This window comes from Staurois parvus, unplaced genomic scaffold (genome assembly GCF_062004578.1).
Source record: "Staurois parvus isolate SC_StPar_1 unplaced genomic scaffold, SC_StPar_1.0 ptg000025l, whole genome shotgun sequence".
NCBI classification, from domain to species: Eukaryota; Metazoa; Chordata; class Amphibia; order Anura; family Ranidae; genus Staurois; species Staurois parvus.
This window is the reverse complement of record NW_028317821.1, coordinates 4444841-4589019: the sequence shown is the minus strand read 5'-3', so window position 1 is coordinate 4589019 and position 144179 is coordinate 4444841. Positions and strand designations below refer to the sequence as shown.

Sequence of the window (144179 nt, the reverse complement as noted above, 5' to 3'; positions counted from 1 at the left end):
AAGCTTGCTTGCATGAAACCCTGTATTGCTCAACTCCATTGTTCTCACGTATTGGACACGAATTAGCCTGCTTTCCAAACATGTAGAGTATGTTTGTTCTTTCTTCAAATTTATTTCATACTTTCACCAGATCGCTGATAGCTCATGTGTTTCAGTAACATTAAAGTAACAGTAAACCCCATAACTAAAATATCATAATATTATTTATTATTATTATGCAGGATTTATATAGTGCCAACAGTCTGAACAGCACTTTACAATATAACATATGGTTACAATACAATAAAATGCAAGAGGGTTAAGAAGGTCCTGCTCAGAAGAACTTATAATCTAATAGGGTTGGGCAAGTTGTACAAAATGTTATAACTGTGGGGGATGAGCTGATGGATGTAATAAACATTTAGTTGGAGGTGTGATAGGCTTCCCTGAAGAGATGATTTTTCAGGGATCACCTAAAGGCAACCAGAGTAGGGAATAGCCAAACATATTGGGGCAGAGAGTTCCAGAGGATGGGAGAGAATATGGCAAAGTCCATATACAGTCACAGCCAAAAATATTGTTACCCCTGCATTGCTGTCAGATAATGCACCACTTCGCTCTGAAAATTGTTGCAATTTCAAATGTTTAGGCATTCTCATGTTTATTTCTTTTGTTTATATTGGTATGAAACAAAAAAGTGGAGAAACAAAAAGACAAATCTGACACATTCCACGCAAAATTCCAAAAATGGACTGGGCAAAATTATTGGCATCTCTCAAAACTGTAAACAATAATTGCATTCCAAGTTTGTGATGCTCCTGTAATTTGCAATTAAACTCACCTGTATCAATTAACAAGTGCTAACAATATAGAAATCACACCAGCAACCAGTTAAAATGCTGAAAAATTGACTCATCCTTTCTGTTTATTGTCTCTGTGTGCCACATGGAGTATGGAGAAGAGAAAAAAAAGCAAAGAATTATCTGAGAATTTAAGAACAAAAATTATGGAAAAGCATGGACAATCTCAAGGTTACAAGTCCATCTCCAGAGATCTTAATGTTCCTGTGTCAACTGTGGACAACATTGTCAAGAAGTTTACAGCCCATGGCACTTTAGTTAATCTCCTTGGATGTGGACAAAAGAGAAAAATTGATCAAAGATTGCAAGAATTGTTTGAATGGTGGCTAAAGAACCCTGTCAACTTCCAGACAAATTCAAGCTGACCTTCAGACACAGGGTACAACTGTGTCAGCTCGCACTATACGTCGCCATCTGAATGGTAAAGGACGCTATGGTAGGAGACCCAGGAGGACCCCACTGTTGACACAGAAACATAAAAAAGCCAGACTGGAGTTTGCCAAAACTTACCTGAGAAAGCCAAAATAATTTTGAGAGAATGTGCCGTGGACAGACGAAACAAAATTACAGCTTTTTGGTAAAGCCCATCATTCTACTGTTTCAGAAAAAGAAATGAGGCCTTTAACCTCCCTGGCGGTATGATTATGTCAGGAATTTTGTGCTGAAAGCGGTACCATTTTTTTGCATGGAAATATGTAGTTTTTTATTGTAGGCTGTAATTTTTAGGAATAACTCATTGAAATCTGTACGAACAAGAGTCTATTAAACATTCCGGATATGATAAAACTTGAAACACGAAATCATAAATTATAATTTAATAAATAATCATAAAAAATAATAATATAATAATAATAAATTTAATTCAATAATATAATCAAACCAAAAACACTGAAATTTGAAATACAGAGGAAAATTCGCACATCGCTGAGCAAAGTCGCAAAATCGTTTTCAGTGTCTGATGACGAATTTCCCCACAAATCATTATCACTCAATTCTGCAAGTGGTTCTGATTTACTATCGCTGTTCTAAAACCGCTTTTGACGTAAAGGGACACTTTTTGGCCGCCATGGACTTTTCTAAGTTTCCAGGCAGAAAGAACAGTCAAAATGCAGGCAGGGCACAGGACAAAGCAGTGGGGACAAAATGTATGTGAAATGCAGTGAAAAAGCAATGACAGCAAAAATGTCATTTTTTAAAAATTTCAAATTTCCCGCCGGTTCCGCCGCCTGAACGTTCCGACGTCACAGGGACCGGAACACGGAAGCCAGATGCCGGCATCCGCCGGAGGAGATGGACGGGGACGCTGCAGGGGACCCATCGTGGGAGCGAAGGACAAGGTAAGTGCTGCAGGGACCCCCAGAGAACGCTGCATGGTAAGCCCGAGTGTAGCTCGGGGTTACCGTTCTTGGTATAGAAATTCTACCCCGAGCTACACGCGGGAAAACCGCCAAGGAGGTTAAAGAAAAGAATACAGTCTCTACAGTCAAACATGGTGGAGGTTCATTGATATTTTGGGGTTGCTTTGCTGCTTCAGGCACCGGATGTCTTGACTGTGTGCATGGCATTCTGAAATCTGAGGAATACCAAAGAGTTCTGGGTTGCAATGTAGGGCCCAGTGTCAGAAAGTTGGGAATTCGTCAGAGGACATGGGTCTTACAGCAGGACAATGACGCAAAGCACAACTCCAAAAGCACCCAGAAATGGTTTCAGACAAAGCACCGGAGAGTACTGAACTGGCCAGCAATGAGTCCAGATCTCAATCTCATAGAGCACCTGTGGAGAGATCTCTAAACAGCAGTTGGGAAAAGGAACCCTTCCAATCTGAGAGACCTGGAGCAGTTGGTGAAAGAAGAGTGCTCCAAAATTCCAGTAGAGAGGTCTAAGAAACTCATTGATGGGTACAGGAAGCCATTGATTTCAGTTAATTTTTCCAAGGGGTGTGCTTCCAATTATCAAATTGAGGGTGCCAATAATTTTGGCCAGTCCATTTTTGGGGTTTTGGGTGGAATGTGTCAGATTTGGCTTTTTGTTCTCCACTTTTTTGTGTTATACTAATACAAACAAAAGAGATGTACATGAGAATGCTTAAACATTTGTAATTGCAACAATTTTCTGAGCGAAGTGGTACATTATCTGACAGAAATGCAGGGGTGCCAAAATTTTTGCCCATGACTTTATCCTTTTAAAGTGGTATCAATCACAAAAGTAAAAATTTATTCTATTACAGCTTACCAATTCTATAGCTGTGATGGCAGCATTAGTTTTATTTTTTTAGGTTTTCTTTCCTTTAATTTCACCTGGTGATCTGACCAGTAAGTCTGTTGTTTTTCAACAGGACAAGCTGTCTTGCAGATGTAGCATTTAGAGCAGGGATTAGGCAACCTTTGAGAGGTTGAGATCTACCTGAACAACAGGAAAAGGGGTCAAAGATCATTAGGGTTCGGCACCTTTTTTGTTTTAAGAAATGAAAGGATTTGATTTTCAAACAGTAAAAATTGCTTTTCTTATTGTTTTTTTTTAAATAAAGAGTGTTATTTATTTTCTATTTGTCATTGCACACAATTTTTTTTATCTCTAATGTTGATAAATAATTTTTCAAATTTCTTAATACTCTTCCTATCAGCGTAAAGCTATATATATATATATATATATATATATATAAAAGCTTAGTATATTTTTAGTTTTGAGTTTAGATACTCTTTAGAGCGGAGTTTTAGTCGCACTGAAAAAATGAAAGTCAGCGGCTACAAAAACAGCCACTCACCTGTCCCACGATCCTGCGGTGTCCTCCCTGCAGCCCGTTTCACCAGCCGTCTGGTTTTCCAGGTGCCAGCATCTTCAGTGTGGGCACTCGGCTGTGATAGCTTGCGGCTTCATAGCCGGGTGCCCACTGTGCATGCCCAAGTAGCGCTGTGCTTCCTGAATGGCCCGTAGTCTTCTGGGACATGTCATGTATCCCAGAAAACTTTGGGGAGGGAGGGAGGACAACTTCACCTTCCGATCACCTAGGCGATCGCAGCAGAAGTGGGAGCGGGTACCTGTCAATTTCGGGTACCCGCTCCCCAAAGGTGCGAATCCTTAATGGGGAGTGGGAGACCAGTCTTTAAAGCGGAACTTCCCCTTTTGGGTGGAGCTCCACTTTAAGGTCTGTTCTTTGGTCATAGGACAATAGGTACAGTGATTTGGCACCCCAGCATTAACACTAACATTGACGTGAACAAAGTTGAACTCCTCCCTGACCAACCACATCCTTATGACATGTTTCAATTATTCCTCTTATACATAAAACAAGCTGACAGGTGGCTTTTAAAAAGCAGAGGGGATAAAGGAGGAAGGATGAGAGCCTGCAAGAACCATAGTTGGAAACAAGAGGCTCTTAGTCAAAGTATGCCTGTTGTATGCTATACTGAATTGTAACAGATGGTTAAAAGGGGTGACAATCCAGTTGCAGTTACCCAGCACAGAATGGTATCCAGCATATAATCCCAATTTGTTCAAAGTCAAGGATGACAAACACTAACATCTTGATTAATGGGTCCACTGCCCCCCCCCCCAAAATTTTAGTATCATCATAAAAACTGGGCTTCCTATTGGTTCCTGACTATGCTAATCACAAAGACAGAACTGTGGTAGCAGGGCTGTCCTAATAGTATCATGGGCCCCTACCAGCCTGCCCAAATGTATGCATCTACTCAAGAAATAAAGTATAAATATTTGATAGAGTGAAACAAATATTTATTAGTAGTTTCAATAAAAATAATAAACCATAAGAAAACCTGCCATAAATCAAAGACTAATCAACACAAAGGGCACAGTAGAGGTGTGTGTGTGTGTGTGTGTGTGTGTGTGGGGGGGGGGGGGGGGTAGAAGAGCACAGTACAGTGTGAGTCAGGAGGGCACAGTACAGGTTCTGGGACACTGCCCGGGACAGCTTAATAAAAAGCTTGACTGTCCTGGCAAAATCCAGGACAGTTTGAAAGTATGATGTAATGCAAGATTATCATTGGGCCCCTTGGCAGTGCACTGAGGTGCCCATGCATTAAGACCAGTGTGCCCTGTGTGGTAGTGAAGTCATATTGTGTTTTCTCAAGCTACAGAAAATGTTCTAAAGCATGATGAGCCTGTAGTCAGCCTGAGTCACTCCATCAATAGCAGCTGCAGTTTTTTTTTTTTTGAGTCTTCACTCCCTACCCTCAAAACTTCAGGAGAAAGTGGGGCTATAGCATGACAGCATAAAAAGGGAGGGATTAACTGTATTTTGGGGAGATTTAAGTTATATGGCATGTTACAAAATATCTATGCTGATTGTTAATATGTCTGTAAAGTGTGCATGTCTAATTTCCACACATTCAGAAATTAACCTCTAATACATAACTTACCAGATACTAAATATACTGCGTGTCATCACCTATTACCCATGCATAGTCTGTGATGACTGCAGTTATAAGCTCTAATTATAAATTATTATTATTATTATTCAGGATTTATATAGCGCCAACAGTTTGCTCAGCACTTTACAATATAACGGGAGACAATACAGCAACAATACAGTTCAATACAAGAGGGTTAGGAGGACCCTGCTCCTTGGAGCTTACAATCTAAGAGGGAGGGGCTAGCGGTACAAAAGGTAGTAACTGTGGGGGATGGACTGGTAGGAGTAAAAGATTCCATTATTAGCTGAGGGTAGGATTGGCTTCCCTGAAGAGATAGGTTTTCAGAGATCGCCTAAAAGTGAGCAGAGTAGGTGGTAGTCTGATAGATTGGGGTAGAGAGTTCCAGAGGATGGGGGAAGCTCTGGAAAAGTCCTGTAGATGAGCATGGGAGGGAGCTAGAGAGCAGGAGGTCTTGCGAGGAGCGGAGAGTACGAATTGGGTGATATTTAGAGACAAGATGGTTGATGTAATTTGTGGCAGAGTTATAAATGGCTTTAAACGTTATTGTTAATGTTTCGAATTTTATCCGTTGGGCAACGGGAAGCCAGTGGAGGGATTGGCAGAGAGGGGTGGTAAATACAGAATGGTTAGTAAGGTGGATGAGTCCACCAGCATTCATAATAGACTGAAGAAGGGATAGCCTGCGATTATGTAGGCCAATGAGGAGGGAGTTACAATAGTCAAGGCAAGAGATAACCAGGGAGTGAATAAGTTAATATGTGTTTCCTCAGTTACCGGGGGTGAATAAGTTAATATGTGTTTCCTCAGTTACCGGGGGTGAATAAGTTAATATGTGTTTCCTCAGTTACCGGGGGTGAATAAGTTAATATGTGTTTCCTCAGTTACCGGGGGTGAATAAGTTAATATGTGTTTCCTCAGTTACCGGGAGTTAATAAGTTAATATGTGTTTCCTCAGTTACCGGGAGTTAATAAGTTAATATGTGTTTCCTCAGTTACCGGGAGTGAATAAGTTAATATGTGTTTCCTCAGTTACCAGTAGTGAATAAGTTAATATGTGTTTCCTCAGTTACCAGTAGTGAATAAGTTAATATGTGTTTCCTCAGTTACCGGGAGTGAATAAGTTAATATGTGTTTCCTCAGTTACCGGGAGTGAATAAGTTAATATGTGTTTCCTCAGTTACCGGGGGTGAATAAGTTAATGTGTTTCCTCAGTTACCGGGGGTGAATTAGTTAATATGTGTTTCCTCAGTTACCGGGGGTGAATAAGTTAATATGTGTTTCCTCAGTTACTAGTCCTTTTTAGTAACAGCCATGTTATTACACTACGCATTTGCTAATCAATTCCTAAATAATCACAATATTTACTGACCTAATAATGTATATACTACATTAACATTTTGATTGTTGTTAGGGGTGTTCAGTAGTCAATGATGACAGGTTCTACATTTCTAGCTAGAGTGTCAATCACTATTCATCTACAGCAGATATGGATATACTGATCACCTCTATTGTATAGTGCAGGTCCGTAACCAGACCTGGTTCTGTAGCTCACCTCCAACTGTATAATTTTCCCTATGTTGACATGTTGTAACCATTAGCATGCCATATGAATGTGGGTATTTTTGCATTTTTCTGAGTGAGCAGGATCTGGCCAAAGAAGGATGGCTGACATGGGACTGCTTTGACCAATCAGAATTGATCAATGATCAATTCTCGGCGTCACTAAGGTAAGAGAAGGGGAAAAAAGAGCACGGCTTTCAAGTCCCAGGACAGCTGCACCGGCTGCGTGGGCAATGGCAGCTAATGACCAACGGTGGTAAGTGCAGGGGAGACACATACATCAGTTAACTATAAAATTAAGCTTTACAAAAATGTATCAACGTATGTATCAATGTATCAACCTCTGTATTCACAACACTCTGCTTCAAAAGAAACTTGTGTACTCTTTAAAATACTCCGTGATTGTCTGTTCCCTTGTCAGTGATATTATTACAACTTCTAAATGTGTATGTTTCAAACTTTATCCATTTGTCCTCCTGAGGATTAACGATTTGCCCTCCATTTAAGTTTCTTCAGACATATGCAAGAATTTTCCGTCTACAACCTCTGTCACTCATTCTAATAGGTTAGATGATACTACATCTTTAGAGCCTGTTACTAGTGAAACAGTGGTCATACTGACACACAATCGTTATAGTCCACTATCCCACGACTTAGACTGTTATCTTCAGGAAGGAACCAGATCCAAGCATACGGCTCCCTTAGAGAACACCAATAATTCCCCCCTTCCTTTTTTAGGTGATCCTCCTAAAAAGGGAGTTCAAAAAGAAAAAAGAAAACTAGATGAGGCAGACGAGGGGGTCAGCGACACAAGATCCAACAAGAAAGAAAGAATAGACAAATAAATAGTGTCAGTACCATAAAAATGTACAATTAATCCTCTCATACCCTCACAGGAGCAGAATTATCTCTGCTCAAGAAAGGATTACGCTTCGCTCCAGTCATGGGACCAAACAAATTTGGATTATTTCAGGACCTGAACAAATTTGTGTACTCCCTTACTATTAAGAGGCATTTTGCCAGTGATTCTTTTAATACAGTACCATTACAAATCCAAGAGAGTGAGTCTACACTTCACTCTAGTGATCAAGAATTGGTTCACATATTAGAGGAGTTATGGACTGAAAGCCACGTGGATAGTTTAGATCATCACATTTCCTTAGATCCAGAGATAACCCATACAGGTTTTAGACCCAAATCCACCTTTTATCCTGTGCAGTCTAAAGGGCCTTTTCTTGAAACCTTTTATCAGGTGGTATACAGAGCTCTTACATCTCTGTGTGCCTCCGCACAGAACACCAGGAACATCACGATATTTGAATACAAAGCCCTAAAAGAGCTAGAAGCCAATAAGGATATCATTATAAAACAAGCAGACAAGGGGGTAGTCTCATAGTCCAAAACAAAGAGGACTACGTAAATGAGTCTTTACGTCTCCTCTCGGATATCAATACCTACAGGAAGCTCAAAGAAGACCCATTATCAAGTTTTCAGTTGGCTTTGAACACCTTGGTAGAGGCTGCATGGAGAAACTGGGTGATAGACAAAAGGTAAAAATCCTTTTTGCTCCCCTCTGTCTGTAGCACCCCCTACTTCTATCACCTCCCAAAGGTTCATAAATCTATTACAAAACCCCTAGGGAGACCTATTGTTGCCAGTAATAACAGTTTCATTAATGGCCTAAACAAATACATTGACTTTTTTCTTCAACCCATGGTATGCCAACTTCCCTCATACATAAGGGACTTGGGCCACATGATTGAGATCCTAAAACATTACATACTTGGGAAGAAGGATATAACTGGGCCTCTTTAGATGTCTCCTCTCCTTACACGGCCATTCCCTATCAAGTTGGCTTAGTGGCCTTACAACATTATTTATCTTCCAATTCCAGTATGAAGTCCAATCAGGCATGGTTCATAGTAGACAGTACTGAATTCTGTCTGAGCCACAATTATTTCACCTTTTTAGATCAGTTCTATTTACAGATTAATGGTACGGCCATGGGAGCCAGTTTTGCTCCGGGATATGCCAATTTAGCTATGGGCCTATGGGAAGATCAATTTCTATGGACCAATAATCCTTTTGCTAGGCATATCATTTTTTATGGGTGATATATTGATGACATCCTCCTCATCTGGGATGGTAATCATTAACTTTTTTTGTCCTTTGTAAGCCCTTTTGGCTTTTCTTTCACCCATATATTTGACCCGTATAGCATTGTATTTTTGGACCTCACTTTATCAGCTGAAGATAAGGATATATGTACCACCAATCACACCAAACCTATGGGGGGGGGGAATTCTTATCTTCATTGTTCTAGTTGCCATCACCCTGTCTGGAAGAACAACATCCATAGTGGCCAGTTTGATATATTCAGGAGAAGCAGGGGAATACAAAAGACAAGGAGAAATTCTTTCCTCCAAATTTTTGGAGAAAGATTATCCCCCTTCCCTTATAAACAAAGCCTTTGCTAAATATTGTAGTCTACCCAGCAACAACAATAAAAAATCTAGGCTCCAACCAGAGCATAATGCAGTCATATTTGTTACAGGATACAATGTGGCATACCGCAGCATTTCCAGAATTATCTGTAAACATTGGAACATTCTCCAGCTTGATCCCAAACTGGCTCTGGTTCTCCCCCCAGCCCCTCAGGTTACCTTCAGAAGGGCATGTACACTTAAAAACATTCTAGCCCCAAGTAATTTATCCACAGGCCCGAAAAGAGACATGAACATTCGTTCATATTTTGATAACAGGACTGGTATCTTTAGGTGTAAAAAGAGAGGCTGTCTCACCTGCCAATTCATTACACATGGTCGTTCAGATGTTATGGACCAGAAGGGCAATCTTTTTCATATAAAACAGTTTATCATTTGTGCAACAGATCATGTGATCTATGTGCTTTCATGCCCTTGTAAGATATTACACGTTGGTCGCACCATATGCCCTCTACGAAAGCGTATAGGAGAACACCGCAGGTTGATCAAAGATGGTTGTGAGAAAGTGTTTGGAGGTTATGGCGATTGAACATGTAGAAAAAAGATCCCTGATGGACAATGAAAGATTTTCTCTTCTATGCAAACAGGAGACCTTTTGGATTTTTAAATTGGGCTCAATGGCCCCAAATGGATTGAATGAAGTTCTGGAGATCCACAGTATTGTCTAGTTATGTTCTGTAATAAGGACTCATTAGGCACTCCTAGTTCTTGTTGTTTTATTCAATTTTCAATCTTTCAATTTTTCAATGTTTTACCTGTTTGATTGATTTCTGCATTATTTATGTGTAGGAGAGAAATGCAGATGGTATAACAGCAGGCGATATGTGTAGGAGAGAAGTTCAGATGGTATGACGGCAGACAATATGTGTAGTAGAGAAGTTCAGATGGTATGATGGCAGGTGATATGTGTAGGAGAGAAGTTCAGATGGTATGATGGCAGGTGATATGTGTAGGAGAGAAGTTCAGATGGTATGACGGCAGGCGATATGTGTAGGAGAGAAGTTCAGATGGTATGACAACAGGCGATATGTGTAGGAGAGAAGTGTAGATGGTATGACAGCAGGCGATATGTGCAGGAGAGAAGTTCAGATGGTATGATGGCAGGTGATATGTGTAGGAGAGAGGTTCAGATGATATGACAGCAGACAATATGTGTAGGAGAGAAGTTCAGATGGTATGACGGCAGACAATATGTGTAGGAGAGAAGTTCAGATGGTATGACGGCAGACAATATGTGTAGGAGAGAAGTTCAGATGGTATGATGGCAGGTGATATGTGTAGGAGAGAAGTTCAGATGGTATGATGGCAGGTGATATGTGTAGGAGAGAAGTTCAGATGGTATGATGGCAGGTGATATGTGTAGGAGAGAAGTTCAGATGGTATGACAGCGGGTGATATGTGTAGGAGAGAGGCTCAGATGGTATGACGGCAGGCGATATGTGTAGGAGAGAAGTTCAGATGGTATGACAACAGGCGATATGTGCAGGAGAGAAGTGTAGATGGTATGACAGCAGACAATATGTGTAGGAGAGAAGTTCAGATGGTATGACGGCAGGCGATATGTGTAGGAGAGAAGTTCAGATGGTATGACGGCAGGCGATATGTGTAGGAGAGAAGTTCAGATGGTATGACGGCAGGCGATATGTGTAGGAGAGAAGTTCAGATGGTATGACGGCAGGCGATATGTGTAGGAGAGAAGTGTAGATGGTATGACAGCAGGCGATATGTGCAGGAGAGAAGTGTAGATGGTATGACAGCAGGCGATATGTGTAGGAGAGAAGTGTAGATGGTATGACAGCAGGCGATATGTGTAGGAGAGAAGTGTAGATGGTATGACAGCAGGCGATATGTGTAGGAGAGAAGAGTAGATGGTATGACAGCAGGCGATATGTGCAGGAGAGAAGTGCAGATGGTATGACAGCATGCGATATGTGTAGGAGAGAAGTGTAGATGGTATGACAGCAGGCGATATGTGTAGGAGAGAAGTGTAGATGGTATGACAGCAGGCGATATGTGCAGGAGAGAAGAGTAGATGGTATGACAGCAGGCGATATGTGCAGGAGAGAAGTGCAGATGGTATGACAGCATGCGATATGTGTAGGAGAGAAGTGTAGATGGTATGACAGCGGGCGATATGTGTAGGAGAGAAGTGTAGATGGTATGACAGCGGGCGATATGTGTAGGAGAGAAGTGCAGATGGTATGACAGCAGGCGATATGTGTAGGAGAGAAGAGTAGATGGTATGACAGCAGGCGATATGTGCAGGAGAGAAGTGCAGATGGTATGACAGCATGCGATATGTGTAGGAGAGAAGTGTAGATGGTATGACAGCGGGCGATATGTGTAGGAGAGAAGTGTAGATGGTATGACAGCGGGCGATATGTGTAGGAGAGAAGTGCAGATGGTATGACAGCGGGCGATATGTGTAGGAGAGAAGTGCAGATGGTATGACAGCGGGCGATATGTGTAGGAGAGAAGTGCAGATGGTATGACAGCAGGCGATATGTGTAGGAGAGAAGTGCAGATGGTGTGACGGGCGGGCGATATGTGTAGGAGAGAAGTGCAGATGGTATGACAGCGGGCGATATGTGTAGGAGAGAAGTGCAGATGGTATGACAGCAGGCGATATGTGTAGGAGAGAAGTGCAGATGGTGTGACGGGCGGGCGATATGTGTAGGAGAGAAGTGCAGATGGTATGACAGCAGGCGATATGTGTAGGAGAGAAGTGCAGATGGTGTGACGGGCGGGCGATATGTGTAGGAGAGAAGTGCAGATGGTATGACAGCGGGCGATATGTGTAGGAGAGAAGTGCAGATGGTATGACAGCGGGCGATATGTGTAGGAGAGAAGTAAGATATGGTATGAGTGTGTGTCAGTAGGCAAGGTGAGTCGGCCAGGCTGGGATATACATCAGTGGGTGGTGAGGCGATGTGTGTCTGTGGGGGATGTGATGTGGATAGTGGTGAAGCAACCAGGAAAGGATATGTGTTTGGATGAGGGAGGGGTGAGGTGGGCAAGAAGGAATATGTTTCAGCAGGTAGGGGGAGGGGCAAGGCAGCCAGAAAGAGATGGGTATTGATTTCAGTGTCAGTGGAGGGGGGGGGGGCTGTTAGAGTGAGGTGCTAGGGGCTAGCCAGCCTTGCCTAGCAAGTACTTCAAAAATTAGAGTCACGTGTCCCCCTCAAGCAATGGTGACAAACTGAGCTCTATGCATGTGACAATGTATATGATCCTCACACATGTGCCCTCAGTGTCTTCAGCAACAGAGAGGGTGGTTACATCAAAAGAAAGCAAAATACAATACACTGCACATGCATGCATATCATATACAACACTACAGTGCAAGTATAGGGCACAATTGTTCTTCATTGCTTGAGGGGGACCCATGGCTTTTATTGATGACATCCTTTCTGAGCCTTGCCAAGCACCTTCCAACCATCGGCATGGGATGTGCACCACATAGCTTACTACACACTTCAGGTTCCTGAGTACTGTCATGTCTTCAGTATGTACCGTACAGTTATGTGCATGGTGTTTACGACTGATATTGTGGTCTAGACCCCAATATGTGCATGGTATTGCCTGCCATTCTTAGCCACGCTAGGCAATGCTGTTTCTCTGATGTTCAGCCCAAGTGGTACCATACTTGCAAATAAAAGCAAAGTCATCAAGTTGGAGTTTCCTTTGTCCATTTCTTTGTTCTGAATATTGTAATGAACATACTAAATACAATTGCTCATTTAACAACCAAGCTCTCTTAACCACTCAACCCCTTGGTGCCGGTGCCTCCCGACCCTTTTAGGGTTTCAAAAGCCGGGAGGTGGGGTGGGGTTTAAGGTCATGTGACCGCCATGATTCACCGTCATGGCGGTCACATGATCGGGAAAGGTCCCGATTGAAAGATGAGATACTGGACATGTGTGCTGGGAGCACGCAGGGCACACGCTCTCAGCACATAGGTTTTTCTTAATTGCACGCAAATGTGCAGCCGCTCGGTGTCAAGGCCAAGAGGCCGCACATTTGCGTGCGGCCGGCACGAAGAGGTTAAGGACCGTCCTATAGCAGATATACTGATACAGGGCAATATTTGTGCGCAGAATCACGTATATATACATCATTTTGCACTTCTTGGTAGGGGACATGCGTGTCCTACCCACAGCGCCATTCGCGGCCACAGATGTCAATCGCTGGGTCCCAGCCTGTAATTACCTGCCGACGCCCAGTGATTACTCAGCATCTCAGATGGGGAGGAAGATTGTTTTGTTTACAAGCAATCTTCCTCCCTGTTTCCCTGTCAGCTCGAGCACACTGCTCGGGGTGGCTGTGCACAGTACAGCCATCCCAATCAGTGTGCTTACAGTGAAGAACACCCCCCCCCGTCTTCCAGTAAAACACTCCCAGCACACAGTTAACCCTTTGATCGCCCCTCATGTTAACCCCTTCCTGCCCAGTGCCATTAGTACAGTTAGTGTTTTTTTTTAGCACTGATCACTGTATTGGTGTCACTGGGGTGTCAGTGACACCAAGTTAGTTCCCCCCCCAGTGTCAGAATGTCCGAAATCCCATTATAAGTCACTGAACACTGCCATTACTAGTAAACAAAAAAAAATCCAGTATATATATACCGCTATTTGTAAACGCTATAACTTTCACGTAAACCATTTAATTTACACATATTGGGATTTTTTTTAGTAGAGACATGTCGTAGAATGCATTTTGTCCTAAATTTAGGATGAAATTTATGACAAAATTAAAAATTTTTTACTGGACATTTAATAGCAAAAAGTCAAAAATATAGTTTATTTTTCTCAAAATTGTCTGGCTTTTTTTATTTATATCGCAAACGATTAAAAATTCACGGGCAATCAAATACCACCGAAAGTAAGCTCCATTTGTGTGAAAAAAAGGACGTAAATTTCATTTGAGTGCAGTGTTGCATGACCGCGCAATTGTCAGTTAAATTAACGCAGCGCTGTATCACAAAAATTGGCTGGTCAGGAAGAGGAGTAAATCCTCTGGAGGGCAAGTGGTTAAATTGTCCTGCTTCTGTCCAATTTTTACACTGCTGTATCCTCTGTATTATCTTAATTATTGTAGTAAAGCCCCAGTCTGTGTTCTTTGTCTCTAGTAAATTTGGGCCTAACTTTGCTATTCAAAATTGTTCTACTGCTGGCCATTTTCACACCGCTGTGTCATCTGCGGTGTCTTAATTCTTGTAGTACAATATCTGCCTGTACTCTTTTTCTCTTGTACATTTTGTCCAATTCTCGCTAGCTAAAAATGTTCTGTTGTTTGCCAATTTTACACTGCTGTATCATCTGCAGTGTCTTATTTCCTAATGGAAGTTTACTAGTGGACACTATTGGATAACTTCTATCTGCTGGACAAAGCAGGCCTATTACTGTTTGATGAAAAAGCATGTGTCACTGCTAAAACTACCTGAAGAAAAGTATTTTATTTTAAATGGAATTAATTATTATTATTATACAGGATTTATATAGTGCCAACAGTTTGTGCAGTGCTTTATTACTATTATTATTCTACAGGATTTATATAGTGCCAACAGTTTGTACAGTGCTTTATTATTATTATTCAGGATTTATATAGCGCCAACAGTTTGTGCAGTGCTTTATTATTATTATTATACCAGATTTATATAGCGCCAACAGTTTGTGCAGTGCTTTATTATTATTATTATTATTATTATTATACAGGATTTATATAGCACCAACAGTTTGTGCAGTGCTTTATTATTATAATACAGGATTTATATAGCGCCAACAGTTTGTGTAATGCTTTATTATTATTATTATTATTATTATAATACAGGATTTATATAGCGCCAACAGTTTGCTCAGCGCTTTACAATATAACTGGAGACAATACAGCAACAATACAGTTCAATACAAGAGTGTTTCTGAGGGCCCTGCTCCTTGGAGCTTATTAGATTCTAGTGTTGCTGCTGTAGGTAAGACAAGCTAATTGTAGCAAGAAAAAAAATTAATTCCACTGTCAAAAATCTGCTTGCAGTGTATGCTGTCGCTGAGACTGTCCATAGAAATTGTACTGTTCTGTTATACCATGTAAGACATCCTCCGTTCCTGTTGCTGCATGAAAAGACCTTCTCCCCACTGTATGGTATATTTAAAAAAATTTTTTGCATTGGTACATGCTTTCCATGTCTTTTCAACAGTAGTTTGCCTATTTGCTCTATAAATTGCTAGAATTTAATAACAGAATTTACCCCCTATAGACTTAAATGGAATTTGCCAATAGATTCATTGGACCCTTGGTGAATTGAACTTGAACAAATCTGCCTATCTCTAGTAAGGATTTTATATATTAAGCTGTCTTCTGAGTGGCCAAAGTGCATATCTAATTTGCTGTTTTCACATTTGTTAGTGTAGATAGGCATGTGACCATCTCTTTTTAAATTTGTGAAAAAAGTCACGAATAATCGAAGATTTGCATTAACCCATATTATCCCACCAGTGGCCTTATGGTCTTAGGTCTCATGTACACTGCAGCTCAAAGAAGCTGCTGCTACAGGCGTTTGAGCTGTTTTGAGCTTTTATTTTTCTCCATTAAAAAGTGATTGTGTGTACATTTGAGATTTTCCGTGTATGAAACATTAGCCGTGACATCATAGCAAATGTATCTATTTCACACTGTCAAATGCTAAGCATATGTTGCACATATTTTATTGGCCATTACCTGAACTGACAGGAATCCTTACATGCTTGTGTTGCTGCCAGTAGGTGGCTTCTAAGCTTTCTAATTCACTAAAGAATACTCTTAACTACTTCAATACTGGACACTTGCACCTCCTTCCTGTCTAGGCCAATTTCCAGGTTTCAGCATTATCACACTTTGAATGACAATTAGTCATGCAACAATGTACCCAAATTAATTTTTTATCACTTTTTGAGACATAGCTTTGTTTTGGTGGTATTTTATCACCACTAGGAATTTTTTTATAAGCCTAAAAAATACCAAAAATTAAAAAAAAATGTTTTTTGTTAGGTTTGGTTATAAAATTTTGCAAATAAATAATTATTCTTTATAAATTTAGGCAAACTTGTTCTGCTACATTTCCTTGGTAAAAGTAATCCAAAATCATGGTATAATATATAGTCCGTGTGAACGTTATAGAGTCTACAAACTATGGTGTATATATATTTCACTATACTGTTATACTGTTCTGTACTGTGTGTGTATATATATATATATATATACACACACACACTATATTTTCAAAAGTATTGGGACACCCCTTTAAATCATTGGATTTAGGTGTTCCAATCACCTCCATGATCACAGGTATATAAAATCAAGCACCTAGGCATGTAGGCTGCTTCTACAAACATTTGTGAAAGAATGGGTTGTTCGCAGTTGCTCGGTAAATTCAAGTGTGGTACCGTAATAGGTTGCCACCTGTGCAATAAGTTCATCCATGAAATTTCATCAACTGTTAGAGGTATTATAACAAAGTGGAAGCAACTGGGAACAACAGCAACTCAGCCATGAAGTGATAGGCCACGTAAAATGACAGAGCAGGGTCAGTGAATGCTGAAGCATACAGTGCGCAGAAGTCGCCAACTGTCTGCAGAGTCAATAGCTAAAGACCTCCAAACTTCGTATGGCCTTCAGATTAGCACAACACTGCATAAAAAGCTTCATGGAATGAATGTCCATGGCTTAGCAGCTGCATCCAAGCCTCACATCACCAAGTGCAATGCAAAGCATTGGATGCAGTTGTGTAAAGCACGCTGCCACTGGACTCTAGAGCAGTGGAGATATGTTCTCTGGAGTGATGAATCACACTTCTCTGTCTGGCAATCCGATGGACATGTCTGAGTGTGGCAGTTGCCAGGAGAAGGGTACTTTCTGACTGCAATATACCAAGTGTAAAGTTTGGTGGAGGGGGGATTATGGTGTGGGGGTTGTTTTTCAGGGGTTGGGTTTGGCCCCTTAATTCGCGTGAAGGCGTAAGCATACCAAGACATTTTGGACAATTTCATGCTCCCAACTTTGTGGAGACAGTTTGGGGATGGCCCCTTCTTGTTCCAACATGACTGCATACCAGTGCACAAAGCAAGGTCCATAAAGACATGGATGAGTGAGTTTGGGGTGGAGAACCTTGACTGACCTGCACAGAGTCCTGACCTCAACCCGATAGAACACCTTTAGGATGAATTAGAGTGGAGACTGTGAGCCAGGCCTTCTCATCCAACATCAGTGTCTGACCTCACAAATGCGCTTCTGGAAGAATGGTCAAACATTCCCATAGACACATTCCTAAACCTTGTGGACAGCCTTCCCAGAAGAGTTGAAGCTGTTATAGCTGCAAAGGGTGGGCCAACTCAATATTGAACCCTATGGACTAAGACTGGGATGCCATTAAAGTTCATGTGTGGTTAAAGGCAGGCGTCCCAATACTTTTGGCAGTATAGTGTATTTTGGACAATTTCATGTTCCCAACTTTGTGGGAACAGTCTGGGGATGGCCTTCCAATGTGTAAAGGCAGGCGTCCCAATACTTTTGGCAATATAATGTGTGTATGTATATATGTATGTGTATATATATACAGTTGTGTCCAAAATTATTCAACCCCCACTGAAATTGAGTGTTTTGGCCAGTTTGACATTGCTTTTGATCATTCAGTCATCTTGCTTACATTTACATTAAAGAGGCACTTGTAGGTCAGACAAATATAACATAACAGTTATAATGAAATAACCACAAATGTCTTTTCTGTGCTCACAGCATTATCAGTTTTATTCAACCCCCAAGTGACATTCAATCTTAGTACTTAGTACAGCATCCTTTTACAGTTATAACAGCTTTTAAACGTGAAGCATAGCTTGACACAAGTGTCTTGCAGCGATCTACGGGTATCTTCGCCCATTCTTCATGGGCAAAGGCCTCCAGTTCAGTCACATTCTTAGGCTTGCGCACTGCAACTGCTTTCTTTAAGTCCCACCAGAGGTTCTCAATCGGATTTAAGTCTGGTGACTGCGATGGCCACTCCAAAATGTTCCAGCCTTTCCTCTGCAACCATGCTCTAGTGGACTTGGAGGTATGCTTGGGATCATTGTCCTGTTGAAAGGTCCAACGTCTCCCAAGCCTCAGGTGTGTGACGGACTGCATCACGTTTCCATCCAATATCTCCTGGTACTGAAGAGAATTCATGGTACCTTGCACACGCTGAAGCTTCCCTGTACCTGCAGAAGCAAAACAGCCCCAAAGCATGATTGACCCTCCACCATGCTTCACAGTAGGCAAGGTGTTCTTTTCATCATAGGCCTTGTTCTTCCTCCTCCAAACATAGCGTTGATCCATGGGCCCAAACAGTTCTAATTTTGTTTCATCAGTCCACAGAACACTATCCCACAACTTTTGTGGTTTGTCCACATGGCTTTTGGCATACTGCAGTCGACTCTTCTTATTCTTTGGAGACAGCAAGGGGGTACGCCTGGGAGTTCTGGCACGGAGGCCTTCATTACGCAGTGTGCGTCTTATTGTCTGGGCTGAAACTTCTGTACCCACATCTGACAAATCTTTTCTCAGTTCCTCAGCAGTCACACGGGGACTTCTCTCCACTCTACGCTTCAGGTAGCGCACAGCAGTCGAAGTCAGCATCTTCTTTCTGCCACGACCAGGTAGCGTTTCAACAGTGCCCTTTGCCTTGAATTTGCGAATGATGCTTCCTAAGGTGTCTCTTGGTATGTTTAACATCTTTGCAATCTTCTTATAGCCATTGCCCTTCCTGTGAAGAGAAATCACCTCTTCTCTTGTCTTCCTGGACCATTCTCTTGCCTTCACCATGTTTGTAACCACACCAGTAAATGTCTAGAAGGAGCTGAGTATCACAGTCATTTTAAAGCTGCCTAATTGGTGCTTATTATGCTTGATTGCTGCTCGGTGACATCCACAGGTGTTTTCAATACCTGATGGAAAGCACCTGTATGAACCTCTGTTCTTCAGAGTGGTAGTCTTTAAGGGGTTGAATAATTGTGGCAATGAAGAAACCACATAAGAACCATTTACTACTGTATTACATAAACAATTGATGTCATTTTAGTTGCATTTGGGTAGTTACAACGTCCTTGTAGGATTTGATTCTGAATACAATTCCAAATGTACACTATAGTCCCTAAACCCCTTTACAGCATTGGGGGTTGAATAATTTTGGACACAACTGTATATATATATATATATATATATATATATATAAAATGAAGAATGGTTTTTACTATCTGTGTCTCACAGATAGAGAATTACCTCCAGTACAAGAAAAGGATGTCTCAAACTATGGAAAATCCCCTCTTAAAGTAGTTTTAAAGCCTTAAGGTTTTTTCATCTTAATGCATTCTATGCATTAAAGTGAAAAACTTTCTGTACTGCATGATCCCCCCCAACCACCTCTTATACTTACCTGAGCCCAATACAATCCAGCGATGTGCATGAGAGCAGTGCCTATCGATGCTGTCTCCCTCCTCCCTGGGCAGATTGATAGCAGCGGGAGCCATTGGCTCAAAGACTGTGCTGAGCCAGAGGAGGCGGGCCAAGCTGCCTTCTCTGTGTCAGTGGACTCAGACAGGGCAACTCAGTAGCCAACCTGCACTGGCGCCCCCATGGGGACACTTGCCGAAGAGGAGGAGCCTGCAGTACCGGCGGAGGACCCCAGAAGAGGAGGATCCGGGTTGCTCTGTGCAATACTATTACACAGAGCAGATGAGTATACCATCTTTGTTATTTTAGTATTAAAAAAAAAATGAAGATTTAATGTTGCTTTAAGTATTTGTCACCACAACAAATGTCCTTGCTGAAAGATTTCACCATTGTTCCAGTTGCAGCAAGATTTTAAAAGTTTGGATTTCCCCTCATTTTTTATCCCAGTTTGAATGATCTCCAAGACTTAAAAGGATAACCATTGTTGACATAAAAACCCAATAGTTTTTTAGTTCCCATAAAATCTTTTTCTGGAGGTCCATTGAGGAAGTCCACTGACTCAGGAATAGTAGGTAATCTTAGACCAATGGGTTACGCTGCTGCCTTTTGTAGGTTGGAACATTGGCAGCCCCCTCTATAACCTTAACAATCCAAATGCTGTTCTGAGGAGTGGAAGTGACGGGCGTGGGTGTAAATGAGCTCTTAGTCTAGTTTTGCTCTTTCCAAAATTTTCATTACATTCCTTTTTTGTGTGAGCAATGATGGGAAAGTTTATGTGTGTGATTTCTTGTTAAATTCCATTTTTCATGGATGATAATTATTAGTAAATTGAATATAAAACATGCTTATGAGACACCTGCTTCAACGTAGAGACAAACAGTAAGATGATTATGGGACTGAAGGCACTCCCTGGCTTCTCCAGGCATTCCTTGGCTGACCCTACTTGCAAGAAGGAACCATTGGCCCTGCTGGATTTTACGAGATGTTTGTTATTATTTTCTCCTCCTGACATAAGCCACTGTCGGGTGTGTCTTCCCGCCTCCGCAGCCATGAAGATGTATTGTGTATAAATATAGATTTATTGTAGAAAAAGATATTTTGCAGCTGGTCCACAATTTAATGTGTTTAGATATCTAATTGGGTTGTGTAAGAAAAGTGTGACTTGGCTTTGATTTCCTTACAGTGTTTTTAAATACAGCTGTGTGCTTTCCTCAGCGGTTTCTCTTTGTTTACGTAGCTCTCTGTGACGGGAGTCACTTTGGGTGAGGGGCCCATGGAACCCAGCTCACTTTGGAGAGGTGGGGAGACCCCTGTCTCAGCTCCCCATATCCCTATTATGTGTAAATCACCCTGTGCCTGTTAGGGGTACAGGGTGATCTGTCCTAATTATTGTGTGTCTAGGAGATAGGTGGGGTGGGGGTTGTAGATTGATTGGTGTTGTGTGGTTGCATCCCATTGTTCTATTGCTTGTCTTGCTTGGGAGAAAACTATTATGGGATGTATATGTTTATGTGTATTAGCTTAGAGGGGGGGGGGTGTCAAGCAGCCCTTCCTCCTGATGGGACTGTCTGCTGGTGTGAAGTTTGAATGCCTGTGTGTCTCTTGTTACTAAAGGTAGATTGCCCCGCCCTGTGTCATTATGCAGGGAGGGGGGACTGTCCCTTGAGTGTATATATCCTGTATCTGTGTTAAAATAAAGAAGTCTACCTCTGGCTTACTTCAAATCTGGTGTTGTCTGGATCTTGGGGTAACAATAGCCAGAGTCACTGGTCTCGTGTTCCAGAGCCTGAGAAGCAGCTTCTTGACGGAGATACCCAGTCGTGGGTGTCAGGGGTCCGTTACACTCTCCATCACTGTAAATCACAAGGATTGATTCTTGGATTACAATAAACAGACATATGAAAGTTTGGGTTCTTAAGGTTCCTAGATATCAGATGGCAGGTGAGCAGGTTTGACCACCAAAACATTTTTGCGTATCATGGTTCTAAAAGAGTTTCCAAGCTTGCGGGTTTATGTCTATGGAGGAGGAAGGAGGACTTCCCTGGTACTGGCTTTTCATGCCAGTTTATTTAGTTTCTTGCAGGACTGAAGTATAATGAAGGGCAAATTTTTTTTTTTTAATTTTCGGTAGAGTGGTGAGAGATAAGAACCTCTGTCAGGTTTTACTGTCTGTGCTCTCATTCAACTTCTCTGTTTGTCCTGTTTACAGCATTTGCTGAAAGTGAAAAAAATCCTAAACTTTGTGTTTTCACCAGAATAAAGAAGAGAGCTTCGAATGGGGATACTATTTCTGGTGATGCTTGGAGGAATTTCGTCATACTTCCTGTTTTGGCTATGGGACAGGAAGTGCAGGGAAATCTCCCCAATGGGACAAATTCTGGAATGGATGTTTGGAAAAATATTGTCAGCGGTTATAACTCTCCCTTACTCCATCCAAAATGAAGTTTAGTCAGCTTGTGGTGCCTGACACCAAGGGTATGCTAACTATTTCCTGAGATATGGGTAAGGATTAGTATTTTATGTCTGTAGACACCTTTATGACATGCTTGTTACTGACAGCATATATACAGTCAGGTCCATAAATATTGAGACATCGACACAATTTTAACATTTTTGGCTCTATACACCACCACAATGGATTTGAAATGAAACAAACAAGATGTGCTTTAACTGCAGACTGTCAGCTTTAGTTTGAGGGTATTTACATCCAAATCAGGTGAACGGTGTAGGAATTACAACAGTTTGCATATGTGCCTCCCACTTGTTAAGGGACCAAAAGTAATGGGACAATTGGCTTCTCAGCTGTTCCATGGCCAGGTGTGTGTTATTCCCTCATTATCCCAATTACAATGAGCAGATAAAAGGTCCAGAGTTCATTTCAAGTGTGCTATTTGCATTTGGAATCTGTTGCTGTCAACTCTCAAGATGAGATCCAAAGAGCTGTCACTATCAGTGAAGCAAGCCATTGTTAGGCTGAAAAAACAAAACAAACCTATCAGTGAGATAGCAAAAACATTAGGCGTGGCCAAAACAACTGTTTGGAACATTCTTAAAAAGAAGGAACGCACCGGTGAGCTCAGCAACACCAAAAGACCACGGAAAACAACTGTGGTGGATGAACGAAGAATTCTTTCCCTGGTGAAGAAAACACCCTTCACAACAGTTGGCCAAATCAAGAACACTCTCCAGGAGGTAGGTGTATGTGTGTCAAAGTCAACAATCAAGAGAAGACTTCACCAGAGTGAATACAGAGGGTTCACCACAAGATGTAAACCATTGGTGAGCCTCAAAAACAGGAAGGCCAGATTAGAGTTTGCCAAACGACATCTAAAAAAGCCTTCACAGTTCTGGAACAACATCCTATGGACAGATGAGACCAATATCAACTTGTACCAGAGTGATGGGAAGAGAAGAGTATGGAGAAGGAAAGGAACTGCTCATGATCCTAAGCATACCACCTCATCAGTGAAGCATGGTGGTGATAGTGTCATAGCAAGGGCATGTATGGCTGCCAATGGAACTGGTTCTCTTGTATTTATTGATGATGTGACTGCTGACAAAAGCAGCACGATGAATTCTGAAGTGTTTCGGGGAATATTATCTGCTCATATTCAGCCAAATGCTTCAGAACTCATTGGACGCCGCTTCACAGTGCAGATGGACAATGACCCAAAGCATACTGTAAAAGCAACCAAAGAGTTTTTTAAGGGAAAGAAGTGGAATGTTATGCAATGCCAAGTCAATCACCTGACCTGAATCTGATTGAGCATGCATTTCACTTGCTGAAGACAAAACTGAAGGGAAAATGCCCCAAGAACAAGCAGGAACTGAAGACAGTTGCAGTAGAGGCCTGGCAGAGCATCACCAGGGATGAAACCCAGCATCTGGTGATGTCTATGCGTTCCAGACTTCAGGCTGTAATTGACTGCAAAGGATTTGCAACCAAGTATTAAAAAGTGAAAGTTTGATTTATGATTATTATTCTGTCCCATTACTTTTGGTCCCTTAACAAGTGGGAGGCACATATGCAAACTGTTGTAATTCCTACACTGTTCACCTGATTTGGATGTAAATACCCTTAAATTAAAGCTGACAGTCTGCAGTTAAAGCACATCTTGTTCGTTTCATTCAAATCCATTGTGTTGGTGTATAGAGCCAACAATTTTAGAATTGTGTCGATGTCCCAATATTTATGAACCTGACTGTAGATACAGCTGCACTTCATACATAACACTGCATACATGCTAGCTACAAAATTGCTCAACTGTGAAAAACAAGGGCTAGCAAATTGGAATCCCATTTATCAGCATTTTTGTGTGTAAATGTCACGGGCTCTAAAGTTATGCAAAAAGGCTGCTGGCCATAAGACAGCTACTCAGTTCCCTGTAGGAAACCCCATGAATATTTCTGCCAGTTTTTAAAACCAGACAAAATGTTTTGGGTTAAAGTTGGGAAAGGTGTCCTTTTTTTTTTTTTTTTTGCTCACCCTACTCTTATTCCTCCATTCAGATCATGCTCTCAATATCTTTTTGCCTAAAGCTTAACTGCACCCTATTTATAGTCCCTTCTGTCTCCAGACCACTCCTCCCCTGCATTCCCAAAAAAATACCTTTTTTAGTGTGGTATGGTGCCCTAATGCAACACACTTTAAAGCACATAGTAACAAAATTTAACATGCTTTGTGTACATGTTATGTAAATGATTTGATGGCTTAGGATGGCTGTTGAGTGGGTCCCACTTTTGACACCAAAAAGCCCTGACCCATTGAGGCATTGACACCACTAGATCTCTGAAAGTATGCTGTGATATCTGGCACCAAGCTGTCAACAGCAGATTCTTTAAAAGGAGAAGTATAGTAGAAGCTCCTTTGGCCCTACCTCTCCTGAGGATTTACTCCTGTGACCCATTTTCACACGACAGCAGGCTAAATCTGATGTCACTCCACCAGTTCAGGTTCCAGAAAAATCAGGACTTTAAATCTGGGATCCATCCAGATGCCTGGAGTGGCAGCTTGCTCAGCCCCTCAGCGATTCGCTGAGAGGCTGAGCTTGCCTCTCTTGCCTCCTCCACAGCCCAGCACTCAAGTGAATGCTGGAGGTGCAGAGCAGACAGGTCAGGCAAGGGGGTAAATCCTCTGGAGGGCAAGTGGTTAATCTGCTGCATTAAGTTTTCTTGTGTTGGAATAATGTTCATGTAATCTGTACAACTAAATCAGTATTCAGTTGAGATATCTTCTTCAACCAGTAGATGGCAGTGTTTATAAATTTGCAGCTGCATCTATGATATATAATCTATATATACTGTATGTCTTTTCATTGAATAAAATGTTTCCTGGTTGCAATGGCACAAGCAGAAAAGAACATGTGGACTGTGCACTGTCTGTTCTATAGGGCTATATACAAAATTTCCAACAGGTTATGCGCCCAGTCACAGCTGATACAGCAAGATACAGAAAAGAAAGAAGACTGCAGCAAAATAAAAGAAAATGGCCAGTAACACAGCTGCAACAAAGCTTTCATTTGCAAACCTGGCAAACCAGAACTACTTGTCTTGGAGATTCAAGATAGGTAAGGTAGAAATTCAAGGTACGTAGAAATGTATAAATTAAGTCAGGCAAGAACAATCTTCAGATGAGTGGATAGAGAAAGATCAGAAAGCTCATAGCACAATCTCCCTTAGCATAGAAGATGATCAAATCATACATACAGTGCCTTGAAAAAGTATTCATACCCCTTGAAAGTTTCCACATTTTGTCATGTTACAACCAAAAAAATAAATGTATTTTATTGGGATTTTATGTGATAGACCAACACAAAGTGGCACATTATTGTGAAGTGGAAGGAATATGATAAATGGTTTTCAAAATAGATTACAAATAAATATCTGAAAAGTGTGGAGTGTGTTTGTATTCAGCCCCCCATAGTCAGTACTTTGTAGAACCAGCTTTCGCTGCAATTACAGCTGCAAGTCTTTTTGGGTATGTATTTACCAAATTTCCACATCTAGAGAGTGATATTTTTATTTTTTTGTCTGGATTTTGCAGTTGCCAGGAGAACAGTATTTGCCTGACTGCATTTGTGCCAAGTGTAAAGTTTGGTGGAGGGAGGATTATGGTGTGGGGTTGTTTTTCAGGGGTTGAGCTTGGCCCCTTAGTTCCAGTGCAGGGAACTCTTAAGGTGTCAGCATACCAAGACATTTTGGACAATTTCATGCTCCCAACTTTGTGGGAACAGTTTGGGGATGGCCCCTTCCTGTTCCAACATGACTGCGCACCATCGCACAAAGCAAGGTCCATAAAGACATGGATAAGCAAGTTTGGGGTGGAGGAATTTGACTGGCCTGCACAGAGTCCTGACTTCAACCCAATAGAACACCTTTGGGATAATTAGAGCAGAGACTGCGAGCTATGCCTTCTCATCCAACATCAGTGCCTGACCTCACAAATGCGTTTCTGGAAGAATGGTCAAACATTCCCATAGACCAGGGGTTAAAATTTTGAGTCCAGACCTACTAGCCGGTCACAAAACTTACTCTCCACCAATTGCCCCACCCAACCTTGCCCAGATCCACCTACAACCCCACCCCCAGCCTGCCCCCAACCACGCCCCCTTAAGGCTTATGAAATTACATTTTTCTTTAGAATAAATAGTCCAAAATATAAAATTGTACACAGTAATGTATAACCAGCTCCCCTGTATTCCATTATAGTGATATGACATGTATACAGTAATGTATATCCCAGCTCCCCTGTTCTCCATTATAGTGATATGACATGTATACAGTAATCATTACTGTATACATGTCATATCACTATAATGGAGAACAGGGGAGCTGGGATATACATTACTGTATACATGTCATATCACTATAATGGAGTACAGGGGAGCTGGGATATACATACTGTATACATGTCATATCACTACAATGGAGCACAGGGGAGCTGGGATATACATACTGTATACATGTCATATCACTATAATGGAGTACAGGGGAGCTGGGATATACATTACTGTATACATGTCATATCACTACAATGGAGTACGGGGGAGGGGGGATATACATTACCGTATACATGTCATATCACTATAATGGAGTACAGGGGAGCTGGGATATACATTACTGTATACATGTCATATCACTATAATGGAGTACGGGGGAGGGGGGATATACATTACCGTATACATGTCATATCACTATAATGGAGTACAGGGGAGCTGGGATATACATTACTGTATACATGTCATATCACTATAATGGAGTACAAGGGAGCTGGGATATACATACTGTATACATGTCATATCACTATAATGGAGTACAGGGGAGCTGGGATATACATTACTGTATACATGTCATATCACTATAATGGAGTACAAGGGAGATGGGATATACATTACTGTATACATGTCATATCACTATAATGGAGTACAGGGGGGCTGGGATATACATTACTGTATACATGTCATATCACTATAATGGAGTACAGGGGGGCTGGGATATACATACTGTATACATGTCATATCACTATAATGGAGTACATGGTTGCTGGGATATACATTACTGTATACATGTCATATCACTATAATGGAGTACAAGGGAGCTGGGATATACATACTGTATACATGTCATATCACTATAATGGAGTACAGGGGAGCTGGGATATACATACTGTATACATGTCATATCACTATAATGGAGTACAGGGGAGCTGGGATATACATTACTGTATACATGTCATATCACTATAATGGAGTACAAGGGAGATGGGATATACATTACTGTATACATGTCATATCACTATAATGGAGTACAGGGGGGCTGGGATATACATTACTGTATACATGTCATATCACTATAATGGAGTACAGGGGGGCTGGGATATACATACTGTATACATGTCATATCACTATAATGGAGTACATGGTTGCTGGGATATACATTACTGTATACATGTCATATCACTATAATGGAGTACAAGGGAGCTGGGATATACATACTGTATACATGTCATATCACTATAATGGAGTACAGGGGAGCTGGGATATACATTACTGTATACATGTCATATCACTATAATGGAGTACAAGGGAGCTGGGATATACATTACTGTATGTGTGTCATATCACTATAATGGAGTACAGGGGAGCTGGGATATACATTACTGTATACATGTCATATCACTATAATGGAGTACAGGGGAGCTGGGATATACATTACTGTATACATGTCATATCACTATAATGGAGTACAGGGGAGCTGGGATATACATTACTGTATACATGTCATATCACTATAATGGAGTACAGGGGAGCTGGGATATACATTACTGTATACATGTCATATCACTATAATGGAGTACAGGGGAGCTGGAATATACATTACTGTATAAATGTCACATCACTATAATGGAGTACAGGGGAGCTGGGATATACATTATTGAGTAATGTATATCCCAGCTCCCCAGTACTCCATTATAGTGATAGGACATGTTGTATACAGTACTTACTGTCCCCCCGAGTCCCCCGTGGCGGTGGAGAGGGTGTCTCCTCTCAGCGTAGGAGAGCTGACCTCTCCTGCACCTGTCCCCTCGGCGGTGGTGCCTCAGAAGCCGGAAACCAGAAGTTCTAAACCAGAACTCAACTTCACAATGAGGCTTGGAGCGCAGGTGCAGTCGCTCCATGCTTCATCTGTGCTCGCAGCTCGCCACAGAGGAATTTCTCCTCGCATTTGGCAAGCGGGCGAGTGGCTTTTTCAAGCCCTGCCATAGACACACTCCTAAACCTTGTGGACAGCCTTCCCAGAAGAGTTGAAGCTGTTATAGCTGCAAAGGGTGGGCTAACTCAATATTGAACCCTACGGAGTAAGACTGGGATACCATTAAAGTTCATGTGTGGTTAAAGGCAGGCGTCCCAATACTTTTGGCAATATAGTGTATTTTGGACAATTTCATGCTCCCAACTTTGTGGGAACAGTCTGGGGATGGCCTCTTCCTGTTCCAACGTGTAAAGGCAGGCTTCCCAATACTTTTGGCAATATAGTGTATGTATATATATATACATATACATACACATTATATTGCCAAAAGTATTGGGACGCCTGCCTTTACATGCACATGAATTTTAAAGTGTTGCTAAACCCAAGACCCTGCATTCACTATATTTGGTGTCCCACAGTACACAGAAAATGGAAGTACAATTATTTTAGTAAATATAAATTGCTAAATACCTTTTCTCATCAGCAGTTAGAGCAGTCTTTGGACTTCTATCAGTGTTCAGCAAATGACTGGTTAAAGCTTGCAGGAGGAGTTTTCTTTCTGCTCTAGGAGGATGCAAAACCCCTGACCTCTGTGTTGATTGGCCCTCTGGGGAGCACATGCACTCTCCGAAGAAAAAAAAAACTTTCTAGCAATACACACTAAACTGAGCCTGTGCAAAAGGGCTATGGGTTCAGTCTGTCTTATCAGCGTGGACAATTGAACAAGAGAAGGGGCAGAGAAGTCAGGATCAAACAGCCTTTTTACACAATGCAGAGGATTAACCCCTTAGGTTCCACGGTGAGTATAACAAGCATGCTTTACTGCATATACAGACTGATTTTACTGTTGTGGGTTTAGTAACACTTTAATGACATCCCAGTCTTAGTCTGTAGGGTTCAACATTGAGTTTGCCCACCCTTTGCAGCTATAACAGCCTCACCTCTTCTGGGAAGGCTGTGCTCAAGGTTTAGGAGTGTGTCTATGGGAATGTTTGACCATTCTTCCAGAAGCACATTTGTGAGGTCAGGCACTGATGTCGGGAGGAGAAAGCCTGCCTCTCTAATTCATCCCAAAGGTGTTATATTGGGTTGAGGTGTTAGGTGTTAGTTTACTGCATACCTATATGCTAACAAGGAACATGCTAATAGGAGTACAGGGCAGGGTTGATGACTTGTTTATGAGTGTTCTTACTTCTGCGCCATCCAGTCAGCAGGCTGCAGGTAAGAAGGTGACACCACTGTATTCCTTAAAAGAGACATATGGCCAAAGCTTGTTTGTACCATTGTGGACAGAGGTGCAGAGGTTAACACTGCCCCTTTAAAACCCAACCAATGTTAGTGCCATTTGGCCACACTGACCCAATGACGGTGAGTTGCTGCACCCATTTTCTGGTTTTCTGTGTCCCCCCAAAACATAATTTTATCCAGGCCTCTTCTTTTTGTCAAAGTCTGCTGCATTGATGCTATTAACAGACTATCATATATGTCATTTTTTATTTTGGTAATAGTTTCTTTAACTGCAACAGAGAAAATGGAGTCTCCCCTCTGGCAGAGTGAAAGAATCACAAAAGATGTTGAAAAGATGGTTGACACGTGTATTTAAAGCGGAGTTCCACTCACCCTGTCAAAGAATAAAAGATAGCAGCTACAAAAACTGTAGCCGCTGACTTTTAAAAAACAGCCACTTATCTGTCCCTCGGTCCCGTGGTGTGTCCCCCACAGCCCGTTTCACCGGCTGTCCTGTATTCCAGGAGGCCGGCATCTTCAGTGTTGGCACCTGGCTGTGATAGCTTGCGGCTTCACAGCCGGGTACCCACTGCGCATGCACTTTATGAATGGTCCTGTAGTCTTCTGGGACCTGTCACGTGTCCCAAAAGACTACAGGAAGGGAGGACACCTTCCGCTTCCGATCGCCTAGGCGATTGGACCGGAAGTGGGAGCGGGTACCTGTCAAATTCGGTACCCGCCCCCAAAAAGTGCCAAATCTTAATGGGGAGCAGAGGAGCAGTCCTTAAAGCGGAACTTCCTCTTTTGGGTGGAGCTCCGCTTTAACTGCTAACATGAAATTTGGCTTTAGGGTGCTTTATAAGGACAGTGTCAGCTGCTTATTCTGCCAACAGTTTTCCACCTGTTTTCCTAATACAGGGCCAAGATTGTCTCCTAAACAATCTTCTATACGTAACAGGGTCAGAGTATTTTTCAATGTCCTTCACAGTACATAAGTCAGCATTTGTCAGCTGAATGAGAACTTTGTACAAAGGTGATTATCAATTAAAAATAAAATGTCTGGCATGACAAACTCTTTTGTGAGATTGCCCTTAAGGATGTTCAGAGTCTTTAAAATGCAGCTAGAATGTATACATTTTCATTGTAGTTTCAATATCCGCACCATACAAATCATCAAAGTTCTGTCTGTTTTGTACAAACCTGGATGATGTGCTTTGTACTCTATAATACAAATAAAAAGCGTGTTATTGGTCATGTATGTACAGACCGTGGCAGGTGGGCTATAAACTGGAGACCTGTCTGCGTATACAGACAGTTAATATAAAAGCTACCGATAAGAGAAGTGAAATATGATGTGGCATGCACACCACATCTCATGCTATCTTCCTATATGTACACTATCTCTCCTATTTACCTAATTTAATTGTAAGAAATTGATAGGTTGCTGTCGTAATTAAGTTAGCTGTAATCCTCAGGGCACAGGTGTTTATCCCAGACAGCTCTTTGTCTGATAGAGCATCATAGGCAATGTGAAAGTTAAATACTGACAAAATCTCTGCTGCAGTTTAATTAAATTTCTTTATTAGGGCAAAGATAAGTAAAGTACACAAGATATAGTGTCACTGAGTTTATTCATGAGAACAAAGTGTCATACTAGTAAAAAAAATAATCAAGATAAAAGAGAACTTAAACCTGCAGAAAATTGAAGTTTAAAGTGAATCTGTGTTACATCTTTGGACAAGGAAATAGTTACAAATTAAAGCTTTATAGGCAGGGAATGAGCTTCAGATCAACCCCCTGCTGATTTATGTAGCTGCAGACACTGTGGAGTAATTCATCATCAAGTTTCACAGTTGAAACACTTGAGTCCTTGTGTAAGCCATCTCTGCTCACTCTGCTCCCCCTTCTCTGCAGTGACTCAGCAGCCTTCCAGCCTTCTAAACTCTAATGAAAATGTAGCAAGTAAATGAATAAACCTCTCAGTGATAATCCTGTAGCAAGGAAATGAATAAACCTCTCGATGATAATCCTGTAACAAAAGTGCTGAAAACATTCAGGGAGAGAGCACACAGTGAACAACTTGCATTTTCAGTATTTCAGCTGTAAATTTTGAGGATGAATTACTCAACAGTGCCTACAGCTACAGACATCAGACAGGGCATGATTTAAAGGTCTTTTACTGCTGGTTAAGAATATGTATACACCATTAGATATCCATAGCTTAGCCACAGGTGTCTGTTAAGTTAAATTGATATTAAAGCTTTAGCTTTTTTTCCTAAATCCTACTGTTGGGGTGATGACTTACATGATACACTTCTTCTTTCAGTGATCCAGTAGTCCCATCCTCTGGATTCCAATGAAGCAGGTCTCCCTATTGAGGGTGTCTCCGTTTCTTTACAGGGACATATGAAGACACCCTTCCAGACAGGGCTGTGGCATAAACACACAGGTCTGATGCTTTAGGATGACAGGCCACCCCCCTGCTACAGCCTTCTCCCTCCTTGCGCCAGAACATCAAAGGAACAACAAGAAAGCCTGTTCAACAGAAGAATCTGCCAGAAGGACCTTTGTGTGCCGGGTGGTGCACAGTGACCCCTAGGGACCTCCACAGTAGCCCCAGAAGGACAACCATGAGACCGCAACCATAATAGGATGGCCAAACTGGCAGATAGAGTGACAATACCGTATGTGTGTGTGTGTATGTATGTATATATATATATATATATATATATATATATATACTGTATATACAGAAGTGAGTACACCCCTCACATTTTTGTAAATTTTGTTATTATATTTTTTCATGTGACAACACTGAAGAAATGACACTTTGCTACAATGTAAAGTAGTGAGTGTACAGCTTGTATAACAGTGTACCTTTGCTGTCCCCTCAAAATAACTCAACACACAGCCATTAATGAGGCGATGTGGAATAGGGAGCATACAGTATTGTACACAGAATGATGCATGTGGAACAGGGAAGGCACAATATTGTACACAGAATGAGGCGGTGTGGAATAGGGAGCATACAGTATTGTACACAGAATGAGGCGGTGTGGAATAGGGAGCATACAGTATTGTACACAGAATGAGGCGGTGTGGAATAGGGAGCATACAGTATTGTACACAGAATGATGCATGTGGAATAGGGAGTGTACAGTATTGTACAGAGAATGAGGCGGTGTGGAACAGGGAGCGTACAGTATTGTACACAGAATGATGCATGTGGAATAGGGAGCGTACAGTATTGTACACAGAATGAGGCGGTGTGAAATAGGGAGCGTACAGTATTGTACACAGAATGATGCATGTGGAATAGGGAGCGTACAGTATTGTACACAGAATGAGGCGGTGTGGAATAGGGAGTGTACAGTATTGTACACAGAATGATGCATGTGGAATAGGGAGCGTACAGTATTGTACACAGAATGAGGCGGTGTGGAATAGGGAGCGTACAGTATTGTACACAGAATGATGCATGTGGAATACGGAGCGTACAGTATTGTACACAGAATGAAGCGGTGTGGAATACAGAGCGTACAGTATTGTACACAGAATGAGGTGGTGTGGAATACGGAGCGTACAGTATTGTACACAGAATGATGCATGTGGAATAGGGAGCGTACAGTATTGTACACAGAATGAAGCGGTGTGGAATACAGAGCGTACAGTATTGTACACAGAATGAGGTGGTGTGGAATACAGAGCATACAGTATTGTACACAGAATGAGGTGGTGTGGAATACGGAGCGTACAGTATTGTACACAGAATGATGTATGTGGAATAGGGAGCGTACAGTATGGTACACAGAATGAGGTGGTGCCAAAAGCACCAAAACCTGGTTCAATGACCGTGGGATTACTGTGCTTGATTGGCCAGCAAACTCGCCTGACCTGAACCCCATAGAGAATCTATAGGACATTGCCAAGAGAAAGATGAGAGACAAGAGACCGAACAATGCAGAAGAGCTGAAGGCCGCTATTGAAGCATCCTGGTTTTCCATAACACCTCAGCAGTGCCACAGGCTGATAGCTTCCATGCCACACCGCATTGAGGCAGTAATTGCTGCAAAAGGGGCCCAAACCAAGTACTGAGTACATATGCATGCTTATACTTTTCAGAGGTCCGATATTGTTCTATGTACAATCCTTGTTTTATTGATTGCATGTAATATTCTCATTTTCTGAGATTGTGGATTTGGGGTTTTCATGAGCTGTAAGCCATAATCATCACAATTATGACAAATCACGGCTTGAACTATCTTGCTTTGCATGTAATGAGTCTGTCTCATATATTATTTTCAGCTTTTAAGTTGCATTACTGAAATAAATGAACTTTTGCACGATATTCTAATTTTTCGAGTTTCACCTGTATATGCATTCTGGCATGCAGTGCGATTTAAAGGCCAGTGCAGTGTGATTTCATTCATGCGGTGCATGTGCAATTTTGATGCGAATTGTTAAAGTGTATCAGATTGGAAATCACAATGCAAATCGTACAGACCCTTTTTTAAAATTGCACTGCAGCCGGCTCACATATATGTGAACAGAATGCACAGAAAAGTGTCTCATTTCACATGCCATGTGAATCGGTGCAGTTCAAAATGCATCCAAATTTGCATATATGTGAGCCGAAGCTTCCTCTGCTGGGATCTACATTAGATGATGTTATCAGTCAGAGCCCTGGAAAGGACATGGGTAGCATAAGGGTTCCTTTGCCCTAGTTCTTTGTGACAGCTGTGCCTGCTGTACTGTCTGTCACAGTGAATCCCCACTGACCATTGGTCTGAAAGGGACATATCTTAAATGGGGGGGGGCAAACACTGCCCCTGTTCCCTCCAAAAAGTCCTGTCTTTATCATAGCATAGGAGATACAAATGAAGAAGCAGTCAGAGTTCTGGCACTTCCAGCTCTTCGTTACAAACATCCGAACAGATATTAACCACTTTCCCGCTGCCCTATAGCAGAAATACTTCTACAGGGTGGCAGGGCTGCACAAAATCACATATAAAATCACTCATTTCTTGGTAGGGGCGCACGCCCCATACCCGTGCTGCCATTGACGACCTAAGCAATCGATCACCGGGTCCCAGCCACTGATTCCCCGTCGGCATCCGGCGATCGCTGAGTATCACTGATGGGGGAGAGGTCTGTAGGTAAACAATACAGATCTCTCCCCTGTCAGCTGCAGCACACTGCTTTGTATTGCTCTGCATAACAGAGCAATACAAAGCAGCTTGCTTACACAGTAAAACACAGTGCGCAGTAAAACACACACACAGCACACTATTAACTCTTTGATCGCCCCAGATGTTAACCCCTTCCTGCCCAGTGCCATTAGTATAGTGTCAGTGCTTTTTATTAGCACTGATCACTGTATTAGTGTCACTGGGGATGTCAGTGCCAGTTAGTCAGTTCCCCCCCAGTGTCAGAATGCCCGCTGCAGTTCTGCTATAAGTTGCTGATCGCCGCCATTACTGGTATAAAAACAAAAAAAAATCCAGTATATATACCGCCATTTGTAAACGCTATAACTTTCACATAAACCAATTAATTTACACGTATTGGATTTTTTTTTACCAAAGTCATGTAACAGAATATAAAAACAACACCTCCTGCGCTCTATGGCCCAGAGCAAGGGTGGATAGATGGACACGGAACTTGAAAAAATTCACCACCAATACATCGAAGATTAAACAAGACTGGGGAAGCCCAACCAATACTGTAAAGCGAAACAAAAAGAAAGCGCACCAACCTTGCGCATTACCTCAGTAAAATGTGATTTTATTGAATTTAAAAAATACTCACAAACAGAGAAGTATAACAAGCGTGTAAAGTCCTTAGCGAGACTTAAGGAGTCTGAGACCAGTGCAAGTCTTATCATGAGGGAAGACTCCCAAAGTCATGTTGACGCGTTTCGAAGGGAGTCCCTTCTTCATCAGATCTGACTAGACAATGAGGCACCAAGGTGACACCTTTGCCCCTCCTCCTTTCCCGGGACTGCCCAACCCAGGTGGGAGGGTCCAACTTCAGGGAATATACAGAAGAGGGCTCTCATTGTCTAGTCAGCTCTGATGAAGAAGGGACTCCCTTTGAAACGCGTCAGCCTGTCTTTGGGAATCTTCCCTCATGAAAAGACTCGCGCTGGTCTCATGATCCTTGAATCTCGCTAAGGACTTTGCACGCCTGTCATACTTCTCTGTTTATGAGTATATTTTAAATTCAACAAAATCACATTTTACTGAGGTAATGCACAATGTAGCAGAATATATTTTGTCCTAAATTTATGACAAAATTTAATTTTCAAAATTTTTTAACTGGACATGTTTAAAAGCAAAAAGTCAAAAATGTTGTTTTTTCTCAGAATTGTCAGTCTTTTTTCGTTTAAAGCACAAAAAATAACAAACACACAGGTGATCAAATACCACCAAAAGAAAGCTCAATTTGTGGAAAAAGGACATAAATTTCATTTGGGTGCAGCGTTGCATGACCGCGCAATTGTCAGTTAAAGTAACGCAGCGCCGTAACGCAAAAAAAAGCCTGGTCAGCAAGAGGGGTAAATCCTCTGGAGGGCAAGTGGTTAAAGAGCGGAGTGAGAGTTTTTTATTCCAAAGGCCACTGGAAATTGCTCTGGGCTATAAGATCAAGGGTATGGGTGCGGAAAGTTTTCTGACAGACTACTCATTGTTATATTAATGCTGAAGAACAGAAGATTCCTTTTACAAGTCCAGAAACCTCCATTCATGGTATGTGGGCAAGACACTGTCACTGCCAAACTGTTTGCACATAAAGGCATTATACATATATATCATTCCTCAGACATGATATTCAAGTACATAGCTTTAATATGGCAAAACAGAGACAAATCCCCATTGCTCAATAGCTAAGTAATGCAAAGTGCAATGCATCATTATTTCCTCTATTAAAAGTCTTTTCAATATTTTATGGGATATACGGAAAAAAGACATCAGCTTGAGCTGAGCATGTGCTCAGAGCAGCCATATTTGGCCATTACCTGCTGGTTATGTGTTCTGATTTGTAATACATGATGCTTTACTTTAATTATCTTCCCAATGCAAGCCCAGGGGGTCTATTTATATCTCCAAAAAATATCCGTCATGTGTCTATGGCCTCTTGCACATAGTACTGATGCTTGAGCATCTGCTTCTTTTGGACATAATTTCAGGCGTTTGTTTTGCACGTATATGCAAGCTTGCGCATTTGTGCACACAATATATTCTTAGGAAAAATGTATTCATATTTATGCTCATATGTGTGTATTTGCGTGCATGAGACATAAATTACTGACCAAAAATGCAGATTTTCCTAATTTTTTTTTTTTTTACTGAGCAATATGCTGCGCTTATTTACGCGCCTGTGTGCAAAGGCACATTGTAAATAGTGGGCTACATTTTACCTCAGTAAAAATAAAAACGCTGTACTGAGTTTCGTCAAGCTGCAGTGTGCAAGAAGCCTATTATGTGTATTTCCTATTGTTATCAGCTCCATCTAGTGGCCACAATGTGGAGTTTTCCTGATTGTGATATTTCAGGAAAATACCACATTATGGCCACTTGATAGAGCTGACAATCTTAGGAAATACACATATTAAACACATTATGGTGATTATTTGCAACAGCTGTGCAATTTTATTTATACATGGACTTCTATAAGTCGACTGAGTTGCCCTCCAGAGGATTTACCCCCCTTCCTGACCAGGCCATTTTTTGCCTGACAGTTGTGCGGTCATGCACTGCTGCACCCAAATGAAATGTTTGTCCTTTTTTCCCACAAATGGCGCTTTCTTTTGGTGGTATTTGATCGCCTCTGCGTTTTTTATTTTTTGAACTATAAACAAAAAAAGACTGACAATTTAAAAAAAAACAACTATATTTTTGACTTTTTGCTATTAAACATGTCCAGTAAAAAAATAGCATTTAATGGTGGTATATACACTGAAATTTAAAAAAAATACATTTTACTAGTAATGGCGGGGATCAGCGACTTATAGCGGTTTGCAGTGGGCATTCTGACAAAGGAGGGAACTGACTTGGTGTCATTGACATCCCCAGTGACACCAATACAGTGATCAGTGCTAATATAAAGCACTGTTCCTGTACTAATGGCACTGGGCAGGAAGGGGTTAACATCTGGGGTGATCAAATGGTTAACTGTGTGCTGTGTGTGTTTTACTATGAGGCTGTGTGTGTGCTTTCTACTGTAAGCACACTGCCTTTTATGGCTCCGCTATGCAGAGCCATACAAAGCAGTGTGCAGGAGTTGGCAAGGGAGAAAACTGTATTGTTTACATACAGGTCTCTCCCCCGTTGGTAATACTCGGTAATCACCAAGTGAGGGCGAGTAATCACCAGCTGGAACCCGGTGATTGACAGCCGAGGCCATTTATGGTGACACAGGTAGTGTGTGTGTGGCTTGCGTGCGACCCCTACTCGAAAATGCTAAATCATGTATATACACGTGATTTTGTGCACCCTTGCCACCCTGTAGCAGTATTTCTGCTATAGGGCTGTGAGAAAGCGGTTAAAAACAATGTATCTCTGTGTGGCTAAAATCTTATCTCTACAACTGTTTATTATTATTACATCGAGTTTATATAGCACCAAAGGGTTTGCTCAGCACTGTACAATAGAGGGGGGGGGGGGGGGGGGACAATACATGAAACAGTACAGCAACAACAAACAGCACACAAGGGGTTAGAGGGCTTTATTATTTATTTATTTCAGGTACTTATATAGTGCTGCCAATTTACACAGCACTTTACATATATATTGTACATTCACATCAGTCCCTAATCCTCAAGGGGGTACAATCTAAGGTCCCTAACTAACATTCATACATACACATACTAGGGACAATTTAGACAGGATCCAATTTACCTACCAGCATGTCTTTGGAGAGTGGGAGGAAACCAGAGTACCCAGAGAAAACCCATGCAGGCACAGGGAGAACATGCAAACTCCAGGCAGGTGGTGCTGTGGTTGGGATGTGAACCGTTGATCCTAGTACTGCCAGGCAGAAGTGCTAACCATTTAGCTACTGTGCAGCTAGGTAGTCATAAGGGCTGATTCACACTGCTGCACTTAAACTGAGGTTTTGGGGATTTTTGGCTAAAGACCATGAACAAACCTCAAGAAAAGCCTATGGGGGATATTTAATAAAACTGGTGCACTCAGAATCTGCTGCAGTTGTGCATGGTAGCCAATCGGCTTCTAACTTCAGCTTGTTGAGTTAAGCTTTGGCAATAAAACCTGGAAGCTGATTGGTTTCTATGCAGAGCTGCACCAGATTTTGCACCCTCCAATGTAATAAATAACCCCCATTGTGTCCATGCCCACATGGGCTTTTACCAGAGTAGCAGTGTTTAGATACAGTAAAATGGTCCTCTCCTGACCGCAGAAGAATTGTTCTGGAGAGGAGAGATTTGGCAGAAAAGTGTTTGACGCGGCAAAAACGCGTGTAAACGCGCATTAATGTTAAGCACGTTTGACGTTTGATCATTAGTTCATTTCATTGTCCAGAATAAATGATTATACTAACCAATGAAATGAATTAATACCCAAGCACATGAAGCAGCTTAATTCATTACACATGTTTTCCTGCTGCCAGGATAAAGATGTTGAGAGAATTCAGGCTTCAGAGCGTCCAGTGTACATGAGGTCTTACTAATCTACCCTGCCCTGCCAGAGACAGGGTTAATTATGTTAAACATTACTCTACAGCCCCTTCCTAAACAAAGCAGGGGGAGCTTCTAAGGATTTTTAAAGTGTTACTAAACCCACAACAGTAATATCGGTCTGTATATGCAGTAAAGCATGCTTAGCGCTGCACCCCCATTTTACATTACTATTTTTTTGGGTTTACCTTTGTGCATTAGCTGCTTTCATTATATTTTAGTGCTCTCACTATCTTTATACTTATATGCTTGTTATACTCACTATGTTACCTAAGGGGTTAATTCTCTGCACTGTGTAAAAAAGGCTGTTTGATCTGGTCTTCTTTGATACTCCCCTTCTTCTACTGTCCCCAATATATCTTCTGAGAGAACAGAGCCTTGGGGGCAAGCTGCACATGGTTAGTTTGGTGTGTATTGCTAGAGAGTTTTTTTTTCTTGGGAGAGTGCATGTGATCAGCACAGGGCCAATCAGCACTGTCCAGACAGAGGTCAGGGGTTTTGCATCCTCATAGAGCAGAAAGAAAACGCCTCCTACAAGCTTTAACCAGTGCTCTGCTGAACACAGATAGAAGTCACAAGACTGCTCTAACTGCTGATGAGAAAAGGTATTTAGCAGTTTATATTTACTAAAATAATTGCATTTCCATGTTGTGTGTACTGTGGGAGATCAGATATAGGGAATGCAGGGTAATGGGTATAGTAACACCTTTAAACAATTAAAAACACTTAAAAAGGTAACCAGCAAGGTTTATATGTTTTTTTTTTACATTATGTTGTGTTAATGGGAACATGTAGCATGTAAAAAATTGTGTTTGGCTGCAAAAGTGGAAATACACTTTAAAGTGGAGTTCCAGTGGTTTTTGTGTTTATTTAAAGTCAGCAGCTACAAAAACTATAGCTGCTGACTTTTAATAAACACACCCTTACCTGTTGCAGGATCCAGCAATGTTCTCACCCTTACCGTCCCTTCTCTCCTTCTCTCCTTCTCTCCTCCATCTCAACTGTGGGCACCAGACTGTGACAGCTTGCAGCTTCATAGCCTGGTGCCCACTGTGCATGTGCGAAACCTGCATGTGCGGGACCTGTGAAAGTTCGCATGAGACTGCAGGAGGGAGCCGAACTTCCAACTCACTTCACCGCAGCAAATTGAGCCAGAAGTGGGAGCGGGTACCTGTCAAAAACAGATGACCGCTCCCCTCCAAAAGGTGCCAAATATGGCAGTGGAGGGGGAGGCAAATAAGCGGAGCTTGCACTTTAAGGTAAAAGGGCAGCACAGTGGCTAAATGGTTAGCACTTCCGCCTGCCAGTACTAGGGTCGTTGGTTCGAATCCCAGCCACGGCACCTCCTGCCTGGAGTTTACATGTTCTCCCTGTGCCTGCGTGGGTTTCCTCCAACACTCAAAAGACATGCTGGTAGGTTAATTGGATCCTGTCTAAATTGGCCCTTGTATATGAATGTGAGTTAGCGACCTTAGATTGTACACCCCTTGAGGGTTAGGGACTGATATGAATGTACAATATATATATATGTAAAGCGCTGCGTTTGCAGGGCATTAATGCCATTAACTTCATTATAGGCGTCTGTGGTGTGTTTTTAACGCCTTGAAAATGCCTATCAAATGCCTCAAAAACACATATAGGGCGTTTGAGAAGCGTTAAAAACACCCCTATAGCGTTTGACAAGTGTTTTTATTATATTATACAGGATTTATATAGCGCCAATAGTTTGTTCAGCGCTTTACAATATAAAGGGAGACAATACAGCAACAATACAGTTCAATACAAGAGGGATAGGAGGGCCCTGATCCTTAGAGCTTAGGAGACAGGCATTTGGGAAGAGTTAGAACTTAGTCAAGTGTGAACAAGCCCTTTCTACAAGTAATGATGAGCCTCTGTACTGCTGATCTGGAAAATATATAATAATATAACACAATAAAAGCAAAATCGCCTTGTATAATTTCACATTTTTCTAGAAAAAAAAAAAGTAAGCTGCTAAGTAAATAGAAGAGAATCAATATTTTAATTTGTGGAAAGGGCAGAGAATCCTTGTTTTTCTTATTACTAAGTGCAGTGTACCACAACAAACCTTTCAGCAGCTGCTGCTCCTGCGGGCTACAGACCATCTGTGTGTCCAGTAAAGCATGCTCTATTCGCATTTCCCCCTTAGCAAGTGCAATTTGCAAGACTAGCAGGACATTTGGCTTCTCTACACTGCACAAACAGGATTTTTAACTTTTTATTTGCTACATCTAGAATAAAATGCCTGTTAACAAGAAAGGAGCATAAGGACACGGAGCAGTTCATTGATTGGCTATAGTAACATGTTTCTGCCAAGTCTATCAGCATCCAGATTAATGTAACAATGTAATGCTTCATTCATTATGGAGACAGCGATTTTATGAATAATAGTCTGCAGTGTGTAGAGATCCTGCAATTTTCTACTCTAAAGATGGGACTTGAGGCAAACAGTTAAAGCGGTATTAAACAGTCCAACTCCTCCAGGATGGCGCATCAATGCATGCCATTGCCAGAAGGTATGCTTTGTCTCCCAGCACAGTCTCAAGAGCATGGAGGAGATTCCAGGAGACAGGCAGTTACTCTAGGAGAGCTGGACAGGGCCGTAGAAGGTCTTTAACCCATCAGCAGGACTGGTATCTGCTCCTTTATGCAAGGAGAAACAGGATGAGCACTGTCAGAACCCTACAAAATGACATCCAGCAGGCCACTAGTGTGAATGTCTGACCAAACAATCAGAAACAGACTTCATGAGGGTGGCCTGAGGGCCCGACATCCTTTAGTGGACCCTGTGCTCACTGCCCGGCACCATAGAGCTCAATTGGTATTTGCCATTGAACACCAGAATTGGCAGGTCCACCACTGGTGCCCTGTGCTTTTCACAGATGAGAGCAGGTTCACCCTGAGCATATGTGACAGACGTGAAAGGATCCGGAGAAGCCGTGGAGAACGTTATGCTGCCTGTAACATCGTTCAGCATGACCGTTTTGGTGGTGGGTCAGTGATGGTCTGGAAAGGCATATCCATGGAGAGACACACGGACCTCTACAGGCTAGACAATGGCACGCTGACTGCCATTAGGTAACGGGATGAAATCCTTGTCAGAACCTACGTTGGTGCAGTGGGTCCTGGGTTCCTCCTGGTTATTTTTATGGATAGTGGACCCAAACAGAGAGTTCTGTGTAACTGCAAAGGCATGGTGAATTCTCACCTCTACTTACCTTGCCATGACATACAGCCTCATTGTAGATTACAACTTTAACGCTGATGCTTATTTGCATTTTTGCATGTCGTATATTTACTTGTATATTAGCAGAATAATAGAATGTTTTAACAAGTGCTAAATGGTATGAACATTTTAAAGAACATGATCTAGGATAAGGGTGCACAACCTTTTGAAGAGAGAGGGCCACTTAGGTATTTGGTAACTGGTCGAGGGCCACAATGAAATGAAATGGTTCAAAATTTAAATTTTTTTTATTTTGAATAGCATAATCAACATTTTCCTTCTGTAGCCATTGAATGCCAGCAGGAGGGAGAGGAGAAGCCATCTTTCAGTGGTTGCAGGAGAAAAAAGGATAGGATTGGTTCCTATATATGCTGCCCCTCCTTTCCAAATGTAAAACAGATTGTGAAAGGGAGGCCACAGAGGTCTCTGATGCTATGCCAGTGGTTGGGGGTATGTGGTAAAAAACACATCTCAACTATTGGGTTTTACTGCCCCCAAACCCCAAACGTAAACTACACCTTACTGTCCTGAACCCCCTATAAAGCCCCTTTCACACAGCTTGTCCACTGATGGACAGCAGAATGGAGCAGGTTTATGACACGTCGGCTCCAGTTATGCAGAGTGGACACGGACACAGTCTATTCTGTTCTATGTGGCTTCTGATCAGCCCAGGTGGAAGGGAATGGATCCCTTTTCATTTTATTTTTAGCAGATCGAATTGGAGGTAGGTGGGTGTAAACGGATACAAGGCCATTTACATCCGCTGCTCCATACGGGTGAATGTAGGGTCTGATCAGACTGTCCCAGACAGTCCCAATCGGACTGATGGTGTGAAAGGGGACTAAGGCTGCTTTCACAATGATGTGCTGCGGTTTACCCACACTGCAGGTGCAGCGCACCTGTGGCTTTCCCACGGGCATAGACTTCTATTATCCAGGTGCAGCGCAGTGCACCTCCTTTATGGGTTACCTGCACTGAGCCACAGACTTCTATTATATCTTGCTGATGTGGTGGTCTTCTGAAGGTGCACCAAAACTCCTGCTTTAGGAGTTTTGGTGCACTTTCAGAAAGGACACCAAACCAGCTGAATATAATAGAAGTCTATGGCTCAGTGCAGGTAACCCATATGTGCACTGCGCTGCACCTGCAGATCAGCGTGAAAGCAATAAAACTATGCCCATTACTCATACTGTACATGCTCATTGTAAAACTCAAATAAATATAAATATATAAGCCTATTGCTGATCTTTTATGTTTCACTTAGATTGTTTTCACTCTTCAGGGACCAATGGTATCACTGTCGTGGATGGAACATCAGAGGAAGCAAGCGGCTGCAGTGTCGGCTCCTATCTCAGGAGGAGTGATAACAATACACGCCGCTTGGAACAGGAGCCAGCTCTACACCATGTTCCAAATTATTATGCAAATGATATTTTTCTCATTTACCTAAATAATTGATGTAAATAACAGTCAGCATAATTCTCATGTTATCAACTATTAAGAGTACAATTCAAATTTTATTGAACAAACCTCCTAATGATAACAGGATTTTTTTTAAACATAAAAAACTTACAATGCACTGTTCCAAATTATTACGCACAGTAAGTTTCAAAACACTTTATAAGTTGTAAAGAACTGAAAATTGTCATTTGTTGTGTTTGCAGCATATTTACTGAAATCAAAATTCAATCAAACTTTTAACAACATTTTAACTTTTTAAACATTTTAACAGGTCACGTTACACTGTAACATAGGACCCCTTATTTGATAGCAGCTTCACAAGTCTTGCATCCATTGAACTTGTGAGTTTTTGGACAGTTTCTACTTGAATTTGTTTGCAAGATGTCAGAATAGCCTCCCAGAGCTGCTGTTTGGATGTAAACTGCCTCCCACCCTCATAGATCTTTTGCTTGAGGATGCGCCAAAGGTTCTCAATAGGATTGAGGTCAGGGGAGGATGGAGGCCACACCATGACTTTCTCTCCTTTTATCCCCATAACAGCCATTGATGCAGAGGTATTCTTTGCAGCATGAGATGGTGCATTGTCATGCATGAAGATGATTTTATTACAAAAAGCATAGTTCTTCCTTCTGTACCAGGGAAGAAAGTGGTCAGTCATAAACTCCACATACTTTGCAGAGGTCATCTTTACACCTTTGGGGCCCCTAAAGGGGCTGACCAGCTCTGTTCCCATGATTCCGGCCCAAAACATGACTCCACCACCACCTTGCTGACGTCGCAGCCTTATTGGAACAGGGTGGCCGTCCACCAACCATCCACTACTCTATCCATCTGGACCACCCAGGGTTGCATGGCACTCATGAGTGAACAGGACTGTTTGAAAATTAGTCTTCATGTATTTTTCTGCCCAATGCAGCTGTTTCTGCTTGTGAGCATTGGTTATTGGTGGCCGAATAGAAGGTTTATGCACAGTTACAAGACTCTGGAGGACTCTACACCTTGATGTCCGTGGGACTCCAGAGGCACCAGCAGCTTCAAATATCTGTTTGCTATGTAATGGTATTTTAGCAGCTGCTCTCTTGATCCGATGCATGGATCTGGCAGAAATCTTCCTCAATGTGCCTTTATCTGCACGAACCCGTCTGTGCTCTGAATCAACCACAAATCTCTTAAAGTTTTCGCGAAATATCTAATGTTTTCATACCTCGTCCAAGGCATTAAACTATTTCAGTCTTTTCGGCAGCAGAGAGAACCTTTTTCTTCCCCATATTGCTTGAAAATGGTGCTCTGCTTAATAATGTGGAACACCCTCCTTTAGTAGTTTTTCCTTAAATTGGGCTCACCGGTCAATCTAATTATCACAGGTGTCCGAGATTGTTTTCAGTGATCAAAAGAGCCCTGACACACAATTCCATCCATGAGTTAAACTGAAAAACAAAATATTTAATCTTTGTGACACTTAAATATGCCTCCGCAGCTGCTTGCTTACTCTGGTGCTGCTCCTTGACAACACTGATGCTCTGAGATGGGGGGTCGACTTGCTAACCTACCATCTCAGACCAGGAGGTGCTAGGCCACCAGTAGAACCATCTTGATCCAGAAAGTGCTTCTAAGAAATTTCCCTCAATAAGGACTCTGCTGATGTTTCATTGGTGCATTTATTTATTTTAAATTTTAAATTTAATGAATTTAGTTCTGCTTGTTCATTGTATATATGAGTGACCTAATCCTTTAGGGAACGAAACCCCTTTTAAGTATTCCTTTACTAAGGATTAGTTGCCTGATTATACTGCATTACGGGTACTGGTCAATTAACCTTGTTTCCCTTTAGTCCTATAAATAAAGATTACCAGTGTGGATGAGATACTTCCAGTAAAAAAAAAACTACCCTGTGTGCAAAGCTTTGCAAGCTGTTGGTGTTATATAAAATCCAGAATAATAATAACAAATTTGATTCCATAATCACTGTTAAAGTGAATAATTAACTAATATTAAATTGGTGCTTTATACCCACGTTTGGACCTATATGTGTGGACCTATATGTGTATCCAAATCTTGTGTTACAACCAAATTAGTATACAATTAAAATGTGTGTCTTATTATAAATAAATATTGAATGTGACTGGCTGTTGCTCCACATTGGGTTCTGAACCCTTAAGAGCTAACGTTAACACCAGTGAGTGCTGGGGGGGACAGAGCAGAGATCGGTGACTTTGGATAATTTTGCATGAACTGTTGTGATCGGCTCTCAAAAGCTGTGCACTAATGATCAGATTGTACGATCACTCCAAAAACATTTGTTTTCATCCGATTTTCTCATTGTGTGTACTAGGCTTACGTTTTGCTTCTACACTATTCAACCTCAGTTTAGTAGATTATACAACCAAACTGTATTATGTGCAGATAAGTTATTGAGGTGCTCAAAATCTACAAACCATTGGCCTATATTTTCACATATGACTTCCCAGTAGTGTCAAAGGGCACCATTAGGCTATGTCAGTATAATATTGGCAAATATCCATAAACAATTCTTACTGCCATTATGTGTTTAATTGTATTATTACTGTTTCACTCTAGTTCTTCCCAACATGCTTTGTGCCCACACCTTGGGTAATTGAGCTGTAAATGTTTCCCTATCACTAAGAGTTCTCAATAAAAATGTATTATTTGTGTACTCATATAAGAAATGCTTGCCAATAAATTGAAAAGAGTCCTTAAATGAAAGCATAGCAGATGCTATCTTTTATAATATTTATGTATATGGAAGCCACATCAGCAATATCTGCTAGTTGAATGTTTGCAAACTTACTGAGAGCATTTTGAGATGATGATATAAACCAGGGTCCTCCAAACTAAAGCTGCTTTCACGCTGATCCATTTTTCTTCTTTTTTTGCATTGGAACTCTTTACACTGGTCAGTTGCGGGTCCATTGTGTTTTTCCTACTTGCTGCATTTTTTATGTGTTTTTTTACCTCCTTTTTGAAATGAATGAAAAGTGCATAAAAAACGCACCCAAAACACATCAATAATGCAGCCACAGTTGAGTTTTTGGTGCATTTTTTGAACCACTTGTTTTATTTTTCACAGGTGCAAAATACATCTGAAACACGGCAAAAATGTGTAAAAAACACATATGCGTTTTTATTGAGTTTTTGCAAGGGAGCAGTGTGAAAGTAGCCCATGGTGGGCCACATCCAGCCCACTACAACATTTTATCTGCCATGCAGTTAGGGCCAGTGGCATATCCTAAATGTGCAAAGACAGAGAATTAAAGCCAGCCAGTCTCTGCTTCAACTCCTCTTATGTAATGGAGCACTCTGAAGTAAGGGAGACCCTGATGTAAGGAATGACTCTGATGGGATATTTTTTTAAACCCATGAATATTTGCAAAATACAGTATATGATGTGTCCCTCAAACTGAAAAAAATGGAGATTCCTGATATAAGCAATGGCAGATATTTGGTGTCCTTCATAGGTATGGCTACCTTTTCATGCTGTCTGTATTATTTGTAGTGCTTCTTTAACTGCTTGCCCTCCACCCTATAGCAAAAGTACTGCTACCGGGCGGCAGGGCTGCGCAATATCACGTATATATATACGTGATTTGCCTTTCCAGGTAGGGAGCATGTGCGCCGCCCTACCCACGCCACTATTGACTGCTGAACATGTTCACAGCCGGGACTCGGCCAGCAGAGCTGGCAGGGGAGAGAACTGTGTGTAAACAACACAGGTCTCGCTCCTGTCAGCATAGACATGCTGCTTTGTATTTCTCTGTACAGCATGTCTCACTAGTAAAACACACACAGCACATAATGTAAAACACACACAGCACACAGTTAACCCTTTGATCGCCCCAGATGTTAACCCCTTCCTGCCCAGTGTCATTAGTACAGTGTCAGTGCCTTTTATTAGCACTGATCACTGTATTAGTGTCACTGGGGATGTCAGTGGCAGTTAGTCAGTTCCTCCCCAGTGTCAGAATGCCCGCCACAGTCCCACTATAAGTCGCTGATCACCGCCACTACTAGTATACAAAAAAAAAATATTCCAGTATATACACCGCCATTTGTAGATGCTATAATTTTCATGTAAAACAATTAATTTACACGTATTAGGATTTTTTTTTAGCAAAGACATGTAGCAGAATACATTTTGGCCTAAATTTGTGAAGAAATTTTATTTTTAAATTTTTTTTATTGGATATGTTTTATAGCAAAAAGTCAAAAATACTGTTTTTTTTTTGTCGGTCTTTTTTGTTTATAGTGCAAAAAATAAAAACCACAGGAGGTGATCAAATACCACCAAAAGAAAGCTCTATTTGTGGGGGAAAAATGACATAAATTGAAAGGGGAGTAAATCTTCTAGAGGGCAAGTGGATAAAAAGTAATCTATCAAATAAAATATGGACAAACGTTAATTCACATCAAAGCATTTCCTCATGTTTAGTAATGCTTTTGTATGTTTCTCCAGTGTGCTCTGTGTCATCTTTTCATGTACATACCTAAAGCCAAGTGTATAGTGTGTTCAGTAGGGTGCCACATGAATAATAATGGTTGGTGCAAGAATTGTTAACAGTCCAGGGTGGAGTCAGGGACTGTTCTATCAAAATGACAACTTAATAATAAGAATTTTGAAAGTGAGGAAATCACAAAGTATAATGGCCATACAAAGTCTTTTGTGTGATTTTGCGCTTTTGTTTTACTTTCTGAGCAATGTCTTTTCAAAGCATAACCCAGAATAAGGGACCATGACCTAACTAACATGGCTTGGAGAAAGAAATGACTTTCCAAGAGTTTTCTAGCTCTGCAGGAAGCGTAGCACTGAACTTAATCACTAACACTGAACAGTCTGAAGTGTGACATAGAATATATTACCTGTGCAAAACAGTGAACATTAACCAGTAGCTTCTGGTCACCACTAACCTAATATAAACCTTTTCTTGTATGAGTACTCTTTAAGTCTGTACTACAAGAAAATCTAAACATACCAGTTAGTGTAGTCATGTGTTTATCAAAATATAAGTACATTTACTTTTTTGGCTGAATTCCAGGGGAAAAAGAATTTCTCCCTTGCAGTGGGGCTGCCCCATACTGCACGGGTAAATGCTGTAGGGTTTGGGGTACCAGAAAATCACATTTACATACCTGATCTTTTTTCAGGCTTTAAACAGTTGTTACAAGTACCAAACTTTTGAGGGGCGGAGCCTGAGCATGGCAGCACAGGAGAGCACACTGTGAGTGCACTTCTGCAACCTCCATAGCCGCCAGCCCGAGAACCCCCATGAAATGGTGCGTGGAGCCCTACCTGGGTTAGTGGAGCCTTGGCCGTGAGATGCTGGAGCTGGGAGAGGGGCAGGAAAGGAAGCGGGTCCCGATCCCCAGGAGACGATCCCTCGGCGATCCAAGAGACAGCGGTGGAGTTGCCAAGGTGACGGAGTGTTGCGGCGTGACCATGTGGTCAGCCGCAAAGGAGCATTGGGAAGGAGAGAAGCCGGCCGGCGTTCAGAGAGGAGAGGGAAATGCCGGTCTAATCCCTATCCCGCCGGGCAGCGGAGACAGCGGTCGGACATCCGTCGGCAGAAGGCAGGAGACTGCAGGGACCCTGAACGGAATCCCCCTGAGACACAGAGAGAGACAGACGGCCGTGGCCTGGGACCAGCTCACAGGAGATTTTCATGGAGAAGGTTGAGTGAAGACAGCCCAGGTCGATAATTAACTGTGAATGTATGGTGTCTTGGACTGTGGGATGAGTACTTAAAAATCCTGTAAAGGAGAGCAGGGGGATTCCCAAGGGGATTTAAGACTTTGGAAGAAGATAAGAGGTTATTGGCTCTGGAAGAAAAGAGGAAAGGAAGCGTTAACTGTTAACTGATAAAGAACAGACCAATACTGGCACCCTAATATATATCCTAAAGTCTCCCTCTAGGTTGATTAAAGAGAAATAGCTACACAGAAGAGATGAAGAATAAGGGCGCTAAAGGAAGTGGACTTAATGGGTCCCAGACGGGTACGATTAAAAAATATACGTCCCAGGGGAATGTGACTCCAGAAAGGTCCCAAGGTGGAAGTGAAAAAGGGGAAATGGAAATTAGCCTGGAAAACAGCCCTAGACTATCATTGGGCCCGAATAGTAGTAGCCAACAAATGTCAGAAAACATAGAAAGGAAGGGCCTGGAAAATGATTTACAAGTACCGAATAAAAGAGAAATGGCAGAAATGTTCAAAAACCTGGAAAAAGCCTTAAAGCAAGAAATGACAACCATACGACAGGATTTGGGGCATTGTTACTGAGAGTGGAAGAAACGGAGGGAAAAGTCAAAAATCATACCCAAAATATCTCAGATTTAGAAAAAAGGACTGCTACTATTGGGAACACTCAGAAAAAATTGCTGTATAAGATGGAAGTACAGGAAAACAGGGATAGGAGAAGCAACCTTAGGATACGAGGAATCCCAGAAATCTTTAAAGGAGGAGAATTGAGAGAAACAGTTTGTAAAATGTTTAACTCCATTCTGGATAGACCTGAAACAGAGTTAGTCAAGTTGGAGGGAGTCTATAGATCTGGAAAGTTTCACCAAGGAAAGGAGAAGGAAAAATCAAGAGATACAATTGCTCAACTGCACAAGTAGGGGGATAAGGAGGAGATTTGGAGAAGGATCGAAGGAAAAACAATCATTAGGTATGGAGAAAGGAACATTCAGATCTTTGCGGACTTATCGCCTGAGACTTTGTGGAGAAGGAGATCTTTGAAACCCCTGCTAGAGCAGATGAAAGAATGGAATGTACATTATAGATGGGGTAACCCAGCGTGTTTGATCGGATGGAAGAATGGAGTTACAGCTTATTTGAGATTTCCAGAGGACCTGAGAGACTTCTGTGATAGACTGGAATTACATAGAATAGTTATTAGTGGGTGGGAAGAAGAGGGAGGATGAAGTTTCCTCTAGTTGATGTCTCATTGGGGCTTTATGTTTTTTTTTCTCATGCACCGTGAAAGATAAAGATGAAGTTAATAGAAATAAATAGATAGACGGAGGGTAATTGGGGTGGTTGGAAGGAGGGAGAGCCGTTCATGAATGGAGTTTAGCCCTATGGTTCAATCAAGGGTGGGTATGGACCCACAAATGATTAATAGGCAAATTAGAGGCCTAAAAATGGGAGGGGTAGTAGGGGGGTGGGTATTGAGAGGAGAGGGGAAGGGAGTGGGATGGGAGGGGAGTAACAGGGGAGGGTGGGTGGGAGGGAAAGGGGAGAAGGTATTAAAATTAACACTCTGCATAAGGAAGGGAAGCATAAGGGAATTGAGGGTGGAAAAGAGGAAATTGAGGAGAAAAAAAAAAAAAAAGAGATACAAGAAGTATGGAAGATCTACGGTTTATAACATATAACGTAAATGGGTTGAATTGTCCTGGGAAAAGATTTAAGCTATTTAAGGAGTTGCAACATAGAGAAGCTTCTGTGGTCTTTTTGCAGGAGACACATCTTGAGATTAAGTCAAATATTAAGTTGCATTCTAGAAACTATCCAACATGGTTTTATGCAGATTCCCCAATTAAGAGAGCTAAGGGAGTAGCAATAGGGTTTGCAAAAAACATAAGGCTTGAGCTGGAAGAAAGAGAAATAGACCCTGAGGAGAGATTTGTGTTTTTGAGATGTAGGTTGCAAGAAATGGAATGTACAATTGCAAATATTTATTGCCCAAATAAGAGACCAGAGTTATATTTGAAGGGTGTCTTGAGGAAATTGATGGCCTTCAAAAAGGGACGCTTGATAGTAGCAGGGGACTTGAATTTCTGTATGGATCCACAAATGGATACAACCTCTTCTGCGCAGAGAGAGGGAGGTAGGTCTCTGAGAACTTTAAAGAAGGTGATGCATGAGTGCCAATTGGTGGATATTTGAAGAATAATACATGGAAAAGAGAGAGACTATACCTTCTTCTCTAATGCACACGAGATGTACTCGAGACTGGACTATATACTGGTGGACCATCAACTTATTGAGATGGTGGCTAAAGTAGAGATAGAAGCAATGTCTCTCTCAGACCATGCCCCTGTTACATTGAAATTAGGGTGGGGGAGGCGGTTGACAGGTGGTATAGGATGGAAGCTGAATGAGGCCCTTCTCCTGGATCAGGAGATTGATCAGAAGACCAGGGAAGAGATTGAAAGATTTTTTCAGGAGAATGAGACAGGGGAAGTGTCGGTGACTACAGTATGGGAGTCCCACAAAGTCTACATAAGAGGTATTTTGATTGCGTCCGGGGCAAAAAAGAAAAGGGAAAGAAGAGAGAAACTTACTGGACTGTTAAAAGAAATATTTGACCTGGAGCAGATACATAAAAATAGAATAACAAAAGAGATAAGACAGAAGGTAACAAAAAAGAAAGAAGAACTAGAGATACTGATGGAAGAGGAGAGGAGAAGAGTTTTAATAAAGTGGCAAGTGAGAGGTATAGATGGGGATATGGACCAGGAAAATATTTGATGAAAGCCTTGAGGAAAAAAAAAACAGGAATTATATAGAAAAAATAAGAAACCCCAAGGGAGAAATGGTTTATTCTACTAAAGAGATCGCCAAGGTGTTCAAGGAATACTATAGCAAGCTGTATAATATTACTTCCCAGGATTCAGTAAATAAAAGTGGAAATGCGAGTCGAGAAAAAAGAAGGGTATATTTAAAAAACGCAGGACTACCGAAGTTAAGTGAAGATCAACTGAATTCCTTTGATTTAGAAATTACGCAGGAGGAAATAAAAATAGCATTAAAAAGCACCATGACGGGGAGAAGCCCAGGCCCAGATGGTTATACTGTGAGGTACTATAAAAAATATAGTGAATTGTTAATACCTAAATTGAAGAAATATATGAACGCCCTGGGTGGGGAGATGGAGATGAGGAGAGAATCTTTACAGGCCCATGTGGTGCTTATTCAAAAGGAAGGGAAGGATGCTTCTCAGTGCTCTAGCTATAGACCAATCTCACTTTTAAACATAGACACTAAGATATATGCAAAGGTTTTAGCAAATAGGTTGAAAGATTTAATGCCAGAATGGATCCAGGGGGACCAGGTGGGATTTGTACCAGGGAGGGAGGGTAGAGACAATGGGTTGAGAACTTTGTTGCTTATCCAGAAAGCTAGGAAGGGGAAAACTCCGGTACTTTCAATCGATGCTGAAAAGGCATTCGACAGAATAGATTGGAGCTTCATGATGGACACACTGGAGACTCTAGGACTGGGAGTTAGAATGAGAGAGTGGATAGGAAAATTGTATAGAGAGCCCTCCGCGGTTATTTTGGTTAACGGAGAGAGGTCAGAACCTATTGGGATGTCAAATGGAACAAGACAGGGATGCCCACTGTCCCCATTGTTGTATGTACTGTCATTGGAACCTTTGCTGGCAACAATTAGGAAAAATATGGACATAAAAGGAATACAGATAGGAGGAATTGAACATAAAGTGGCAGCCTTTGCGGACGACCTGTTGTGCTATGTAGAAAATACTAGGATAACACTCCCAAATCTAATGAAGAGCTTAAAGGATTATGGGGAGTTATCAAATTTGAAAGTTAACCCAACAAAAACTGAGATCTTAAATGTAAACCTTCCAAATAGTGAAAAAGAAAAGATACAAAAAGAATTCCCTTTTATATGGAAAAATACAGAGATAAAATATCTAGGGGTTAAACTCACTGCTTCATATACAAACTTGTATAAATCAAACTATATCCCACTGTTAAATGGGATTAAGGAGGAACTAAAGAAATTGAGAGGAGGTAACCCGTCTTGGATAGGGTGCATAAATCTGATAAAAATGGTAATTGTACCTAAAATCCTATATAAATTCCATATGATCCCAATTAAACTTCCAGAGGTTTTTTTTAAGGTAATTAAAAAGATGTTAACAAGATACATATGGAAAAATAAAAAACCTAGAATATCTTATGATTTGCTGAGTAGAAATAAAGAGAAGGGAGGATTGGGAGTGCCAGATTTTAAAAGGTATTATAGAGCAGTAGTTCTAGCAAGAATTTATGACTGGACACACAATCCAGAGAAAAGGTGGGTCAAGATTGAAAATGAATTAAGCGGAGTTAACTTGAGTAAAATCATATGGGTACCAGCACAATATAGAGGATTAAAAGATACCACGAGTGTTTATACATTTAATGTTTTAAAGGTTTGGGATAAACTGAACAAGTTTATGAAATGGGATTTTAATTCACAATTAATGTCACTGAGGAACACAGAGTATTTCCCTCCAGGTAGGGAGGAGAGCACAGGAAAATGGTTTAAAAAGGAGGATATTCAACTGGGGGATATTATGGAAGGGCAGGAATTGAGAACACTTAAGGAGTTGAAAAAGGACAAAGGGGAACTTTTCATTAAGATAGAGGAGTGGAGATATCACCAATTAAAACACTTTGTCGGGAGTCTTCCGAAACCTTTGAGATTGAGAAAGGATTGGAATTTGTTTGAGAGGTTGTTGGAATCACATAGAGATGGGAAACGGGGCACGCAAAAGTTTATAGGATTCTCACTGAGTTAGACACACACACAAAGCCAAGGTATATAGTAAAATGGGAAAGGGATTTGGGAATAGAGATAGATGAAGACAAACAGAGAAAAATATATAGACTAACACATGAGAATGTAAGCATGAGAGAGGTGGAGGTAAACTATAAGTGTTTAACAAGATGGCACATTGCACCGAACGTTGAATATAAGATGAGTGGGGAAAATACACTAGAGTGTTGGCGGGGGTGTGGAAAGATATGTACATTATATCACATATGGTTGGAGTGCCCAAAGATTCAAGGTTTTTGGGAGACAATGGATCATTTAATTGGGACAATCTCTGGGATAAAGATAGGATTGGATCCAAAGTTGTGTTTATTACATAGTACAGAGCTATCAGTGAGCAAATACAAAGATTCGGGTATATGGTACTATCTGAATGCGGCAAAGGGTCTGATACCTATGTTTTGGCATAGTTTAGAGGTGCCGAGAGAAGAGGATTGGGTAGAAAGAGTGAACCAGATATGTAAGATGGAGAAACTGTATTATATGCAAGAAGAAAAAATGGAGTTATATTACAGGAGGTGGGGAAAATGGGAAGATTTTGTGCCCAAGGAGAAATATATGAAGCAGTAGAGAGGGATATGTGAAAGTACCCCTTATTTAGGAAAAGAGGTAATGGAGAAATGCAGAGTGGGTGGTTTTATTATTGGGGGGAGGGTGGTTTGGGGTGGGTGGGGGTATTAGGTAGGTGGTGGGGGGTAATGGGAATAAAGATAGAAAGGGATATAACTGATGGTTTTGTATGTATATGAGAGTAATGATGAAATATGTATTTTATATGGAAAATTAATAAGTATTTAAATTAAAAAAAAAAACAAGTACCAAACTTTTTTTCATAGTATTGTGTATTCTTTATGGAAACAGTAGAATGATGGGCTTTACCAAAAAGCTGAAATTTTATTTCGTCTGCCCACAACACATTCTCCCAAAAGGATTTTGACTTCCTCAGGTAAGTTTTGGCAAACTCCAATCTGGCATTTTTATGTTTCTGTGTCAGTAGTGGGATCCTCCTGGGTCTCCTACCATAGTGTCCCTTTTCATTTAGATTTCAACATATAGTTTGAGCTGACACAGTTGTACCCTGTGCCTGAAGGTCAGCTTGAATTTGTCTAGAAGTTGATCGATGTTCTTTATCCACCATTCAAACAATCCTTCCTTGCAATCTTTGATCAAGTTTTTCCTCTTTCGTCCATGTTCAGCGAGATTAGCTATAGTGCGATGGGCTGTAAACTTCTTAATGTTGCACAGAGCGGACACAGGAACATTAAGATCTGTTAACTGATGCAGGTGAGTTTAATTACAAATTACAGGAGTATAATGAACTTGGAATGTAATTATTTCTTACAATTTTGAGAAGGTGCCAAAAATTCAGTCCATTTTTAGAGTTTTGTGTGGAATTTGTCAGATTTGGTTTTGTGCTTCTTCACTTTTTTGTGTCATACCAATACAAAAAAAGAAATAAACATGAGAATGCCTAAACATTTGTAATTGCAACAATTTTCTGGGCAAAGTGGCACATTGTCTGACAGAAATGCAGGGGTTCCAATATTTTTGGCCGTGACTCTATATCTATGTACAGCACTACATAAATTCATGGTCCTATCTAAGTAACTTTAATACATAATAAATATAACTGAACTCCAGTAACTAATTTTTGAAAAACATCAAATGGGAAGAGTATAGAAATAATGTCTAATTTTCATTGAGCATGGAAATGGTTTACCCACCCAAATGTCAAAAACTAACACGTTTTACGTACGCATGGAGTTCTCCATTGGTGGAAAATGTCAATGATTCCATTGAAAATGGAACTTCACAATTAGAACTGCTATCATTGTAAAAGAAAATTATGTGGACATGAGAGCATGTTTGTGCATTATTAGTCACGTTTAAATTAAAAGTGAACATTAAAATGAGAAAAAAAAAATGATATATATATTTATATATATCTCAATGAAGGCTTACAGACACCGTGGCTGTACGACCATTTGAGCAGTTACATACATACAGAAATGGATGAGTGACCCTGGATGCAGACAGTTTGCTCATCAGCACAGCTGTGGCATCCATCAGCCTGTCAGTGATTTGTACAGGTTGCTGGCTGTGGATGTATGCATACAGCTGTGGCTTCTGTGTTCAGAAATATGCTGATTTCTAGTGGTGAGCATCCCTCTGTGGCTTTATGAAAAAAACTTAATTATAGTATTATTTGTATGATCAGATATCCACATTTCTTTGTTTTTTCTTAGCAGAAAAAGAAGAAGGTTAGTGGAAACAGGGAGAAGAGAGGTGGAGAATTAAAGAGGATAGGGAAAAATGGGGTGGGGTAGAAAATAGAGAGAATGAGAGAGAAGTCAGGAGAGAGAAAAAGAGAGGCTAACTGATATTGGAAAGGGAGAGAACAAAAACACAGTAAGAGAAAGAGATATATCAAAGAAAAAAAGAGACACAATGAGAAAAAGACAGGGAGATGATGAGCGAGAAAAGGAGAAAACAAGGAGAAGGAGAGAGAAGGAGAGAAAGGGTGGGAAAGAGGAAGAGAAGAGAGAAGAGCAGAGAAAAGGACAAAATGAACACAATAATAATGCGATAGACTGGGGAACAATGAAAGAGAGAGAGAGAGAGAGAGAGAGAGAGAGAGAGAGAGGATGAGAGAGAAAGTGAGAATGGGTAGGTTAGGGGAAGAGAAGAAGAGATTATAGAAGAGAAAAAGACATGAGGTGAGAGAAAGAATGCGATAGACAGGAAGACAATGAAAGAGAGAGAGAGGAGAGAGAAAAATAGTAAGGGCTGAAAAGGAGAAGAGAAGGGAGAGGAAACAAAGACAGAATGAGGAAAGAGAAAGAATGACATAGACAGGTAGACTATGAGAGAGAGAGAGAGAGAGAGAGAGAGAGAGAGAGAGAGAGAGAGAGAGAGAGGGGATAGTACGAGTTGAAAAGGAGAGGAAGATAAGGGAGAGGAGAGAGGAAACAAAGACAGAATAAGGACTGAAATAGAATGATATAGACAGGAAGACAATGAAAAAGACAGAGAGAGAGAGAGAGAGAGAGAGAGAGAGAGAGAGAGAGAGAAAGAAGGATAGCAAGAGTTGAGAAGGAGAAAGAAAGAAGAGAAGGGAAGAAGAGAAGGGAGAGGAAACAAAGATAAAATGAGAAAAGAGAAAGAATGAGATAGACAGGAAGACAATGAAAGAGAGAAAGAGAAAGAAAGGATAGTAAGAGTTGAAAAGGAGAAGGGAAGAAGAGAAGGCAGGGGAAAGAGGAAACAAAGACAGAATAAGGAAAGAAAAAGCATGATATAGACAGATAGACTTTGAAAGAGAGGGAGAGAAAGGGGAACAAGAGAGAGGGAGAGAAAGGGTGAAGAAGGGGAAGAGGAGAGGAGAGAAAAAAAAAGACAGAATGAGGAAAGAGAAATAATGACATTGACAAGTAAAGCGAGAGGAAAAGGAAAGAGAGAAAAGGATAAAGGAAGGAGAAAGGGTGGAAAAGTACAAGAGAAATACAGGAGAAATTAAAATAGAGGAGAGGGAAAGAGACAGGTAGAAAAAGAGATAGAGAGAGAAAAGGGAATGAGAGAGAAGGATGGAAAGAGAGGAGTAGGAGAAGAGAGAAGAGAGGTGAAAAGGAGAATGAAAAGCAAAAAAGAATGAGATAGACAGAGAGACAATGAAAGAGAGAAAGACAAAAATGAAGGAGAAGGTTAAAATGAGAGAGAAGAAAAACTGCCAGCATAAGATAGGCACAAAAATGCGGAGAGAGGAAGAAAAAAAAAAAGACAGGCTGAAAAGCAGAAGAAAAAGTGAATGAGTACAGAAAAGGATAGAGGGGGATAGACACAACAAAAGAGATGCGAAATGTAAGAAGAGAGAGACAGAAATGAAAGAGAAGAATAAAGCAGTGGAAGACTGGGATACATTGAGGAAGAGACTGATATCAGTTCCTTCCAATGATCAGAAGCATAGTCCTTTACCAAATAAACACAGAAAAGCGTCAATCTGAATAATCCTTTATTTACTAACAGACGTCAAGCCCAGTTACTAATACTAACCACACATAGTAAGAACAATGGTCTACTATTCACATTTATTTCCCACCCCCACATTCCACCTTTCCAAAAAAAATAGGGATCAACAGGGGGGGGGGGGGAATCTATTATGTGTGTGGGAGTTGAGGAGAGCATGGTGTAACAAAGCTGTCAGGAGTGAAGGCAGCCAAGTCAGGGCTGCTGGGAGGAGCACACAGGGAGTGGAGGAGAGAACACTACTCCCAGTCCTCACCAAACACTGGGACTGCCAACTACAACGTGCGATCCCTGAACTCAGCACAGCACTGCTCCAATTCTCATACATCGCTACAGATCGCAGCCTGACAGCAGACGATTGCACTGACAGCTCCCACACACCTACCTTGGATAATCCACATCGTTACACATCTGCTGCTCTAAAGCACTTTGTATAGCCTTCCCATTACTTTGGATTTCTACTGACATTCAGCCTGGAAAACTGGGTTTTCCAATCCTCATTGGCTCCTACCTCCTAAGAGGACCTCCTGGGACTAGAATCTCCTACCCAGTTATTGGAGATAAAATGATGATCTGCTTGGTTTAACCTGAGAATTATAGAAAACTTGCCAAGTACTTTCCATCATGCTCCAAGTGGGGATCATCCTTCTCCTTTCACATGCTGGTAATTCTGTATTTTTTTTAATTATTATTATTATTATTATTGTTTTTATTATTATTATTAATATAGTCTTAGACTGGTTTAAACACTTTTGCATGTGACAGTCATGACAGGTGGTGATGAACCTGCATAACCTGATCTGCTGGAGAAAAGCCATCGACATGTAATTGAATGAAGGACAATGTAAAGTGGTAATGAGAATTGGGATCTTTATTGTTAATGGGTTTCCAGCATCCTGTGAGGTCTGGTGATTCTGGCTGTAGATGTAAATCTTATAAAAGCACTATCATAAAGGGCACCTGTGTATAAGGGAAGCCTTGCTGGGACAATTTGTAGGTTTTATTTAATAATTTAAAGGAATTACATGCTACTATTAAGTGAATGTCCCCAGGTGAATTAACTTTTTTTTATTGCTAAGCTCTATGTGTTTTTGTTATTTTTGCCAAGCTCTATGTGTATGCTATTTTTGTGTTATTTTTGCCAGGCTCTAGAAGTACACACATATCATCACCTTTGCCTGGTTTTCTGGGTTAGAGGGAACTGTCAGTCATATTGTATCCCCAGGACTGATCTTCAGTCCTGCAAGTACTGGGTTTGACAACTGCACTTATACTTATCAGGAACTTTACATGTTGTAAAAAGCCCCTTGTTTATTTTTTCATGTGAAAATCAGTGCATAATTGTTTTTTAGTGTACAATTACTGCTAAGTTTGGCAAGGCTCTTTGGTAACACCTCTTACCGCACCATCTACAAGCAATTCCTAAAATGTAAAAGCAGTATAAAGCTGACTTTTAGAAGCAGATCTCTTTAGGTAAATGGAGACAATGGTTTTTGAATATGATGTCATAGGGCACCTGTTAATGCCACTGTCCATCTTACAGATCTCACAGATCTGTCCTGGTGTGACAGATTTTCTAGGTAGTGTGGCTGCACAGCCAGCTTCTAGTTCCTTTTCTGTGATGCTGTTTGCCAATTAATTAAAAATTACAGAAATCAGTAAGAGTTATTGATCAGTGGTGCCCATCCTCCTCATAATAATAATAAGAAATAAAGAAAGAATGTTTGAATAGTAATACAATAAATATAGAATACAAAATAATATACATAGGAAAACTATAAAATAAAAGGTCTTTCTTATAAAGGCAGTGACAAGAGTTAAGGTGATGTGTTAAGAACAGTAGTTGAGATGAACAAATCTGCCCAGGTTCAGCTTGCAGGAGGGTCATCTAATCCTGTGTAATCCTGTGTGAAGTTCACGAATCCTGAATTTAGAATCAAAGCCCACTGAAGCCTAATGGGTGTGAATCTTGCTACTACATTCTGACCATTTTCAAGGCTACAAAGAGGAAAAAAAAAGCACAGTGGGTACTGCCAAGGGAGGCATTTAGCACAGCAAAAAAAAGAAAATGGTAAAAATACCATACAAAAGGGAGAGGGTCCTTCTTTTATTTATTAATTTCAGGTACTTTTATAACACTGTCAATTTACACAGTGCTTTACATACATATTATACATTCACATCAGTCCTTAACCCTCAAGGGGTGTACAATCTAAGGTCCCTAGCTTACATTCATACATACTAGGGACAATTTAGACAGGATCCAATTCACCTACCAGCATGTATTTGGAGTGTGGGAACAAACTGGAGTACCCAGAGGAAACCCACGCAGGCACAGGGAGAACATGCAAACTCCAGGCAGGAGGTGCTGTGGCTGGGATTCAAACCAACGACCTTAGTACTGCCAGGCGGAAGTGCTAACCATTTAGCCGCTGTGCTGCCACTAACTTTGAGGGTGATGTGGGATAAACACCAGTCCTTTAAAAGACACGGTTGGGAGATGCCTTTAGGTTGCATGTGATGTTATGGAACAGTATGATTTTCATAGACAGCATCAGTGACACTGAATTCTGGCGTCAAATATTTTGGATGTGTAAGACCCGGTCGCACGGGGTGGGACTTGGCATGCGAGTTGCAACTTGAAAATCGCATGCCAAGTCACACTCTATTGTTCGCAATTAAAGGGCTCATAGCGGTGCGATTTCAACTTGGTCAGAGCCATACCGATTTCTAAAGTAGTACATGCACTACTTTTGGTGCGATTTGCATAGACATTTGTGTCAGATGTCTTGCAAATCGCACCTGAAATCGGCATGTCCCCAGCCTTTGAAATTGTGTGACTTCACTGTAAGTCCCAAGATTTGAAAGTCAGGCTTGATGTGAGTGGGGTGTAAGGGCTGGATCACACCAGATGCAGTCCAGTCTGTTTTAATTTGCATCAAAAATTCATGGACAGTGTTTAACATGGATTCCAATAGCCCTAGTTCACACCAGTGCAGTGCGTTCCAGTTCAGTCAACAAAAGTAGAACATGTTGCATTTTTTCTGTCTGAAACACATCTGAAATGTGGCAAAACACATCAAAAATGACCCAGGACACTTATGTCCTCAATTGAGATGAAGAAAAAAAAGGAATTAAATGCACTGGAATGCAAGAAAACTGCATCAAAACACATTGGAACACATTAAAAATACACATGCAGAAACACATCTGGAACTCAGAAATTGTGGTGTGAACCGGCCTAAATACAATTGAATTTTTATAACATTACATTTAGCATGGGCCTGATTTTTTACAACTACAATAGGCCTTTTATTGAACGATGCTATTGGTAAGGTTACTCTTAAAAAATAAAGCTCCCAATATTGTAGAAATTGGCCAGCAAAACAAAAGTTTGATAGTATGCTTTGTGAGCATATTTTTTTTTGCATTACCATACTCCATTGTCTTAAAATTTTAATAATATGTAAAAACAGAGTGCACAAAAAAACCATGATCCCCAAACGCCCTGTCATAGCTGTATTTAGTCTTTAAGTATGTGTTTGGTAGAAAATGCCTTGCGTAAGGACAGTACATGAGCATACATAGGCAGCAAAGGATAAGAGACCAGGCTGATGTTAACTTGCAATAAAAATTTGAGTGAGACTATACCCACAAATATTGTTCAGTGGCTGGACAGTATGTAGGCAGCTTAGTTAGGCTTCAGTATAAGAGGGAGAGACATAGCAGGTTTTATCTTGAAATAAACAGAGTGTAGTGAGAGTCTGTTGCCACAAATATTGTACAGTGAGTGGACAAAAATGTTTTACTATAACCTCCCCCAAATCTGACAGTCTGAGCCCCACTTTGTCCAAGCTCTCTGCAACCCCTCCCATAAAATGTAATGGGAATTTTCTAGCTTGGGTTCACTCAGTGGCCAATTTGCAGCCATAAATTCTTTTGTTGTTCTTGTTTTTACTTCTGCTATTTTTTTCTTTTTTCTTTTTGCATATGTATAGATTTTATTCTATACTTTGCCATTGGTGCGGTGGCTGGGCTGCATACAGCTGAGGTGAGGAATTCTTCTGCTTTGCCAGCATAATCTTTTTCTTCCTAGGTACTAAGCAGTCAGTTGTATTTTTTATATATTTATTTATTCTGTTATAGTCAGGGCACTAGAGCCATAGCTGCAGGGGAAAGCCTTACAGTCATAGGCTGCCCTTCCTTCCAGACAGCTGCAAACATGGGGGGGATTCAATGGCCAGTGGAAGCAGCAAAAATTAAATACAGAATCCTATGGCCCAAATAAATAAATAAATAAATACCTCCAAATAAGTATCTCCAAATGAGGACTATCCAGGAAAAAAAGACAAAAAGAAAGAAAAAGGAAGAGAAAGAGCTGTTGCCACCTGGAGGTAGTAGCTGTGGAGTTTTTATAATGTGACTTTTTCCTCCTCCCCTTCCTCCTTTCCTCCATCACCCCTCCCCATTTCTCCACTCCTCCTCCTCTTCCCCCTTGAATGTCATAATAGTAGAAAAAGAGGCTCTGGGGAGCTTGATCTTTTACACCTCAACAGTGAGGATGAACTGTGCAGCAGGTATTGAAGTGGCTGACGAAGCCCTTTTTTTCTATTCCTGCCAGGCATAAAGCAGCCACCCACCTGCAAGTGCTGCTAGTGTGCCCTTTTTCCTTTTTCTCCTCTTCTACTCCTCAAGCGTGCATAGTGGTCACTTGCTTGCCCTTTACCTCCTCCACCTGCTCCCCAAGGGCAGAGAGCACCCACTTGCCTGCAAATTCTGCCAATGCACTCTTTCTCCTACTCTTCTCCTCTTATGCAAATCCTATCATAGCTCTGCCAATTAGCTTTGAGGAGTTGGCAGAATTAGTTGGACACTACTATCCCCAGGGCCAGCCCACAATACTTGGCAGTGTTTCTTTTTTAAGGTATCTGCTGGAAAGGGAAAATGTCCCCAAATTACCCCCATGCCCATCATCCTAACGCCGGCTTTGCCAAACATTCCATTTCATGAGTTTATGGCCTGTGCTGTACCACAGTGGCGAGGACCCAGAGGCTGTTATTTTGCCGAGAAGGCCATCCCCCAGACCCCATTATTTTGAACAGAAGGCCAGAAGGCAGTGGAGGAGGAGAGTTGGGGTGCTGACAGTGAGGATAAGGAGGGGGTTGGGGTGTTGGCATTGAGGAAGTGGAGGTAACACATTCAACCTGTTATCTTTACAGTGCATGTGGACAGAGGCAGGCTGTGAAAAATAAAACTGCAGCTAGCAAAAAAAATTTAAATAAAACACATGTAGCCAGTTATCACAGTAGTTCATGTGAACAGGGACAGGCTGTAAAGGGGCTGCAGGATGTAAAAATCATTCCCCTTACCCCCAAGCTCTCCAACATTTTGCTATGAACAAAACATTCAGTAAGGGTTTATATCTACTTATAGAGACCGGGCATTGCCTACTGGCCCGATACTAAACTGCCCCTATGCATTTGATCAGCAGCACTTCCTATGTTTTCGCCATCAAACATTGTCTATATGGCTGTTGTGAATCCAGTCTCTTTTAGTGAGGGGCAGGTTTATCCAATAGCCCTCTTATTAGTCCTTCTAAGTCATCTCATTTAAGTTCAAAGGCCAGGAAGTGCATTTTGTTTATTTGATTGCAATGGCAGCAAAATTGCGCAATGGTTCCTGGGATCTAAATCCATCTCTGTGTACAAGACCTGGTCATCACCTCCTATATACCACAGGCAAACTGGGTCAGGGGGAATATGCTTTTTATACACTGGGCCACCCATTTCAGACCTTTATCAATGCAGGACTCTCACCGGTTCCTGGCTGCCATCTGTAATCGGCATGTCGACAGAGGAAGTTTCTAAAAATGATTTCCAACACAGCCCTCTGCATGAAACCTGATAAGCCTTTATCAGACAATAGGACGTTCTTCTGATCAGACAGAGGGTGACATGATCCCATGGAATTTTACCAGAGGCATATACTAAACTCCTCTTACTCTCCATTCAGCTTCCAAAAGTGAAAAACATTTCTTGGTACATCTGGGTATAGGGCAGCATGTGACGCAGTCTACTCCCTTCCATGCATTCTCTCTGAAGCTTAGAGATTGGCCGCTTAGCCTCCCAGGGCTGTTACCTGGGGGTGGGGAGAGAATCCTCAGTCCTGTGAAAGCTCTTAAGTTACAGAGGGCAAACTCTCCTTCACTCTCAGCAGCCAAAAGGAGCATTATAGAGGCAAAGTAAAGGCAAGAATATATATCGGGTGGGCCTGGCATTAAAGTGAACCTGTTGCCTTGACATGGCCAAAACACAGATTCACTTTAGGGTGCCCCTGAGCAGCCATGATATGCTGAAGATGAAACATTTCAGCCAGAATGTATTTACTACAGACACCTAGTCAGTGTAAAAGAAAATTAAAGTAAACGTCTTACTGGGTAAATCTTTGTTGTGTATCTTGCTGCTATAGTTCTCTAGTAAATAGCTGCCAGCACCCTATCACACTCATATATGTGTCCAAGTACTAAATCGTTTAAGCAATGGTTTAGCACTAGTGATACAGACTTCTAATCACAATTCCAATTACCATATAGTCAGGGGCGTATTTACCACAAGGCAAACAAGGCACTTGCCTAGGGCAGCATTTTTCAGGGGGGCAGCACCTCCCCCCAGAAGAAGGGATGAAAGAAGGGACACGTGCTCCATGGGAACCAAGTGGGATCCGAGAAAGGCTGTGGGCTGCTTAATGGTGTATGTAGAGCCTGACTCTCGTTCCCAGGGATATCCGTAGATGAAGATGAGTGTCTTTCTCTCTATTGCCAAGGGGGGTAGTAGAAGGCTCTCCCAGGTAGAGGGCAGAGGTGTTGTTGGTCAATGTCAGGCTTTCTCCACGAGAAGGAGAGGGTTGGTGGTGGTCGGTGTTCTTGGGGGCGGACGATTTTTGTGTTGCCCAGGGCAGCACAAAATCTAAATACACCAATGCATATAGTTCAAACAAACAATGGTGAAGAAAAAAATCCAAAGAACTAACAAATGTCCATAAATATAATAAATGTTTCTTATCAAAAATCTGTGTGGTTGTGTGATTTTCCTTCTTGTATATTCAAAAACAATCAAGTTGTGCTCTCACATGAATTATTTGACCCTACACGCATGTAGGGTCAAATATCGCTTTTGTAGGCAATCTCATCTACTTGAATAAAGGATCAATCTGGTGACATGATGTGTTATGTGCTGCAAAGACTTTTCCCCTTATACAATTTCCTTCACTCAGAGCGCATGCAAAAAAATATAAAACCACATGGTCTTATCCTCCAAATCATCTGTTATTTTATATATAGGTGGTACTCACATGTGCAATTATATTCACTGTGCCTTGTGACATATATATATATATTGGAAACACTTCATACCTGTGATACCTCCACCAGATGTGCCCTCACCTTCGACCTCCAATATATCTAATATATCACCAATCTCCTTCTGGAATTCCTTGAATGTTTTTCTGGATCACTTCAGCTCTTTAAATATTTTTTCACACTCTCTCTTTAAATCCTCTTCCACTCAGTCCTCATGCCAAGAGAGATATATAGTGTTTTTTTCTTAACCACAGGTAAGTTATATTTTTATATAGAGTACTTACAAGCAATCTCTAGTATATGCATATATCTAAAATCATATATCCTGACGATATTCCCCATCCATCAGATGTCCCTTAACTGGATATTTTATTAAATGATCCTTTTAAATCACAAGGGGCAGGATCTTGCTCTGTAGACACTCTCCAGTGCTCTCCTCCTCTCATTCACATGCAAAGGAGCAAACGGTGCAATAGTGCTTTATCCCTTTAAAACTTTTATTTCTTCAAATCCAAATAAAACACTAACATTGTACCCATAAAAGAATCACCTTGTAACATATATTGAAATTGCCCCTGTGTGGTGCTCACACGCAGTTTTTTTAGTATGCAGACATCCAACACTCGCCTCTGTGTATTGCTTCAGCATCATCTCACAAGCCCCGCCCCTACACGTTTCAACAATTTCCAAACTTTTGACAAAACTGAGTTTCATAGAACATTTCTTTAGCTCATTACATGAAATTAAAGTTAATCATATAATTTAGATTACAAAATCTTCAGGTTTACTCAAAGTACACCCCACAACAAAAACTACTACATCTAGTATTTTGTATGACCTCCATGATTTGTAAGGACAACACTGAGTCATCGAATTAACAAGTTGGTGATGTATTGCAACATCTATCTTTTTCCATTCGTCAAGAATGACCTCTGTTAGAGCCTGGATGCTGGATGGAGAGTGAAGCTCAGCTTGTCTCTTCGGAATTCCCCATAGGTGTTTGATTGGGTTCATATCAGGAGACATGCTTGGCCACTGAATCACTTTCACCCTGTTCTTCTTCAGAAATTAAACAGTGGCCTTAGATGTGTGTTTTGCATCATTCTCATGTTGGAAAAGTGCACAATGACCAAGGGCACGGAGTGATGGTAGCATCTTCTCTTTCAATATAGAGCAGTGCATCTGTGAATTCATGATTCCATCAATGAAATGCAGCTCCTTGACACCAGCAGCACTCATGCAGCCCCACAGAAGGACACTGCCACCGCCATGTTTCACTGTAGGCACCATGCATCTTTCTTTGTACTCCTCACTTTTGAGATGCCATACAGTTTTGAAGCCATCAGTTCCAAAAACATTTATCTTGGTCTCATCACTCAAGAGTATACAGTTCCAGTAGTCTTCTTTTTCAGCATGGGCCCTGGCAAATTATAGGCGGGTTTTTTTGTGCATGGGCTTTAGGAAAGGCTTCCTTCATGGACGACACCCATGCATGCTATTCCTCTGCAGTGTACACCGTATTGTGTCACGGGAAACAATCACCCCAGTTTGGCTTTCTACTTTAGCTAACTGCAGTGAAATTGCATGGCGATTTTCTTCAACCCTTCTCATCAGATGACGTTACTGTCAAGGTGTTAACTTACCTGGACGGCCTGGACGTCTCTGTAAGATGGTTGCAGTTCCAGCTTTGTTACATTTTTGTAACACTTTTGCTACAGTATTCTAACTGATAAGTAAAGCTTTGCTGATCTTCCTGTAGCCTTCCCTTTTCTTGTATAAAGAAATAATTTTCTTTCTCAGGCCTTGTGACATTTCTCTTCCATGTGGTGCCATTGCTGACAGCTTGAAATGGGGAGGGGTTTTCTTTGTTAAGTAACGCCCTTTTATAATCAACTGTATTCTGGACACCTGTTTAATGAAGAATTAGGCTCACCTGTATTTTAATTCTTGTTAATTAGGATTTTGTCTAAAATTCAGCTTTGCTCCTAAGACTTTCATTGGGGTGTATTCATTTTTGCAACATGGTCTTGAATGAACGTGTTAGGAAAAATACTTTTTTGTGTGTGTGCAAATAACAAATCTTGTTTGCAATCAATGGCCTGCATTTATGGGAATATTTTGTAGTATAGTATCCCATAGAAAATATTGATTCTAAAAGGAATGTAAAGGTTTTCTGACACGTTTGTTGGGGTGTACTCATTTATGCTAAGCACTGTATATGAGGATTAGAATTGTGATTAGAAGTGTGTATCACTAGCGCTACACCATTGCTTTAACCACTTCAAGTCCAAACACTTTCACCCCCTTTCTGTCCAGATCAATTTTCAGCTTTCAGTGCTATCACACTTTAAATGACAATTGCGTGGTCATGCAACACTGTACCCATATGAATTTTGTAGCATTTTTTTGAGACAGATAAAACTTTATTTTGGTGGTATTTATTCACCACTGGGATTTTTTTTTTTTGCTATATAAATGAAAAAGTCCAAAAATTTTGAAAAAAAAAGTGTTTTTCTTATAAAATTTAGCAAATAAATAATCTTTCTTCATAAATCTTGGCCAAAAATGTATTCAGTTATCATTTTAGCAAAAAAAAAAACCCAAATTAGTTTATAACCAAAAATTATAATTTTTCAAATTTTTTTTTACATTTTTATTTTATTTTTTATATTATTATTTATGTTTTTTTTTAAAATACTGTCACCCTAGCAGTACAGTGTCACCATAGTGGGGGGTGATGAAGATTTTTTTTTCTTTACACTGCTTTTATACACATAAAGGCTGTAAAAGCAATAATTTCTTCTTCTCTCTGGCTGCATTCTTGCAGCCATTGAGAAATACTGTGGGAGCTGTGATTGGTCACAGCTTGTCACATGGTACAAGGCTGTTGTGAATAGCCTTGTACCATGTGATCTCTGTGATCATTCACAGATTTCACTAGTAGTAAGCAATGATGTCAGAAGTGACATCTTGCTTACTACTATTCATGTGATCACTGATTGGACAGTCAGTGATCACATGATCATGACCTCACACAGAGGTCCCATACAACGATCAGCAGGCACCGGATCGTGGTGCTGCGCGCTCCCAGGGAGCGCGCACAAGCAGGGAAGCGGGGAGGACGTTTATAAATGGCCACCCACCCAGTGGTTAAAATATTTAAAACTTCTTCCTGAGAATGGCTTAATATTAATAAACAGACAAAACTGACAGTAGGCACTGCAAAGTGTGTGTGCATACATAGCTCCATTCAAAGCGAATCCTTTTTGTAGAGACATCTGTACTGCTGACAAAGTTAGAATTTTTGTCCCTTTGGGAAGGATTCTTTCCCTTCCTTTCCTGACTCTGGGGCAAGAAGTAAAGATAAACCTCATCAACAGCGTCAGACAGCAATAAAAACAATGATAAAGCTCCCAACCTTTTCCCATTCTATTTTTAACTTGGTATGTGCAATCACACATTTCTTCTTCTATTTGAAGTGAAACTTCACTTTCTCTATCAACATTGACTATTTTGAATCCTTATGCTACTAGCATTAATAAATAGATAGGAAATGATATCATATTTACTTGTTTTAAACAGTTTTTTGAAATTTCTTTAGTTGCTTCCTATTTCCATGCCTAGGCAAATGATGTCATACATACCAGGAGTCTTCAGGAGGGGAGGGAGGGTTTTCTCAGCTAAGCACACCCTCCTGCTTGCCTGAGCTAAGGGCAGATGGCTTCCAGGAAGTAAATGCTTTATCTGCCCTTATTCAAGATGGCCACAGCCAGAAATGCTAGGGGGTATTTTTCTGAGTGCTTGCTCAGCAAAATAAAGCATGGAGACATGGATGGATGGGGGAATTTAATTTGAATATTAAAAATGAATTAAATAGTGCTTTTGGTTTGTGGGGCTCAGATACAGTGTAGTTCCATTTTAAAAGTGAATTTAAAAATTAAAAGCTCTCCAATTCTTTATTGAATTTTTTTAACATAGGTTTATGAGACTGGAATAAAACTTTCACCCTCTAGTAAACCCCATTCTATGTATAATACTTACAGTTACCAGAAGCATACTGGATAAGAATAGGGCTGACTGTAATTATCTTTACCACCTTGACTTTTCTATGACTGTCTGATGTTAATATGAAGAAAGAATTCATATCACATACTAAATGACATCATCACCTATTAAATATGAAGGACAAAGTGAAATGTTCTTGGAAAAACCACTTTGCATCCTCATAGTGCTGTATAATGTAATATTGATGATTGTTTGCAGCATATGTACCATTATGATAAGTATACCATACAAAAATACTACATTTCACCAGCAGTTCATAAATGTGCAAAGCTGGATGCTGCATGACCTGCTTGACATGAATTCTCATTCAAGTTCATTAAGCAATCATTTATAATAAAATAAATATATATATATATATATATATGCCATTTCCTAGTAGCAATAGGCTATAGAGATTGTATGTTTTCCTTTTTGAGGTGTTTTCTTCCATCCACTGTGAGTGTATCCTTGTTTCATCAGTTTAATGTGTGTACATTGGCATCACAGCGATAATGATAATAGCCTCAAAACATAGATTAATGTGCTGGGTAGATCGGTGATGTGTAGAAAGTTACATTTTGGAATGGCTCAATAGCCACAGCAATAATAAAATATATTATTTCTATTACTATTCTTATTTTTATTCTTATAGAAGAATTATATAGCGGCAACAGTTTGCCGGAGGAGTTAGACGGCCCTGCTGGTTAGAATTTACAATCTAAAAGTTTCTCATTTTTGCAAATCAGTTGAAATAATAAGAAACAAGTTTTGTTTCAAGTCCTCATTGACAGGCTGTTGTCTGTGACCTTCTTTAATGTGAACCTGTACTTTTGTTCAGGCAGGGCAAAGCAACAGGCTCACTTAAATTTCCCACTGTCCGAAGCCAATTATGTCCTTCCCCAATCACCAAGCACCAGAGCTATTATTGTGGGAACAATGAGAATGAGTCACTTGCTCCCCAGTACCCGGAAGTACCAAGTATTTTTGTTAATTCTTGGTGATCAAATGGACCAACAGGGGAGAGAAATGCAAGGTGCGGGTTAGAGGTGAGTGAAGATGTCCTGCTGTGAAAGGAGTAAGTTAGGTGAACTCGTTGCTTTGTCCTGCATGGGCAAAGCACAGGTTTGATTAACCACTTCAAGCCCGGACACTTTCTCCCCCTTCTTGTCCAGGCCAATTTTCATCTTTCAGTGCTATCACACTTTGAATGACAATTGCATGGTCATGCAACCCGTATGAACTTTTTAGCATTTTTTTGAGACAGATAAAACTTTATTTTGGTGGCATTTATTAGCCACTGGGATTTTTAGTTTTTATGCTATATAAATGAAAAAGTCCAAACATTTTGAAAAACTTTTGCAAATACATAATCTTTCTTCATAAATCTTGGCCAAAATGTATTCATCTATCTTTTTAGTAAAACAAAAATAACCCAAATTAGTTTATAACCAAAAATTATAATTTTTTCAAAAAATGTTTTTACATTTTTATATTATTATTTATGTTTTTTTTTAACATACTGTCACCCTAGCAGCACAGTGTCACCATAGTGGCACTGTACTACTTGTGGGGGGTGATGAAGATTTTTTTTTTTTTACACGGATTGCTTTTACACCCATAAAGGCTGTATAAGCAATCATTTCTCCTTCTCTCTGGCTGCATTCTTGCAGCCATTGAGAAATACTGTGAGAGCTGTGATTGGTCACAGCTTGTCACATGGTACAAGGCTGTTGTGAATAGCCTTCTACCATGTAACCTCTGTGATCATTCACAGATTTCACTAGTAGTAAGCAATGATGTCAGAAGTGACATCTTGCTTACTACTATTCATGTGATCACTGATTGGCCAATTAGTGATCACATGATCATGACCTCACACAGAGGTTTCGTACAGTGATCGGTGTTCTGCTGTGTTGGTGTTCCACGATGCCACGCACTCCAAGGGAGCACAGGCAGGGATGTGGGAGGACGTTTAAAAATGGCCACCCGCTCCTGCACTACTCCCGTCTGGCCGTTTATGTACATGGGCCAGACGGGAAGTAGTTAAAGGTGAATTAAGCTTCTAAGGCTACCCATAAAAGAGAAGCAATGCTTCTAATGTTAAGCATAATTTGTGGTAATAAGTTCTTTTGTCATGTTCCATGGGGTAAAAAGAAGCATCTTTGGTGATCATAGTTACTAATCACACAAGGAGATTTCCAACTCTTCTGTACAGTAGAAGAGAGAATCAAAAGACCATTGTGAGCTGTTAAAACCATCATGCAAAACTCACAACGGCCTTAAACACCATGCTCTTTAACCAAGAAAAGGCTCCAATCTGCCAAGTGTGACAGCAGTTATGCCCAAGAATAAGTGTTTTGTATTCAGTTGTAACTACTGATTTCCTTCTTAATCACATACCAAAATACATTTTTAAATAGAAGTACATGTTTACAACAGCAGAGAAATTTAATACCAGACTTTTGGCATTGAGCAATCTAGTAATTCCCTTCTGTAGGCACTGTTTGTAGATATTATGTACTTAAAAAATGAGTTCAACATCTGGTCCACAAAGCATCCTTGTACCATTATTCAATACTGAAATATGAATCAGATCCAACAAATGATAGGGTTTGTGTGATACAAGAGAGGCATTGAGAAGCACATGAAGTCTTCAATGTGCCGGAATCAGATTACTCTACCCGGTTTGACCAAGCTTACAGTGATTGTCTTGTTTTGACTTATACATTTTTGAGGTTTTCATGATGTTTCTGAATTTTAGCTCTAATACATAAGAAGATGGTAATGCAGTGAGTGGGAGTAGCAAGCCAGAAGACCTGACCTTGGCAAATGCATGTACCAAATAAATATTGGAAAATCAAAATGACAAGCACCTCACTGGACACCAAGATTCCTTAGGAATGGCATACATCACAAAGCAGGCCTTCATAGAAGCAAAATCTTTTAATGAGGAACTGGGGCCATGTGTTTCGGGGATGAGAACCCCTATTTTCAGGACTATTGCCAGCTGGAACACTCAAGACCTCCATGAGAGCACTATTTATGTCTAATGAGTTAATATATTAAAGCTTTTACTGCCAGTTCTCCAGATTTCTTTATCTCTATTGCCAACAAAAGCCCTGAGGAAGGAGGTGCTCCCCTCAACATGAGTTGGCTGTATTCTTATTAAAGGAATTAGCTTCTACAAATGCTCTCTTTGTGACTTCTTAGACTATTCCTAAACAACCTCATTGGGATTAGAGAGACTTCATTTTGACCTTATTTGCATGACTTCATCAACAGTCTAAACTTATTCATGAGCCTGGTGTTACAACACAGTTTTTAGACAGATCATAAATAATTATTTTATAGTATTATATAGAGGGCTCATTCACATGTGTGTTGATTACGAAGAACAAAGCAATGCTCATTAACACGCCTATAGCATTTACCATGTGTAAGATGTTTTTTCGTTGCGTTTATGAAATGTTAAAAAACTTCCAGAATGCTTGATAAATGCTCATGGAAGTGTTGTTTTTCTGGTGGGAAGTGCATAAAGTGATGTAGAGGAAAAATTCGACTTTGAGGTGAGGTTAGGTTGTGGTGTGATAGCAGACATTTTTGTGGATTCTCTACAAGATGGATTTGTGTGCTTTGATCTCTGATACTTGCAGTGGTGTCCCTAGGGGGGTGCGGGCCGCACCGTGTGTCACCATCACAGGGGGTGCAGGAGCAGGATGCCAGCAGAGCTTCTGGGCTCTGTGAAGGTCCTGGCCAGTTATTGGGGTGATCCCAGATTCCAGTGACAGCTGCTCCTGGTGTAGGGGTAAAATGAGTATCCCGGATCCGTGAAAATATGTATCCCCTGAAACAACTGCACATGTGCCAGTTTCAGGCTGAAGAAGCCGATCTCCGACTTTAGCACAGAGCTGCCACAGTTAACCCCTTACAGGCTGCAAACCGCTGAAACTGATCCTGCGGATCACTACGGGTTGCAAGATCAGTTAACCCCGTATAGGTTCAATGATTTTGGTGTACATTTATGACGAAATTTGATTTTTTAAATTTTTTTTACTGGACATGTTTAATAGCAAAAAGTCAAAAATATATTTTTTTCTCAAATTTGTCGGGCTTTTTTTTTTATAGCGCAAAAAAAAAAAAAATCGCACAGGCGATCAAATACCACCAAAAGAAAGCTCAATTCCTGGGAAAAAAAGGACATACATTTCATTTGGGTGCAGCATTGCATGACTGCGCAATTGTCAATTAAAGTAATGGAGCACCTTAACGCAAAAAATGGCCTGGTCAGGAAGGGGGGTAAATCCTGTGGAGTGCAAGTGGTTACAGTGTATCTATACCCAACACTTTTTTTTAGTTTTGGATAGAGTGGGAAAGGGATGGAACTACAGTCGGAGGCAATATTAGAAAAATTCCTTCACTACCTGTCTGGTAAAAAGGTTGTCCCGTGGACAAAAAGTGAGGCTAAAACTTTCTAACAACTGCACAAGCAAGTAAAAATGTTTGTTTTTTTAATATTATGTAGGAGAATGCTGTACATTGTCAGCTTTTTATTGTCTGTTTCCCTCATGCTGATTCCCCCTCACGTCTGACATGATAGTAGGCTGTCCCCAGAACAAAAATTAGGGGAAAATTCTCTATCAGAGCCCCATACAATTGAAAGAGGTTCTGGCCTTTACCTATTGTATCCAAAACTAAAACTAAAAGTATTGGGTATACATACACTTCAAAAACCTTTCTTTGTGAAAAATATGTCTTTAGTTCTCTGCGTAGGATCTTGATGTCACCAACTGAAACTATAAATAAAAATTCCTGTATTTTTCAGTTTGAAATAACAATAGAACAGTACAGGAGTACCAAAGTATGTATCAAAGTGAATTGTCTAAATAGGCAAGATTTATACATAGGCGACAATAAGAAAACAAACATAAAAGAATTGAGATATGAGGGAAAAAAAGGGCGAAAGGAAGTAGTAACACTATAGTCAGTTCTAATGCAATTTCCTCATATCCCTCTGGGGGATGGAGCACCTATGCAGTCTAGATTATATTCTTTAACCCTGAGTAAGGGTCCAAAACGCGGAGGAAGTATACACCCGTCTCGGAAATCCGCCATGCCTCCAATCTAATGACAACCTTAAGTGTCCGGTACCTGCAGGTAGAATAACCAGGGATGCCATTTTTTTTCTAACGGGTAGTTTATCCCACTAGTGTTTTGTGTAGCATAAGCCAACTCAGTTTCCATTTCATTAAAGCAATTCTAAAGGTTACTTTTGTTTTGTAAAATACCAAACATGTCTATACTTACCTGCTGTGTGCACTGGTTTTGCACAGACCAGCCTGAATCCTCCTTTTCTCAGGTCCCCCGCAGACTATCCTGGCCCCTCTCTCTCTGAATTCGGGTGCCCCACAGCAAGTAGCTTCTTATGGGGGTACCGGCTGCTCCATGTGTCCATTCACACACAGAGCTGTGGCTTTGCCATGCCCCTCTCTCCTCATTGGCTGACTGGCTGTGATTGACAGTGGCAGGAGCCAATGGCTCCCACTTGATGTCTCAGTGAATGAGGAGGCAGAGACCTGGGATAGCTGAGGCTGTCATTCACATCACTGGATCATGATGAGGCTCAGGTAACTATTGAGGGGGCTGGGGGAACTGCTGCACACAGAAGATTTTTTTACCTTCAGCCTTTACAACCACTTTAAGGCCAAATCAATCACGGGGCTTTTACAAGCAGTAGAAATAGCTATTTTGGAGGGCAGGAACATAAAGTATATCAAGGTCTGCATGGATCTCAGGACATTGTCTACAGGTTCATTGAGCAACATGGTCCGAAGTTCTCTGGGAACCATAATTACTGAGTAGGTTAATGAATGAACCCGTATTAAAAATCACCAGAGCTTGGGACAGGTCCACCACATATGGAGAGCAGAGCCAGCTTGGCCACAGCCCCTAAAACTGGAGAGAGACAAACTTGGGGACATTTTAGAAAGACGCTTGGGTATTAAGCACATATCCTGCTTTAATAAGGTCTAGTTCACACTGGCTTTGAAAGAGTTTTTAATGCTCCTCAAACGCCTATGCACACAGTGCTGTTCACATTATCAAAACATGAAGCATTAGCGTCACATTGCTTCAAAATCGAAGCTTCACGTTGAGTCAGGAGGAGTTTGAAGCCATTCAAAGCCTCCCATTCAAGTCTATGGTGATGCTCCTCAATCACCCTGGCAGGCGATTGCGAGGCATTTGCGGTGCGGCTGTGGAGCGTTAATAACATTACAATTTATTTATAGTGTGGTGTGGTTTTAAAGCTTGTCAATTGCTCATAAAAGACTTCAAAGCTGCACATAGGGCATTTGGGGAGCGTTTTGTAACACTTGGAAACAGCCAACCTAAAGATCAAATAACGCTTGTCTAACGCCTATACTAAAGCTCTTTAACGCCTGTCTAAGGTCTATACCAAAGCTCATTAATGCCTGTCTAATGCCCATACCAAAGCTCATTAACACCTGTCTAACGCCCATACTAAAGCTCATTAATGCCTGTTTAAGGTTCATACTAAAGCTCATAAACGCCTGTCTAATGCCCATACCAAAGCTCATAAACGCCTGTCTAATGCCCATACCAAAGCTCATTAACGCCTGTCTAATGCCCATACCAAAGCTCATTAACGCCTGTCTAATGCCCATACCAAAGCTCATTAACGCCTGTCTAATGCCCATACCAAAGCTCATTAACGCCTGTCTAAAGTCCATACCAAAGCTCATCAATGCCTGTCTAACGCCCATACTATAGCTCATTAATGCCTGTTTAATGCCCATACTAAAGCTCATAAACACCTGTCTAACGCCCATACTAAAGCTATAGGAGAGTTTGGTAAGAGTTAGAAATTTAATCAAGTGTGGACAAGCCCTTAGGGATACATTCATTATGCCCTTGTGAAATTCCTGTATTTCTGTATACACATGTTATATCTGAAGAGGTACTGTCAGGCCTTAATAATTAATGTTTTGCATATTGGCTTGTGAATTGTATATACTATAATATTAGGCTTTCATTGTGTTCTTTGTTTTGCTGTGAAATAGTTTTGTATTAACAACGTTTAGAGCTGGCCCAGAGGACAAACATATTTCCATATACTGTCTATCTTCTATAGCAGGGGTCTCCAAACTTTCTAAACAAAGGGCCAGTTTACTGTCTTTCAGATTGTAGGGGGGCCGGTCTGTGGCCATTGAGAGTTGCGATTGTCCTGGTGTCAGTGGGAGTAAACCATGCATCTTTGCTATTAGGAGGAGGAATAGTGCCACATTGCTGGTGTCAGTGGGAGGAATAGTGCCATATCATTGGTGTCAGTTTGACTGCCTCATCATTGGGGTCAGTGGGAGGAATAGTGGCCTGTTGGTGTTAGTGGGAGAAATAGGGCGCCACTGTTGGTGTCAATGAGCCCCATTGCTAATGTCAGTAATGGGAATTATGCCCCATTGTTGGTGTCAGTGGGAGAAATAGTGTCTTGTATCAGTGGGACGAAAAGTGCCTCAGGGGCCAGATAAAGGCAAGCAAAGGGCTGCATCTGGCCCCCAGGCCGCAGTTTGGAGACCACTGTTCTATAGTAATAGTACATGCAAGATGCAGAACTGAAAGTGATATTGGCCCTCAGTTTTTTTTATGAACAAACAGCAGGTAATTTAATCACTTATTGAGTATGCAGCTTCTTAATCTTTTAAAATATAACTGAAGGCAAAACTTTTATATTAGTTCTGGACAAAGTGGAGAGGAATTAGAATCTATTAGGTTTTTATTGCCGTCAGTACCGCCATTAGGGAGATTCACCCTCTCTATTTGTCCTGTTTACCAATATCATCAAAAGTGAAGGTAAAGAAAACCCCAAATTTTAAGTTGTCCCCAGAAAAGAAAGAGAGGGTAAAATTTACAATGGGGACACTAGTTCCCAAAGGAATCCCTTAATTTGCGGGGATTATCAATCACTGCCTGTTTGACTATGGGACACAGATGGCAAAAAATAAACTGACAGGGGTTGCAATCCTTTCTTACTCTATCCAAAATGAGACAAAATAAGTTTTGCCCATAACTCTACTTTAGTCTTTGCCTACGTTCCAGTTAGGTAGCTACCATGGCTGCAACCGCAGATTTCCTGTTTCTCCAGTTGCTCCTTTCTCCTGCAGAATTCTGTGGAGTCACCCTGCATGCAGGGACTAGAGTTGTGTCTCCCTACACTGTGTGCATCAATATTAACAAAGAACCCCTTAGTCTAGGATGATAGGGCACTGCCATATCCCTCCTTCCTTTGCCCTCCTTCCTTCTGCAAGCTAACAGGCTGGAGACTGCACTGTCTACTGTTAACACTTTCCTGCGTACACCAGAAGTTCAGGAAAGCAGCACTGAGAACATGAGCCAGCAGCATTGAAAGTTGTAAACTGCTTGGGTAGAATTTTAACAAATAGTTTACTGGGACATATTTATTCTATTGTCCACAATGTACATACAGTATATACTGTATATATATATATATATATATATATATATATATGCCATTCGCAGCCATGGCTGTCAATCACAGGGTCCCGACCAGTGCTTACTTGCCAGCGCCCAGTGATTCACGAGCATCTCCAACAGGGAGAACTGTTTATAAACAAAACAGTTCTCCTCCCTGTCAGCTCGTGCACACTGCTTTGGATGGCTGTACACAGTGTTTAATGAGGGTTTAATGTTACTTTAAAATAGTCAAGCACTCTTATAAGAAAATAAAAGATTACAGGAATCTCAAAAAATCTAAATGTTCTTAATGTTGTATTCAAGGTTATTTCGAGATTTGCTTTTATTCTTTGATACAATCCAGTTCTTAATAGATGCTGTGTTTCTGATTTCTATTATTGGGAACTAAATTTATTTACAGCAATAATAAGTGTAGCACTACCCTCTTAGTCGCTAAGTTTTTGGGTCCCCCTACGGTCCTGCACAGCCAGGCAACAGACATCTCCACACTTGCACACTGAGACAGTAACCAATCCTTAGGCTTGTTTTTGTGGTTTTATTAAGGGTATTGAACTTGGTTGGGGATGAGGGATACATGGGATGCCCAAGGAACAAACTACCGTATTTTTTGCTCCATAAGACACACTTTTTTCCCCCAAAAAAGGGAGGAAAATGCCAGTGTGTCTTAAGGAGCGAATATGGAGTGGCCGGTCCGGTATTTCCGCTGCTGCCACCGTGTCAGAATACCGGGCCGGCCGCTCAGCTCTTCTTTGCAGCAGAACCTTACCTGTTCCTTAGTCCAGCGCTGTACAGTCTTCCAGCGCTAGCATCTTCCCACGCCGGCATCTGTGACAGCCGGGTACCCACTGCGCATGCGCGAGAAGCGCTTTGTGAATGATCCGGCATCTTCTGGGACACATGCAGGTCCCAGAAGACACCGGGCCATTCACAAAGCGCAGCACTTCTCGTGCATGCGCAGTGGGCACCCGACTGTCACAGCCGGGTGTCCACACTAAAGGGAGGACAACTCCATGGAAGTGGGAGCGGGTACCTGTCAAATTCAGGAACCCGCTCCCCCTCCCTCCCCAAAGGTCCGCAATCTCTTGGTCATCCCCTGTACTGTCTGCAGTCTCTGGTCATCCTCTGTACTGTCTGCAGTCTCTGGTCATCCTCTGTATTGTCTGCAGTCTCTTGATCATCCCTGTACTGTCTGCAGTCTCTTGATCATCCCTGTACTGTCTGCAGTCTCTGGTCATCTCCTGTACAGTGTCTGCAATATCTGGTCATCTGTACTGTGTCTGCAGTCTCTGGTCATTCCCTGTACTGTGTCCGCAGTCTCTGGTCATCTCCTGTACTGTGTCCGTAATCTCTGGTCATTCCCTGTACTGTGTCCGCAGTCTCTGGTCATCTCCTGTACTGTGTCCGCAGTCTCTGGTCATCTCCTGTACTATGTCCGCAGTCTCTGGTCATCTCCTGTACTATGTCCGCAGTCTCTGGTCATCTCCTGTACTATGTCCGCAGTCTCTGGTCATCTCCTGTACTATGTCCGCAGTCTCTGGTCATCTCCTGTACTATGTCCGCAGTCTCTGGTCATCTCCTGTACTATGTCCGCAGTACCTGGTCATCTCCTGTGCTGTGTCTTATGGTCAGGTGCATCTTATGGAGTGAAAAATACGGTATGTACAAGTCTAAGGACAGGAATAAAAATCTGTCTTTTCTTTGAGAGCACTCCTGCTCTATAGTGTACCTCCTCAGACCCCAGATGAATCTTCTTCACCCAGCAGTACTAAGGGTATTCCCTGGTCAAGGGGATCCAGAAGCTGCCTAAGTGCAAACAGCCCCAGCTGAGGAGCTATTTGGGTTCTCCACCTGACTGCCCTGTCCCCTTATCCGTCTCAGGGGGTGTAACAGGGAGGTTACTCACACTGTCCTTCCTGACAGCTTTATGGGTTGGTGGTTGCCTTCAGGCATTCTGCTGGGCTAGCGCCTTCCCTGCTGCACAGGCTGTCCCTCTTAGTAGACGGTGGCACAGTGGAGGTCCCCTCTATCAACACCTACCTGTAGCTAGGCCCCTTCCTTGGGCCCCCTCCCAAGCTCCATACTCCAGCCTTCTACTCCATCTTCCACTGACCACTTCCTGCTGATCAGGCCCAGTTACATCTAAGGGTGGTCCTGACCCCAGGTGACCTGGCAACTCATAGCCAGGCTGACTCATACTTCTACCTAAAAACCTAGTCTAGCTCCCCCTGGCTAACTAGAGGGGCACTACATAAGTTTGCAGCACAGAAGCCTTCAACTTACAGGACATATGCCTACGATTTAGAAAAACATTGTTTTGCTGATAACCTAGATTCTGAACTTGTTTTGCTGAGAATTCAGATTTAGTAAAACTTGTTTTGCTGATAACCTAGATTCTGAACTTGTTTTGCTGATAATTCAGATTTAGTAAAACTTGTTTTGCTGATAACTTACTACTCACACCTGAAATACCGTTAATCGAACTAATATATTTTTCCAGTGAGAGCCGGTTCACACATATGTGAATTGGATGCGTTTTGAACTGCATCCAGTTCTCATGACAAGTGAAAGATCACTGCTTTCCATTGTGCCTGTTCACATATTTTCGGTGCAGCCAGAGTGTGGATTCAGTGTGAACTGAAAAAGAGTCCTGTCAGTTGTGTATTTTTTAACAGAATTAACAAATGTGGCTGTATTTTCTACATTTGAGCCTAGGTTCACACTATGGATCGCATGTGAATCGCACAGGAACCTCACCCCATTCCTATGCAATTTGAGCCCATTCATCCTGATTGGCTCATATCACCTGCAGCATTTTTGGGACCGTTCTTGAAATGGATCCCATGGTCGTTTTGTACCATGCAATCCGTTTCAGGCAAATGCACTGCCTCTGTGACCTGATTTTGGGGTGTTGTTAACTTTGAATTGACGTCCGCATCAGATCGCAAAACATTGCTTGCACTGCGGTGCGGGAAATTCACAGGGAGTGCAGCATTGCCCGCACAGCAGAAGTGTGAATCGGGGCTTATGGACACTTCCAACAGATGCTACTAGTGCTAGGGAATGTACTAGCCAACATGGAAATTTACTGTATACATATCAGTGTGATATGATGTTTTAAGTGAGATTCTGAGATTTTCCATATTTTTGTTTCAAAAAGATTGAGAAGTTCTTTGATCTGACACAATGGGAACAAGATATTGTTTTCCCTTTCCCTTTTTACAATAAGCATTTGATTTTTAGACAGATTGCAAACAACATTGTAACAGATGGAAATCGTTTTTTTATTTGCTGAAGGGATAGGCTGTCTAAACAATGAACAGGAGCTTTTGAGCAAGTACAGTATATTGTAATTTTTTTGTTGCAATTGTACCAGTAAACAGAAATGTGTTGAAATAAAAGTGTGGGCAAAATGTAAGAAAAAAGCAATACATCTATGCAATAAGTGGACATTTTGGTCCTTTTAAAGACCCTGCAAGAAAAAATACTGGATAATCTGCCAGAAATGGGTTCAGCTTCTAAAGGACTGCGGGACTGCGGCGGGCATTCTGACACTCCGGGGAACTGACTGGGTGTCACTGACATCCCCAGTGACACCAATACAATGATCAGTGCTAAAAAAAAAAGCACTAACACTGTACTAATGGCACTGGGGAGGAAAGGGTTAACATCTGGGGTGAACAAAGGGTTAACTGTGTGCTGGGTGTGTTTTACTGGGGGGACGGTGTGTTGGTGCTTCACTGTAACCAAACTGCTCTGGAGAGCAGTGTGCCTGAGCCGACAGGGACCAGAACTGTTAGTAAACAAAGCAGCCTTCCTCCCCATTCCAGATCCTCACCGGGAGCCAGCGGGTAATCACCGGCTGGGACCCAGTGATTGACAACCGTGGCTGCCTGCCCCCCTAACGGGAAATACAAAATTACGTATATATACGTGATTTTGTGCACCCCTGCCGCCCTGTAGCAGTATTTCTGCTATAGGGCAGCGGGGAAGCAGTTAATCCCCTCTTCTCAAGAGAGAATAAATTCAGTTCCTCTAATCTTTCCTCATAGCTGAGCTCCTCCATGCCTCTTATCAGTTTGGTTGCCCTTCTCTGTCCTTTCCCCAGTTCCCCAATGTTCTTTTTGTGAATTGGTGCCCAAAACTGAACTGCATATTCCAGATGAGGTCTTACTAATGATTTGTACAGGGGTAAAATTATATCTCTGGAGTCTATACCTCTTTTAATACAAGAGAGGATTTTGGGGGCTCAACACTCCCCCTTCATCAAGGCTTAAGTGCTGGCAAATTATTCACAGAGATAATGGACAAATGGTTACAATGTAATACAGATTTTGACCAAAGTGTTAAAAATGAGAGTCCGTCAGCTGGTTCAAAGCACTTTAATGTCAATCTTCATTGCACTCCTTGGTGGGTGTTGTTAACGATGTCACAAACTAACAGACATGTACCATTTTCTTTAGAAATGCCTCTATGGTGCTTGATATCTTTTTCATCATCCACTATCTGTAGTATTTCAACCACATTTTAATGATTTACAACCATACTAATTAACATAATGGCATGACTTGCACATTGACCTCCCTGCTTTAAGGTACCTTTGAGACTAATAATTATGAAGCAGTACTTTCTTTTTCATGTCCATATTAGGGGTATGTCATATAATCTGCCTAATTTCCTGACTTTCTAGGCAGACTCTGCTCTCATATTTGTCTATCATATATCATTGCAGCTTGTCTGGACTGAGCTATGGCAGAGTTGGAACTGAAACCAGCTGTGACTTTGCCTTGACAGATAATACCATGTCTACATGCTTTTCCATAGTGCACCACTTTTGGAAATACAGCTATTAGAATTGACTGTTGAAGCCAAACAGCTGGACGTGTCTGAAAGGGGAATGCCCATAGCAAGTATTCAAATTATTTGCTTCATACAATTGATACATGAGGAAAGTTGAGATAAAATTGTGATATATAATTCATACAGACTGGAAAAAAGGAGCCAGTAAAGTATAGAGAACATAAGGTCCCTGTTTGGATAACCATAAATTTGCCTGTCCAAACAGTCTGCTTATCCACACTGGTTACAGATGTGTGACATCCTGGCCAGTAAAGATAACTGTGTAGAAACATAAAACCAAACAGAGGAAAGAACATTTGCTTTGTTTTGGACAGAGTGAGAAAAAGGTTAGATCCCCTGTAAGATTGTATCTCTGTCTGTGTTGGAGGATTTCCTCTCTCTCCATGGTGAGGGAAATGAATTTCACCCCATTGGAAGCCTCAGCTCCTGTTATGATGTCAACCAGGGGCGGACTGACAACTCATGGGGCCCCTGGGCAATAGGGGATCATGGGACCCCTGTGTCCTTGCCCAAACTCAAAAAAGCCTATGAAAAGGTACCAGGGGCATCTCATGGGGCCCCCTACTGACCCCGGGCCCTCAGCAGTGCCCGAGTTTCCAAATGGTCAGTCCGCCCCTGATGTCAACTGTCAGACTTGGCCTATTCTGTCAAATCACACTGGTTTATTGATATCGGAAGGCTTGATGGTGAGGAATGGGGGGAGGCCCTGGAGGCCTCTAAATTAGTTTCCCCCAAGCTTTCACAGATAGGCTTGATGTATTATCAAGCCTATCTAACTTCACTTAAACTGGCAAAATTTGACTCCACTCGTAACCCCATGCGCCCTAAGTGTCTTGTTATTCCAGGTACATTTGGCCACTTACTATGGCACTCTCCACACATCCAGGGATTTTGGGCACAAGTAACCCAAGTCCTTCACGACCATATGGGCTCCCCAGTGGCTCTTGATCCTAAGCCTTATCTGCTGGGATTACTCCTTGACCTGGATCTACATAAATATCATTAATTTATTAACACATGCATTTTTCAGTTCCTGACAAGTAACAAGTGAATCTAAATCTGTATGTCAGTCATAGAGATATACGGGAGCTGCTGTTACTAACTACCTTCTGAAATGCTTGTTGGTTACCTATTATTTTGACCCACTAGTTTCTGAGTCAGTTACTAAGAGCAACTATGCAGGCCAAGAACCTGTGTTGATCACATGCACTCTCCTAAGAAAAAACTAATTCTCTAGCAATACACACCAAATTGAGCATGTGCAGAGTGACTCCTAATGATGTGTTATCAGGAGATAAAAAGGGGGACACTGCAAGAAGGGGAGGATCACAATGCAGAGGATTAACCCCTTAGATTCCACAGTGAGTATAACAAGCATGCTTTACTGCTTATACAGACTGATTTTACTGTTGTGGGTTTAGTAACATTTTAAATCCAATAGCCTGGTTCACACCCATGTGTGTTGCAATCTGTTGCGAGAAAAAAAAGTCCCTGACCCTTTCCAAAAATGGTGAGTATAACAAGCATGCCTTCCTGCATATACAGACTGATTGTACTGTTGTGGGTTTAGTAACACTTTAATGTTGTTTTTTTGTTGCCAGTGTTCCTTGGACTATGCTACATTATTTTCTACATTCTGTTCATTTGTATATGGTGCAAGTGCTACCTGAAGTTTATTAATTCTGGTTGTTTAAGAGCAAATTCACACCAGAAAGTTGTGTGGGAAACCTGCAATCTGTGCGTGCTTCTCACTTCACGTTCAAAACGCACTACCCTTGTGATCTGCAGCGGGTGTCAGTGCAATGCTAATGACACCTCAAAAGCAGGTCACAAACTCAGTGTGTTTGCCTGCACCAGATTGCATGGTACAGAAGTACCATATGATTTGGTTGCTCTGCATTTTGTAAAGTAGTGCATGCACTACTTTTGCGGCCACGCAGCACGATTTCAGCCCATTCAAATGAATGTGTGGAAATCACACTGCACGATATGTGTTATCAGGAGATAAAAGGGGGACATTGGAAGAAGGGGAGAATCAGAGAGGTCAGGATCAAACAGTGTTTTTACACAATGCAGAAGATTAACCCCTGAGGTTCCACGGTGAGTATAACAAGCATGCCTTCCTGCATATACAGACTGATTTTACTGTTGTGGGTTTAATAACACTTTCAGGTTGTTTTTTTGTTGCCAGTGTTCCTTGGACTATTTGCTACATTCTGTTCATTTGTATATGGTGCAAGTGCTACCTGACCTTTATTCATTCTGGTTGTTTAACCACTTCAATACCTTTTACCCCCTTCCTGCCCAGGCCAATTTTCATGTTTCAGCGCTCTCACACTTTGAATGACAATTGCGCGGTCATGCAACATTGTACCCAAACTGAAATTTTATCATTTTCTTCACACAACTAGAGCTTTCTTTTGCTGGTATTTAATCAACACTGGAGTTTTAATTTTTTGCTAAATTAACAAAAAAAAGACCAAACATTTTGAAAAAAAACCCCACGTTTTTCTTTGTTTCTGTTATAAAAGTTTGCAAATAAATAATTGTTCTTCATAAATTTAGGCCGAGATGTATTCTGCTACATGTTTTTGGTGAAAATAACCCAAATCAGTACTTATTATTTAATTTGTAGGAAAGTTATAGAATTCACAAACTATGGGATATATCTGAAAATTGATCAATCCTGAAGTACTGACAGCCAATCCAATTTCTTGAGGCCCAAAAATGTCAGAACAGTACAGATATCCCCCAAATGACCCATTTTTGTAAAGTAGACAGTCCTTCATATTTCATAAGAGGCATGGCGAGTTTTTTGAAGTTGTAATTTTTTTGTCATAATTTTTTGGAAAATGAAGAAATTAAAAAAATTATTTTCACAATTTTTTTTTTTACATACGGTCACCAGTGCAGTACAGCATCAGCATATAATAGGTGTGGCAATGATCAGGGACACTGGCTGGTGACAGTACAAAAAAAAATTGATAATTTTTTTTAAATTTTTAAATTATTTTTTATTAAATTTTTTCCTCTTTTTTAAGATTTTTTTCATATTACATTATGACCAAAGTAGTGTAATGTTACCATAGTAACATTGTACTACTTCGGGGAAGTGATCAGTATTTTTTCTTTTTTACACAATTTGATTGCTTATAGCAAAGGAATTCTTTGCTATAAGCAAGCATTTAACTGAATGAAATCAATTCATTCAGGTTTTTTGTTGTTGTGATTAGCTTTGATTGGCCACGGCTAATCACATGATACAGATGAGCTGTGATTGGCCCAGCCTGTGCATGTGATCACTGTGACCATTCACAGATAGACACACTTGTATGCAGTGGATCAGCGGCGGACTGACCATTTGGAAACTGGGCACTGCCCGAGGGCCTGGGGTCAGTAGGAGGCCCCATGAGATGCCCCTGGTACCTTTTTCATAGGCTTTTTTGAGTTTGGGAAAGGACACAGGGGCCCCATGATCCCCTATTGCCCGGGGACCCCATGAGTTGTCAGTCCACCCCTGCAATGGATGGCATGAAAGGAAGCCATCCATTGTATACAACTGTCATGTGACCTGCTGTGATTGGTCACAGTAGGTCACATGGTACTGGCAACGGGGCCGGTACACAGATCTGTCATCGACCGTGTCCAAGGTACACGGCGGATGACAGATCTCGCTACAGTGCACCCTGCGTGTACACGCAAATGCAATCTGGGAAGGACATCATATGACGCCCTTCGGGAGGGACGAGGTGCGGCAAGTAGTTAAGAGCCGGTTCACACCAGAAAGTGGTGTGGGAAACCTGCATTCTGTGCATGCTTCTTGCACCACATTCAAAACGCACTACCCTTGTGATCTACAGCGGGTGTCAGTGCAATGCTAATGACACCTCAAAAGCAGGTCGCAAACTCAGTATGTTGGCCTGCACCAGAGGAAGGTAAAAAAAACCCATGCACTACTTTTGTGGTGGTGCAGTACAATTTTAGCCATTCCAAATGAATGTGTTGAAATCACACTGCACCTGGATTGCATGTGAATTGCACAGGAATGCTTAGCGTGTTTCTTCGAGATTCATGGTGTGAACTGGCTTGGAGTCCTTTGGAAGATTTAGGCTTTTTTTTAGGTCAGCTGTTGCATAGATTTGTATTCTTCACTCTTTTGAGTTGCACCATTGGTTGTTTAATTGAGAGAAAACAGATACTCTACAGATGTTCATACATAAAAACACAACAGAAAAATATAGACGTAATATAAGACTTTGCATACAGAAAAAATTCAACAATTCCTCAATCCTTACCTATCTTGTACACAATACAAAAGAATGTATACATTGCCTAGTGAATGTTTTGAATAAAGATGAGCATGGAAAAATACACTGGAACAGCTTGACAAGCAATGAAATAAAAATAAACCATTAAAATATCACTTAAATAAAAAGAAAGATAAGAACCACCTGGAGACTATATTAACCTTAACATTTCTGATGAACAGCTGCAGTCAAATTTGTGCAAACAAGAGGCATGTTATACAATAAGCAATCTTTTCTATTTTTGTCAGATGAATGAAAAACGAGCGCAAGTTAAATAAACTCTATAGCGCAGCAGTTAACACTTTGCCAACAGCAGACATTGGGATCACAAATACAAACTGTCACCTGGTGTTAAAATGGCCATATCAGCAAAGGTCACTTTTCACAGAATAGTGGACAAATATGTACAAGACACCCATCGCAGGTTATAAATTAACCCTATTGTTTCCTGATAAGGGCAGTTTAACCAAGGCGTTATGTAAACAAATGCTTTCCATCTGGAGGGAATATATGGGGAATGATTCTTCCATATGGCCTTCTATCTGTGAGGTTGATGGTTGGAAAGAGCAGTGTGGTGTATAGTATAGGGCAGGTGTGTTGTGAGTCAACCAGAATGCAGATGAGCGTTTATCTGATTTAAACCTGAGCTGCAAGCAAACCGCAAAATACACAGATGAAGTACATAGTATATCTGTCAAATGCAGGGGCGGACTGACAACTCATGGGGCCCCCTGGGCAATAGGGGATCATGGGGCCCCTGTGTCCTTGCCCAAACTCAAAAAAAACCTATGAAAAAGGTACCAGGGGCATCTCATGGGGCCACCTACTGACCCCGGGCCCTCGGGCAGTGCCCGAGTTTCCAAATGGTCTGTCCACCTCTGGTCAACTGATTTGTGTTTATCTATCTATTCCTGATATTTTGAAATTTATGCCATGCAGCACAGTTCACAGTGGCCCTTGTTTGTTTCTGCTGCAATAGCCTTTACAGGGCCTTTGATTGGACAGTGAAAGGAGAAGCAGCAGACCAGCAGAGTAAAACCTCTGTCTGTTACACTGCTCTCTCCTCCTTTTTGCATGTTCCCTGTTGGCACATGGACATTGCAGAAGTACTAATTAGCTTGGGGGTCTCCAAACTTTCTAAACAAAGGGCCAGTTAATAGTCTTTCAGACTTTAGGGGGGCATGACTGTGGGAAGTCAGAGAAGAAAATGTCCTGGCTTCACTGGGAGTATACAACGCCCGATCTTTGGAATTAGGGGAGGAATCATACCCCATCATTGGTGTCAGTGGAAGGAATAGTTCCTCATCATTGGCGTCAGTGGGAGGAATATTGCCCCATCATTGGTGTCAGTAGGTGGAATTGTGGCCCATTGTTGGTGTCAGTAGGTGGAGTAGTGGCTTATTATAAACGAGTAGTGGCTTATTGTTGGTGTCAGTGGGAGGAACAGTGCCCCACCATTGGTGTTAATTGGAGCAGGGGCAGACTGACCATTTGGAAACTCAGGCACTGCCCGAGGGCCCGGGGTCAGTAGGGGGCCCCATGAGATGCCCCTGGTACCTTTTTCATAGGCTTTTTTAAATTTGGGCAAGGACACAGGGGCCCCATGATCCCCTATTGCCCAGGGGCCCCATGAGTTGTCAGTCCGCCCCTGAATTGGAGGAATGGTGCCCCATGGTTGGTGTCATTGGAAGGAATTGTATCCCAGCACTGATGTCAGTGAGAGGAATTGTGCTCTACTGTAGGTGTCAGTGGAAAGAAGTGTGCCCTATCGTATGTGTTTTTGGAAGGAATTGTGCCCCATTGTAGGTGTCAACGAGAGAAATAGTGCCACATCGTTGATGTCATTGCCCCAATGTTGGTGTTATTGGGTGGAATTGTATACTATCATTAGTGTAAATGGGAGGATTTGTTCCCCATTGTTTGTGCCAGTGGCAGGAATGATGTCCCAATGTTGGAGTCAGTGGATGGAATAGTGCCCCAAGGGCCGGATAAAACCAAGCAAAGGGCCACAGTTTGAAGACCACTGAATTAGTTCCTTTAAGCTGCTTCTCCTGCTCCTGCAGTTTGAGTTCACTGTACACTGGACTGGAAGATGCTGATACCAGATTATAATAATTGTATACATGGTTTCATTAAAAAAATACATTAAATTATATAATACATACAGAGCTGAATTAAAATTTAACTAAACTCTTTGAGGGCTGGTTCATGGCACAATTTCTGCTTTCCGGATGCGTTTTCGCATATACATTTACTGTACATATGTTTTTGATACATTTTCAATGTGCTCCAGTGCATTTATTCCTCTTTTTTTCTTTTGACACTTAAAAGATCTCAGGACAATGTTCGTTGCTGTGCATATTGGTGGATTTACGTGTCCTCCGTTTCATTTTTGGTGCATTTACATGTGTTCTAGATGCATTCTATACAGAACAAATGCAGCAGGTTCTAATTTTGTCGGCTGCACTGGAACTGACTGCACTGTTGTGAAACATTCATTGGAATACATGGAAAACACTGTGCATGTTAATGCAGAGTAAAAGAGCACTAGACTGCATCTGGTGTGAATCAGACCTCAGTCAAAATGAAGTATTTTTAATCCTTATGCTGCTAGCATTAGCAAAAAGATAGGATAGGTAGGAAGGTATATAATACTTGCTTGTTTTAAACTTTTTTAAAATATATTTTGTTCAGTTGCTTCCTGGTTTCTGGCCTAGGCCACAATGATGTCAAAGATCCCAGGAGTCTTCATGGGCATTTTTTTTGATCAGGAGGAGGGTCTTTCTCAGCTAAGCACACCCTCCTGCTTGTCTTACGTAAGGGCAGATGGATTCCAGGAACTAAATGCTACATGAATCATCTGCCCTTACTCAAGATGGCCACAGCTAGAAATCCTAGGGGGGGGGGGGGGGGGGGGGGTTTAAAGTAATTTCTCATCAACATTAAGCATGGAGACATGAATAGATGGGTGAGTTTGCTTTGAATACTAAAAATGATTTAAACAGCATTTTCTGTTTGTGGTGCTCAGATAGTTAGTTCTGCTTTAATTTGTGTATTTTATATCTGCTTAGAGTGCAGCTTTAATTCTTTCCTGATCTGAAGTCACATCACCACTGTTCATTTGTCTGCTGACATGCTGTAAAGATTATATATTTGGTACATTGTGCATATTATTTGCTGAAGTGAAAAATGCTGATTGGACATTTGATGCATGTTTGCATTATACAACACTTTCCAGGTTCAATTCTATTTAATACATTGGTTTAGAAGAACTAGTTTATATGTAGACTTGGCTGTGCTTACATAAAGGAGATATTCCACTTAAACATTTTTGTATTTCAATGGTTTTTATTAATTTTAAACAGTATAAAACAGAGGCAACAAAACACACCCACGCAGGGGCTATCAATTGCACCAATAAAAAAGGCATAATAGAGCAGACAACGCTCTAATTCCAATAAGGCAAAACGTATGCCCACGCAGGGGCTATCAATGGCACATAGGTTACAATAACATCAGTAAGACTCTGACTATCGCAACTAAAGACAGTTGTCCACTGTCACATCAAAACAAACAGAAAAGGAGAGAAGAAGAGCAGAGAAGAAAGGGAAAAAAAACAAAAAACAAAAAAACCCAAAGAGCAGGGGTCCACGAGCGCCAATACCAAACTCCATTACCTCCCCACACTGGCCGGGGGGGGAGCGTGGGAAAGGCGTATTGCAACCACGGCTCCCATACTTTCAAAAATTTATGTTGAGAGTCGTTGCATATACTCGACATCTGTTCATTGAGCATCATAGTAGTCATACGATCCCGCACCCCCTGGAAATGTACAAACGGACTCTTCCAGGCCTGAGCAATTGTCCTAGTAGCCGATAAAAACAAATAGGAAGCCAACCGCTGCTGACGAGCCAAGAGGCCCGGTATGGGGCAATGAAGCAAAGCATACCGAGCATCCCGGCGTATGGAGAGATGGAACAAAGTGAAAAGGAGGCCAAACACACGAGACCAAAAACGAACCAACCTCGGGCATGACCACCAGATATGAAGTACATCGCCACGATGGCCACAACCCCGAAAACATCGATCACTACAGGCAGGGTTAGCCTGGGCCAGACGAGCCGGAACCCAGTACCAACGGAACAATACCTTGTAGGCTGCTTCCAGCGTGGTCGTATTAAATGAACATTTAGCTATGAGTGACCAGGCCCTACTCCAGTCCTCCGGATCCACAGCCACTCCCAGGTCGCGTTCCCACTGAACAACATATGAAAGAGAAGTGTGAGACGAGCGTCTGTTCAAAGCTGCGTAAAGAAGGGAGATAAGGCCCGGGGCGCCCGGGTGCTGCTGGCAAAGCCGTTCAAAGGCAGATTTCTGATATGGGAAAGCAGAAGTGGCTCTCAGCGAAAGTAGCCAGTGCCGCAATTGAAGGTACCGAAAAAATTCCGCTGGGGGAACATCCCGAGACTCCCGAAGGACATTCCAGGCGGGAAAGGACCGAAAAATCAAAAAGTGTTGGCACCTGTGAGAAACCATGAGCCACCCACCAAGAAAATGCCCTCGGGCAATCTAGACCCGGTGGGAAAAGAGGGTTGTTAACGATTGGAAGCAAGGGCAAAAAGGGTGACATCAGGCCACTGGAGTAACGTACCGAGTCCCAGACTTGTAGGCCATGGAGCAACATCGGACTCAGCGCCATAGGGCGCAGGGCAGGGGGAAGCCATAGGAGTGTCGACAGTGCAATAGGGGCACAATTAGGTAGTTCCAGCAGGACCCAGAGAGGAACATCGGAGGAAGCGTGCAACATAGACAGCGGGGCAATCTGGCTCGCCTGATAATACTTAGCTACATTGGGTACCCCAAGACCACCCTGGAGTCTATGAGCAAAAAGCGTATTTCTCGAGACTCTGGGGTGTTTATCGGCCCAGATAAAACGCATAAACTTCGCCTGAAGCAACCGAAGAAAGTGAGGGGGAACCCGCACCGGGAGGGTGCTAAAATAATATAACAATTTCGGCAAGATGGTCATTTTCACTGAATGAACCCGTCCTATCCAAGACAGGTGCGGAAATTGCCAGGAATGCATAAGAGAAGATAAAGAGCTAAGCAAAGGATAATAATTTGCAGCAAAAAGGGAGTCATAGGTGGGGGTCAAGCGAATGCCCAAGTATTCCAGAAAAGAGGAAGCCCACCGGTAAGGGAAGTGGGATTGTAGGCGCGAAACCAAATCTGAAGCCAAAGTAATATTGAGAGCGACGGTTTTATCCAAGTTGATACATAGACCCGAAATCAAGGAGAAGCGCTCAAGAACTCGTTGCAAGTTAGGAAGCGTCATCAGAGGATTAGTAAGGGTCAAGAGGGCATCGTCCGCAAAGAGGCTCAGCTTAAACTCCTGTCCCGCGTATGGAACCCCCGATATATTGCAATCGGTCCGGAGCGCTAAAGCCAGTGGCTCGAGCGCCAGGACAAAGAGCGCTGGGGACAGCGGGAAACCCTGCCTCGTCCCTCGCCCAACAGGAAAGGGATCCGAGAAATACCCAGCGTATTTAACGGAGGCCGAAGGAAAGGAATACAAGGCCTGAATCCAAGAGAGAATAGAATCCCCGAAACCCCAACGAGACAGCACAAACCGCAGATATTCCCAAGATAGAGAATCAAAAGCTTTATATATGTCCAAGGACAGTAGGAATCCTGGGATTTTTCGTTGTTGCAGAAAATGTATAAGATGGACCACCTTACGGACATTATCGCCCGCCTGCCTCCCAGGGACGAACCCTACTTGGTCCCGGTGGACCAGGCTACACAAATATTTATTGATGCGAAAACTAAGGATCTTGCCCAATATCTTCAGGTCTTCATTAAGAAGAGAAATGGGCCGGAAGGCTTGCGGTTCCTGGACATCGTCGGTCGTCTTAGGAATCATAGAGATATGTGCCCTAAGTGCGTCCGGAGAGGGCAAAGAGCCCTGTCGTAACTCATTGAAATAGGCCGCTAAAAAGGGTGCCAATAGGGCTGAGAATTTTTTATAATAGAGACCGGAGAAGCCGTCGGGACCTGGGGCCGCGGTGGACCGTAAAGATTTGATCGCTTGGAGCACTTCCGGTACGGTGACACCAGCGTTGAGGGCCGCCTGTGCTGCCTCGGTTAATCCAGGAAGATGGAGGTCTTGAAAGAATGCCTCTGCCTGGGCCACAGGGAAAGGATCTGGGGCAGCATAGAGGCGCGAAAGGAAGTCCGAAAATCGGGAAACAATCTGCTGGGGATTAGAAGTACAGCCACCTGTGAAAAGTCGAAGTCGAATCGGTTTATGGGGTTTCCCCACAGAATTGAGTTTCCTGGCTAGCATGGGACCGGGCTTATTAGCGCAGGAGTAAAATTTATGTCTGGTCCAACGCAGGGCCCGTTCCGCCTCCGAAGAGGCGAGGAGGTCCAATTCTGTCGCCAGAGCGTCCCGAGAGCGTTTATGGGCCACGGATGGAGATGACTTCCAACGCGCATCCACAGAGGCCAGGAGAGAATGAAGCTCCAAGAGTCGGCGTTCCCGCTCCCGCTTCCGGACCGCAGCCAGCTGTATAACATGACCCCGCATCGTGGCCTTATGAGCTTCCCAAAGGGGCACTGCTGAAGAGACCGATCCCGAATTTTCCGCAAAGTATGTTCGTAAAAAGAATTCTATTTGTTGGCAGGTAGCCTGAGTGGTCAGCAAAGAGTCATTGATGCGCCAATGAAAAGGGCGCCGTTCTGACCCAGAAAGGGCAAGGAGGAGTACCAAGGGATCATGATCTGACCAGGGTGAGAAGGGAATAGTTATCCGCCGGACCGAGGGGAGCTGCTGGACCTGCATGAATATATGATCAATTCTACAAAAACTGTCATGAGGATTGGAATAGAACGTAAAGTCGCGTTCAGTTGGATGAAGTTCCCTCCAGACGTCCGCTAGCCCCGCCGTCCGTAAAAGAGAGCGCATACGTTCCTCTAACACCAAGTCATGAGAGGGGGTCGCTCCCCGTGCGTAGCGCCTATCCAATGTGGAATCCAAGGTAACATTCGAATCCCCCATAACAAGAAGAAGACCCTTAGAGTGTCGAGAAACAATGGTGCAAAGATGCGAAAATAATTTATGCTGGAAACGGTTAGGCGCGTAGTAAGAGACAAAGGTAACCTCCTGGTCCCAGAGGGTGCCTTGCAGAAGCAAATACCTGCCCGTGGGGTCCGCTATATGCCTAGAACAGACAAAGGGGAGATTGCGTTTAAAAGCTATCAGAACACCCCGACGCTTCTCAGGAGCCGAGGCCGTGTAAAAGATGGGATAGTGATGTGAAAGATAACGTGGAGCGGAGGACTGAGAAAACCTGGTCTCCTGTAGACATACCACATCAATTTGTTGCGATTTGAGGTGATGAAAAACTTTAGCCCGTTTCTGAGGCGAATTGAAGCCTTGAACATTTTGTGAATGTATTTTCAAAAGGGGCAAGGCCATGGCGGTATCAACGCAACACGCTCAGCAGAAAAAAGCCCAAAGCAGCCAGCAATCTCCGCTCCCAATGGCAATCGGACCATGGCGTCCCGGAACCCTGCAGAAAACAAAAACAAAAAAAAACAGAGAAAAAGAAAACCACTTAAACATTTTTGACTCTATACCTGGGATTTAATTCCAAAACACTTTACATACAAGCTGTAGACATACAATTCCCCATGCATGTCAATTCCCATTAGAGTCTCAATAAATTTTTATTCCAAAGATATTTGGAATAATTGTGGAATATGTAGACTTGGCTATGATTACCCCTACATAAAGGAGACATTCCACTTAAATATTTTTGACTCTATACCTGGGGTTTAATTCCAAAAAAACTTTACATACAAGGTGTGGACATACAATTCCCCATGCATGTCAATTCCCATTAGAGTCTCAATAAATTTTGATTCCAAAGACAGTATGTAGTGTGTGTTATTTTGATGTTTTTGTTATATACAGTATATATATATATATATATACACACGTTTCCAATAACTATTTGCCTTTTTTGGAAGGTGGATTGGAGTTCAAAATACTACCCTTTCAAACAAAGGGATACTCTGTACAAACGTATCCCCAAGAGGAACCTAGACCTAGTAAAAGTCTATCAAATTGACAAGGAATGATACTTGTATCACTGAAAATACCATTAGGGGACTTTATTAATCTTTAGTATATGTACTAACTTGTAAAAGAGAAAACCTGTTGCGTATTCCTCAGTACCTCTCTCTGTGAATCCATTTATTGGTCCCATAAATAACCTAGGCAAAAAAAAGGGAAATGGTCGCACACCACCGCAGGACTTATTACAAGTAGAAAATGTTTTTGTAGTAAATAAGCACATATTTGTGTGAAACATGTCAACATACAGCTTGTTTGTCCTTTGTGCTGTTGCTCTATGTATCATTAAACATTTTCTACTAGGAACAAGTCCTTTGGTGGTGTGGGACCATTTTCCTTTTTGACTTCAGTATGCGGTGGTGAGCCGGGGGGTGAGCACCAGCATGGGACTATAGCTATTACAGTCACCTGAGTGGTGGATGTTTGAATCGGATCCCCCAATAATCTAATTAGGACTTCCAGTAGTATTTCATTCTATTGCTTTATGATTTAAAACTATAAACACGTTCCTGCTTGAATGAGGATTATACTGGTTAGTGATGGAAAATATTGCTTAATATTATCTCAACTAGCTGTCAAATGTCCAATATTGGATCCCAATTCTAGCCTCCAATTATATTCCTCGCTAGGGTTAAGTTTTTTATGTTTACCCATAGCCACGCATGAGCTAGTGCATACCATAGCTAGGGAAGAAGGGTAAGGGCAGGCATGCATATTAGAGGGCAATCAGAGATGTAAGTATGGTATGGTCAATTTCTGGCTAGTATGACTTATAGGCACTTCTCCATACACATGTACACTAATCCCAGCCAAGCTTATGACACAGAGGAGAGGGGCAGCTGTCATCATCTCAGTGGCAACTTATCAGAAAGGAGACAACAATTATAGTTCCTAGTGCAACAATTGTTTTTTTTCCAAAGGATTTATTGAGTGGTGGTGTCTGGCAGTACCCATTAAGACAAACAAGTTAACAGATCCAACCAAAAGAATCACTTAGGTAAGAAGTTTTTGAAAAGGTTCTCTTAATATTATTACCCTGGCACTCCAGTACCTACCTGACATCCTAGTTTGTGCCCGGAGCCACATTAAAGTAGGTTGCAGATTCAGCCAAAAGCAACTAGGCTGGGTAACTGTCTTCTATTGTGCACATATAGTAAAAACTGAGTAAATCTGCAATGTGCTTATTAGGATGATGTTGTAAACAAAGCATTACATTCTAGGTGATGCAAGTTTTCAAAAATCTGACCACTTAGAGTTAGCAGAGTATATGACCTTGAATCATCTTTTGACAGTTGACTTCCTATCTGCAAACTCCACGGAACCAATTGATTGCATATTGGCTGAAGAGAAATGTTTGAAAGATTCTCACTGCAAAGCCAGCTACCTTGATTACAAGAACTGCTCCACAACAGATGTGATGGACCAAGTCAACTCCGTAAAGTGTAAAGAAGCAGCTGAGGTTCTTTCCCAGAACTCTGTAATTCAATGCAAGTGTCAACGGATGAAGAGGGAGGAGCATTGTTTGAATATTTACTGGACTCTTCACCCCGATTATGTTCATGGTGAGTCTCTGTTTCATTCAATTTAAGGTGGCCATACAAAGGGTTTTAGTTAATTGGAAACTCAGTTGAGCGACATTTAGCTGTTACATTATGATTATGCATATAATCATTTCATTATCGTACAAGGTACAATAGGGCTGAAGTCTCGCTTTTTACATAGTCACTGAACAGCACTAACAACATTAAATCCGTAGAAGGTACAACTGAATCAAATGCATACACTGTGCAATATGTGAAGCAACTAGAATTCCCATTATTGAACACAAATATATTATAGTCTGTTATTCCAGCTGTAACAGCATATCTCATAATTTCGCTTAAAGCGGTAGCAAACTGCAAAAAAATTAATTTCTAAAAAAATCTTCTCCCTGCAAGTTTAAGCATAATGTGCTAGTATGCATTGCTTATTAGCACATTATGAGACTTACCTGAAAACAAAACCCTCCAGCGGAGCACTGCCATGGCTCCCCGAGGCTTCCATCTTCACCTGGTCTTCCTTCCGGGTTCGCGAGCTGCGACCATTTGATTGGCTGAGCCACAATGTTGAAAGGAGTTTCAGCTGCAGCACAGCTCTCTCGATGGACGGCATGCCACATGCACTGGCAATTCTACAGTAAATATCTCCTAAATGGTGCAGTTTCAGAGATACTTACAGTACCTACAGGTAAGCCTTATTAACCACTTTACTGCCACCCTATAGCAGGAATACTGCTACAGGGTGGCAAGGGTGCGCAAAATCACGTATATGTACGTGATTTTGCATTTCCAGATAGGGGGCACATGCGAACCACGCACGCCCTACCCGTGCTACTATTCGCAGCCTCGGCTGTCAGGGGGGGAGCAGAGGCATCCCTAGGGTTGGTGTCACCCGGTGCGGTAACACGTGGTGTCAACCCTCCAGAGAGGAAGGAGCGGTGGCGGCGTAGTGGTAAAATGAGTAACCCGTACACATGAAGATATGTATCCCTTGAAGCAACTGCGCATGTGTCGGTTTCAGGCTGAAGATGCCAATCTCCGACTTTAGCACAGAGCTGCCACATTTAACCCCTTACAGGCTGAAAATGGATGAAGCTGATCCTGCAGATCACTATGGGTTGCAAGATCAGTTAACCCCGTATAGGTTAAACCTATAAGGGATTAACTGATTTTACAACCCATAGTGATCCGTATAGGTTGAACCTATATGGGGTTAACTGATCTTGCAACCCATAGTGATCCACTTCAGCGGTTTGCAGACTGGAAGGGGTTAACTGTGGCAGCTCTGTGCTAAGATGCTGAGATCGACTTCTTCGGCCTGAAACTGGCACATGCGCAGTTGCTTCAGGGGATACATATCTTCAAGGGTCCGGGTTACTCATTTTACCTCTACACCGACATCGCTCCTTCCTCTCTGGAGGGTTCATTTTACTGCTACACCGGGGGCAGCTGTCACTGTGCCGGGAATCCAGGATCACCCCATTAACCACTTGCCTACCAGGCACTTATACCCCCTTATTTACCAGGCCAATTTTCATCTTTCAGCGCTGCCGCACTTTGATTGACAATTGCGCGGTCATGCAACATTGTACCCATATGAAATTTTGATCATTTTTTTCTCACAAATAGAGCTTTCTTTTGGTGGTATTTAATCGCCGCTGGGCGCTTTACTTTTTGCGCTATAAATAAAAAATTGCAAAAAATTTGAAAAAAAAAAAAAAGTTTCTTTGTTTCTATTATAAAATTTTTCAAACAGGTATTTTTTCTCCTTCACTGATGTACGTTGATGAGGCAGCACTGATGGGCACTGATAGGCAGCACTGATGGGCACTGATAGGCAGCACTAAAGGGCACTGATAGGCAGTACTAATGAGGTGGCACGGATAGGCGGCACTGATAGACAGCACTAATGAGGTGTCACGGATAGGCGGCACTAATATGCAGCACTGATAGGCGGCACTGATAGGTGACACTGATGATGGGTACTGATAGACGGCACTGACTGGCATCACTGCTGGGCACTGACTGGCGGCACTGACTGGCACAACCCCTGGGCACTGACTGGTGGCACTGACTGGCAGCACTGGTGGGTGGCACTGGTGGGCGGCACTGGTGGGCGGCACTGGTGGGTGGGCACAGGTGGGTGGCACTGGTGGGCACAGGTGGGTGGCACTGCTGGGCACAGGTAGGTGGCACTTCTGGGCACAGGTGTGGGACACTGCAGAGTGGCACAGGTGGGTGCACTGCTGGGCACAGGTGGGTGATCTTCTGGGCACAGGTGGGCGGAGCTAGTGGGCGCACTGCTGGGCACAGGTGGGCGGAACTTGCGGGTGGTACTGCTGGGCACCGATCATCAGGGCACTGATCATCAGTGCCCTGATGATCGGTGCCGATCCCCGCTCTGACAACTGCCGGTTCTCGGCAGTACTTTCCTCACGATCTGACAGCGTGAGGAAAGTGCAGCCGAGAACCGGCACTTGCATTTCCCTCTGATCAGCGTGTCATTGGACACCGCTGATCAGGTGGTAAAAGGCCGCTGTGATTGGCCTTTTACCACATCACGTGATCAGCTGTGTCCGTAGGACACAGCGATCACGGAGATCGCCGGGTGCGCGCCCCCTGGGGAGAGCAGGAGAGCGCGTTCTGGGAGGCCGTCATATGACGTCCACCCAGAACTGGCCGGACGCAGTGCAGCCGTCATTCGGCTATCTGCGGTCGGCAACTAGTTAACTGGCCAGGACCTTCACAGAGCCCAGAAGCTCTGCTGGCATCCTGTTCCTGAACCCGGTGTGACCCGCACCCCCCTAAGGACGCAACTGAGGGGGAGAGAACTGTATGTAAACAGTATGCAGAGCCATGCAAAGCAGTGTGCTTATAGTGAAGCACACACACAGACAACACAGTAAAACACAGCACACAGTTAACCCATTGATCACCCCAGATATTAACCCCTTCCTGCCCAGTGCCATTAGTACAGTGTCAGTGCTTTTTATTAGCACTGATCACTGTGCTGGTGTCACTGGGGATGTCAGTGACACCAAGTCAGTTCCCCCCGTGTCAGAATGCCCGCTGCACTCCTGCAGTCCTGCTATAAGTTGCTGATTGCCGCCATTACCAGTAAAAAAACAAATTCCAGTATCTATATCACCATTTGTAAATGCTATAACTTTCACGTAAACCAATTAATTTACACGTATTGGGATTTTTTCAGCAAAGACATGTCGTAGAATACATTTTGGCCGTTATGACGTTATGACGAAATTCGATTTTTTAAAATTTTTTTACTGGACATGTTTAACCTCCCTAGAGGTATTCCCGAGTGTAGCTCGGGGTAAATTTTCAGCACCATAAGAGGTAACCCCGAGCTACACTCGGGAATACCCTGCAGCGCTGCTCCGGGATCTCTTCTTCACTTACCTTGTCCTTCGCTCCTGTGATGTCCCTCCTGCAGTGTCCCAGGCAATGTCCTCCGGCCGATGCCGGCATTCGTCTTCTGGGTTCCGTTACCTGCGACTTCGGGAAGTACGGGGACGGAGCGGCGGGAAATTTAAAAATGTGAAAAAGTGACATTCACTAAATACACTAAAATCACATAGTATAACATTACTGTATCAAACCATTTCATATACATTTTGTCCCTAGTGCTTTGTCTTGTGCCCTGCCTGCATTTTGACTGTTCTTTCTGCCTGGAAACTGAGAAATGTCCATGGCGTCCAAAAAGCGTCCCTTTAGGTCAAAATCGGTTTTAGACCAGCTAGAGAACAGCGATAGTAAATTAGAATCACTTGCAGAATTGAGTGATAATGATTCGTGGGGAAATTCGTCATCAGACACTGAAAACGATTTTGCGACTTTTCTCAGTGATGTGCGAACTTGGCGCTATATTTCAAATTTCAGTGTTTTTATTTTGATTACATTATTGAATTAAATTTATTATTATATTATTTTTTATAATTATTTATTAAATTATAATTTATGATTTCGTGTTTCAAATTTTAACATACCCGGGATGTTTACTAGACTCTTGTTCGGACAGATTTCAGTGAGTTATTCCTAAAAATTACAGGCCTACAATAAAAAAAATACATATTTCCATGCAAAAAAAGTCACTAAACCCACATTATAAAAAACGATCAATAAATGCTGTATTACGTGCTGTTCATACTCACTCAGTCACTATGAGATTTGTTTTCTGTATTCTACAAAAAACCTTGTCAATCCTGTTGCTCTCTATCTCCAATTTTGTTTATGTCCCCAATTTAGCTAGGGATTTTGGAGCTGTAGTGGCAACTCTGCATATGCTCAGTTTTCAGTGAGTTTCTATGCTGAGCATTTCCTCCCTATCACATCTGAGCAGCCCATGTGACTATAGAGTCACATATGTGGGTGTATACACAGTGGTAAATGACAACCCATTCCTTCTCTCCTCCTCCATGCCCATTAAACAGCTAAACACAATAGGGAGGGATATTACATGTAGATTAATAGTTGCTTCACCTCCCTCTTATTTTAAGACACAGGCTAGAGGGGTGTGACACAGCCTGTGATGACAGAAATCCATCCACACCATATTATTTCCATAAAATAATAAAGATTTGATTTAAAATATATATTTGTATGCCAATTTAAAACAGTTTATTGATATTATTTGTTTTTGCTTACTCTGTATTCCAAAAGCTGTTTTTTATTTTGAACATGTGACCAGCAGCAGAGGACTAGAAGCTCCTCCTGCTTATGTTTCCCTGCACAGAGGCTGGGTAAGAGCTGGGTCATGTGACACTGTATATCGATTAGGAAAAAGGTACTTTGATTTTTTTTTAATTAAAATAATTACAGTGTCATCATCCACTTACAGAAATAGAAGGGACAATGTAAATGAAACAGTGTGTGTTTAGTATCACCTTAATAATATACTGGGTCGTTAAACCTAAAAACCGCCTAATGGATCATGAGACAGATAGACAGACAGATCATAAGCATATTCCTCTGTATGAGCAAGATTGGTGTTACATCCGATATTGTTATTGATGGTGTAAATCAGGAGTATTTACATACATTACTCTTCATAGCATTTTATCTAATGACACCTGCTTTGTACCTCCCCCAAAGACAGGAATAACATGTGGAGACACCTAGATTTTCTAACATAAAATCAATGCTGTCTACAGGGTAAAGGGGCTCTTAGAGTTTGGTTCAGTGGCCCCAACGCAGCAAATTCCCAAGACGCACATAATCTGTTTTGTAGACCAGTGGTCTTCAAACTGTGGCCCGGAGGCCAGATGCCTTCTTTTATCTGGCCCTTGGGGCACTATTTTTCTCCATCGATACCAACAATGGGGCATAATTCCCCCCATTGACACCATTAAAGGGGCAGAATAACTCCCATGACAGGTCATAATTCCTCCCAATGATACCAACAATGGGGCCCAATGACAGTAACGATGGGGCGCTATTCCTCCCAGTGATACCAAAGATGTGGCTTTGTAGTCAGGACCCTTTCAACTCCCAATAGTCCGGCCCACCTTAGGTCTGAAGGACAGTAAACTGGCCCGTTGTTTAGAAAGTTTGGAGACCCCTGTTGTAGACCATGAGACTGCTGTTGAATGTCTTGATGAAGTCAACCAACATTGTGATTTGTGACAGGGTTTGCAAATTTAAAGCCTCAATTTCTGTTATAGAAAGCAGCTAGGATAGCTAAAATTATCCAAGATATATATTGAAATGTCAGAGACTGCAGGCCTTAGTGGAGTTCTCTTTGTGATCTGTCGATTACAGTCTTGAGCGGTGACTGAAGGGTGCTACTCATGATGTGGACTGAAATATCAGAGATTAGATCACAAGCCTCCTTTGTATTAAATGCAGGTTCTCTATGCTTTTACCCAGAACAGATCATACATTTGGCAATGTATTGGCCTTAGATGTCACACCGGACAGCAACTACATGTGAACTGTGTGCTGACAGTGTTTTGGAAGACAACGCTGTTATAAAGTGTACCTATAGCATGGCAATACAACCTTTTAGACAGCAAGGGCAAGCTTTTTAGGTCTAAGCATTGAAGAATCATTAGTGTAATGTTAAAGTGTATCTAAACTCAAAAACAAAAAAAGTTATATATTGCAATTTAAATTCAGTGGATGCATTATTTTCATCTGCTAATGCTGTGAATAACACACCTTCTGCCCCTGGGTAGCTATACTCACATACTCACTCATTGACACTATCTATAGAGGGAACCATCTTTCTCACCCAGGCTGGACTGTAAAAATGTCTTCCTCACTAGTTTACAAAAGGAAAGCTTACAGGCAGTTCAGCTTACAGGAAGTAGCAAAGACAGTTCATTTCTGACATAACCAACATATAGTTTCTGTACTTGCTGAAAATCTAAGGACTGGCACGCTTCAATATATTACATTTTTGTTTTTGGGTTATGGTATCCTTTAATTATGACTGTTTAATTGTCCCCTCCTAGATAAAATATGGTGAGATTATACTGTAGTGATGTTTAATTAAAAAACAATTTTTCTTAATATCAACCTATTCTCATAATTAATCTTGTTAAGCTCAGACAAACTATATCACTTAATCTTATCACATCATCACATTCCTTATTGCAGATGCAAATCTGTTTTTCCTGAGATACTGGAATTAACCAAAATCTTCCAGCATTGCTGAACAGATTAGCAAAGTTAATTATGAATTGCCGCCCATGCCCAGCTTTCTGAAATGGTAAAGAGGGACACCTTTTAGCACACAGTATGTAGGCAAAGGAACCATTTCTGCCATGGCCCCGTTACAGACAGCAAAGATCTAATATGCAGAAAATGACTGGCTCAACCACACAATTGCTTTTTTGATCTACAGTATATATTGGCTTTTCAAAAGAACAAATGCAGTAATAAAGAGCTTGGATAAAAAGTTTAGTATAGCATAGCACGTATGGTAGTAACATTTTGCATAGAGATATAGACGTCAGACTAAAAAGAGGGACAGCTGAGGTTGTATGAGGGACTTGGAGTTGAGATTTGATCTTAAATGGACATTCTCTCCAAATGAGGTTCAGTTGGGAACCATACTGTATCTGTTCCCACTATGGGCAGGGACATATCTACCGCGAGGCAAACAAGGCTTTTACCTAGAGTGGCAATTTTTAGGGGGGCGGCACCGCCCCTGGAAGAAGGGACCTGTTGAGCAGCGGTGGACAGAGCCAAGCAGGGCCGCCATCAGAGGGGTACCAATGGTATGCCTGTAGGAGGCCCGGACAGCAGGAGGATCGGTGTGGTGGGGGAGAGCAGTTACAGAAGGATGCCCTCTGTATCTCTCCCTCCAGCAGCTGAAAGCCAGTTTGGGGTTTCTCCCCCTCTCCCTCCCGCTGGCTTACTGCTGCTGGAGGGAGAGACAGACCTGGCCAGATGGAGGGGGTGCCCTGGTGTTCCTGAGTGGCTGCTCGCCGCTGAGATCCTTCCCTGTCCGCACTCAGTGCCAGGACCAGGGGACAGCCTGGAGCAGGGAGAGGAGAAGTGCCAGAGAGAAAAGAGCTGGGAGGAGGTGAGCTGTGTAGTGTTCTCTGGGCTCTCCCTCCTGTCGTCCATCCAGCACATGATACATGATCACTGATAGATCATATGTGACTGCACACACACAGTATGATTACCACCCCCTGCCCACATTTCCTGCTGCCCGGAGATCAGAAACCTTTGGAGGAGGCGGTTGCGGAGGGGGGGGGGAAATCATACTGTGTGTGTGCAGTCCCATACGATCGGAGAGAGAGGGAAGAGAGCATGAGAAAGAGAGAGGGAAGAAAGAGGGGGGAGAGAGAAAGGGAAGAGAGAGAGGGAAGAGAGAGAGGGAAGAGAGAGAGAGAGGGAAGAGAGAGAGAGAGGGAAGAAAGAGAGAGAGGGAAGAGAGAGAGGGGGGGAAGAGTGGGAGAGGGAGGTGTGTGAGAGAGAGAGAGAGAAGAGAGAGGGGGAAGAGAGAGAGATGGAAGAGAGGGAGGTGAGAGAGAGAGAGGGAAGAGAGAGAGGGGGGAGAGAGGGAGAGAAGAGAGAGGGAAGAGAGAGAGAGAAGAGAGAGAGAGAGGGGGGGGAGAGAAGGAAGAAAGAGAGAGAAGGGAGGGAGAGAGGGAGGGGAAGAGAGAGAGAGAGAAAGAGAGGGAAGAGAGAAAAATAGAGGGAATAGAAAGAGGGGAGAGGGAGAGATGAGAGAGAGAAAGAGATGGAATAGAGAGAAAGAGAGAGATAAAGAGGGAAGAGAGAGGGGAGAGAGAGGGAGAGAGAGAAGAGAGAGAGAATCATATATACATACATACTTATTGAACTCTCTCGCTCTCTCATTGGGGGAGGGGGCACAATTTTTATGTTGCCTAGGGCAGCACAAAATCTAAATACACCACTGACTATGGGACTGGTCAGGTTGTTGCAATTCATGTGTAGTTTGTAGTTTTCGTGTATTATGAATAAAGGGTACATTTTTGGTACAGTAATCATTGGGTTATTATTCAATTTTAAATAATGTTCTTTCTAAAGCCTGATGAACATTTTAATTTTTTTTTAATAAAAGTTCTGGTTAAAAGAAAGACACCACAAAGTGCCTGCTATTACCTTTGTTAGCCAGAAAAGCAGCCTTTATGCCATTCTCTGATTTACTTTGACATCTTGTTTAAGATGACAACCCACATCACTGGACTGGCCACTGAGACGTTCTCATTGAACAGGTGAGGAAGACACTTTGTGCTGATAACAGCAAAGGCAGAATAACGTCAGGCCCATTAACATAGAGAGGGATATGGGCATAGCTTTGCTAATTAATAAAGGCAATCATCTTTTATAATTTACAATGAAGTACAGAATCACTTTAAAATGCAATGTTTTTGTGTGCTCTGAGAATTTATCTTCTAGGCTGTGGAAGCTCTATACCATGATCCAACATGAGTCCTATATCAGCTGGCTTATTTTTAAAAATGATTCCACATATGTACTGTATGATACCACCTATTTTTTCTGCTTTAAACCAGCAAAGAAAATAAAGGACAATTCAAACATCAGCTGATTCCTTAAAATAACCCTGTCATCACAGGGCTACTTTTAAAAGATAGGTCACCTGTAAAATAATTTATATACTTTTCTGGAGGCCCGTGTATTAAAAAGTCACTGCTTCTCTGCTCCTCTATTTTTGTAGAATACTTGCTTCTTCCCCGGCCGCTGTGGTTCCTCCTGCTGGCTAAAAAAGACTGCATAGGCAAGAAGGAGGAACCACAGTGGCTGTCAGGGCTCCTGGGTATGACCAGAGGTGTGTGACTGACGCAGGGAAACGCAGACTTCAGATATGTGATAAACAATATAATTTATTAACACTAACAATACAAACATAAATGCAGTGCAATACTAAAACATAATACAGTGCAAACAAACCAAACCAACCACCCACAGATAACAGTACATACAAGCAAGCGTCGTCAGGCAGGCCGGGTCAATATCAATAGGGCAGGTAGGTACAGGGGGAGCAAGCGGAGATTGGTCGGGGTCACAGGCCAGGTTCAGCAGGTAGCAAGCAGCGTAGTACAGAGGGTCAGGCAGAGGGATGGTCAGGGTCACAAGCCAGGGATCAGAACAGGTAGCAAGCAGCGTGGTACAGAGGGTCAGGCAGAGGGATGGTCAGGAGCGAGCCGGGATCAGAGCAAGAGAAGTCAGCAGCGGTTCAGATCAGGCAGGGTCAGCAAAGGAACAGAAACAGGATGCAGGACAGATACAGGGCCCAGGACAAACACAACACCAAGGCAGAGTCTGCAGGTCTGGCCATCCCTTAAATACACCAGTATAATCAGTTCCAGGTGTTAGCTGGCTGAAAGGTTGAGTCTCTGATTGCTGGGAGCACCCGCTGGCCAGCCCTGGTATTGCAGATCAAAAGGCAGGTGAGTCCCACCATTGCTGGCCAGTCCATTCCTGACAGTACCCCCCCCCTCAAGGAGCGGCCTCAGGACGCTCCAAACAGTCCTAGCTGGGCAAAATGTTCCACCGCCCGGGTCTGGTAACTGGCGGGATATCAAAGACTGGCACACCGGGCAGGACTCCGGGCAGCGGCACACCGGGCAGAGGCACATCGGGCAGAGGCACACCGGGCAGAGGCACATCGGGCAGAGGCACACCGGGCAGAGGCACATCGGGCAGAGGCACATCGGGCAGAGGCACACCGGGCAGAGGCACATCGGGCTGGACTCCGGGCAGAGGCACATCGGGCAGGACTCCGGGCAGAGGCACATCGGGCAGAGGCACATCGGGCTGGACTCCGGGCAGAGGCACATCGGGCTGGACTCCGGGCAGAGGCACATCGGGCTGGACTCCGGGCAGAGGCACATCGGGTTGGACTCCGGGCAGAGGCACATCGGGCAGAGGCACACCGGGCAGAGGCACATCGGGCTGGACTCCGGGCAGAGGCACATCGGGCAGAGGCACATCGGGCTGGACTCCGGGCAGAGGCACATCGGGCTGGACTCCGGGCAGAGGCACATCGGGCTGGACTCCGGGCAGAGGCACATCGGGCTGGACTCCGGGCAGAGGCACATCGGGCAGAGGCACACCGGGCAGAGGCACATCGGGCTGGACTCCGGGCAGAGGCACATCGGGCAGGACTCCGGGCAGAGGCACATCGGGCAGAGGCACATCGGGCTGGACTCCGGGCAGAGGCACATCGGGCTGGACTCCGGGCAGAGGCACATCGGGCTGGACTCCGGGCAGAGGCACATCGGGTTGGACTCCGGGCAGAGGCACATCGGGCTGGATTCCGGGCAGAGGCACATCGGGCTGGACTCCGGGAAGAGGCACATCGGGCTGGACTCCGGGAAGAGGCACATCGGGCAGAGGCACACCGGGCAGAGGCACATCGGGCTGGACTCCGGGCAGAGGCACATCGGGCTGGACTCCGGGCAGAGGCACATCGGATTACCAGGCGGAGCAGCAGGCACCGAGCCACCAGGCGGAGCAGCAGGCACCGAGCCACCAGGCGGGGCGACAGGCACCGAGCCACCAGGCGGGGCGACAGGCACCGAGCCACCAGGCGGGGCGACAGGCACCGAGCCACCAGGCGGGGCGACAGGCACCGAGCCACCAGGCGGGGCGACAGGCACCGAGCCACCAGGCGGGGCGACAGGCGTCGGGCCCCCAGGCGGGGGGCGACAGGCATCGGGCCCCCAGGCGGGGGGCGACAGGCATCGGGCCCCCAGGCGGGGGGCGACAGGCATCGGGCCCCCAGGCGGGGCGGCGGGCGCCGGGCCCCCAGGCGGAGCGGCGGGCGCCGGGCCCCCAGGCGGGGCGACAGGCATCGGGCCCCCAGGCAGGGCGACAGGCATCGGGCCCCCAGGCGGGGCGACAGGCATCGGGCCCCCAGGCGGGGCGCCGGGCGCCGGACCCCCAGGCGGAGCGACAGGTCTCGGGCCCTCAAGCGGAGCGGCGGGCGCCGGACCCCAAGGTGGAGCGACAGGTCTCGGGCCCTCAGGCGGAGCGGCGGGCGCCGGACCCCCAGGCGGAGCGACAGGTCTCGGGCCCTCAGGCGGAGCGGCGGGCGCCGGACCCCCAGGCGGAGCGACAGGTCTCGGGCCCCCAGGCGGAGCGGCGGGCGCCGGACCCCCAGGCGGAGCGACAGGTCTCGGGCCCTTAGGCGGAGCAGCGGGCGCCGGACCCCTAGGCGGAGCGACGGGTCTCGGGCCCTCAGGCGGAGCGGCGGGCGCCGGACCCCCAGGCGGAGCGACAGGTCTCGGGCCCCCAGGCGGAGCGCCGGGCGCCGGACCCCCAGGCGGAGCGACAGGTCTCGGGCCCTCAAGCGGAGCGGCGGGCGCCGGACCCCAAGGTGGAGCGACAGGTCTCGGGCCCTCAGGCGGAGCGGCGGGCGCCGGACCCCCAGGCGGAGCGACAGGTCTCGGGCCCTCAGGCGGAGCGGCGGGCGCCGGACCCCCAGGCGGAGCGACAGGTCTCGGGCCCCCAGGCGGAGCGGCTGGCGCCGGACCCCCAGGCGGAGCGACAGGTCTCGGGCCCTTAGGCGGAGCAGCGGGCGCCGGACCCCTAGGCGGAGCGACGGGTCTCGGGCCCTCAGGCAGAGCGGCGGGCGCCGGACCCCCAGGCGGAGCGACGGGTCTCGGGCCCTCAGGCGGAGTGGCGGGCACCGGACCCCCAGGTGGAGTGACGGGTCTCGGGCCCTCAGGCGGAGCGGCGGGCGCCAGACCCCCAGGTGGAGCGACGGGTCTCGGGCCCTCGGGCGGAGGGCGCCGGAGCCCCAGATGGAGCGACAGGTCTCGGGCCCTCGGGCGGAGCGGCGGGCGCCGGACCCCCAGGTGGAGCGACAGGTCTCGGGCCCTCGGGCGGAGCGGCGGGCACCGGACCCCCAGGTGGAGCGACAGGTCTCGGGCCCCCAGGCGGAGCGGCGGGCGCCGGACCCCCAGGCGGAGCGGCGGGCACCGAGTCACCAGGCACGACAGTGGGCTGTGAGTCAACTGGCATGACCGCTGGCACTGGGTCAGACATTGGATCGTCTGGCTGGACAGCGGGCATCGGGTCACCAGGCATGAAGTCATTTGGCTCGACAGCGAGCACCGCGTCATCTGGCAAGGCAGTGGGCTCCGAGTCAACTGGCATGACCGCGGGCACTGGGGCAAGCATTGAATCGTCTGGCTGGACAGCGTGCATTGGGTCACCAGGCATCAGGTCATTTGGCTCGACAGCGGGCACCGTGTCATCTGGCAAGGCAGTGGGCTCCGAGTCAACAGGCACGACAGCGGGCACCGGGTCACCAGGCATTGGATCGTCTGGCTCGACAGCGGGCATCGGGTCACCAGGTATGACAGCGGGCACTGGGTCACCAGGCATCAGGTCATTTGGCTCGCCAGCGGGCACCGCGTCATCTGGCAAGGCAGTGGGCACCAAGTCCCCAGGTACGACAGCGGGCTCTGAGTCAATTGGCACGACAGCGGGCACCGGATCAGGTACCGGATCATCTGGATCAACAGCGGGCATCGAGTCAACTGGCCTAATAGGATCGTCAGGCTGGATCAGTTCATCATGCTGGGTAGAGGCATCAGGCTGAATGCCGGCGTCCGGCTGAGTAGAGGCTTCAGGCCGAGTAGAGGCTTCAGGCCGAGTAGAGGCTTCAGGCCGAGTAGAGGCATCAGGCCGAGTAGAGGCTTCAGGCCGAGTAGAGGCATCAGGCCGAGTAGAGGCTTCAGGCCGAGTAGAGGCTTCAGGCTGAAGAGAGGCATCAGGCTCCGTACAGGCATCAGGCCGAGTAGAGGCATCAGGCTGCGTACAAGCATCAGGCTGAGTACAGGCATCAGGCTGAGTACAGGCATCAGGCTGAGTACAGGCATCAGGCTGAGTAGAGGCTTCAGGCTGAGTAGAGGCTTCAGGCTGAGTAGAGGCTTCAGGCTGAACCACGGAAGGCAGGTTCACCGGTTTGGATACTGGCAGGATGGTATTGGTTGGAAAGAATTTTCGCTTTTTTCTGGTTTTAACTACTGGAGCACTGCAAGTAAACGCAGGTCTGCAAACGAATGGAGCAGCTGGAGACAGAGAAGAACTGGAGGATGGAACAGGAGAGGGAGCGGTTGCTACAGAGGGCTTTTTTACAGGGTTAAAGGCAGGATAGGTGCAGAAAGTGGGAACAGGGTACTGACATGCGGTAGATAGCAGGGCAGGAGGAGCTGTTGGGAATGCAGGAATAGAGTTTTGAGGAAATAGATTAGAAGCAGGACTGGGTTTTTGTAAGCTGACTGAGGCTGGGTGCAACAAGTCTGTCCATGTCTGCAGTATGGGTTGAACAAAGCTCAGCTTACACAAAGCCTGTCTGGTCAATGACTGCACTGTGTTTATACAATCTCTTAGTACCTGTGGTGAACATGTGGAATAACGCTCCAGAAAGTAACCCACATCATCCTCTAATAACCACACCAGGGACTCTACCTGGTCTGCACTAAATGGTGGCAAAAATTCATCCCTGCATTCGGGGGTACCAGATGAAACCAACTCAGCACAAACCTCAATCAAAGGCTGCACCTCAGAGAACTCTGTGCCCTGATCTACTAGAACATGAGCGAGCCGTATACATTCTAGCAGTTCATCCCGGGGATACTCCTTCAGAGTTTGATAAGCATACTCCCTGTCATCAAACACTAGCAGATATAAATACACAACCTCATCCAGATCCATCCTTCCCATCAACAAGCCAAGATGGCTTCCCTGTGCAGCCACTTCTGGTCAGGATTGGCCTTGGTGTAATGTCAGGGCTCCCGGGTATGACCAGAGGTGTGTGACTGATGCAGGGAAACGCAGACTTCAGATATGTGATAAACAATATAATTTATTAACACTAACAATACAAACATAAACGCAGTGCAATACTAAAACATAATACAGTGCAAACAAACCAAACCAACCACCCACAGATAACAGTACATACAAGCAAGCGTCGTCAGGCAGGCCGGGTCAATATCAATAGGGCAGGTAGGTACAGGGGGAGCAAGCGGAGATTGGTCGGGGTCACAGGCCAGGTTCAGCAGGTAGCAAGCAGCGTAGTACAGAGGGTCAGGCAGAGGGATGGTCAGGGTCACAAGCCAGGGATCAGAACAGGTAGCAAGCAGCGTGGTACAGAGGGTCAGGCAGAGGGATGGTCAGGAGCGAGCCGGGATCAGAGCAGGAGAAGTCAGCAGCGGTTCAGATCAGGCAGGGTCAGCAAAGGAACAGAAACAGGATGCAGGACAGTTACAGGGCCCAGGACAAACACAACACCAAGGCAGAGTCTGCAGGTCTGGCCATCCCTTAAATACACCAGTATAATCAGTTCCAGGTGTTAGCTGGCTGAAAGGTTGAGTCTCTGATTGCTGGGAGCACCCGCTGGCCAGCCCTGGTACTGCAGATCAAAAGGCAGGTGAGTCCCACCATTGCTGGCCAGTCCATTCCTGACAGTGGCTGCTGGGGGAAGCGAGTTTCTACACAGTCTACTCACATTTAAGGGATCAAAGGGATGCAAGGTATTTACTAAATTATGAGTTACATCTTCCAGCACTGAGGATCCCCCGAGGAAGGGGACAACTGACACAGGAATGGTGGCTGTTTGTATTATGGTGGACATTAGTAACTGTTACGGAAGTGCTGACATTTAAAAAAAATGTCAGCACTTCCGTAACAGTTACTAATGCCCACCATAATACAAACAGCCACCTTTCCCGTGTGAGTTGTCCCCTTCCTCGGGGGATCCTCAGTGCTGGAAGATGTAACTCATAATTTAGTAAAGACCTTGCATCCCTTGGATCCCTTAAATGTGAGTAGACTGTGTTTAAGCCACTAGATAGTGCTATGCATAAAACAAATATATGATCAAATCCTGTATAATAATAAAAATCAGCAACACCAATAGGAGAAGACCATTCTGAGGAGCCATATCCCCTCCTTTCTCTTCTGAGATCTCACATTGAGTAGACAGAGACAACTAATTATTATGGTTGTTTTTTCCTTGGGAGATCACTTTCATTTCTAGGACTTTATGGATTTCTACAGATCCAAAACATTTTAGTATACTTTACATGAACATATTTACTAGTGTCATGTAATTATATTTTGTGCTTTGGATTGAATCAGGAGTTCCTTTTTAAACAAGCACAATATTGCCTAATTCAAAATGTTTTTGTGTTGAATGTCTTTTGCTTTTAATTAGCCATCTGTTACTTTAGGAAGAGAAATGTGAAAAAGCACATTATGAAGAACATTAGACTCAGAAGGACCAAGTGGATGCAATTAGGATCGTGTGAAGTGGGAGCCATATTTAATTTCAAAATAGCAAAATATATTTTAAACCATTTATTCAGCTCATTGCAAAATGCCCTGTGCGGATTAAAGCCTGTACTAAACTTCTGTTTCCTCTACACAGGTTACATGGATTCATATAACTCTCCGTATGTAGATGAGAAAGTTGACAAAAAGGGAGCAAATGAACATGCTCGCCTGGCCGCTGGTATATTTCATCTTTTTTTTCTTTATGACAGTTTCAATCTGTTTCTTTATTTGAATATTGGTGAATATTTTAATTTATACATATTATTAACCAGGCTTGTTCAATAATTATAATCCAAAAAGACATGTAAAGTACTATAACCACAAATCAGAGGTCATCCTATAACTAATTTAAAGCGGTAATAAACCCAAAATAAAAAATATAATATATTGCAGCTTACTAATTATTACATGTGGTGGCTGCATTAATTTTCTTTTATAGGCTTTTTTTTCCTGTCTGTTTCCACCTGGTGATCTGGCCTGTAACACTCCTTCTGTATTAGCAGGCCCCCGCTCTGGATGAAGGAGCAAAGGAGGCACTTTTGGACAGCAGAATTGTCAGTCTGGGAGAAGGGCAGTGTTAGATGTAATAGCAGATATAGATACACTAACAACTGAAGTCAAACTCCAGCTCACACTTTATAAGCAATTATAGCAAACAGGTTTTTCTAACTTTTGCGATAAAGGTTTTACATAAATAAATAAATAAATAAATAAAGGTGGCTGACCATTGTAAGCACCCCTATCAGTTTTAATGTTTTTTCTCAACCCTCCAATGGCTACCTTTGCAGGACAGTTTGTTTTCTTAGAAAACAACAGTCTAAGTGCCCATTCACATATATGCGGACTGGATGCGGTTTGAACTGCATCTAATCCGCATAACATGTGAAAAAACATGTGCTTCCTTTGGCACTTGTTCACATATTTCTGATGCACTGGCAGTGTGGATTCAGTGTGGTTTTAAAAAGAGTCATGTATGATTTCTGGGCAGTGCAGTCCGGTTCAGGTGCAGCTTACAGACTATTGACTTCTGTGCAAACGGTTTCTAAACTGCACATGTGTGAACAGCATAAGATCTTGATCTAAACCTGTCCTGAACCTGATGGAAACCTGACATGAACCTGTGAACAACTACTGTATCAATTAGCTGTGAAACCTGAACTTCAATGAGCACCAAACATGTGTGAACCAGATCTTACTGGCCAGATCACGAAATAAGAATTAAGGAAAGCAAGCCTAAAGAGAAAACCAATGTGGCCACCACATCTAAGAATTGGTACGCTGCAATATAATAAATGTTTGCTTTTGGGCTTAATACCGCCTTAACTAGCATAGCCCAAAATTTCATTGGTTGAAAATGCATTTTACACATTGTCATTCTGCTGTGTTGTTTCAGTAACCTGGCCATCTTTAATTTATCAGACAATGCCAAATTGAAATCTTTTCCATTTTTTTAGACTTTTTTTGTCTTGTTTTCCACAGACATATTGAATGACTCCAAAATGTTATCAGTTAATTCAAAAATAACAATACAGAAAGGTCCTTTTTATTTCCTATTCAGTTAATATGGTTGTCCTGCAGAGTGGATATTAGGAAAGCAATGTACTTGTTGAAACAGACTGTCAAAGGATCCCAATGGGTTAAAGGACAGCTGTTGTAAAATATATTGTATTCTGTTTAATCACCTGTCTACCGGGCACTTTCACCCCCTTCCTGCCCACAGTTTGAATGACAATTGCGTGGTCATGCAACACTGTACCCATATGAAATTTTTATCATTTGTTTGAGACAGATAGAGCTTTCTTTTGATGGTATTTAATCACCACTGGGTTTTTATTTTTTGCTAAACAAACCAAAAACATCTGAAAGTTAATAAAATAGTGATGTGCACTAATGAGGCTGCAGTGATGGGCACTGATAGGCTGCACTGATGGGCATTGATGAGGAGGCACTGGTAGGTGGCACTGATGGACATTGACAGGCATCAATGGTGGGCATTGACAGACGTCACTGATGGGCACTGAAAGGCAGTACTCATATATGGCACTTATAGGCAGCACTGACTGGCACTGTTAAGCGGCACTGACTGGCACTATTAGGTGGCACTGACTGGAACTGTTAGGTGGTACAGACTGGAACTGTTAGGCGGCACTGACAGGCACTGACAGGTGGCACTGACTGGCAGCACCCATAGGCGGCACTGACTGACACTGATATGTGGCATTTACTGGCACTGATTGTTGGCACTGAAAGGCAGCTCAGATGGGCACTGATATGTGGCATTGATGTGCACTGGTAGGCACTGATATGTGGCATTGATGGGCACTGACAGGTGGCATTGATAGACACTGACAGGTGGCACTGATGGGGCTACACTGATCATCAGGGCACTGATCATCAGTGCCCTGATGATCAGTGTACATGTCCCCTCCGCGGAATGCCGATTTCCAGCTCTCCTCTCCTCTCGAGCTGTCAGCGTGACAGCTCGTGAGGAGAGAAATGCCGATAACCGGCATTTCCTTATCTACATTCGATCAGCTGTGATTGGACACAGCTGATCACATGACAGAGCTGAAGTCATCGGCTCTTTCCGCTGATCGGTGATCTGCTGTGTCCCAGGGTCATATGACGTCCTCCCAGAACAAGAGAACCACTGCCCGTCCGTCATTTCCCTATATGGCAGGCGGGAGGATGTAGACAGGCAATGTTATAGACATTTTCTAACACAGTTATAACTATGCAGGCACCATAACTGCTCTTTCTTAGCTCCAGAAATGACATATCTTACCTTTATTATAGGGTTAAAAGGTTCTGTCATGTGACCATGCATCTCTTCTTCCTGATAATGGGGGGTGGGGTTACGGGACATTGAGCGGACACACAGTATGCCTGTATTCCATAGTCAGCTCAGTCTGAGGCAAGAAGGAGGCTGTACTTGAGCAGGGTGTGTGTTCAAGAGGCAGGCTGTGATTTATATAGCCCCAATTTACACAGCACTATATATATTGTACATTGATATCAGTCCCTGTCCTCAAGGAGCTTACAATCTAAGGTTCTTACCTCATATGTTAGATATAAAGTACATACACATACTATGGCCAATTTACACAAGAGCCAATTAACCTACTAGCATGTCTTTGGAATGTGAGGGGGGAAGCAAAGTACCTACACTAGCACAAGAGGAGCATGCAAACTCCATGCAGGTATACAAGGAAATGTGTCCAGTCTTAATAGAATTAAAGAGTTCATGGATCATGATTATCTGAATTCCTGAATTACATTTTTCTCCAAAGATTGGAGAAATATTTAGGAGAAAAATGAGTGAACTGACTATTCAGATTCAGCTATCACTAGTAGTCGTATAGCTAAATATCTTTTGTCAGTAACTTTGCACCACGTTCCCCCCTAATACATACCTACTAGCACCTATGATGATGTGAATCACCTCAGTAAATAAATAAATGACTAGTGTTTCACCTATTTCTATTCCCTATGAGTCAAAATTCTACAACTGTAAATCTGAATCATATGTTACAATACTCTTTAAATAACATAATTACAACATCTTTTAAATATAATAATAAAGCAATCTACATACACTTAGATGAGGAAAAAATCCAATAGAATCCACCAAAGTGAAATAAAGTCTCTTAAAGTGACGTTTAAATCAATTGTATGTAATCATAATCGCTTGAAAATCCCAAAAGAAGCCAAGTGTTGTGAAAAAATCCACACCACCAGGATACACACACTTCTTACCAGAAAGATTTGATCTAAGGCAAATGAGCTCATCTGACCCACAGCCATACGCCATGATTTCCCTTCAGTCAGTGTCCTATGCTATCATCACATTTGTACTATAGCTCCACCAAACAGGTTCCCTTTCTGCTCCACATCAGAATCAAATGGTAAGTATTTTATAAAAGAGGAAGAACAGAACCTTATAGTGTAACCAATAAAAGCAGGATAAAATTTATTTTGCTTATGCACTTATGGTACATGTGGAAATCAATAACTTGCATTGACAGAAAAAAAGATGGCACCACCTGAACTTCCACCATTGTGTACGAGAAGGTCACTGGCCACAAGCTGCACCCAATGCGTTTCCACAAAATTCTCATTGTCAGGGAAAGAAGATTGGGCAGCGATGTCTGCAATATATATAGAGAAAAGAGCCACAGCTGATCACAATCACTAATTACACTGCAGGAAAAGCCATAAGCCACACCAGAGAACAATCCCAAGGATTAATACTTGGTGGAATCATCGTTGATATAGTGTCACCATAACAGATGCAGCAAATAAAATAATATTTATAATAAAATTTAAAGATATTAAAAATGAAAAAAATCATGCACACTCTAGTGTCTTTAATATAGCAAAAAAAATTAATGATTAAATACTGGCTCTGTCACTTATCCTTTACAGTAAACACACCATAAATGTACAGGTAAACATTAAAAACAATAGCATAAATTCAAAACAAGAAAATTCCATAAAATATATATAAAAAATGAAGCAAAAAAGGGGGAAAAGGAAGGAAGAAAGCCTGGAACACTAACCATTATTAAAACAATTTATGTCGCAGTCCACATTCAGACCCCATGGAGTAAAGGTTTTCAAGTTAGAAATCCACTGGGTTTAATGCCTGGAAATCATCCTCCTGAAATTGCTCCCCTGCCAATGGGGACAATAATAATCAATCCCCACAAGGCGCTGGGATGTTGGGTCTTTAAAATGGTGCTTCAAATAATGTTTTGATTGGCTGTGTCCTCACAAACCTTTCCACAACAAACCATGCATTCATGTGAAAAAATCATATACGATCAAATGACATAGTGAGTCAAATAAAGAAACAACTAAATTTGATTGAGCATTTTAACATTTTATCTTCTGAAAAAGAAAGGATTCATGAGTGAGTGATATCTGCTAAAAACCATTTCCAGCATAAAGTGGAGAATGCCTTTATTGGACCTTTTCAAATTTAAAGGCCCATCCATCAAGGTGAGAGCATGTCCATGTAGGAAATTATAGGACACGTTAGATTTTTTTTTGATTGACACACTGCAAGAGTTGAAGATTTAGTTGTTTTTTTTTGCAATATAAATACATATTTCACACAGACAATATATCATACAGGTCGATGTACTGCTGTCATTTTCAGCAATGGGAAGTTAATTATTTGGTCAGAAGGTGCTTTGAATAGAGTGTTCTCACACATGTTAATTTTCTATAGGGTTCAGTCTTTTTCAAGTCTTTGGTCCAGGTCACTATACATATGGGCACATCACCCTGCACCCCCACATTTACATGGAAACCATATGTCACTTTTCACAATTTGAAATGTGCACATTTTCTTACATTCGTAACTGTCCCTTTGGCACAACCAACTTAAATCAGTGTATGGTCAAAATTGGACCTTTTAAAATTTAAAGGCCCATCCATCAAGGCGAGAGTGTGTCTACGGAGGAAATTATAGGTCACGTTAAATATTTTTTTTATTGACGCACTGCAAGAGTTGAAGATTTAGTTGTTTTTTTTGCAATATAAATAAATATTTCACACAAACAGTATATCATACAGGTCGATGTACTGCTGTCATTTTCAGTAATGGGAAGTGAATTATTTGGTCAGAAGGTGCTTTGAATAGAGTGTTCTCACATGTTAATTTTCTATAGGGTTCAGTCTTCTTCACCTCTTTGGTCCAGGTCACTATACTTATGAGCACATCACCCTGCACCCCCACACTTACATGGAAATCATGTCACTTCACAACCTTATGAAAAAAGAGGTTGATGTTGCAACATTTTAACTTTTCACAAGTTGAACTGTGCACATTTTTTTACGTCCGTAACTGTCACTTTGGCACAGCCAACTTAAATCAGTGTATGGTCAAAAATGGAAATGAATTACAGCATGCCTGTGATAAATCAGTGTAAGTTTAAGGGATAACTACTCTTAAACCATGTCAGCTCTTTTGATATGCAAAGGAATACCAAGCAACCTTATAACTAGAAGCTATTAGCTTTACCTTTTCTATGCCTGTACTTTGAGAGCTGTCCTCACAGGCTAGGATCAGCATAAACATTACATTGTTTACATTCACCTTGTCGGCTTTCTGCACTGTAGATCAGGACTGAAAAAAAGAACGGCATTTGTGATGCATATCTTTTTATTCAGTTTCTGCAAGAGTCATATCTTATGCACTGCACTCATCACAGGTTGAAACATCATGAACTGTTAGGAGAAGATAGTTCTTAAATATATTATAAGTCCACACCCTATTTTTGTGGATGCAAATAAATAATGTATGTATGATTGAGTTTCTTCAATGCCAGAAACCATTCATGAATATTTCTGTGGTGTCATCATAAATGGATCACAAATAATTGAAGTAGTGTAGCTTCTGAATACATTTATCTAGGTGTAGTGAGAACAAGTCAGCAAACCTGACCTGTGAACATATATATTCTGGTTTTCACAAGTGACTTGCAGAAATTACTGTGTATTATCTCTTTCACAACCCAATGCACGCACAAATACATGAGGCAGTGTAAGTGTCAATCTTAGGTAAATATAGTATACAAATAATTCCTATAAGTAATAAATGTAAAGAACTTAGGGCTCATTCACCCCAGTTGATCAAGGCACTCCTAACTCAAGGACACTGAGAAAAAAATAGTTTTCTATTTTCTTTTCCCTCTTCACACCATACACGTGTTGGTGTACATTACATAAAAATGTAGACTATCTGCATTTTTTGCAACACAGAGCACAACAGATTACAACGCTCATTGCAACCTGCTGTTGTGCATGTAGCCATATAAGAATGAGAAAATGTGAAAGTTAAATAAAGTAAAAAAAAAACAACTTTGAGCTGTAAGAACACATTGCAGTGTGTACAATGCACCCTAATGTGTGCCCGCTGGTGTGAATGGGCCCTTAGAATAAAGCTTCCCCTCACCATGATAACTGGATTATATAAATTAAAAAAACATTTTCACAAACTTTCCCAGGGCCAGCATGTGCCTTGGCACTTGACATACCACCATGATGACTGGAAAAATAATGGAAAAAAAGGCATGAATACTCACCTATGCTTCAACAGTCCAACGCCCACAAGGTCCCTTGACGGTTCCAGCATTTCCTTCTGAGTGCCGGTCTTTGACTGTTTTGATTGGCTGGAGCGTGATGATAATACCCCTTCTGCAATAAAAATAGGCTTACCTCCCTGTTTGCAATCCTCTGCAGAATGTACATGGAGCTGCACATGCACCTGGATGAATTATACTGCACATGTGCATGTGAGGTATAATTCATCCAGGTGCATGTGCAGCTCCATGTACAGTTTGCAGAGGATTGCAAACAGGGAGGTAAGCATATTTTTATTGCAGAAGAAATGATGCATGTCTCTTCTGCAATAAAAAAAAAATGTCTGTTCGCATTTCTTTTAATTTTTTATCTTTAGTTCCACTTTAATATGACTTGTCTACTATAAATGTTGGGAATTGTTCCTGACACTTATTTGAATTCAAGAAGTCACTTGGATGAGTAGTCAAACATCTTCAATATCATAGCCCGCTCCCCCCCCTCACCTTTTTTTTTAATGTTTTGTCTCTAGTCCTGTGGAATTCTTCTAGCTACTTTTAGCTATTTATATGTTTGCAGACAACACAATGCTCTGTAGTATAATATGATCCATAGAAGATGTTCTAGCTTACAAAGTGATCTAAACAAACTGGTTCTGGGTTTTTGGGCAAGCAAGTGACAAAAGAGGTTCCTTGTAAATAAATGTAAGCTTACACATTTTGGGGCTAATTAATTGATAGAGTAGTATGTTGGTGTATGTGCAGATCTTACATTTACTGTTATACCAATATATCACTTCTCATGTGATGAGATACTTTCTTGTAAAACAAAATAATTTAGATTAAAGCCATGGATATTGTTTAGTACCTTTACAAAATATTAGTGTGGCCTTTTCTATAAATTTGGTACATTTTTGGGCATTGGTTTACAAAAGGATGCTTGGGAATTGGAAAGAGTACATAGAAGAGAAACTAAATTAATAAAAACCATGACTTCAGTTATGACCTAAGACTAATATAATATATATTAAAACTAAATATATATTTATAGAAAGATGTAAATGGTTAATAAAGGAAATTAATTAAAAGGTGGTTTATTCTAAGGTTACCACAAAAAAGAAAAAGAAACATTGGGGGTTATTTACTAAAACTGGAGAGTGCAAAATCTGGTGCAGCTCCACATAGAAACCAATCAGCTTCCAGGTTTTATTGCCAAAACCTGATTGAACAAGCTGAAGTTAGACGTTGATTGCCTGCCATGCCCAGCTACACCAGTTTTAGTAGGTGTACCCCATTATGTCAAACTGTAGAAAGGGTTTTTTAGTGTAAAGCCACCACACTGTGGAACAGTTTTCCAGAGACAACGGTTTGAAATATTCTGGTAGATTGGTTCAAAAACTGGAATGAAAGTTTTTTTGGATGAATATAGAGGGTGACTTTTTTTAAATTCAATAATGTTTTTATCTGGAAAAAATCAAGACTGTACAAAAAGACATCACAATGTGTGATGAAACATAACTACCTATACAATACAACCATTGTAAGCTCAAAAGAGCAGGGCCCTCAATCCCCTCATGTTTTGTATTGTATTGTTATTGTTCTGTCCCCCTTTGTAATGTACATCGCTGAGCGAACTATCGGCGCTTTATAAATACTGTATAATAATAATAATGAATAACAAAGAGAAAGGGAAAGAAAAAAATAAAAAAGCAAAAACAAAACAAATAAGGGTGTCTTGCACCCACAGACTGTATACACATCATGTCTTTACATACCAAGGTAAAGGATATTTCTGGAGTACAACCAGAGAAAAGAAGGAAAAACCTTCCATCCAGGCATTGTATCCAACGTACATAGTACCTATGCACCTCTCTACTTATTCATGCCCCACATGCTAGTGAGTGCCTTTGTAATCCAACCTATACACAGCCTGTAATCCCCCACCCAATCCCGATATATCACAACACTAACCTCGCTTAAGGCATATACTGTCTGGAGACAAAACATCAAAAAAGGTGGTGGGGGGGTGGCAACAGGTTGTTTGGGGAAGGAGGTAAAGAAGTGGAACACCCAAAGGCGAGTCAGAGACAAGAAAACTAAATAACCAGGAAAAAGAGAAAAACAACCTCTCTCTCTGAGGAGACCACCACCCAGGGCCCCACGCCAAATCAGCAGATGTCTATAATCTATAAGGTCGGGTACAATCTGGGACATGCTCTATGACTTTAGATTCAGTATCTCCAGAGACATAGCGCCACCCCTTCCAATCCCCACTCCTCCCCAAAAACACCGCTCTCATCAGACCCTAAGCATGAGCATAAAAATGCTCCCCAGGCAGCGCCCCTGATGTTTAGTGTAGCATGATCTGTTTGTCTGGATCCGTGCTCTTGAAGTGGATCCAGCAAGCCCAAGTTGTGGTAAAGCTTGTCATTCTATCTTGTGATGCATGGATGAACTACTTCATGTCTTTCATTCTATTCAGCCTAATAAACTAATCCTATAAGCCTGGAGGGTGAGTATTAAGCCAATGGGCAAGTATACACATCCTGGTCACATTAATCATGTGAACCTCCAAAGATTTCTTGTAGCTTTGCAACGTTCGTGTGTTATAGTGTAGAGGAGCAAAATTCAATGACTCACCTGTCACCTTGATGACCTGTTCATGTACCTTCTGCCAGTAATCAAGAATAACTGGACAGGTCCACCAAATGTGTAGGAAGGATCCCACATTTGGTGGACTATTTAGCCCTTGTGTAATTGTTATTAGTGTTTTTTTCTACTTCCCAATCTTTAAACAATCAATTTGCTTCATAACGTTTTTCTACTTTGAGTGGTGTCCTTAAACTGCCACCCACCTTCTTGCCTTTTCTTACTTCTTTCCTTCTTCTGCAAGAACTGGGATCTTCAAACTTTTCATGACGAGAGCCAAATTCTATATTTTACAAATATTCCAGGGCTAAAAAAGAAACCATTTTATCCATGAATTAATAAAATGTAACTCCCCCTTCCATCCGGGAGTAGCCAAGAGTCCCTCCTTACATCTGAGAGTGCCCAGCAGAGTCTGCCCTTACATAGTTACATAGTTAGTCTGGCTGAAAAAAGTCCATCCAGTTCAGCCAAAAAAAAAAAGTTATAATCCTATACCCACAGTTGATCCAGAGGAAGGCAAAAAAACCCAGCAAAGCATGATCTAATTTGCTCCTGCAGAGGAAAAAAAATCCTTCCTGATCCCCCAAGAGGCAATTGGATATTCCCTGGATATCTCTCTCTCTCTGGAGTCTATACCCCTTTTAATACAAGAGAGGATTTTGCTCACTTTAGAAACCACAGCTTGGCATTGCATGCCATTATTAAGCTTGTGATCTACCAGAACTCTCAGATCCTTCTTCCACCATACGATCTTTTAGCCAGTTTTCTATCCATTTAAATACTGATTTTTTCCAAGCCGTAGACTTTATCTTACACATTAGCCGTGTGTGGGGAACTGTGTCAAACGCTTTTGCAAAATCCAAGTAGGCCGCGTCCACAGCCACTGTCTAAGGTTTTGCTCACCTCCTCATAAAAAGAATCGGATTTGTTTGCCAACTTCTGTCTTTTATGAATCCATACTGTCTGTTGCTTAAAATATTTTTTTTCAGCAAGAACTCATCTATGTTGTCTTTTATTAAACTCTCCAGTATCTTCCCAACTAGAGATGTTAAACTAACAGGTCTATAATTACTTGGTAAAGATTTTGACCCCTTTTTAAATATAGACATCACATTGGTCTTACACCAACCCAGTGGTACTATGCCAGTCATTAAAGAGTCCTTAAAAATAAAGAACAATAGCTTTGAAATGACGGAGCTCAATTCTTTAAGGACTTGTGGATGTATGCCATCCGTTCCAGGTGCTTTATTCACCTTTATTCTGTCTAAATATTTCTGGATCATATAAGTTGTGATCCAATGTGGATCATCTGGGACTGTGTCAATACCATGCCCATTGTGGACAAGAGCTCCTTTGTATACACAGAGCTGAAGAAGGTATTTAATAAATTTGCCTTCTCTTTGTCCCCATTCACCCACTCTAGATTATTTTGTAAAGGGCCTACATGCTCAAACCTGAGCTTATTTCTACTAATATATTTGAAGAGTTTTTGGGGGTTTGTCCTGCTATCTTTTGCACTCTTTTGTTAATTTTCAATTTTGTGCGACCTTGATTTCCTTTTTACATATTCTGATATATTCTTTGTAATGTTTAAACGATGATAGCATTCCTTCATTTTTATATTTAATAAAAGCTCTTTTCTTATTATTTATAGCTTTTTTTAACTTTGGCCATAAGCCACATAGCTTTGATTTGTTGCCCAGGGGAATATATTTTGCAGTGTGTTCATATACAGTCTTTTTGGAGAACTCCCATTTCTGTGTTGTGTTCATTGATGCCAATAATCCCATCCAGTCTAAGTCATGGAGAGCAGCTCGAAGGCTGGGAAAATGAGCTCTCTTAAAGTTGAGCATTTTTATTTTTCCCGTATATGCTTGTTGTTTACAGCTATCAATAAATTAAATCATGGTTTGGTCATGCAACCCAGATGTTCTTTTTAATGAACATTAGTAATAAGCTCTGCATGGTTTGAGATTACATCTGGAAATGTCCTGCAGAGTCCCTTACAGAAGTGCCTAGCTGGCAGTTGATGCAGATACTTATGTTATGATAAGCAAACAGGTGCATCCACTGCAGCCAGCCGGAGTTGCCGTAGCCTAGATAAAATCTTGTAGCAGCCATAGTTTGGAGACCCCTGTGCTAGAGAGAGGGAATAAAAGCAGAGGAAGTGATATCACAAATGGAAAGATGCAGAGCAGGACTGGGAGGAGCTACATTAATTTATTCAGCACCATGCCCTGCACCTTTTGCAGAGAGCAGGATGTTGTTCAAAGAGGAGGACAGACAAAGCCCCCAAACTCTGAACTAGGCAGTTAGAACTGATCAAAAGAGAGAGGGATGAGACAGAGAATTGTAATATTCCAGGGTCTTACTGATGCATCTGCACTCCCCCTGATATACTGTACATATGCAAATACCAATATTGAAACAAATTAATATATTACAGTATGTTAATGAAAAGTTAATGCACTTTATAATGTTTGGTGTAGAATTTTTGTTCATTTCTTGCACAACATTTTAAATCAGCTTTGGTGCTTTTAGCATTTTCTACTCATCCATAATGGTCTATAGCAGTTTTCCCTCTTTCTTTCCAGAGTCTGACAAATACAGCGAGACAAATGATTGTTTGAAAGAAGCAAATATTTGCAGTTCCAATCCCAGGTGCTCCAGATACAGGAGTGATTATGTAATGCACTGTGCAAGCATGCATCCCAACGGCTCCTGTGACCAACAAAAATGTCACCATTATCTCCGAGAATTCTTTAAAAAAGTGCCAATGGAATTTACAAAGAGAATTTTATTTTGCCAGTGTAACCAGGAAAGAAACTGTGCAGAACGTAGGCGAAAGAACATTGTACCTAAATGTTCTTTTGAGGAAAAGTTCAAGAAAAACTGCCTGGAGCTTCGTGACACCTGCCTGAGAAATACTTTATGCAAGTGAGTTGAGAATTATATTAATAAGAAATAATAACATTGTGTGAGTTTGCAGCAGATAACATTGTGGTCAAACTTGAAGAGAGTAGGAGACTTGGGCTCCTACACAACTGACTGTCACTCTTCCCCATCAAATGAGCCAATATAATGAAACCAATATACACAGAAATTTGTATATAGCACAAGTGTGCATCATCCATATGATATGCAGACACTCCAGGTTCCACTATTGTCTTTGGGGAAAAATAGTAATTGGCTTCATAAAACCAGACTGGCCAACTGAATTTATCCAGGGACATGTCAGTAGATGTACTGTTTATTGCCATGTAGCTGAATTTGGCCAAATAAATCATATGGCATGCATTGGTTTACAAAGGAAATATCGCATTTACCTTAAAAAAAAGGGGAAAAAAAGCTAGTTCCAATGTATAATTTTTAATTATATACACTATATTGCCAAAAGTATTGGTACACCCCTCCAAATCATTGGATTCAGGTGTTCCAATCACCTCAATGGCCAAGCACCTAGGCATGCAGACTACATGCTCCTACAAACATTTGTGAAAGAATGGGTCGCTCTCAGGAGCTCAGTGAAGTCAAGCATGGTACCGTGATAGGTTGCCACCTGTGTAATAAGTCCATCTATGAAATTTACTTGCTACTAAATATTCCACACTCAGCTGTTAGTGGTATTATAACAAAGTGGAAGCAACTGGGACCAACAGCAACCCAAGTGTTGGGCCACGACAAGATGGGGTCAGCGCATGGGGTCAGCGCATGATGAAGCGCACAGTGCTCAGAAGTCGCCAACTGTCTACAGAGTCAATAGCTAAAGACCTCCAAACTTCGTGTGGCCTTCAGATTAGCACAACAACATTGCCCAGAGAACTTCATGGAATGGATTTCCATGGCCCAGCAGCTGCATCCAAGCCTTACATCACTAAGTGCAAACCGTACTTGCCTGACTGCATTGTGCCAAGTGTTAGGATTGGTGGAAGGGGGATTATGGTGTGGGATTGTTTTTCAGAGGTTGGGCTTGGCCTCTTAGTTCCAGTGAATTGAACTCTTGGTGTCAGCATACCAAGACATTTTGGACTATTTCATACTCCCAACTTTGTGGGAGCAGTTTGGGGATGGCCCCTTCCTGTTCCAACATGGCTGCACACCAGTGCACAAAGCAAGGTCCATAAAGACATGGATGAGTGAGTTTGGGGTGCAGGAACTTGACTTGCCTCTACAGAGTCCTGACCTCAACCCAATAGAACACATTTTGGATGAATTAGAGCGGAGACTGCGAGCCAGGTCTTCTCATCCGACATCAGTGCCTGACCTCACAAATATGCTTCTGGAAGAATGGTCAAACATTCCCATATAGACACACTCCTAAACCTTGTGGACAGCCTTCCCAGAAGAGCTGAAGTTGTTATAGCTACAAAGGATGGGCCAACTCAATATTGAACCCTACGGACTAAGATTGGGATGCCATTAAAGTTCATGTGCATGTAAAGGCCAATACTTTTGGCAATATAGTGTATGTGTATAGAGACTGCTGCATCTTCACAGTGCTACACAATGGATGTGGCTTACTGCTTCTTCTCCCAATGCAAATCTACGAGTCGGTGGAAACAAAGAACTTGCTATGTAGCTAATAAAATATATTAGTGAGCAATAAAGTGTACTGTATGTTACGGCAGAATTTAAAAAAACTTCAGTACTTGCAATACATGAATATAAGTACAAAAAAAAAAAATACCTGTTCATCGGTCAGAAAGTGGTGTGCTCCTGACACTTTTAAACAGCCAACACACTGTCTCTGCTGCACGAAAATCCCAACCAGTGTTATAGCCCTGCCCTGTTTTTCTCTTGAAATGCAGAACACCGCCCTCCCTTTGTTATGGAGCTGATGAGAGAGGGAGGTGTTCTGAAGTCCAGGGAATGCAAACTCAGACAGGGCTGACAGCACTTACTGCGTAATGATCAGTGAACAGAATGCATAAAATGATCCTGTTCTTTTTTCAGTAGCATACGTGTATACACATGTCCTCAGATGCACATTTTTGGATTCTGTGTTACGGATCTGGATGCAGTGCATTTTTACACATCTGTTTGAATGTCCCCATTGAAAACAATGCAGTCGCATTCAATTCCTTAAAAAATGGTTGTAAATCCATTTTTTTTATGACCATATGAATGGGGCCTAATCTACATTTATAAATGGAAACATCTCACACAACACTGCAATAATAGTTCAACATGCTGTATGTGTGCACAGAAATTACACAATTTCCACTTAAATTATCCAGGCTTGGCACTCATAGCAGAATTAATTGTCTTCAGATTTTTTGTGCCAACTTGCAAGACATTCTAATGTACTAGTAACTTTTCTGTTGGATATATAAGATGAAGATGACATTTCTATATAGTCTTCACTTACCTCTTTTTCAGATCACGTTTTCTTGACTACCAAAAGCACTGTCAGCTCTTTAACAAAAAGAAGGACATATGCCCTCAAGAAAATCACAGTCATTGCATACAGTCTTACATCAGAATGATAGGTGAAATAATTTTATACTTGCAAAGATTTTTTTTTATTTCAAGTGTCAGAACTGGTATTACTCCTCTTTGTCAAATGGCTTACTCTGTCATTTAAAAGATGCATGATAAAAAGATGGGTCTTAAGTAAAGTCTACTAATACTTACTTTACCTATGTTTAATTTTTGCTTTTTGCAGTTTTCTTATTTGTTTACTATTTTTCTTTTTTTTGTATTTCATAACTGTCATTTCATTATTATTTTTAATACTGAAAATAATGTAAAAAATAATATTTATATATAAATAAAATAATACCAAAAAATTATATAGCATTGTCATTTTAGACCTTATCTTGTTCGTTCAATAACTTTTTATTTGTTTATCAAAGGACATTTTGTTTAAAAAAAAAAAAAAAAAAAAAAAGGTAAAAGCACAAATTAAACCAACTTAGCCCCATCTATCAGGTCATGTTAAAAAAGGTTTTAGTTGCACACATATGCAAGTATATGTGAAAGCCACAGTACCTTGTATACTGCAGTCCTAACTCTATGGTTTTGAGAGTCTCCAAGTTGGAGCACATATAGCAGTGGAGAAATTGAGGGCAGGCTTGCCTGCAGGTAGCTCAATCCTCCTTAAAGGCACAGGGACACATTGGAAACTCAGCAAAAGCATAATGGCAGTTGAAGGTATCCAATATAGCATGTTAAACCACAGTACAAAGCAGAAAAAGCTTGTACACAATACATTTTATACTGTAACAATTATAGAGATGGAATAGTCTTAGGCATCCCATATATTAGCCATTTTTTTTTGTTCAACCAGAGCGTTAAAATGAAAAAAACTGACCCGATTCCTCTATCCACACATATGAGGTGGATAAGGGAATCACTCTTGCTGAGCTATTGTATTCTGACAGCAGGGAGATTTCCCCACTGTCAGAATACCCTGATCACCACTGCCAGCTCTAGCCTGCATTGCTGTCGAAATGGTTGTATAGAAGTTGATCAGTAGATCGACTTCTGTACAACCTCCCTGCCCATATATGAATTGCAATTCGGACAGTTCTGCTGAACCAGTCAAATTTCAATCCATGTATGGTCTGTTGTAAAGAGAAGAAGTATCTAGTTTAAATGGTTCCTACCACATTTTTTTGGAAAAAGGGATAAAGTATGGCAGTTGGAGGAAGGGGATAGCGGTTGAAGTCTGGGTATTCCTAATCACTGTAAGAGGGCGAAAGTAAAAAAACAAAGGGGAGGAAAAAATGAATGAAAAAAAGGTGAGGGATGGTCCTATTTTTTCCATGAGGAGGTTAGAATATAAGGGGAAGGAACCTAAATGGTTTGAAGGCCATGATCTTCAGTAAACAGAACTCAATCTATGTTCCTACACCTTCCAAATTTTGCCATCATATCTTTTTTGTCTGAGTTAGTTTCTTGCAGAACATGACTTGTGAGACCCAATGCATCGAAAGGCACAGTCTTGGTTTTCACAAATGAGCGATTACCCTTTTTGCTGCTGTAAAAATATAAGTGACTAGTTTAAATTGGGTGTGGATGTGCTCCTTAGGTTGTTTACTTAAAACTGTCTTATAGGGATCATTACAAAAAGTTCTGTCATTGACCACATAGATCATTTGGTAGACCTAGATTCAAACCCTTTTCACTTTCAGGGATGAGACGATTGTTCCTCGGGAGCCAAAAATGATATGCAGAAGCTGTATTTCTGCAACTTCTGTATATGACAGCTTCTGCTATCACTGTTTTCTAAGGAAGCCATGGATGCTTGCACCCATGGTGTCCCTAGAAACCACTGACATCTCCAGGAATCCCCATCTCTTAAGCAAATATTTGGCCAATAATGTCATAACCATCCTCGCTCCTTCCCTTATATAGCTGATGACAGCTTGAGGAGCTGTCATTCAGTTATGAGTACCGTCAGGATTGAGTGATAATAGATTTACAATGAGAGACTTTTTGGGGGATTTTTATGTACTCCATACTTATTCATGTTGGGGGAGGTAGTGGCTATGAGGCTCCTTTCCTCGCCCACATGGGGACAAAATGCTTTTCCGGGGGTCCCACCTGGCAAGGCACCCCCCACATTGATCGAATGTGGCTTGGCATGAAGAAGGATTAAGGGTCAGGTATAGATTTTTAGGAGGACATCATACTTTTTATTTTGTTTTTTTTGTGTGGAAATGAATTCTAGGAATTCCAGTCCTGAGCACTTGTAGGTTCTACACTCAAATACAGAAAAAAATTTCTCCAATCCTGCAGCAATAGTAGAAATGGAGAAAGAATAGGTGGGAGAATCTAGTTAGTATCGTGGGCTGGGTATTAAAAGAGAAATGGTACATTGGGAAAGGGGGAGGGGGGGGGTGCCAGTTATTAGAATGGTAGGGATGGTGAAAAAGTAGTGGTGGACAGGAAGTAGGGTGGGCATTGTATGATTGGTTGGCAGTGAAAACACTGGGGACTGTTCCAGTTAAATAAATTGATCAGAGCTGCAAGCAATTACAGTCATTCTTACAATGCAGAAGCTCACCCTGTAGCAGCAACAGATACTCAGCTTCTAGCCGCTGACTACCCAATGCCAGACCTGTGACTGAGAAGAAATGCTATATTGCTGTTCTGTGGCAGTGTTTGAAATAAAGAGGTTAAGTGTTCGAGTACCTTTAAACAATAGCATTACTGACTTTGTTTTATGTTCTTCATAGGTACTGTAATGACTCCAAACTTTATTAATAATTCGACTATGGAGACATCCCTGTGGTGCACTTGTGAAGGAAGTGGAGACCAGGAGGATGACTGCAAAAATATTCTCTCAATGTTCACATCTAACAAGTGTCTTAGTAAGTGAAAAGGTCAAGTGCTGCTCCAATAGCTATAGTAGGGAGTTTTACATTATAGTAATTGCATTTTTTTAAAGACTATTTGATTAACAAAATAAATGTCACATTAGTTGTAGTCAGGTGGATGAGGACCCTGTTGTTTCCCCTAAGGAAATCTGGGGTTTTTAATGCATTCCTGTGCTTGAAGGCATTTGGTGCCTCTATTATAAATAAAGGTTAAAAGAAAAAACAAGAAAATAAGGGAAGAACAGAACCTTTTCTGTGCAGCATCCCCCAGCCGCCCCTAATATCCATCTCTAAGCCCCCTCTCGATCCAGTGATGTGCACTGGAGTTTCGGCTTTCCTGGGACTCCCTCTCCTCACTGGCTAAGACAGCAGCAGGAGCCATTGGCTCCTGCTGCTGTCAAACACAGCCAGTCAGCCAATGAGAAGAGAGAGGGGCAGGGTCAAGCTGTGGCTGCGTGTGTGAATGGACACATGGAGCAGCGGCTGAGGAGTGCGCATGCTTGGGTGTCTCCATAGCAAGTTGCTTGCTGTGGGGACACCCAATAGGAGGGAGAGGCCAGGAGCGCAGGAACCCGAGAAGAGGACGATCCGGACTGCAAAACCACTGCACAGAGCAGGTAAGTATAGACATGTTTATTTATTTAAGCCTTTAGAATCACTTTAAGTATAATATATTCCCACATTTGAAGTCTAAGGAAAAGTGTAACTTCTCTAATGCATAATTGTACACACACATGTGGTGTGAAGGGGGGCAGAGGACACTGCTTTGGGGGGGTACAGGACACTACTGTGGGGGAGAGGGGCAGAGGACACTAAAGTGGGGGGGTGATGTAAAGGGAGTAGAGGACACTGAATTGGGGGGTACAGGACACTACAGTGGGGGGTGATGTAAAGGGGGACATCTTTACTCCACGTTGTCCAGGTAGAGCTCAACCTCTGAAAGGTTGCCTACCACTGCTTTAAAAGATATCTGGAAGGAGGAAAGTGGAAAAATCTTCACCTAGATGATTTTCTGTGAATCTTTAAACAAAGACAAGATTATCCAAACACTGAAAAAACTCTGACTGCTCCATAGGTCTAAAGCTGGCCATACACACATAAATATTTTTCATTCACCCTGTAGGCTGAGCAAAAAATAAAAATCATATTCCTCTATCCATGATCAACAGCACTGCCAACTGCCAAAAAACCCAAACATTACCATCACCTGAAGCTATTGTGTGATCACTTGCATTGCATCATATTGCTTGGAGTTGAGCACCATGGCATAGTGTTATGAACTTTTTGTGATAGCTAATTTACTCACATTCACCTCAGTGAGTGGCACTGGGGGACACGTTTATCATTGAGATTTATTTCTCTAAATAATCACATTGTTTGGTCACCTTTTTTGCATGAATAGGTGTGTGACATGTTACTGTGATTAGTTTTTCATATATATGTTATTCACATTATATGTCTAGCGCTGCACTAATTGATTAGATGTGATTGTATTATTACTGTTGGGTATCAGTTTGAGTGCTAGCGGCTTTTTGATTGGTATAGGGACTCCATTGAGCACAGGAGGACTACGTATTATACTATTGTATTTACCCAAACATTGACTGTAACTGATCAGATGCAGGTGCTGTTTCGGCTGAAATGTTTTTACCTGGCTCCCTCGGGAAGGTGCCGATCGTGTCACCCACAGTGAAATCTGTCTGGTTCATCAGTAACTGACCGAAATTAGCTCTACGTTTGGCCAGATTAAGGTTGCCAGCCTTACACTGCACCAACTTGAGTTCACCTACAGTATGCCTTAAAACACCTATACTTTATTATAATTAGACCTGATTTCCTGTAGAATTCATTCATGGAGAAAAAATAATGAATCTCAAAATGCAAAACACTCCAGAAAGATATTTTATTATTTAAATTGAAGCAATACAATTGCTTTCTTAATTAAAGTATATGCCTATTTTACAAAATATAGACCAGATATTTGTCCTTCATGTTGGGTAGACTTGAGCATTAGTCTTGACTGCTAATAACCAGTTCATGTATAGGAAGGCCCGGAGTAAAAAGAAAGAAGACCTGAACGAAGGGCTGGCATGACAGGGGTTAAAGGAGGTTGGGAGAGGAGAGTGCCATTAGCATAAGGGGGAGCTTAAATGATTTTAAGGAAGGAGTGGGGGGAGCTACAAGGGGTGGTCTGACAGGGTGTGGCAGGGGGTCTTCAGTCTGAAGAGTTTTCACAAGGCAAACTTCCCTCCCAACGCCCGTTGTTTTATGGTTTGTCTTGGTGGTGGTTGTGCCATATTGGTTCTGGGGGATGACCGGCGGGGTGCAAAGTCCTTGTTGGTTAATGTGGGCACAAGAAAAGGCACCTTGTAGGAACCCATCTGAGGTACGGCTTCCAGTTGTTCTGGTGGAGGTATCTGCGGTGGTGTCTCCGAGTCGGTGGTGTTGCGGCTGGAGGCCTAGTTAAGCAGGATGCAGGTATTTGTTTTCTTGATGCCTAGTGGGACCTTGAAAAAACATATGTTTATACTGTATTTCTGTTATTTAAATGTTATTTATTGATGGTTGTAATAAATGGCTGTTTTTGGGCCATTAACTCCATTTTGTTGTCAGTGTGGTTACTTAGGTTAAGGATGGGGGGGTAGGTATTGGTTCAGTGTGACTAGATCAAGCCATCTTTAGTTCCCTGGTCAAGCTGCAAAGCTCTTCTCAGGGCTGATAGATATGTGCTTGCATGGTAGATGTACTAATATAATTATCCTTATCTGAAATTATATGCAGTTGCTATACCGTCAGAAGCTTTTCCATGTCAAACATTATGCTGCAGTTGAGACATGTTAATTATCTAAATTTAAAAATATCTCTATATCCAGCAAAAGGAGTGACACTTGTGAAAAATCTAAACAAAAGTGATATATTTGTTTCTGCATCTTCTTTCAGAAAGTGCAATTAAGATGGAGATTAACAACAGCAATGCAATAGATATCGATCCTGATCTGGCAAATCCTATCACAGACAAGAATTCCGGTCTGCCAGTTTTTCCATCAATTAATGAGGTGAGAGATCATCTTTGCATATAACACAGTTTCTTTTTGAGTGTTATTTATAAGATGTGGCCAATTTTTAATATCATAAAGGGATTATACCTGTGGCGTTATACATTTTAGATTTGAACTTTCATCTTTCTGTGGTGGGTTGTCAGGGTGCCTTTCTATGTCATGGGTCTTTTTATTGTGTATGATAGATGATTGCCCAGGTTAGTGAGCACTATGAAGGTCTTATCTTTTTTTAGCATATCCTGTCATATATGAAGAGGATTTTTCCTGTCCATGATTGGGAATGTAGCAGAATGCTGCACAGCAGACTGTGTATGAAAGCAATTGCTGAAAGAGGTACAGTTATGAATGATAGATCTCAATACAAAAGAGCACTTTGGTAATCAAATATCAATTACAAAGTTACAGTACAGGTGTACCTCAGTTTACGAATTGATTGCGTTCTGTGGAACTTTTCGTATTGTGAAAATTTCATAAACCGAAATGCAGTTTCTCATAGGAATGCACTGAAAACCAATTAATCCTTTCCAGAGGTCAGAAGAAAATAAATAAAAAAGTCTTTTATCTGTTAAAAACTCTTTATAAAGTGCACTTTAAAGGCATAAATACTGTACAGGGACATGATTAAAAATTAATTCGTAAATGCATTGAAAACCAATCAATCCGTTCTGGAGGTCATAAAAAAAGTAACAAAAAGGTTTATCTGTTCAAAACTCTTTATAAAGTGCACTTTAAAGGCAAGCCTACTACTGTGGAGGATTGTAAGTAGCGCTTTGCAAACAGCTTTATACTAGGCATGGTGGATCACAAGCGCAGGAACAAGGGAACTAATAGCCTCATTAGGTCAAGCTCAACCTTTAGCCCCCTTGGGGCTGCAAGAACAGCGGATCATGGTCAGGTCAAGGTACCTTATACTCTGATGGTACCCTCATTCAAACTCCCTGTATTCCTCCTTGCCCTTCAGCCATGCCAGACTCCTCATTTCTTTCCAGGGAGGAAATTTCTGCTACAACATCCAAGTTCATGGGCAGAATTTCTTGCTTTGTCAAGGCCATGGCCAGTAGGGGATAACAAAAAAAGTCCCTCCAGCCCCCCCTCCTAACTCAATTTTTAACTTTGCCATAGAGTCTGATGTGGTTTCTGAGAAAGAGATGTATAATAAAGACGAGGATCCCTCGACCTCTGGCTTCTTCCTCTCTAGTTAGGACCTTACCGTGGCATACCTCACATCTCTCCTACTGTCCAATCTCTTGTGTTCCTTAGGTATCTTAATCTGATTCTGTTGGCTCTACAAAAAAACACCCTTCGAACCTATTGGGGATATTCCCATGTCTGATCATTCATGCAAGGCACTGTACCTTGCTAATATCACATTTGCAAGAAGAGTCTCTAAAGTAGCAATCTTATCCTGTAAGGAGGCATCTTAGAATTACACAAGACATCCCAAGGAAATTTCTATGCACTGCCTGGTTGTTGTGTGTGCTGTGAGACATTATCTCCCTGCTATTGCTTCCCTCTTACTGATTCCCTATTTGTGCTTTCTGAGGGATCTTACTAAGATCTCCCTGCATCTCGTCCCTCCATTGCTAGGTGAATTAGACAAATTACCATAAAAGCCTATAGTTAAAAGGATAGAGTTCCCCCCTTGCTGGTTAAGGCATGTTCTACATTGTCTGTTACTGCTTTATTTCTGCATCAGGCATTTGTTTCTCAAATTTACAATGTTGCCATCTGGACTTCTATTCTATCTAGTTCTATCCAGAGGTTATTTAAGCCTCTTCTGACACCAGTTTCAGGGCACAAGGTGTTGCTTTCTGAATTTTTTAGCCTTTATCCACTAGTCATCATGTGGCCCTGTTGGCATTATTTTTATGTTGTCTACCTCTCAATTGGTCTGTTTTTTGGAGTCCCAGTTATACTGTAAGCTAAAGAAGTCTGTGTCATGTACTGTATAATCATGGAAAATAAAATCTGTTTCCTGGAGTACAGTACAGGACCCAGGGCCAATCCTTTTATTATTATGATCTCCCTATTTCTTGATACAAAACTGAGGCTAACTGGGAGTGAGCTATTATATGGGGGATGTCCCAGCAGCTTTTTTTTTTGCCAGTGTCCAATCACCTGAAGGTAGGTAACAGCATATAATCCAGTTGTAACAATGAAGTGGTTGTAAAGGCTGTAGGGTTCTTACCTTCATGCATTCTATTCATGAAGGTAAAAAAACTTCTGTGTGCTGCTCCCCCCACAGACCCCTCAATATTCACCTGAGCCCCCCCCCCCGATCCAGCGATGTGCACAGGAGCCTCGGCTGTCCCAAGGGCTCCCACTGCTGTAAATCACAGCCAGTGAGCCAATAAGGAAAGAGCGGGGGTGGGGCCAAGACGTGATTCTATGTGTCGTATGAACACATAGAGAAGGGCTCGGGAGGGAGCACTCACTAGTGTTCCCATACCAAGTAGCTTGCTATGGGGACACTGGTCAAGGGGGATGAGCCAGGAGCGCAAGTGGGGGACCTGAGAAGAAGAGGATCGGGGTTGCTCTGTGCAAAAACACTGCAAAGAGCAGGGATGTATGACATGTTTAAAAAAAAAGCTGAACCTTTAATATCGCTTTAAAGAAGCCTTGTTTATTTTTTCTTTTTTTTTCTTTTTTTCCTCTGAGTTAATACTGGTGATCCTGCCAGTAGCAAGCATAGTGTCCTAGGGTGACAAAGGTCTGTATCTATGGAGTAGCAGCATTGTCGCCATAGGCTTCTCTCCTTATGTGTACTACATAAATCTCCACATCTCTGTTACAAAGGAAGAAGGTATCCTCTAGTTCACAGAAGATAGCTTGGAAAGCTGGAAAGATAGTTTGTTATTTCAATTAAGTGCACAGAATGTAACAAGAGATTTCTGGCAATGGGAATAATTATGTAATTGCAGAAAATGAAAAAAAATGCAGCCACAACATCTAAGAACTTGAAGCTGCAATATATAATATTCTTGATTCTAGATGTACTTTAATCCCATGTTAATTTACTGCATTTAAAGGTAGCAGAGCAAATTGTATTTTGCTAAATGCTTTTTTTTTATCTGGCAATTATTTGCATTAATACAAAAACATTATGAAATATCTTTTATATGTACATTAGATTGAACCTTTAGCTAGCCACATTTTTACACACTTGCTGTTTTATTATATAGGCAGAAAAAAACAGAACATTTTTTAGGTCCCGGAAGCTGCTGGGGGCTTAAAAATTGCATATGCTATATGCAATATGACTATGACTGCATATGACTTCAGTGATGCTTGTGGTAATAGGATATAATATTTCTTTGTTTTGTACCATTCAGCAGGTTGTACGTAACGAGCAAGTCCTTCCTGTCCAGACACAAGAGGCATCAAATCCAGCATCTGGGGGTTCGTCTCTGGATACAGCTTTGGCACTTCTGAGTACAACATTGTTTATCGTTTTGAAAATGATTTTATCTATATGAGCTTAGAGACACTGCATCTCAGAAAAATGCTACAGAACAATCATTACGGACATGCTGGTTTTGGCTCTTCATCTGGGTTGGAAAGAAACATCTGAAAAATTCATCAGTATATGAGCTGTGTTTTTCAACCTTTTACTAAATGACTGTAGATGATTTTCAAGACATGGTGATCAACTGGCTTGTGTCAACAACTAAAGGCCACCCAGGACAAAGACTTGTGAAAAGCAAGACATCTAGGGAAGGTGTGGAGTGACCATATATTAACTGTGTTCTGTGTCCAGTACATTGCTAGGACCTGACGGCTTGCTTTACATTCAGACTGTGACTGGTAATTCTACTAGAAGGAAGGTAATGAAACAAGAAACTTTATGGACACTGTGTTAATCTAATAAAGAGCTGGATCTTGTTCTGCTTTTGTAACTTCAGGCTGTACTTCCTAATATTATTACTCTTATAACATGTAGACAATTATTAATTGTAAAAGCGGAGATAAAAACACCTGTGTAATTTTGCTACATCATGCTAAAAGGCTAAAAATGAAGCGAACCTTAAAGTTAGGTTCACATCTGTGCGGTGCACTAGTACACGTGTGTTGCCATATGCTAATACCGTGCATTGTGTTAGGACAACCCATTCATCTGAATGGGCTACCTACTTCATCTAAATCACTCCAAGGAAGTGCGTGACCCTTTCTTTTAAATTGTTCCGCACCAAAACGTATGATACCTGTTACCTTACGTTTTTTCATGCAATATCTCGCATTAAAATGCTTGTGATTTTGAGTGTGTTCCTGCATTGCACAAATGTGAACGGAGCCTAAATATGTCCAAGACAGTGTTAGTTTTCTTTTTTTTTTAAGAAATCTGTTTATTAGAATTTGCAAATAGACAAAAAACAAACAAATATATACCTACTCAGGGGCAGCATGGAACAGTTGACATCTGCACGACGTGTGTGGAGTATACACTTGAACATAGAACACAAACACATGTGGCCCAGGGTTCTGTGCTCAATCAAAAGTACATACAGAATAAATCACAGGATGGGATGTTGCAGTCGGTGGATGTCTACATACTCAGAGAAACATAAATAAAGTGCAAATACTCCTTAAGGCCTAGTAAAAGGAACAGAGGATGCAGTTGCGGGTTCCACAAGCCATTTAGACCAAACCTTGTCATATTTCGCAGGACAGCCCCTGTGTACATAGGTATCCTTGTAAAGGGGTAAACTAGCATTCACCAGCTGCTTCCAGAAGGAGGTAGAAGGGGGGGATAGACTTTTTCCAGTGTAAAGTAATAGCCTTTCTGGCATAGAAAAGAAGAAGGCTAGCAGGGGTCCTTTCAGCTCTAGTTGGGAGTATGTTTTCAACTAAGCTTAGCAGGCAGATTATTATGTTGCAACTCAGAGGAACAGACGTCAATTTATTTATTACGGTGAGGAACTCCACCCAAAAACCAGAACCAAGGGGCAATGCCAAAAGGTGTGGGAGAAATCTTCCGGGGAATAACTACATCTCCAACACTCCTGCAAGAAGGGTGGATTTTGTGAAACCTAGACGGGGTATAATATGCCATATGCGCAATATTAAATTGTATCAGCCTATCTCATAGTGAGACCAGGGATCTGAAGAGAAAGTCCCAAATATCGTCCCAATCATCATTATCTATGTCTGGAACGTCTCTCAACCACCTATCTCGAAGGTTCTCTATCACAGGCAGAGAAACTGACACAAGATGGGCAAGTGTTAGTGATCTTTAGATACATTTCAGTAATATTTATTTTCTGTTCTGAAACCTAAAACTATATATGGCTACAGATGACAGCTGGCTGTGCATGTGTGATCTCGCTACTGAGCAATTTTTCTTCTACAAACTGTTTTTATTCCAAAAACATTGGGAAAACTTGCAGGTCTGATCTGTGAAGGAAAACTTATCTCGGACAATAGTAATCAGCTGTACAAATCTTACCTATCCGCAGAGGCATCCCGAGGCAGGTGCGGGGGGTGACACCGACCGCAAGGGGTGACACCGGACCCACTCCAAGAAAAGGTAAGTTGTAAAGAAAGCCAATGATCCCCGCAGGATGCATCGTATCTGTGGATTGAGCATCATGGCTCGGAGTCTGCTCCATTATGCTCAATCCGCAGATCCAATCCATTCTGCGGGGATCGTCGGACCGGGTGACACCTACCCTAGGGATGCCTCTGCTTATCCGATCACTTTATACCTGGACAATGCTTGACTCAGGTATGTTTGTGGGGGTGAATGATGGTACAGAGACAAATGACTGTTGTCACATACCTGCAGCACCCTCTAATACCCTGATTTTGCTGCTGGATGCTAGGCCATTCTCACAAGCAAACCTGTGAATCATTCCTATTAGCAGTACCGGGACAAGGTCATCCAGAGCCCAGGGCGAATATGCTAAACTGTGCCCCTCCAATTTGTATGAGCATTATGTGTCAGCCAAAATCTCCCCTGTCCCCCCCCCCCAAAAAAAACTAAGCACTAATCCCCATGCTTACCCCCAAGCATAAATTCCATCTTCTTCCAGGACAAATCCACCTCCCTGCTGATATCCCCATTCCAAGCACAAATCTTTGCCCCCCCCATCCCTCTCCCACCTCAACCCCCCCCCCCCAAAAAAAAAAAGTTACCCCTCATTTCACAAAAGTCCCTACCCCTCAAATACCCTCTCCAAGTACACCACTCAAACCCCTCTGCCCCCCCCCCACACAAATCCGCAACCCCAAATTTCCCCTTTTAGCACAACTACTTATATTATCCCTACTAGCACAAATCTCTTCCCCATCCTCCCTCCCAACACTAATTCTTCTCACGGAGCCCCCCATCTCACCTGATACCACAGTGCCCTGGGCAGCTGCCGCTCCTGCCCACCCCTTGTCCCGGCCCTGTCTATTAGCCCATCACTATGATGGGTTGCCTTACTGGCAAATAAAAAGGTTTAAGACATGCAATATGTTTGCAGGTAAATTGCCCAGCTTTCAGGCATGAAAGAAGGGTATTAGAGGCTGTTTCAGGCTTCTGCAGGTACTGCTACTTTCCTGCATTTTATACCTACAGTTTTTGTGGCAGATTACTTTTAAAGTGTATGTAAACCCTAAATCTATTTTTCAATATGCCTGGCATCATATCTCATGATATGCAGTTTTCTTAAGCAAATCATTTTTGTTAATCAGTTTCTTAGTTGGACATCCTGCAAGTAGCAATACTTCATTTTGCAGTCTGACATTGCTAAAACTGGCCATACACCATTTTCCTTTGAATTGTTTAGTTTTAAGAACCTTAGTTTAATGTTCTAATAGTTAGGGGGGGTCAAACAACATTCAGTTTTTATCACAGTGGTGATCGAACAAATTACTAACAGTGTATGAGTTTTTTCTTGTGGTAAAGTCCATTTGTTCCTAAATCGAATGTTAAAAGATAATAAAATTCTGAAGTACTTCTGAATGACATTTGTTAAATCATTGAATGTTCTGAGAGGTTTTTTTCACAAGTCTTCGTATGAAAATCTACTAGTATATTGTTAGCTTCAGCCACTGTCTTGCAATAAGCAGCATTGTCAAATTTACAAAGAAAAAATAGCTTATGAAAGCTTTATACAGTGGGATGTAAATTTGGGGTTTACATACACTTTAATCTGCATAAAATGCTCATTTTGTGGGTATGTTGTCAGCATTATTTATTCTATATGATGTTAACTGCCATCCATCTAATAAATTCATAGGGTTGGTTTAAATACTGTCCAAAAGATTATATTGCTAAAATATTACAGAAAACAACATAGTGGAAACAACTGTTTGCTTAATTTATTGGAGTGTTTAATATTAGAACTACACTATATTGCCAAAAGTATTGGGATGCCTGCCTTTACACGCACATGAACTTTAGTGCTTCCCAATCTTAGTCTGTAGGGTTCAATATTGAGTTGGCCCACCCTTTGCAGCTATAGCAGTTTCAACTCTTTTAGGAAGGCTGTCCACAAGGTTTAGGAGTGTGTCTATGGGAATGTTTGACCACTCTTCCAGTCTCCGCTCTAATTCATCCCAAAGGTGTTCTATCGGGTTGAGGTGCAGGCCAGGCAAGTTCCTCCACCCCAAAACTCGCTCATCTTTATGGACCTTGCTTTGTGAACTGGTGGGTGGAACAGGAAGGGGCCATCCCCAAACTGTTCCTACAAAGTTGGGAGCATGAAATTGTCCAAAATGTCTTGGTATGCTGACGCCTTAAGAGTTCCTTTCACTGGAATTTAGGGGCCAAACCCAACCCCTGAAAAACAACCCCACACCATAATACCCCCTCCACCAAACTTTACACTTGGCACAATGCAGTCAGGTAAGTATTGTTCTCTTGGCAACTGCCAAACCCAGACATGTCCATTAGATTGCCAGACAGAGAAGCGTGATTCATCACTCCAGAGAACACGTCTCTACTGCTCTAGAGTCCAGAATCTGAAGGCCACATGAAGTTTGGAGTTTAGTTATTGACTCTGCAGATATTAGGGGACTTCTGCGCACTGTGTGCTTCAGCATGCGCTAACCCCGCTCTGTCATTTTACATGGCTTCCACTTTGTGGCCGAGTTGATGTTGTTCCCAGTTGCTTCCACTTTGTTATAATACCACTACCGGTTAACCGTGGAATATTTAGTTGCAAGGAAATTTCACGGATGGACTTATTGCACAGGTGGCAACCTATCATGGTACCACGCTTGAATTCACTGAGCTCCTGAGCGCGACCCATTTTTTCACAAATGTTTGTAGAAGCAGTCTGCATGCCTAGGTGCTTGATTTTATATACCTGTGGCCATGGAGGTGATTGGATCACCTGAATCCAATGATTTGGAGGGGTGTCCCAATACTTTTGACAATATAGTGCATTTCACTCTATATTAGCTAATCAAATTCAAACCTGCGCTAGCAAGTGAAAGTTAAAGAAAGGACAGGATACTCTGAGTAAAATACTATAAAGACAATTTTAACCTAAAACAAAGTGATAAATGAATTCTTATTCTGGACTAACATGCTTCAATATGATACTGACTTTACTTGCTGTTATCTGTATACAGCCTGCTTTGTAACACCTTAATTGCTTCACTTTACATGGAATTGTTATATTTCCTAAAATGCATAGTTTAGTTTGGATTATTGTCACACAAATCCTATCCTATGAAGTCTTTCTGTTTTAATACACGTACATGTTAAATATGGTAATATTTGCTTCTTATTATATGGAAGTAATATGTGCAATAACCTATTGTATATATAAATTATGTATGTGTAATATCAATATGCGTAAAATGAAAACAAATCAAAAAGCAAAAAAAAAATCACTTATTCTTCAGTATAAATGATATTGTGCTTTCAGTTGCCGAAACTTAAATAAAATATGTATATTTAGTTATAGCAGTGTTTGGAGATATGTTATGAAGAAAAAACATTGCCATAGTGCTAAAAACAGATAACAAATTTCAACAGTGTAAAGCATTCTATATAAACCAGTAGATAAAAATCTAACTGTAAAACAGTAGATAGACTGTTACATAGATAGATATTGTATACAGTTTATAAATATATATTGCTAATTCAAGTTACACTGAAAATCATTTTTTTCTCTAAAGTAAAACATTATTCCCATAGTCAAGAGGTTTAAGCTGTTAAAACTATACAACTACCTGGGTCCGTTAGTGTTTTTTAAAATTGACTATAGAATAGCTGATAATCTTATTCCAATGGTGTTTGTTTGCATACATCAGCGTTTTTCAACCACTGTGCCGCGGCACACTAGTGTGCCGTGAGATATTGTCTGGTGTGCCGTGGAAAAAATTGCAATTTCATCCGTAACATAGACCTTTTAATCCGGCCCGCGGAGCGTGATACTGTCAGGATGAACTGTCCCCCTCGACGTATCTGCGCATGTGCCGGAGATCGCCGATCGGCTGCTAATGCCTGAAACTGGCACATGCGCAGATACGTCGAGGGGGACAGATCCTCATAGGAGACAGATTTTCATGCTGCACCGGAACGGCGCGGGAAGACGGCGAGAGGAACGCGCGGAGCAAAGGTAAGTGAATTGACACGGGGGGCTTGGGGACTTAATATGGGGGATGAATTACTATGGGGGATGAATTACTATGGGGGATGAATTACTATATGGGGGATGAATTACTATGGGGGATGAATTACTATGGGGGATGAATTACTATATGGGGGATGAATTACTATGGGGGATGAATTACTATGGGGGATGAATTACTATATGGGGGATTAAT

General features: G+C 42.2%; 1 protein-coding gene across 2 annotated transcripts; it reads left to right on the top strand.

Moving 5' to 3' along the window:
* Positions 1 to 58928: 58928 nt before the first annotated feature.
* On the top strand, positions 58929 to 143313 carry GFRA3 (GDNF family receptor alpha 3). Of its 2 annotated transcripts, none has more exons than XM_089693979.1 (8): positions 58929 to 59400; positions 97242 to 97511; positions 113392 to 113475; positions 125626 to 125968; positions 128411 to 128520; positions 131215 to 131349; positions 134296 to 134411; positions 137750 to 143313. In XM_089693979.1, exons 1-8 carry the CDS (start codon positions 59361 to 59363, stop codon positions 137888 to 137890), a joined length of 1239 nt encoding a protein of 412 aa, XP_089550105.1. In that variant the 5' UTR covers positions 58929 to 59360; the 3' UTR covers positions 137891 to 143313. The 2 variants fall into 2 exon arrangements, with proteins under 2 accessions (XP_089550105.1, XP_089550099.1); XM_089693973.1 differs by having other exon boundaries at positions 58934 to 59400; positions 137747 to 143313.
* Positions 143314 to 144179: the final 866 nt, after the last annotated feature.

Coding starts and splice junctions, on each gene's coding strand:
- GFRA3 (XM_089693973.1), top strand. CDS start 59,361: ATGCTCCAAGTGGGGATCATCCTTCTCCTTTCACATGCTG. Junction 125,969..128,410: donor CTGAGAAATACTTTATGCAA/GTGAGTTGAGAA, acceptor CCTCTTTTTCAG/ATCACGTTTTCTTGACTACC. Junction 128,521..131,214: donor GTCTTACATCAGAATGATAG/GTGAAATAATTT, acceptor TGTTCTTCATAG/GTACTGTAATGACTCCAAAC.